The sequence below is a fragment of the Ascidiella aspersa genome, chromosome 4 (assembly GCF_963924565.1).
Source record: "Ascidiella aspersa chromosome 4, kaAscAspe10.2, whole genome shotgun sequence".
In the NCBI taxonomy this organism is placed as follows: domain Eukaryota; kingdom Metazoa; phylum Chordata; class Ascidiacea; order Phlebobranchia; family Ascidiidae; genus Ascidiella; species Ascidiella aspersa.
Window position 1 is genome coordinate 32,750,259 of NC_139450.1, and position 114,498 is coordinate 32,864,756.

A 114,498-nucleotide genomic window follows, 5' to 3' on the forward strand; every position below is an offset into this window, starting at 1 on the left:
AAATCCATGCCGGCCCTGGTCCACGCGAACCAAAAATATTTTTCGGTTCGCATAAAAAGTTTAAGAACCACTGATATAAACGGACGCATATATGTCACTGCGTTCGTAATACTTGCACTTACATTGAAAAAGCGACCAATACTATTTTTATTGAATTGGATCGGATCCAAAAGTGCTCCTTGTTGATATTTTTTCATGGCAAAATACGGAAAGACTTTTCAAGCCTATGGCTTTTACGGAGTCTGCGTGTTGAACATCGATCGAGCGTTACAACATTTAATGAGCAAACATAACGCAAAATCGGATGTAAAAAAATAAGCAGATCATCGTTTCTCATCGCAGACCTACAAAACCATCACAAGAAATACTGTTGCGACAATTCATCGCTTAAAAACATTGTTAACCCAAATTGACGATAACAATGTACCATTTTCGTTAAAATTACAGTGGTACCGAGGCCATTTTTAATTAGCCTACAAAGCTTAATTGCTAGTCGGGTCATATTTTCGGCCAATACGAAATAAGGGCAAATAGCATGTAATAATAAAAGCAAAAAAATCTTCCTCAAAGTAAATTATCTTAAGGCAAGAACGGCGCAAAACAAGACGCCATTAAAATTCGTTTAAAATTAACAATAAAATCGACAAAAAAACTTTCGCGCAAAGTCATTTGCGCCCCAATAAATATAACACACAATCGTAGAAAAAAAAAACCGTTCGGTCAAAACGGCACCGCGGCCATATATGACGTCATAAGAGTTAGCTCGACGAGTCATGGCGTGAGCTCGTTTTCAGTCGAGTCAAGTAGGCGAGAAAAATTAACGCGTATAGAAAAGTCATTGGGCACCGATTTGTGCCACAATAATTGCATTGCGAAAGCAGCGAAAACAAAAGGCACATATCGAAATCTAGCAATCACGAATTGAATCAGTGTAAGGCGGAAAAAGCAACAAAAAATCAGTAACAATGAAACTGAAAGAAATCTAAAACGTCATAGCAGAGCTACTCAACTGACTTGTGTACCCAGGTAATTGAGTATGTTGAAAATGCGTAATACAGCTCCAATTTAGTTGGATAGCAAAGGGGCAAATTTCCTACGTTATTATAAAAAGGTCTAACAAATCAAAGATAAAAGGAATCTAAAAGTTTCCGATAAAAAAATCTTACAAAATTCCAATAAAATAAATCTAACAAATTCCATTCTGACTAGCAGAACAGTAATAACTTGTGTTCCAAGTCATTGCATTAAGAATAGTTTAGAGTGGTAAACCACAGTGAAAAGACCTGAGAATATTCTTTACTTTTGCTAAAACGTGGTTGAGTAGCCTTGCATTTAAGCATCGCAGTTAGCATTGGTGTTCGAACACTTAAAACGTGGAAGTAACGAAAATCGTAAAGGGTTCGTCGAAATAAATAAAGCAAGGTTATAAAAATATTTTGAATTACCAAATTTGCCTTACGCGATTGCTGAGGACACAGTTCTCTTGAGTAGAATTAAAAAAGGTTTAAACGAAGAATCAAAAGAAAACAGCTTAATATAATATATAAAATATATGCTTTACTCCGAATAGAAGAGTGTTAGCGTATTATTTGTATGTAACTATATGGTGCCATTTAAAGGAAACTATATGCAGCACCTTAAGAAATCGTTTTTTAGTTTTCAAATATACTATATTATATCATGATCGTAATATATCATATTCCAGATTCTAACTCGAAAACCACATATCCAACTCAGCCATGCGAGGATTCAATTTAAATATGGACATTTCTTATTACGAAAAAGTAGTACAAGTGTCGTAACTAGTTATTATCTGTAATTATTAGCACAATTCAAATGGCTTGTCAAGTTTTTTTAGGAAACTGGAGAACTAATAAACTAAAAAGTACACTTCCAAAGTTCCAAATGCAACAAAGCGAATTGTTAACGTCATAACGGCTGTATGTTGTAGAGAAACTTGAATGGATTAACATTGTGCGAACAATCCAAATAAATGTTTAACTAAATTTAACTTACTAATTGAACGCTGTCACGATTTTAATAATTAAACGACATCACAATGTTGTCTACTTTACATTTCTCTACATAGTACAACAATATGACGTCAACAATAACCTTTGTTAAACTTGGAACGTTTAAATTTAAACAATGCCTACATTTCTTCTACTTACTTCTTCATATATGCACTGCTATAGCTTTAATGTTTTTAGATCTAAAAAGTGCGATTCTTTGGGCAGCGGAGGCTTGATTGTGCATTGATTTGCGAGCGCTTAATAACGGCTTGGTAATGACAAAGTTTTGCGCATTTCCGTGGGCTACTTTTTTAATGGTTATGAAAAGCAGTTGTCAGGGATTTCAAACGATGAAGCGTTGGGATATCTTTCCAGCAGAAACTTTTTGATTCCGTCGACTGCCAGCATCGCCGTGTAACTGTAGAACGGAAAGCGGTTGCAGTACAGCGAGGCAGTAAAATTCAAACACTTTCAAAAAGAAACGGTTTAGTAGAGTATTCATCCGTGGTATTTAAAACACACTGTTTTAATATTAGCTAAATTAAGGGAAGTCAGGTGTATTCATTGCGATAGGTAAACCACTTGCAATTAATGATTCGAAAAATTGTTTAAGAGCATCAATCGGCAGTTTTTTTTCTATTTTTTTTTTCTTGACCATAAAAATAAAAGATAATAAAAATATTTACGTCTTTACTTGGAATCTATTCGTTTTTTATTAAAACTTCGCAATTTAAAGGTATATTTACCAGCTTATGAAAATATGGTTCAAGATTATACAGACATATACACACACACGCAAACATATACAATATAAACGCACGCACGCACGCACGCACACACAAAACCGCATACAACCACAATATACACACGCACGCACACGCATAGACACGCACACACACACACGGCACACACACACACATACACGTATAGTATACGTACACACACTAACAATACACAAACATACAGACACACACATGCAGTGTTTTGTTTAAGGTGTTTTGGGGGACCGAAAAAGCACACGCACTCACACACGTACAATATACACGCACACAAACGCACACACACGCACGGCACACACACACACACACACACACACACACACACGTATAGTATACGTACACACACTAACAATACACAAACATACCGACACACACATGCAGTGTTTTGTTTAAGGTGTTTTGGGGGACCGAAACGGTCCCCCAAATTTCTCCAGCGGTTTCCCAAATTTTGGACTTGCAGCTTTTTGGTATTTAAATGAAACACTTGCGGTCTCTTAAAACTACTTAACGGTCACCCAAACCAAACCTTAAAAAAACCCTGCACACATGCAATACACACACACACACAAACTCACACACCCATAGTAGCACACGCACACACCACGTACAATATACACGCACACAAACACACACACACAACCTTACCTGCTACTGTAGTCGATGAGGTCGTTCAAGCAGTAGAACTTTGGAAGTTGAAAGGCGTGAAAGAACTCGTCGTTGGTTCGCCAATTGTTGGTCATCGGGTAATACCTCACATTGTTGCCGATCAGAAGATCAAGCCAAAAGCTCTAAAGTAGAAAACAACTTAATATCCTATTCCAAAACCGATATCTGATATAAAATAAAGCTACTTTATAGCAGGGCATATAAAATTAATAAAATTGGACGTTTTAAACTAATTCGCCTTGATTAGGTTACTAACTAAGAAACGTAAACTTCTCTTCCATATATCAATTTGAATATCGGACGAGTACCGATACGACCACTTAGCTATCACCGGGTTTAGGCCCCAAACCGATATTGTTGAATTTACAAAAGTTTACTTAGTAATTTATTTAAAAACGTCAAATTGCTGTATATAACATTCATGCGACTGCAAAAAAACACGTGGGCATAACAATATACATTGCGACAAACAATAAATGAATGTAATGTAGTAAAAAGCGAAAAAAACAAATGTGGTAGCATTACGATGACATGTCGAATATATATTACATTCGAACTTTATCATACTTATGTCTTGTTTCGTACCCTTACAAAACCTCAGTGACGAGGACTAAGTCGCTATACTGGGTCGCTGCGAAAAACGGTTAGGCAACATTTCTTAAAACGAAAATGAATGTAAAAGTATATAAGTTTTGCTTTGGAAAGACGAGCGACCTTGCCTAAAACTATTTTAATTCGAAGCCAGTTTCGTAGTTAATTTTGACAAACCGATTTTTTTTTACAATATAGTCGCGGTCAACAGCCATAAGACTGAAATACGAACAACATATAAACAACATTAAAAACAGGTCCGGATAAAACCAAAATAAGACCAATGCCTAATGGTCGTAATAACGTCTAAATCGGAATAAGTCATAATCCGTCAGAATAAGACAAATATCTTGCGTTTAGAATAAGAGCTAAACGGCCAGAATTGGTCCTATACAACATTTTACCTAACTCTAAACCCCATCCCTAAGTACATAATTAGTGTTGTGCAATTTGTTTTTGGTTTCTTTTGTTTAATTTTCTTCGCTTTGCTTTGCTCCAGTGCATTTCACTTCTTGTCTTATTTCGTTTCTTGCCCTTACAACTTTACGTTCATTGTAATCACTCATTGTTTCGCACTTTTGTATTGGCCCTTGGGACACTCCCTCGTTTGCAATGCAAACCGTTTTATAGCACGAGGGCAATCTTTGGAACACAATACACGGGTTTCATCAGTAATTTCAATAAAAATATCAAAGCTATAATATTCGATTAAAACGACATTTCGCAATTTACAGACGTTTCAGCAATAACTCATGCCATCATCAGTGTAAAAATCAAGTGAAGATAAAAGCGATAAAACCTAAAAAGAAAGGATAAAAAGGACAAAAATAGCAGCGAAAAAAGGCAATCTTGTTTTAGTTGTTGTGTAAGATGGTCACTAGTTTTTGACATTCTTTTCAAGTAACATAATCCGTTCATGGTGTACCTCACTTAATTTAAAAGGTAATTGGTATTTTGGTATGGTCACGATGTGAAGCTTTAGTCCCAAAATGGGCTTTGACCTACGTTAAACTTATCGGTTTACAAATGTTAGCATATTTGACACAAATCAAGGCTTTAAGGTCAAACTCAAAGAAATAGATGGCCCCTGTATCAACAACAAAATACCTTTGCGAAAACCTGCTAGTTCGCGCTAGCTGCATTGGCTCAAGAAAGAGCCACCTTGGCGTTCGCGCCACGCGGCCTTTCTTCTATAATAAAGTTTTCTAGTTTAGTTGTGTGCATACACGTGGCCAGCGACAAGCCGTTAAGCAGGAACGAACATTTGGCGTAACATAAAAACAACATCAACGTCGGAATAAAACACAGTTTGTAACAAGACCAGAATACAACTATAATCTAAATCAGGGGTTCTCAACCTTTTTATGATCGTTGCCCACTTTTGTTTTGAAAATTGTTCGTGGCTCACTTCCTAAAGTTCTGCTTAAATTGGTTACATAACTGAAATGTGTTAGAAATCAAGAATAACTTATAAAAATATCTACAAAGTAGAATTTTTATAATAACCTACACATAACGCCGTCAAAGCGAAGCTTGAGAGTCTACTGTAAAACGAACTAAAGAATTAAACAAATAAAACTAAAATTTTCACCAACTTTCCAACTTTCCAAGTGCTCTGTGGCCTACCTCAAAATGCTCTGTGGCCCACCAGTGGGCCATGGCCCACCGGTTGAGAACCCACGTTATAGTCATAATAACGTCGAAAATCGGAATAAGGCCCAAATCCGTCGAAATAAGACATACATGGTCGGCATCAGTCCTATACAACTTTTTACGTAACCCAAAACCTTACCCCTTAGTACACTAAAGGTGGGGTTTTGGGTTAGGTATTGCTTATTGTTTGGTTTGCTTAATAACAGCAAACCAAACGGTGTTCATCAAGACAACATAACAAAGGAATTTAAAATCAAGAAGTAGAACAAATAATAAACCGCCCACACTCGAAAGGTTAACATTGCGTAAAAAACTCAAACAAATCTCTATTTGTATTTGAACATGGCCTTGAAGTGGCATTTTAAACCACACAGCAGCAATATATATAATATGTGCGAAAAGGGCTCAAGCCGTAAGGGGCTAAGGACCATGACCCCACAAAACGGCAATATAGGTCTACAATGCCACCTGATTGCCACAGGGCTTTGAAGTCTTAAAAACAATACGTTTCCGACTCAGGTTGAAATAATGAACCCCTATTCAACTCTCGAGACCTGCTCCTACCCTACTGTATTTCAACCATTTACGAAACTAAAATAGGGTTAATACTTAGCAATCCACTCATAGGGTTGCCAAATTCCTCAACCAACCACAATGCATGGTTAAAAATATTCCATTATATGCTATTTTATCTGTACAATTTACAATCACCGCATTATTAGATAAAAATGTGTTACTGCGCATGCGCACGTCGTGACTCGAGTAGTTTAACTCAAGTCCCAATTCCAGTCTTACTCACTTCCCGAGTCCAACTCTACAATATACCGTTCACCAATTTACATAAAACAAGGTGGATATACAGCAATCCACTTATAGGGGTGGTATATTGGTCATTCACCCACAAACGTTGAGTGGAAAATATTCCACCTTTACAATTTACTGTTTGCGGCCTGGCTGATAAAACTTGGTACTGCGCATGCGCACGTCGTGACTCGAGTAGTTTAACTCAAGTCCCAATATCAGCCAAATAAATTGACTCCAACTTCCGACAGCCTTAGTTGGCGCAAAGAAATAATCCTGAAAACTTACCGCCTGTTCATTTGGCACTCCGTCGCCTTTCAAGAAGGAGAAGTAGGCGTTTGGAACTTGGAGGTCGTTAAAGTGACGAAATTTGTGGGATGACGTCATGTTGAAATATCTCGCCAGACGACTCTGCAGCCTCGTCATTATAGAGCTTGAAAATAAAACTATTTCGGTTCGTTGATTTGAAAGATTTACGTTAAAAAAAGAATAAATATATAAAATAAATACAAACAACTCTGTTCAAAAATTCCGAGTGAAATACAGGATTGGACATGATTTTAAAGAATATATATTTCACAACCTCCATTCATTATTATTTAAAGATTTATTCAAACGTTCACAAAAAGATACCCCATTCTGTATGTGCTATGATATTCATTCTATACGTCTAACTACAACAGCGGTTCCCAAACTGGGGTCCGCGGACCAACCGGGGTCCGTAAGGCATTTTCAAAGGGTCCGCAGCGAGGAAAATTAGTCTTTAAGCTTTTCAACATTAGGCTTTAGCGAATGTTTTTAAACATTAGTCTATGTTTTAAACGTTATCTATCATCACTATTGTCTTTAGTTATGCTTTATTATTCGATCATATAGCGTGTTTTGTGATATATCTAGTGAAAGTTGTTACATTAGAAACAATCGTAACCGCACTAGTGTACTACAAGAAACGTGGGTCAACTGACATTTAGTTTTTTATAGGGCGGCAAAATTGCAAAATAAATGGAACGGGTCCACCAGGCAAAATTTTTAGAAAAGTTTGGGAACCGCTGTACTACAATATCCAGCCATTGTATTAAGATTCATTCAAAACATTTATAACTACTTCTGTTGGAGTTTTTATGGTTATTACAATGTTATATTTATTTTTTAATTAGCAAAATTCCATTTGATTAAACGTGTAGTAATGCACCTCCTGTATGTTTTCAATTAAAAGCAGACGTCAGCAAAACTACAGTTTAGAGCACGTACCGGTTTATAAGGTGAGGAACGTGGCTAAGTAAATCGGTCACTTCCATCTGCAGTTCGTCCTTAAATACACGAGATGTGTAACGAAGAGTCTCCAGGAATATGTTATCGAGGCTACAAAACAAAAAAAGGAAGGTTTAAGTAAATATCACGCGTATTTCACAGTAAAGGGGATCTACAGTAGCATGTCATTTAATGCAAGATACACACGCATATGTGTTTAACTGTGATCCACTTAGTCCGTCTGAAGCTGCTTTTTGACCAACGATTACGGCTTTCGTATCACAGAACTTGCTTGTACTAACGGAATGTAGCAAGCATAGGCGTCAAAGTTGTTTCTCGACTTGCTCCCCTCTAAGCCTGTGTAGCTAACATATGATAAGGCTACTTTACTGTGCTTAAACAAGGAAACTATAGATGACATTAGAGACGTTTAAGAGTATTGTTTTTAGGCAATTAGGCCAGGATTTACCTTGGCGTTAAAAAGTTCAATTAGCCTCAGTATTTAACATACTTTTTTTAATAGAATATACTGCTGCTGCCAGGCATTATATTAATTATAAAGAGGGTTCTTCCGACAATTATTTATTCTGTACCGACGTTTCGATAACCTATCCAGGTAATCTTCATCAGGGCATATAAACTTGTAACCTTGCAGAGGTATATATATAGTGAAGAAAAACGACGAAAAAACAATGTGGCAAAACGAGGCGAAAAAAAAAAGAAAAAAGAAAAAGAAAACAAGGCGCGAATAACGTGAAAACGTGAAAACCGGCTGCAGCCTTCTAATGGCCGCTACTGCACAAAAAGTGATAGGAAGGTGCAACCTTTTTCTTGCTCGTTTTGCCACATTGTTTTTTCGTCGTTTTTCTTCACTGTATATATACCTCTGCAAGGTTACAAGTTTATATGCCCTGATGAAGATTACCTCGATAGGTTATCGAAACGTCGGTACAGAATAAATAATTGTCGGAAGAACCTTTTTTTAATAGGTCCGTCTTTCAGGAGAAAATCTCTGCGTTTAATTGCAAACCATGCCTGTAATTGCTATGTTATTTGCTATCGGATCGGCACCGATAGCCCTTCAGTATCGGACGAGTACCGATATTACCATTTGGTATCGGATATCGGCTCCAAACCGATATTATCGGACATAGATAATAAAAATTGCAAATTCTTAAAAATAATTCTTGATTTCCACCAATAAATAGTCAAAAAAACGTCACACTATAATAAGCAAAGGGGAGAATTTTTGATTTTTTGTTAGATTGCCATACAACTTTTGTTAGATTGCCATACATTCTAAAAATCCCAAAATGGCACACAAAAAACAACACCTGGATATACTGTAGCTGTCAGGTATTGTTTCAATTGTAAAATAGTTTCTCCAAATTTGATTAAAGTTCCAATTTTTTGACCACCTATTCGGGCAATCTTCTTTAAGGCAATATAATTGCAACTGGATAGGCGAAAAAAATAAATACCACACAAACAATAAAGTAAAAAACACAAAGAAAAACCCATAAAACAGGAATGTTTGTTGTCGGTTAGGAATTAGTTTCCAAAAACCTTAGCCCTGTTGGTTAAATTATTGCCTACATAGGAGGTTGTTTTTTTAGTTAACGATTAATACACTTTTCGATGTAATGGGTGACAGTTTAAGTTGTTGGCGTGGAGTTAAGATTTACGAGTAAAATATGAAGCTCGTATATCATCTGTACTTTTGCACAATGCACAGGCCTGGGTCATTTCTTTTAGAGGCCATGCGCAATTAAGACTTTGGCGCGCTTTATATATGTGCCATTCAAACTATAAACGCAATAGACCACATACGATCTTATCTTTGGTTAATAGTAAAATTAAAGGAAAGTTAAAATTAAAAAAAAAAGAAAAATTTATTTCAACCGCGCCGCCACTGAGGTGTAAGTCGTCTGGCAAACTCAACCTTTGTCAATTTACACAGAGGCACCTATAAAAATTCTAAGCATCGTGTTAATTTTGCTTGTTAATCCATTTCTGCTTTACACGACCTTTCATTTCTACGTGAAAAACTTTTTTAATCGGAGACATGCGTGTGAAGCATGACCGTGATTTTTTCACGTTTATTTAAGCCAATGTTCTAAAGACTTAAGTCACTGACCTGTATGACTTGACTTAAGTCACTTTTTTAATTGACTTGACTTGAGTTAAGTCTTGTTTGCAAATGACTTGGGTTGAAATGAACTGTTTTCGAATTTTTTTTTATAAAATTGGAATGTTTATCTTAGGTTTTGTACATAAAACAACTTGCTTGCTACAGGTATGTTTCGTTTTGTTTGGCTATATGTTGCACAAATAAAAATCCATACTGAAAGAAGTCATATCAAGAGTCTATAGTGGAATGGAGGCTAACAAAGAAGCATCTGGTCTGAGTTGATAAACAACAACCGCACTTACTTGGTTTCGTTTGGAAAATGGTCGACGAAATCCTTTTCCTTGATAAGACTTAGGCCTGGATATGCGAAGTAAGTCTTGTAACCCTTCTCTGGCGTGTAAAAATCATCGAAGCTAATCTGCGTGTGCGTACAAAGATCGTGATTACTGACAGCGTCTTTCTATACAACTTTAATCATAGCTTCGAATTTGTTTTTTTACAGGGGTGCTGAACATTTTAAATGTATGGCGTCACGAAATGTCCACTGAAAAGAAAAGTTTTACGTGGAGTGTTTATACGTGGAGTGTTTATATGTGGAGTGTTTATACGTGGAGTAACATACTTTGGAGCATAATGGTTGGAGGTTGTAGTAAGACGTAATAAAAATATCAAAGTCCATACAGAAGTAGGCATTTGAAAATGTTCTCAATAAATTTTTATTCATTTTCAACATCGATGTTAAAAATGCATTTACCTTTTGGTATTTAATACTTTCATTGCTTAATTAATGCGAAAAAATGCGTCTCGCATTTTAGGAAACGCCCAATAATGGTTTAACGAAATACCGGCCTTTATTATGTATTTTACAGAAAAAGATTTACAATTATTTTTGGGGGGCACAGGAACCCAAACATTTCTAGGGGTGCTCAGGGAACCATTTTCACCCAAACTTGGCGTCCATGCCTTCAAAGGTAATATACAGGTAATTTCAGTTTAAAGGTAGCCTAAAAACATCCAAAGATTTACTAGGCAACAAGCCATGTCCATCATTCGATGAACACTAATCGTTTTTACTTGATTTGCACGATACACGGGTTGTTGTTACGTAAAACGTAAAAGCAAAATTAATTCTGACTGATGAAAAGACATAAGCGCAGACCCAGGGACAAACAAATTAAATATTTCATGAATAAACAAAAAAGGAAGAACAAAAAGAAGCTGTTTTACGCAGACAAAATTAAAAACAAAAATGCTGCTTCAAAATTAAAAAAAGAAAGGTTTAAATTCGACACGTATGGATTCAAAAAGCTTTAAAAAAACGATTTAATCCCATAATTATGGAAAATTGTAATGTAGTACCAGACAATTAAAATTGTTAGATAATGTTTTTAAAGAAATGTGATCAAAGGTTAGGGATTAAAATTTGAATAGAACACACAGGAAGAAAAACAAAAAATAACACATATTTCCTTTGTTGAGTAAGCTACACAGCAGTGTTGCAATGACTTAAGTCAATGATTTGCTTTAAGGGCACTTAGGTTATAACTATGACTTGACATGTGGTTTATGAAAAATACTTGACTTGGACTTACTTGAGACTTAAGTGATTTCAAAATCACTTCTTTTCAACACTGCTGTATAGGTACAAGTGTAGCAACCCCGTTTGTATTTACATTGGAAAAAGAACCCTGAACATGTGCTGTTGTGCACCCAGTACATTTAGTGCCTGCGCCAAAGCAAACAATCATGTTTCCTGCGACGTACATATGCTTCCACTTCACTCTATTGGGATATCAGAAATTAATCACTTTCGCATTTTTGTCCCATTTGCGCTGTTTTACCTGATAAAAAAATATTTGTTTGTGGCCTTTCTTTGGTCAAAATTGACAATGAATTGATTTTTAAATAAATTTGCCTCATGTTTGAATTATATTTACTTTAAGCGAGAGTTAGAAATTCAAAATCTCGGGATATAGGTAAACTTTAAAAACAAACTGAAACGAGATGACTGAAATAGCGCTAATTTAGCCTACCAGTTGATGCCATTTAAAGAATGAAATTTTATATATTATAAATTTACTAAGAGTTATTGTTTAGAATAAATAAGCCTGAGGTTCGGATTATATTTACTTTAAGCATTCGTGAAGTTTAGAAATTCGAAATCTATGTGAAAAAAAAAATGAAAAAAAAAATCTTAAACGCGATGATTTATACCAGAGGTTTTTCAACTGTGATTTGCGACAGACCCTGGTGGGTCGTTTTAATTTTCCAAGGGCGTCGCAAATGATTACGTTTCATATATAAACTCTATTGCGGAAATAAAAAACATCCAAATACTAATATCCCCAAAACATTGATTTTGAAATCAATTTTACAAGAAACTAGTTTGATGTTTTACAACAAACAAATATAAATTTGCAAAATTTAAAATGCTGGATGCTTCGCAAGACCACTGTCTTTTTACAAAGCCTCACAAACATAAGTTGAAATACAACTGGTTGATACAAATAAATTGGAAAGGTGAAAAAATTCCAGTTGTCGAATTCTGCTTGCAGCAGGAGTTAGTACAGCTCCCGTAAATTCGTGCAGTAGGTCGTACCGCTGCTGCTAGTTAATTATTAAGGCTACCCCGGGACCGTAGAGGGGAACATTAAACACATTGGCTTAACAGGTTTGCTGGCAGGCCTGCTTTGTGTAGCCAGCATGACGTACGACATTGCTGATTAAACTCAATACAACACAAACTAAACACAGGTTTGACTTTTCGCCAGCCCGATTTGGGAAATGACTGGATTTTATATGTTGGCTTATTCTTCAACGACATGACTTAAGTGCTAATAACTGGATTTAATATGCTTGGTTATTCTTCATGACTTGATTCAAGTGTTAATAACTGGATTAGGTATATTAGGTTATTCTTTGTGGTAATTCAGGGTAACGTATTGGGTTATTTTCCATTTTAAACGACGTTTTTACATCCATTTGAGATTATAAGGGACTGGAAACAAAGATGTGTGATATTTTGAGTTAACTGTTAATAACAAAAAATAAAAAGTGTAAAAAACTTAATTTCTTTGGGTAAATACATTAAAATATTAGGGTTGTAAATACTTGACTTAAGTGCTATATAGCGCGGTTTTCAAATGACTTGACTTGACTTTATGTTTTCAGAAAAATAACTTGAATTGACTTTGGGTTAAGGCATTTAGGCAAATAACTTGAAATAATCCCTAAATGTTTTTAAAATAGCAATGACTGGGGACGTAAATATAGGATAAAATAATGCGACTATTGATGTTTTTAAACGTTATTTTTCACAGTCAAATCGTAAGTTGTCGATAAAATTAGGTAGCGTAAAACTATTAAGACCGGAGTCATAGGTAAAGCAGCTAAATCAATGTGACAACACTCGGTAGAACCTTATAGTGGAATTATACCGTTTTAAAGATGATTTTCGCCAAATTTATTGACGAAGTAAGACTATAAGCTCAGGTTAAGACAATGTTAAAATATGAGTTACTGTGTCGGTAAAGACCTGAAATTTGTAAAATATATATGTTTAAAACTTTAGAACCGTTGTAATGACCCTGTTCCATTGCACAACATTACACTTATCTCATTTAAAAGGCTACTAAATCTTAAGGAATTTCTCCACTTTAAACATAATAATCAATGGCCTATTGTTGCGTCATCTTTTTTGTGTGTATTTGAAACATTCGCAAAACGACTGACTCTAAATAAATGTTTGAACAGTCTATATCAGGCGTTCTTAAACTGGGGTTCATGGACCCCTTGGGGGTCCGTGAGCTAGTTTTAGGGGGTCCATGAAGGCCTACTTGAAATATAACTGTTTAATTAAGAAGTGATTAACTTATCAAAGAAAACAGTTTATTTAAAAATCAAACAGTTTTGTACTGAATGGATGAAGACTCCATTTCCTTTTTGGATCTAAATCAGCCGAATTATGAAGTCTATTTACATTGTGACGTCATTTTTGACTGTTTTGTCTACTGTGGTCCGTGCCAGGCAAGAAAAAAATTAGGGGTCACGGTGAAAGAAGTTTAAGAAACCCTGGTCTATATGGATTCCTAAAATATGACTGGACACACTATCCATACAAAGATTAGTCTATTTATACATATTACATCTTTTTAACTGTTAGCTAATCGCAGGGAGGTATATTATTTTCTTAAAGATATGGATTTTAGCCATAACCTATACCTAGATGCAATCAAAAAAAAAATTCCATAGTCATCTAAACACCACTTTAATTGTGTGACCGTATTAAATATAAATCGCTAGGATTGTTCAATCAAGTAATAAAATAGCGGGAAAAGAAATAAAAAAAAGATTTAAGAACAACACAGAAAACTTACTTTAAAACAATATTTGAGACAGCTAAATTTAAAAGGTTAAACCGCTCTGTTGTTTACACAATTTATACGACTTTTTCTATTTTCTTAAGGAACAAGAACTCTTCTTTTGCAACAAAGACAATTAAAACGTAACAATGGGTGAGATTTACCAGAAGCATTCCTTTGTGATTTAAATTATACAACTTCACAGTCGTCCAATGTTGTAAACAAGTCATTTTGAAAATACTGGAGTCCCAGTCAAGTTATTTGCAAAAAAACATAGATCTAAGTGATTTTGAATAAATAACCAGTTAAGTCATAGTTAGAGCAATTCAATTTCAAATCAAGCCCCTATCATAAAATATGAAATATTTAACTATTAAAATTGGCAAACTTGTCCGATTATGAGAAACTCAACTAAAAAATAACGCAAAACGCAACATATAGCAACAGCAAGCGAATTGTTTTATGTGCAAAACGTAATACATATAACCCAATTTCTTGTGAAAAATGTTTAATGAAAACACTTCATTTCAGCAAAAGTCATTTATCTGAATAATTTAAGTCAAGCCAAGTCATTTTTTTTAGTGACTTGAGTCTTTACAACACTGCAGTCTTCTAGAAGTGCTTAATTTAAGCAACAAAGACCACTAAAACGTAACAATTAGAGACCTGCTAGAACCATTATTTTGCTTACATAAATTATGCCACTTAAAGTCTTCTACAAAACCAAACTGCAGCTGAATTTTAGCAATTAAGATTATTAAACGTAATAACAGATTGTAGTTACCGGTGCTCCGAGCATTATGTCGTCGTTGAAGTAAAGAAAATCTTCGCTGAGTCCAGGTATCTTGTGAATGTGGCATTCTATTGCTGGCGAACTGAAACTCGGGAGGTGCGACTCGTAATCGAAAATGTCCTTGTGGAAAATCTGAAAAAAATATTGAGCCTTAAACGTTTGCAAAGCGAAAAATAATTTTTTGCAAAAACAAAGGCCAATAGAATTATTTCAACTTTGGTTCGCTTGCTAAAACAATCGCGATTTGAATACGCAAAAAGTTAAAAAAACGAAACAATTATTTGAGTGTATTTTTTTGGCATGGGGAAACTAAGGAGACTTTTGTTAGACTTTTTGGTAAAATGAGGAAAAAGTCTGTTTTAATCGTTTCCTTACTTCCTGGAGTATAATAAAAGCAAATCAATAAGAACTCATATATTTTTTTTAAAAATTCTCACCATTTTAACTCTCGGGTTATCCGTATTCAACCAACATGGCACCTGACCATTTGTGACGACATAAACGTTGCGAATCCAGGGGGCATTGACTTCAAGTGCCCTCATTGAGTATCTACGACAAAAAGTAAAAACTTAACCCAGAACAAAATAGTATAAGGTCAAATTCACCAAGTAAAATTACAAGTACCAAATAATATTTATTTGATTGTAAAGCCACCTATTTTTGGTTTAGGTGTTTAATTTTTGGATTTTTAGGAAAGTCATTGATTCATTGTTTTTTTCCAAATTTTGGTTGTGTTTGTGACTATATTAAATTGTGTGCTTTTATAGCTAGTTATGTCGCCCTAACATCGCTTTCGGCAAAGGTGTTAGTAAAATAATATCCTACTTAAACAATAAAAAAATATGTTTTTTAAACATTCAGAGAATACATCACAAATTTACGTCATATCTGGACATCTAAAACAAATAATCCTAAAAAGTCTAATGAATTTATCGTTTGATGTCGTGCACAAATATGCAGCTGAAATCTTAGTTTAAATTCATTCAAGTATGAGATGGCGATGGCTTGGTAAAAAAAACACTTTTTAACCGGTACGACATACCCGCGCAATTAATCTCAGACTCTTCAGCCTTATTTTGTTCGTAATCTTAAAGCGCATTTCGTAATCTTCAAATGACTGTGCTGCAATATAAGTAAAAAACATCGCAGTGTTTTAACTGAGTCACATTGGCACAGCTGACCCGACGCCCTAACTTAAGTATGTGCTTATTTAGACACGAATTTCCAGTGCTACGTTTTAAGTCTCTAACGCTTTTCAACTGTTTTACTCCAAATGCTTGCTATCAATGGAACATCATTCACTTGGCAATTTATAAAAAGAGTTAATTTATTGAACGTCGAAAAAAAATCTGGTTTTACTAAAGAGTTGGTTAAATTCGGCGAAAATCAGGTTGTCAAGTATTTAGATTGGTTCAAAGAGTTTTTTATTAAAAATGTAGTCACATGTGATGAACCAAGTAAATAATTCACAAAATTTTTGTTTAAATTTTACGCAACAAAACCGTGTTATAAATGGAATTCAAATATGAGGCAATATTATGGAATTTTTTTTTACTTTTGTATCGTTTTTATAGTATATTTAACGAGATTAAAAAATAATACGGACGCATATTTTGCCAACAGGAGCCAAACTAAACAAAATTTATACTTAACAAGTAAAAGTTACAAACCTAAAGTTAATTTGTAAAAGATGCCAAATCGAACAAATTTAAATTAGTTAAAAAAAACAAAATTTTTCAAACAAAAAACAGTATATTACAGCCTAAAAAGTCTATCTAGTTATTTTACCTCATTATCCCGTTGTCGTAATATCGTTGTTCCCTGCTGTCCACGTTTTGCACCCCACTTTTTATCAATTCCTTATTAAGCGTTTGCAAAAACTTTGGGTCGGAGCCGTTAACCTGTTGGACACAAAGGCAAGTCACTTTTAACTTGAAAATTTGACAAAGATTTCCAAATTCAAATTCATGTCGGTTTTCGAAAAATAAATATCAAATCCCATACAGAAGTAGGTAGCAATTGTGAACGTTTCGCATAAATCTTTAGATCATGGCTGGAGAATAAAGTTCGAAGCCCATTCAGAAGTACTTAGTATGTTGTCACCATTCTTATCGCCTTTTACTTGCGCCTGTGCTTTTACGTGCATTTTAATTGTTTTCATTTATACTTTGACCTGATGAAGCACGGTTGTGCGAAAGCTTGTCCAGAATCAAATACAATTTGTCTTTATACAGTGCCACCTGATTTCTCTATTTAGAATTAGGACAAATACGGCCATATACAAAGATTAGTATGTTGTGAATGTTCCAAATAAATTTTAAGACAATGGCTGGAAGTTGTAGTTAAGACGTAGTAAGAACATCCCAGTAGCCAACACAGAAGTAAGTAGTATTTTGTGAATGTTTTAAATAAATTTTAAGACAATGGCTGAAGGTTGTAGTAAGACGTAAAATGAGTATCAAATCCCATACAGAGCTATAGGCAGCATTTTATGAACGTGTTAAATAAATGTTAAGATAATTTCTTGAGGTGTATTTAAACGTAGAATGAATATCAAAGCCTATACTGAAGGTCGAAAAGTTTCACAAAAATGCTACTCGGTACAACCGACCACTTTGATTTTTAGGTCGCGTTCCCGAAAGATCTAGATAAGAACAGACCTACTTTCCATACTGGCTAGTAAGCATCGACTAAGCTACGCAGGCTTAAAAGTCAGGAAATATAAGAATATCACCTTTTGGCTGTTTGCACTTACCCAAGTATACACAACGTCGACGGCATTTTGGCTGTAGTCTACTTTACTCATTGCCCGTTTTTGTTCTACATAACGCATCATCGTAATAGATGCCTGCAAGATGAATATTGAAAATAGTTATAATGAGGTACAGTATAAAAGGATCTGTAATGTAGCCAATTGAAATTGATGTCACAGCCAAATAAATCGACTAAATCGATATATCTTAATAAAGACGTTTGATGATGATAAGTACGTTTCGAAACGTCTTTGTCAATATGATGTCGATTTACTCAATATTTTTGGCCTTTGGCAATAATTTTCAAGTTATGATGAAATATGAGAGAGTAAGCATTATTTTTCATGGTAAGAATTGCATGTTAATTGCATATTGCATGTTAAGTGTACACTAAAAGGCTTAACGTAATTGTTCTTATATAACCGCTTCAGTAAATTTGTATTAAAAATTATAAATAAAATAATATCGGTTTGGAGCCGATACCCGATGCCGAGTGTTAGATCACTACTCGTCCGATACCCGATACCAAGCGGTAGTATCGGTACTCGTCCGATATTAGGGATATATCGCTCCCAATCCGATGCCAAATTAATTTTTTAAATTTAAACAAGAAAAAAAAAAAAAACTGGGAAAAAATGTTTAAACGTTTAATTTCATCGAATTGTTTATTTAAGCATAGCAATGACGTCATTTGGTACCGCATTGGATCGCGATACTTTTTTTTCAAAAAATATCGGGAATCGGTATCGCAATAAAGTGTCAAGCATAGGTTATCCCGATTGTCGTACATCCAGTCATTTATGGTGACAATTTTTCAAAAAAAATAGCTTTAGGAACACTAAACACGGATCTATTCATTATCTTCAGTAGAAAGAGAGTGGCCCAAATAATAGATAAAAGATTCATTCTTTTATTAGCAAACCTTTCGGCAATTTCTTTTGCCATCATCAGTGCAGTCTGCCTTTGCTAATAAAACAATGAATCTTTTATCTATTATTTGGGCCACTCTCTTTCTACTGAAAATATCTTTAAATGTATAAAACTCTAGCTTAGCGGTTCCTAAACTGGGGTCCATACAACAGTTTCAGAGGGTCCGCAAGGAGAGTTAGTCTTTACTTTTTTAAACATTAGAATTAGACTATGTTTAAAACATTTTTAGTCTGTAGCTATGCTTTATTATTCGATAATATAGCGTGTTTGTCGATGTCTCTTGTGACATCATAAAGCATCTATGAGGCTGAACTACCTGCTAGCAACAAATCGTTCGTGACTGCACCAGTGTACTACAAGAAACATGGGTCAACTGACCCTTGCATTTTTATAGGGCCGCGAAATATCAAAATAATTGCAGCGGGTCCGCCAGGCTACTAGCTACGTTGGGTCGCAAAACACGTCTGAAATGCACAAATTAATTTAATATCGGAATTGCACTTAAAAATTTGCATACCACTCTAGTATTGAAAGGGTACCGATACTACCACTAGAAATCATATATCGACTGAGATCCGATACTATCGGATAGAGAGTTCCGATAATATCGAAAAACAATTTTTGAAATGTTGCAATATCAGTCATCACCTATTTTGCCTGTTAGAGCATCGTAATGCGTCATTTGACGATATATTTTGTCCAAAATATTGGGTATCGGTATCAGACATTTCTAATATCGGACATCCAGTTTTATCTTGGATACACTATGCACAGATCTGTAATGTAGCTGGATAATAAATTTCAGAGCCAAAAGGTCGAGTAGATCGACAGCATCTTGATTAAAACGTTTCGATACGAACTTGTATCATCTTCAGTTAATGTTCAGTCATTAACTGAATATTATACAAGTTCGTATCGAAACGTCTTAATCAAGATGATGTTGATCTACTCGACCTTTTTGGCTTTGCAATTCATTATCCAGCTCCAGTTTTACCTTCCAATAGAAAATCAAGGCGAAAAGAATGGCAGGTCCCACGAAAACAGAAACTTTTTTCCCCGCCAATTTCGTCATTTTGCAGTTAACTGCCAGACTGGCTGCAGGCTTGTGAGCCGACGGACGGCCTTGAAACTCCAGTCGGCGAATAAATATTCAATATTCTTTCTGTTCTGTTTGAAGTGTTGCTTTGCTTTTGTTGAAACAGCTTGAGCTCTCTAGGGTGCGAACATATAAGATCCAAGAAACGGTTTCAATTTGCAGTTAAACCTCGTCCATGACCTAACATAGAGTCACTTTCAATCGAAACACGGTTTCTGCAAAGCACGGTAAAATAAAGCTGAAGTTTTTATTGCGATAAAAAGGCCATTTTTATAGCAGTGGTTCCCAAACATGGGTACGATTCAAATCTGTCAAAAAATCTGTCGGTTTTAAATCTGTCAAATTCTTGCAAATCTATCGATGAAACTTTTTACATTCCTTCACAGACTGAACTATTGCATCAAAACGCATTTTTTAGTTTCATATAACTAAGCTGATATATTGCATCTATGGGCAGTTATGACGGTGAGTCACATCCTTCAATAAATCATGCACGAGTTTAACCATGTCAAGTTTGGTTGATAACAGAACAATATTGGAGCTGAATATTTCAGTAAATAGGTCAGTGGAGCTGTAGAATAAATCGCCATTATACCACTTAATTTTTTTTTTATAAGAATTGACTAAATCCAGTAAAAACAAAACATTTCATACTAGGTTACCACCTTCCGGTTCGCGAGGTTTTGCGTCGCTGTTAAAAAGTTTGGGAACGACTGATTTAAAAGAATCGCCTATGGTTTGTCTTTAAACAAACTAAAGCTATTGTTTTTCCAAAATTAGTTTTTAAGCTGTTTGAAAAAAATATATAGGCCTTAAGATATTGGGATAATTGCTGTCGGCTAAAGACTAACAAAAAACGTAAGTTTTAAAAAAACTAACAATAAGCGAATTTTCAGTGTAAAGACCATAATGTGATACACAATACACAATCACACTAATTTCTAAGTTACGAAGAAAGGAAGGTTCAACTCATTTTTAAGGATAGCTAGACATTGACAATAATTAATTAATTACCTAAAAAACGGCCAGTGAGCAACAGTAAGTCTGTAATTGCAGCGCTAGTACAGTGTCACAATTTATGGAATGGCACTGACAAACAGAAATTACAAATCTATGTGATTTTCAAAACGTTTTAATCGCGAACAGTTGGATTGGGCAAACGCTAGAAATAGTCAGAAACCCGTAAAAAGCCTGTTTCATTCTGTCCGTTATAAATATCAATGAACTGGCTGACTGTAGAAACTCTCTGACACAATTGAAGCGTTGTAGTGGATGTCTTTGTACATCACCTGGTCAAGCAGTAGAAATAAGACAGACATTCTCTAGGGGTTTAACTAGGGCAGCAAGGGACTGGTGTGCTGGTTATTTATTAAACAACACCCGGACTATGCTACCCAAGCCAGCAAACGACCTCTTTAGACACTGTTTTCCCAGTACGGGTATTACGAGCCGGGAAACGTTACTTCTGGGCGTGTTTTTTAGATGCCCTGTTTACTTTTCAGTTGCGCCAAATAATCGGCTTGGACAAATATTCGTGGATGATTAAACTGGTGTGCTCTGTGTGCACATAAATCAGCAAACAAAATTATTTGGTTGAAAATAAATAAAGATTTATTGGAAACGTTCATACAATGCTACCTACTTTTGTATGGGCTTTGGTATTCATTCTACGTCTAACTACAACCTCAAACCATTATCTCAATATTTATTGGAAACGTTCACAAAATGCAACCTATTTCTGTATGGGCTTTGATATTAATTCTACGTCTAACTACAACCTCCAACCATTGTGCTTCAAAGTAACGCCTGCTTCTTGTTGAACAGACGCTAGCTTACGGCGACATGAACCACGAATGGATCGGCAACGAGTGGCTTCCGAGTCTTGGCTTGGCTCAGTACAGATCCCACTTCATGGAGTGTTTGGTGGACGCTCGTATGCTGGTATTTTTTCTACGTCTAACTACAACCTCCAGCCATTAGCTTAAGATTTATTCGAATATTTTTCTTTGTACAATCATATTTTCCGAATTATTTGACCGTGTATATTTCAACCAGACTTGGACAACTAGATAATTCTAGTTTTCTAATTCATTGAATTAGAGCAAAATGCGGCTAATTCTAATTCTAATCTAATTTGTGAATTGCTTGTTTGCTCTAATTCTAGTTCAAATCTAATTCGGATTTTTACCAAAAATTCTACTTTGTCCAACGGCATTTTTAGTCTCTCAGTTAAAACACAGAATTTCAATTAAAATTTTCTGGTTAGAACGACTTGTATGTAATTTTTACAGTCTAAAAAACATAAAAAGGCATAAAAATTAGCCCACACATTTTTACCATTCGAGTTGTTATAAAAATAAATTGCGATTAAATCAAGTTGATTGTAAATAATTAAATGTGATTCTAGTTCAAATTCTAGTTGAAATTTGATTTTTTAGGAATTTGGTAATTCTAATTCTAATCTAGTTTGAGAAAACTCAAAACGGCCTAATTTTAATTCTAATCTAATTTTCAATAGCCAAAATAAATCTAGTTGTCCAAGTCTGATTTCAACAGGGAGTGGGGAGAATGACCACCGTACTCTCTAGCTTTATAAAATCGAAACTAAAATTTGCCACGGCATTTCGAAGTACATATTGCTAGCCTGCGAGATTTATTTTGCAATAAAAAAATCGGCATAACTGCGCTTTCAACGAATCCAGCTCACAGCAGCACAACATACACCCAATGAAAATATTGCAATAAAATAGCTGTGTGATACTGAATTTCAAAGACAAAAAGGTCAAGTAGATCGATCTCATCTTGATCAAGACCAGGGGTTCTTAAACTTTTTTTACCGCCGACCCCTAAATTTTTTTCTGCTTCGCGTTGGACCACGTAGGCAAAAAAAATTCTAAAATGACGTCATAAATTGACGTCACAATACAAATAGACTTTATAAATCTGTTGATTTCAATTCAAAAATGTAATTGTGAAATGGAGTCTTAATACAGCCAGTGCAAAACCGTTTTATTTTAAATTAAACTGTTTTCTTTAAAAAATAGATTACTTTTTAAATATACACTAATGTTTTAATTAGGTCTTCATTGACCCCCTAAAACTAGTTCACGGACCTCAAGGGGTTCATGGACCCCAGTTAAAGAACCCCCGATCAAGACGTATCGATACGAACTTGTATCATCTTCAGTTAATCTGAATTAAGATAATTTCAATTTACTCGACCTTGAAATGTTCGGGTTTGAAATTCATAATCAAGCTACATTACAGACCCGTCAATAAGCAACGCCAATAAGGATGGCGGACTGTATCAGCCATATAGGGGCAAAGTAAGTCGAGTTAAAATATTTAACAATTTCAACATCAAGGCAATTTCAACATCATCACATCGACAAACAAGCTTACATGTGTCGCTCCTACAATTCATTTTAACGATTTCCATCTGTATACATTTCAAAGCGACAGTGCAGTAGAATTCCAGCACATTTTCTATTTCTGCTAGCTACTTCTTTTTGGACTTTAATATTGGTCTTATGTCTAACTACAACCTCCAGCCATTATCTTAAGATTTATTTGAAACGTTAAAAATGCTACATACTTCTTATGGGCTTTGGTAATAATTCTACGTCTAACTACAACCAAATGCAACCTACTTTATATGGGACTTAACTCCACACAGCAATTGTGTAGAATGCAGGTTATATTGATTTGTTGCACTCCAATCGTACACGAAACATTGCACAAAGAAGCTTAACTATGGATCATAAACTGGAATCCAAAAGGATGCGAAATATCTCTCGGCACCCTAGAGCGTGAGAAATTGGATCTCGGTTGGTTGCCACTGCACTATGCCAAAAAAATTGCTTTTTTCACTTGCGTTGTTTACCACATTGTCAAGTTATGCCTTGCGAAAATAGTGCTATGTAGAAATCAAGTTGAGCAGATTGATTGTTTATAGCAGCGGTCGGTAAACTTTTCACCTAAGGGCCATAAAAGCGGGATACCTTTGGTTGTATTTCGATGAGAGTCATATAACATGTTTTAACATCTTGTTTATTTTGAAACAAAATGGTGATTTGAATTGGGCTGTTTGGTCTGTTCTTATTCAAAAGACAGGACATATTAAGCGGGGAAAAATGCATTGGCTAAGTTTACAAAACTCTAATTACAGAATGCCTTGATCCTAAGATGACCTTTAGAACAGGGGTTCTTAAACTTTTTTTACCGCGGATCCCTAAAAATTTTTTTTGTTTCGCATGGACCAGTGAAGGCAAGAAATTTTTAAATATGACGTCATAATACAAACAGACTTCAGAAATTTGCTGTTTCCTGTCCTAAATATGTGAAATAAAACGAAGTCTAAATATATTCAGAGCAAAAACGTTTTATTTTTAATATAGCCAACTTTTTTTGTTGAAAAATTGATTGCTTAAATATACGCTAATAGTTGAATTAGGCCTTCATGGACCCCCTTAAACTAGTCCACGAAGCCCCAAGGGACCCATGGACCCCAGTTTAAGAAACCCTGCTTTAGAACAATAAAGATTCTGTCAAACGGACCAACAGCCACCAATAGACGAATAGGATTCGCGCGAAGCGCTATAAATATGGATACTCGTCTTGTTTTAAAAAATGTAAAGCACAGTTTGGAAAGGGACTACGGCCGCGTGCAGTTTTATTCACATCAGGCTAGAACAGGGGTTCTTAAACTGGGGTCCATGAACCCTTGGGGGTACGTGAACTAGTTTTAGGGGGTTCATAAAGGCCTAATTGAAATGTTAGTGTATACAAGTAACGAATTTTTCAAAGAAAATAGTTTAACTAAAAATAAATCGTTTTACCGCTGAATGTATTTGGACTCCATTTCACTTACATATTTTTGTACCGAAATAGGCGATTTCTGAAACTTTCTTGTATTGTGACGTCAATTTATGGCGTTATCTTTAAAAATTTCACGCCCACCGTGCTCCCCGCGAAGCAAAAAATTAAATTAGGGTTCCGCGGTAAAAAAGTGTAAGAACCCCTGTGCTAGAATAATAGCTATGATTTATAAAAAAATCCTTCATTAAATAGTTCATAATATGGAGTCACCAAAAGAGACATATATGGCTGGCGAGCCATAGGTTCCCGACCGCTGGTTCATAGCATATTATTAAATTTTATCTATGACACCATGGTCATAAGACCAGGCTAAGCATCGCTCAAGGAAACCTGTGAATCTGAGGTTTAGCGGTTTGCATACTTTGTTTGTCCTGTTATGGAGATCAAGGGTGCCACGATATATAAGATCAATTGGAATACGGGGTTAACGGAAGGCTAGAATATAGCTGCGGTTATTTTGTGGCTTGCAATCAGGCGGTGTGGGCGTTCGTTCATTGTTTGTAGCATACACAGTGTTTATACATATTTTCATGGGATTTGCGAGGCCAGTCGATTTCGTTGAGCACCAACTCACATATTTTTTGCTATTTTAGCTCTGTTAAAAAGCAACCTGGATAAACAGGAAACTGTGTTGTTTGTATGGGCTTTGATAATTTCATTCTACGTCTAACTACAACCTCCAGCCATTATCTTAAGATTTATTCAAAACGTTCACAAAAGCTACCTACATCTGTATGGACGTTGATATTTTTATTAAATCATTTCATGTTGTGTCAAAAGATTCGAACACACAAAGTAAATTTGATGAACGGACTTATTTGGGACAACCTTAATCTCGTAGTTTGACAATTCTTTTAAACTTGAAGTTTGCATGCTGTTGAGTTTGTTTATAAACTTCATAAAAAAGTAACTTTGAGAATTTCAGAAACCCTTTCTCTAAAAGGCTGTTTTAAAAGTTCGTTGCACTTAACCACTTAATGCTTATTGCTAGCAGCCTATTGACCCGTGACCAAAAAAACGCAATGTTATCTCGCCCTGTCTACAATGTCTCTTCACGACTAACTCTTTCGCACTAGCTTTCGTACCTGGACCACCATGCACGAAAAGCTTAGCAATAAATGCATTAACTTAAAAAACTAAACTTGTGGATTATTATGTGACTGCATGATTACATTTTAATAAGCTTGAAATACAGAACTCTTTTTGCAAACTAATAGCCTAACAATTGCCTGTAAACAGCAGAATACTCTAGCAACGCTAGCAATTCAAGTCAGACTCTATTAAAAGATCTTAAAAGAATAATATATATATTTCGCCAGCAAAATCCATTTATTCGATTAAGATATACTGACGATGCCTTTATTAATGGTGTCTGACCTGAATTGCTAGCTTTGCTAGAGTATTCTGCTGTTACTGACCAGGAATTAAGGTCGACATTTATCTTGCAAGGGCCAAGGTGATTCCTATTATCAAACATTCAGTTCTACAGTTGGTAATAATACTTAAAGATAAACGCAGCAGACGATTAATCACTTAATCACTGATTAATCACTGCGCCAACTCAAACAAAAGCTTGAAAAGGAATGAATAGCCTCAATATTGACCAGTATAGTTGAGAAACACGATTGTTTGCACTTAACACACGTTTGGGCTCTGTGTCTGTCGGGAAGCTTTGGCAAGGTAAATTAAATTAAATTTATGAAAAAAGTGAAACCCACAATCTTTTTGAAGTCTCACAGAATACGGTTAGTTTTATACTTGACAATTACGCTGTGGAGAACCTTGTTTCATTTTCGCCTAAAGTTAACCTTGAGTAACCCCGGGGCGTACTTGATATAATGTTACTTATGCAGCTTTTTCAGAAACTGAGGCAGCTTTTTCAGGAAATAATTTTTTTTTTTTAGGAAATATATATTTTTTTCAGGAAATATAATTTTTTTTTCAGGAAATATATTTTTTTTTTCAGGAAATATATTTTTTTAGGAAATATGTTTTTTCGCTTGAGTAGTTGGGCCGCTCGCAAAATAATATTTTATTGACACCTTATGACGAGGCTTATTATCGAAGTAATAAGTCGAATGAATATGTACAAATAATTAACTTCAGTACCTATGATATTAATGTGTAAATACGATTTTATATCAGTAGAAATTTATACACAATTAATATTATTTCATTAGTAACTAAGCAAAACTGATAAACAATGATAATATTCGAATTTTAAAATTCCAGGGGGTCAAGTGAAAGTGCATTATCATTGTGACAATGGTTTGCGTTATTGTTGTAAAACCAAGGTTTTCAAGAAATCCGAATAAAGGTTTTTCCTTGCATTGCATGTTTTCTTATAATTTTGAATGTTTAGTCAAAATAAACATACTTGAGTGAACTCCCCCTAAATTAACTGGAGTTGCAAATATGTACATTGTGTCAAAAGCTGCCGCCTAGGTCATGTTTAATATAAGACCTCAAGAATCGGGAGCCTATTGTTGCGTCATAATCCAAAGACGCACATTCGCCTGACTTTGTTAATTTTTAAACTAGCAAAACTGAACAATAAGTTTTTTTCGGGGAACTACGTTCTTTGTTCAAATTATAATAGTGAATAAGGGTGTTACATCTTCGGCATCGTGTTTTTGCAAGGTTGGGTGTTTTTATCATTTATTTAGGGTGGTGAAAGTTTTATAAACCTCAAGAATTGGGAAACTATTGTTGCGTCATAATGCAAAGTCGGCTATTCGTCAGACTTTGTTATTTTTTAAACGAATTAGCACAAAGGGACAAAAGTTATTTTCGGGGAATTACGTTCTTTGTTCAAATTATAATAGTGAATAAGGGTGCTTTTTGCAATGTTGTGTGTTTTCATCGTTTATTCAGGGTGCTTTAGAGTTTTATAGTCAGAAATACGTGCTAAAATAACTGACGCCCAACCAGCGATAAAATAAGCCGAAAATATCCGAAAAAGCGTTTCGGAAAATATTTTCTGCCAAAATAACATAAAAAATCCAGATGACGTCACAAAGTTACGTCACAACGGCACGTTTAAAACTAGTAATATTAGAAAACGTGAGGGGACGGATCGATGTTGTGCACAAATACGCAACTCAAATCTTAGTATAAACACATTCAAGATGGTGGGATAGTCTGGTGAAAAAGGGACTTGACCAAGAAAAAATTGAACATTTTTTGCCAATACCAAATCTCGCAAAAAAATCCGGACCGTTTGGGATTACTTTCATGCTGCTTAAACCTAACATGTGATTATAACGCAATTATAGTTATAGGACAGCACATTATTTTTTTAATACTTGAAATATAAATATATGCTGTATATATTAATCGATCTTATTTCACCCTGGTCAATTGTGTTTAGAAATTTCTATAACCCAAGACCATGTAAAAGCTGATGTATACTTCCATGTTTTGCTTTTAATTAAACTCCAACTACTGCGAAATTACAAGTACGGTGTAGCTTAAAATACAGCTGTTTTCCGTAGCAACTAAAACTGATTCACAAAAAGCATTTTTTAAACATTGTTAAAACTGCATAAAGACTGATGAAACTATATCATCTTATCATAGTGTTGTAGTTAGCTACAGCAAAAATACAGCACCCCTGGTTAACGATGTTAATCGTCGGTATAACTATAAATCTTATTAGTTGGCTCGGAACAGTAAACTATGTAGCCTCGGTGTTTAGCGTATATACTTATGTTGTAGTTTCAGTTCGAAATATTAACGAAATAAACCGTAACCACGATAAACTTTAACAAATATTCTGCTTGTAAAATAGATTTCGTAATGCTTAATTGTTATAGTTATCCGGTATGTTGTCCAGAATATGTGATTTATGAAATCATCGTAACCCTTACAAAACAAATACAATTTATAAAGATGTTGAAAAGAAATATATACATTATACATATGTATATCATGTATATATATGTACTTCAGCATCTTCAGTATATTTAAGTTAACACGAAAACATTATAGACATTAGGAAGAATAAATAAAATATTACACTAAAATAAAAACTAGTTAGCCTGTACAAAGTACATCTCTTCTATGACGTTAAGGGCGCTTTCTACACTAACCAGTAGGTTAAAGGTAAAAAAAGACGTATTTGAACAACAATTCAAACAATAGCTTGCTTACAATGCCCTAATCTATAGCAGTTTAGGTATTCAGTCAAGCTATTGTCAAATTAGGCACAAAACAAAGAAAAAACAGGCAAAAAAAACAAAACTACAGCACACTTGTTTAGAAAAGGCGCAGTCTTACTTTCTGAGACACCATCCTTTAAGACTAGTAGGACGTCGCTATGGTTAGGTACACGATGTTTGCCAATGCACTATCTATGTTTGCCCACCGGGAATTTACAACCTTGCCGGGAAGCTACAGGAAACAGCAGTCTTGCTGCAGGCCAGGTGTTTTTTAAGTGGAATCCGCAATTTTTGGGTGTTTGGCACACAAAGGAAATGCCAAGTAACTATGGTATTCTTGTTATAAAATCTTACCATTGAATTGTTTATTTAAGTCAGTGGTCCTCAACATTCCCAACAGCGTATCGCATTTTCGCTGTCGTTGCGCAACAACAAATTTGAAAAGGAACCATTTTGCGGGGGATCCAGAATTTTTGTTTGCGAGAAAATTTTTTTTAGAATGACGCAACAAAATAACGTCATACTACAATTAACCCTAAAAACACCGGTTGTTCTCGAGCGAACACGTGCGGAAATATGTTGCTAAAACCCATTCTAATTGCGCGTAGTGCGAATAAAATGCGTTAATTTGTTTAAAATTGGCAAAACTTCGATTAAAATGACACGTGGCGCATAAGGCAGATAAACATATCCAAATATTGTTCGAAATACCGGCATTTATATTCTCATATAACAGAAATTGGACTATAGAGTTTATGAGTCACATCACGCAAGGTGCCATGGAATGCATAGCGCCTTTGCGTTCAATATATTTAAGCAAAGCGGGAGAAAAAAACAGAATTTCTATTATTAAGGCCCTGTGACGCAACAATGAGCAAAACTCCTAGCCACACCAACTTTAAAAAAAAATGAATTTACACTGTAGTGTACAGCTATCACGCGGCCCATAACTACATGATAAAACTTAAGTATTACAAAATAGCTTGCGGTCCTCTAAAGTTAGCTAAATATTAAAATAAGCGTTACGTTATGATACGTAAAATGGTGTTACGTCATAATACGTAAAATTGCCCTAAAATGCGTAAAATTGCCCCAATCGGAATCCCTTCAGCACACATCTTGGTATTTTGTCTAATTCAGTGGTTATCATGTAAGACTCCGCAGTCCTTCTGCTATCAAATTTAGAGAAAAATCTTCGTATAGTACCAAAACACACTAATAAACTGCTGACCACCAATTATATTGATAAATACTAAAACATTAAAGGCCCACATTTTGGGCGCGACCCACAGTTTGCCGAAAACTGTTGTAAATGATGCGCATAGGCAGGTTTAAACTTAAAAAAGCTTAATCAATGAAAATGTGTCCTGGGCCACAGAAAATAAGGGCATTGGCTAACTGTGGTCCACGGGCTTGGGTATGGTACCCAGTATGTTTGGTTGGTAATGCTGTGTTATGTACATTCTTAGCATTTTGAAGTCGTGATTGGAATCACAATATAACCTACAATGACATTTTTATTCTACCATTCCGCTATATAGAGAGTGCTTTTCAACCTTTTGGCACGCAAATGCAAAACCGGAAAAGTTTACCAAATGTCATCACAATAAACAATACGGTTAATAGCGCGGTCACCCGTGGAGGGTGATATTACCAACACAAGTGCCTAAAACTTATCAAACTGTAATAGAGCTGAGAATGAATATCGAAGTCTGTTTAGAAGTACGAAGCATTTTATAAAAGTTTCGAAGAAAATCTTTATCAATTTCCAACATGGTTAAAAAAGCACTTGTTCAATGTAAATAAATTCACAAAAAAGTTTACAAAATGACATTTACTTCTGTATTGGTCTTAATATTCATTGCACGTCTGCTTACAACATCCAGCCATTATCTTTAGATTTATTTATAATGAAAATATATTTATTTAAAATGCTTACAAAATGCCGCCTACTTCTGTATGGGCTTTAATACTCAGTCTACGTCTACACTACAACTTTCAGGCATTAGATGTAATTCAAAAGTGATTTTACAATAAAATTGATTAAATAAATAAATATGCTGTTGCTACCAGGCATAGTATATTTAAAATAGGTTCGTCTGGCCTATATTTCTTCTTATTTCTTTTTCTTAAATAATAACGTTGGTTGTTTAGCTTTCGCCATTTTTTTGGTGTATGTAGACAATTTCCGGGTTCACTATAACGAGCTCAACTTGATCGCAACTACCAAGAACTTTCTAGACCCACATTGTAAACAACAGCTGTTAAACTGCTGCCTATGAAGGCTAAAATGACATGCTTTGTTTTATTACGTTTACTCAAAACAATTTACCGTGTTTTAGACGTTTTTCTTGAAATTTTACTCTACCGTTTGCGCAGCTGTTGAAAATTTGACACGTTAAGTGAAATATTTGCTAAAGTGACAATATGTTCAATTCAACATTATGCAGGTATGTACACTTGTACAGTGTTTTTGAGTCTCAAAATTGAATGGCCTATCAAACAAATATAGCTTTAATATAGCTGTGGTTATTCTTTGCATACTTGGGTAAGATAGTGGCTTATTAAAATTTCTCAGTAAAAATACTGTACAGGTGTACAAATTACCACAACTTTACCTTTCAAAAATATGGTACAGCCAATTATATACTTTACCGGTTAAACTACATCACTAGCCGTATTAACACTAGCTAGGTTAATACGTTTTGCAAGCAAATAAAAGACAAAAACTACAAGTCTTAATGTTGTACTGAACTTCAACTATATATAGGCATAGCTGCTACGTAGATTCACTCAAGAAAAAAGCTAAACGTTTGCCGTAACAGTTTTTGCTGTTAATATAATTTTTATAGTCCCTTAAACCTTAATTATAATCTGTTTAAGCTTATATAAACGCTATATACAGTTCTGGTTCAATTTAGGGGTGAAATTCTTTTAAATATGACGTTTACTTCGTTATATATATAGAGCCAGGCAGAAGTGACGCAAATTAGTTTTAAGTGTGACTTAAATTCCAATTACGTGCCAGCTTACAGATAACCTGTGCTAATAGGATGGCTGACAAACCAGTAATGTAGGTAAACCTGAAGTCCTAACAAATATCGACAAATTTTTTCCAAAGATTTTAAGGCCTTTTAGCACAAAATTGGAAAACAGTCAGGCATTCCTACGACTACATACTGCATGTATTACATGGACGAACCTTATTGCTATGGCTTTTTGTATTAGAATGATCTAACGATAAAATTTTAAGCTAATGGTTCCGTATGTAAACGAACATATAAAAGCGCATCCACTGATTGTATTGTTACGTCTAAATACGTATTGTTTAGCAATAAAATAGAACAATGGGACAGTCAGCAGTCTAAAAAGTGAAAAAATGCACTATAGCGCCGTTTAACTATTAATCCACTTTTGAAGCATCAATTGACATCGAAAACTATTGGCACCTTTCAATTAATTTAGGAACACCAAAGCGCAAATAGAAGTAGGTAGCATTTTAAACGTTTCGAATATATCTTTTAATTTTCAACATGGTGAGAATAAGGCAATAATTCCATGTATATATCTAATGCAGACAGCAAAACCAATTTAGCTTGTTAAGCTACGGACTAATCAAAAGAAGTAAAACAACGTGTAACACACAATTTTCCTTTTGTGGCATTGATTTCCACGTGCAGTACTTTAGGATCTGCTAATCAAATTTCATTCCTTAAATGGCTTTACAAATTTTTAACGGCTGGAGTTTGTAGTAAGACGAAATAAAAATATCAAAGCCCATACAAAAGTAGGTTGCATTTTGAAAGTTCAAAAATACCTACTTCTGTATGGCCTTTGATATTCTTATTAGGCGTGACAAATGTTTCGCGAATTTACCTATTATACGCGCGAGACCTCAACAATGCTTGTGTCTGTGAGTAGTTATGCTTTGGTAAAAGTGTTCACCTTTACCGCATTAAAAAACGTGACGTCACAACGATTCAGCTAAACGTGACGTCATAAAGAAGTAACCTTAAGGACACTGCACAGTTGATTTTTTTGGTAAAGTTTTAGGGTGGAGAAGCTAATTTTAAAACAAAGGCGACATTACAAAAATCGAAAAAAAAACGACTTATATTGTTTAATTTTCCAATTCTTATTATTTTGATGGTACGATTAGACGTATGGCGCCTTAGGGCTGAAACAAATTTATCAAAATGTTGTGAGACATACTAGAAACTTAATCCAGATCCCTAAATTTGAGTTTTTTTGCATTTACGTAGTTAAATTATGCAAAAATACAATTTGGGGAGCAGTGGTTACGTGCCTTACCCCGGATCCGCCTCTGAAACATGTGTACGAGAAAAAGTTCACAAGTTTACCGAATAAACACTAAAATTCGCCGAGTCACTTTCGGACTCACTTAACGCAAACGAATTCCTTGAACCGTTGAAATCCCTAAAGCATAACTTGTACGACTAACAACGTTGGGTAAGTAAGAGATTGTGTTTTCGGGCCTAAAACTCATTTATACCGTGACAGAACACACAGTATTACTTCCATACACTTAAATGCATTACAACAAGCACTACCCGGGTTATTTTGACCTAATACTTATTCAAGTAGCCAAATTAAGGCTCTTTTCTCGCAATACATTTCTGAAAACGAGTTAAACGGGTATTTAGAAAGTTTGACACGTGCCCATAGTAAAACAAACCATAAGTTACTTAGTCTAAGAAGCTAAAACGAAATGGAATCACACTAGCCTGCTAATAGAAAGTTGGAATAATATATTTTATGGAGGGGAGTTATTTTAGTTTTTATAATAACACAAAAAACTATTGCTAAACATGAAAGCTAAGCTAAACTGTCTGTGAATAGCGGTCATAAGCGTAGTATAGTAAAAATATATCAAAGCCTATACAGAAGTAGGTATCATTTTGAACGTTTCGAATAACTCTTTATAGGGTTGAAAATGAATCAAAAGGTATTTGAAACGTAATGATACTTACTGAGCTTTAGTTTTACGTCTTACTACCACCTCGAACCATTATGCTTCAAAGTTTAAATATACTTTGTCAATTTTATCAAATGATATCGTACAATGTAGTTGTACGATGTACACTGAACCACAAGAGCCTGAAATTATGTCTGTCATCACCAAGCAATGTCATCTGTACTACTTTATATTGAAATATTGAAACTTATCATGTTGTTGTTAAGCTGTTCCAAGTATATGCCGAGCAAAGAACTATAACATTTAAGCTGATCTAATCTCCGGGGACTTCTAATCAAAACTGCTGTAAAGCAACACGACTCAACCAATACTAGATACACAACAAATGTGGCTAAAGTTGCGTGTTGTTGTCCTACACTTTGTTGCACTTCCTCAACTAAAGTTCCTTTTAGATACCAATTATTTGTAGCACGCAGCAGCAAGAGAAAATCTATTTTTTTACACACAGCACAGAGGAAGGCGTTTACCTTGAACTTGGAAACAAAACTCATGCAGAAGATTTTCAGGCGATGCAGTAAGCACAAGAATAATTAGATTTCGTTTTCGCACTAACATTAAAGTATTTTAGTAATATAGGACTTACGATCTTTTAAATGCCAAAAATTTAGTGTTTACCAAACTTTAATAGCGACAAAAACAATCTTCAAAGCGAAAACAACTACATATATTAAGGATTAGGAGTTGTAGCAACCGCATAGCCGATTAACAAAACTTCAATCGACTGCCAAATGCCAACTGAATCAAACATACACAAAAATGTGTAAACTCCGTTTTCATCACATGACAGCGTGATTTTTCAACTTGGCGGATCGAAGCACATAAATTGCCCCGGGGCCTGTTAAGGCTTTTCGCACGCCTCGTCATTCGATAGGCGTGTCAATCCAAAACGCGGGCTAGTGGAAGAATGTCTGACTTCATCAGATCGACAAAATGTACGTTTTCAAAACAGGGGAAATTAATTATTACAGAGTCAGCGCTGCAATAGGCACAACGCTTAGATTGCGGAAAATGCTTTGAATAAATGTTAAGTCCATGAAATGACGTAATGCTTTAAGCAGCTACTCGCAACGATATAAAAATATTTTATGTACTTTTTAAGCTTCATTTACCTGCAAGAATAAATATAATGGCGCCGGTCTAGATTCATACCACTTTTCCGTCTGGGGTTCTTGTTGCTAACATTCTTTGCGTTGGGGTGCGAGATAGCGTTTGAGTTTGGGTGGCTCAAGTATTATTATTATATTTATTCTCCAATATTTATTTCTTCCTTGCAATTTCAATTTTGACAATTAGTTTTGTTACTGTAAAAAATGTAGTACCAATATATAAATACTTGACCCACCCCAAACCAAACGCTAAGCCGTACCCTAACCTAAATTAATAGCTGCAGTAAGCATTACGTCATACGTTATTCTGCCTAACAGTTGATCAAAGTATTTTCCCTACAATGCGGTCATGCCCAAAGCGTGTCAAGTCAGCATGAGCCAACAATACTGGCATCTCTACGCAGCTTCATAATCGACTAGCTATCTCTTTAAAATGCAAATAAATTGAACAAATATACCTAACTCGACACAAATCACGTTCAACTTCACTACTAAACTGCTCAGACTGAAATTTTGGTTTTAAACAATGGCCAACTTCCAATACTATTATTACGTCGAACCATTGTTACGTTTCCAGGTTAATATACACCAAAAAATAGAGCTCTGTACTCTAGGGCTGGTATTAGCTTCAGAAACGCAAAAAAACGCATCAAACACCCGTTTCTTCTCTCTAACCTTAAGGTATACTGGAATGTAGTTTGTAAAAAATAGATTTTATCACGAATCAAAAACGTTCTGTAAAAAACCTACGAAACAAACCAGTCTCGGTTATCTGACCTGTACGTCCAATACAAAAAATATATTACAAGTATGTAATCATTTTGCGCCAAGATAAAAACGCCAAACTTTAATTTTCAAAGGGTGCGATGAGTAGGCGCACGACGTCTAAAAGCTTACTGATATTCCAGCGAAATGCGATTTTTATATTTAATTTACGTAGTTAAAAACAAGAAAAAATACAGATTAGTACCTATAGCTACCTCTTTTTTTAAACAAGTTGAAGTTGCAGTTAGTTTTCTTTTTGTTCTGATGTACTTCCAGCTTAGCATAAGCTTGAAAATGCAATGACTTCCCTTGCGGGTACAGTAAGCCGTATTACAATAATCCTACAATGTTAAAAGCAACGGTTATGTGAATTAAACAGAAAAGTACCCGGGATATTAAATGGCCGAGTAAACTTCACAGCAAGAGATTGATGCAAAATAATCGCGCCTAAATCGACTAATCGTGACCGAATGCGTTTGTTAATCGCTTCCCCTTTCATGGGAAAGAAGGCCAAACACAAGTCCCATGATCATTGGCCTACCATCGTTTGTTTACCCACATTGCCTGTTGAACTGAAACAGAGTGGTCTAACTACGGGCGAATTTTATATTTGGCCCGCGACCTTACTTTTATGAGCCACTGATGAAATCAAAAAAAGAATTTTAAATCACCCGTCCACACATTGCTGCTTTTGCTACATTTTTATTTCGCTGTTGAAGATGCCTGGAGATTTTACTTTTTGCCATTTTTAACTATGAAAACGAAAAATTTATTCATCGATTTTAAAGTACGTTTTGCATTATGGCATATAATGCATTAAGGACCTGTAACATTATCACCTTTTCTATAGTTACTCAGCCTAGCGCTGTGTGGACTTATAGACTCTTTACAAAGTACAGTTTCTGCCAAATTACCTAGTTAATGCAATTTTTCTTTACAGTTTTGCAATATGGCTGTTGTATCGTAGGTCATGCCCATTCGACTTTAGTCACAACTTGTATTTTACAGAGTCGAGTTATGCCATTGTCGGAATTTTATGAAAAATAATGATTACTTATTACATAGAACGTTGATTTTTTTCAGATATTTCAATTAAAAGCTGCTTGTCTTTAATGCGTCACGAAACTTAGAAAAAAACTCTCTTGCAATTATGGACCCATATATTTTTAGTTTCAAATCATAAACATTGTATCCGAACCAGAACTTCATAAACCGGTTTTGAAAATAAATTCAGTCGAACTGGAGCTCAACCGGAACTTTTGAATTGATGTGAACTGGAACTAAAACGGATTCCGGAAACATTTTTGAACCCGAACCTGAAAGGGAAAAGCCAAGTACTTCGACTCCCTGGTTTTTACGCCACTATAGTAAACTTATAGAAACAAGTTGAGGAAAAATATGCTTTTTTAATAATGACGTTGTTTATGGTGACTTGGTGAGTGACTGAGCGCCTCTTATGTGTACTTAAACAGACACTTGTGCAATAAAAATTAGAGCTTACCTCATATAATGCTGCGAGTGCCCGATACCAATGTTTTATCGTGAACCCGATCTTTTAAACAAAAAGTATCGTGATCCGAATTGAAAGTATCGAATTACCAAATTACGTCATTACTACTATGCCCCCCCAAAAAACACCTGTTAATCTCGAGCGAACTCGCAATTAAACAAGTGTTTATTTTATTCAAATTTGCAAAACTTTCATTTTAAATAGGTACATAAAAGATATCTGCACAATTTTCAAAACGGCATTTCTAGTCTAACAGAAGGGAATGTAAACTTTGTAGAGGACACACTGCGCTACATGTTATAGTATGCAAAGCCCATTTGGGCTGAATGTATTTCTTTCAAGCGATCAAAAACAAAAAACGAATAAAAGTAATATTTATAAATTCGTATATACAGTACGGTACACACCAAAAGTTGGCAAAAATGTAGTTTGTGAGTGCCACGGTTTTATGCCACTCTAAAACTGTTCCTGTGTGTTCACCAATTACGGTTTAAAACAGCCGTGCTGTTTATTCTCGACCCAAGATAATCAGACCGTAACGGAGCTTCAGTCAAGCACAAAGGTGTAGCCCTCTTTGAAACTTCGGGCTCTTTCTTCCTACAGCTGGAACACAATGCATTGGAATGCAATTCCGCTGAACTTCTTTGCCACGCCAAACCCTTAAACCAGGGGTTCTTAAACGTTTTTAACGCGGACCCCTAAATGACGTCATACATTTGATGACGTCATACATTTTCGCCATAAAACCAAGTCGCCAGAGAAAACCTGCTGTTTTTAGTCAAAATCTTTTTTTTTATAAATCGGGATTTTTATCTGTCTTTCATCAACCCCTTAAATCTAGTTCACTGGCCCAAAAGGGGCCCAAGGACCCCAGTTTAAGAACCCCTGCCTTAAACGGATTTAGCGTATAGAGCCGTAAACATAATTGATTAACATATCAAAACGCGATTGAAATAAATATTTTGCACAAACACGAAATTGACAAAACAGAATTACAAAAAAATTTCACTGCTAGTTTTTACTAAACGGTGTACTAATCAGCACTTTTAAAACGAAAAAGTGACTTCAGAAGGGCTAGATCACATTTGTTGTACTGCAGTGAGCGACCAAGCTAAATCAAGCAGCGACGCACTTTCAGAAAGCGAACCATAGTTTGAAAATCATTAAATTCGGAAAATCCGTAAAGTAAAACTATTCCAGCGATTTCAGATGCGCGAGGGCTGCGTGACACATTCACAGATTTGTGTAATGACGATGCCTATGTAGATATGTCTAGCTCTGTTGAGACATCTAGCGGTCGCTGTTTTTAACTATTTACTTCCTCAAGCGGATAATGAGATATCACATTGATTTTTCTTGTGGTCGCTTAAGGTCATCATAAACTCGTTCATCTATACTCCTAACCTCTAAATTAGAATTACCAGCTTTACCATATAAATTACTGATCAGGACCAAATATGAGTCTTTTAGCAATTTTATTCATTTAGTTTGCCCTCGTAAACTATACCAACTTTAACTTAGTGAATACAAATTTTTCGCGTTTTGCGCCAACTTTAATACGCTTAAAAAACAACCTAAAGGCGATTTGTACTCTATGACACCTTGTATCACGTGACTCATAAACTCGGTCCAAATTCTGTTAAATTAGACTATAAATGCCGTTTTCCAAACAATGTGCGAATCTCTTTTATATGCCAACCTTTAAATTGAAGTTTTTCACGTTTACAACATATAAACGCAAGTTTTTAGCGCTACGCGATTAGACTATATTTCAGCTGGATATTTGCTCACGACTTCTCTCGCGATTAACAGGTTTTTGAAGCATAAATGATTTATGGCGTCACGGTATGACGTAACATTGAGACGTCATTCGAAAAACGTTTAGCCCTCCCCCAAAAGTGGTTTAACGTAGTGGACCTCCGATAACTCTTGAAAAAGTATTTAAATAAAGTTTGACGACCACTTGTGTAAAGGGTGGGCTTGCATCAAACAAAAAAAAATTGTCGCAGATGCAATAAATTATGTAGAGGGATATATTTCTCAACGATGAAAACAAAGAAGCAAATCAAGCGTACAATTTTTGTAGGTACAACGTTGATTTTATTCTCACTTTCAACACGAAGTTCCAAGGGTTTTTAGTAAAAGACAAACATTGTGGACCCAGAAAATATCCACAAAAGGCAACTTTTAACTTACACTTGTAAACCACGGTTTTTAGTAACGAGCATCTTTACTTGTTGTTTTGTTTACAACTATAGTACTCCCAGGACACATTACATAAAGCAACCTAACTTAGCCAGCAATCAGACTTTTGTGAAAGAAACATTATTAAAATTCAGTCATATTCAGCCTTAAAATAAAAATAACGTGCGTGGGATGCTTCGTCTATTCAGTTGTAACTTCGACACACATTTATTATTGGGAAATAAAATTTACACTGCACATTTGTTTTTTATTAAAGTTTTTTGGATGGATAGCTGTAAGTCCTGTTGTAAACTAAAATTTAAGTGTCAGCAACTCTCTTTTATTACATTTACAGCTATATACTGTTTCAGTTTGCATGGACAACTCATTAATTTGCTAATCACATCTAAACTTTAAAAAAATTAATTGAAATAAGATCTTATATAACTTTGTTTTTTCCATCTTTAAAAAATAATTTAATTTTTGTCATGGAAAGGTTGCAAGCCATGTTTTTAATTTAGTGCTCTCGTTTTTTGGCAGAACTGAAATTGCATTTAATAATTCTGATAATGCAATAGCTAAAGTAGTAGTTGATCTCATTGGTGCATTTTATATATCAAAGAATCACAAAAGTCGCAAAATAAAAGAAAAAAAAACATAAAAACAATGTCAGATGAAGCAGCAATCCCGGAAAATGTTCCCATCGTGGAATCTGCCCCACTCCGGGAAAATCTAATTGCAACCGCGATAAAGTTTTTACAAAATCCTAAAGTTCAAGGAAGCCCACTAAATCAAAGAAAGGAATTTCTACAAAGAAAAGGTAAAAACTTGTCAACATATAATAAACTTTAAAGCAATTAGTATTACATATACATAATATAACAGGTTTTAAAATAAGCACTGAAATCAGTCAGCTAATAAGATTTGGTTGCAAGCAGTGCATTGACCATTACAAAACTAGCATTAATTTTCTTCTTCTGAGCCTGCATAGTTTAAATTGGTAGAGCAATAGTTCTGGAAAGGCTGATAATGTGAGTTGGTACTGCAGCCATGTTTTATGAAAACTCGAGTCTTTTTGGCAAATAACTTAGTTAAAATAAGTTGTTTGATTTAACAAATTAAAAAAAAATGTTTTTTATCTCAAGTTTTACATATAAAACAATTAACTTGCTTTATGTTGCATTCATTATTATTAAATTTTAGTTGACTTATTTCTCATAAACAAATATGAATATTAAATTGTGTTACCTAACATTTCTCGCTATTGCGATAAAATGATCAAAATAGTTGACATAATTGTAATTTTTAGGTTTAACTGAGGAAGAGATACAAGCAGCTGTTGATCGATCGGGAGCTACAGATGTGCTGCCATCTAGTGCCCCTGTACCCAGCGGAGCTCTACCACCAGTTCCTGGGTTACAAGTGGTTCCACAACAAGAAGGTATTGGTATAGGTCAGGGGTCAGAAAACCTTTTCCTAGTCGTGAAAAGGAGTCTCAGAAAGGTCTAGGGATATAGAAGACCATAATGAATTTTACCTGACAGTTTTGTTTTAAAGATATGTACTTTTTAAACATTTTATTGAAACAACCGTTGATCATCTGTGGGGTCATGACTTTTTGCACTTCAAAATTGGTCTGAAAACAAGAAGGCAGTAAAGTGTTTGTGCGAAGCGCTAAAAATGCACTTATAACTTCCATTGTTTAAAATTGCAAAAGATTCCCTCAAATCGTAAACATTCTAGATATATACTAGAGAGAAACAAGGTATGCACAAAGCATGGAAAATTGCTTATAGGGCCCTGTGCCCTGAAATCAACTCGCTGGCTGTACTAATGTAAAAAAATTTAATAAGAATGTTAAGTTTTTAGCACCAATTTTTGACTATTCAAAAGTTTTTTATTATTATCATGGTTCCCAAACCTTGTGTTATGAACAACTGTTGCTTAACTTTAAATTTTCTACTTTATTTTTTCAGTTTCAACTTGGGCAAAGATCCGTGATTATTCCGCGTTGGCAATTATTGTTGGCGGTATTGTATACGGCCTCTATTCACTGTTCAAGGTATAACATTTTTATATTCATGCCACATAATGCAATGTAGCAAATAACAGTGATTTTTTTCATTACTTGCAGAGGTATATAGAGCCAATCTTCATAAAAAGGCACGAAAAAATGGACAAAAAGTTGAGTCAACTTGAAGAGGGGATTGGGGACATCAACAGTGGGATGAAGAAAAATATGCAGGTACCTGTGCAGTTTGCTGGTTTTACTTTAAGCATGCTATTAACATTGCTTAATGGGCCATAGGTGAAATAGTTTTGGTAATTCTTACATTTATTTAATTGTACATACCATTGCCATACACAAGCATTAGTGTATAACTGTTTTTAGTTGCACATGCTTTCACTCAATTGTCAGTTAACAGCTACAGTTTGTAAACCCTGTGATTATCATACCTTGTAAGATTTTGGACAGAGAACCTCCAAAATAGTACAACCCACAATAAAATTGCATTGTGTATTATAATAGCACAAATTCCACGGTTGTTGGTTGTAAAATCTTTTTGATTTTATGTTTTAAGAAATGCTTTATGATTTAGGAACTTCAAACCTGTATTGGAGAACTAAGACAACAGCTGACAGAACAAACCATTAAGATGAACCAAGTATCAAATAACCTCTCAATTTATAAGGTATTTGGCAAAACTAAATGTCTAAGAACAAGAAATCTCCTCTCTGTTACAAGTAACGACCAACTGACTTTAATTATAGTAAAATTTCTTCAGACTTTCCTGTCTTAGTTAAAGTTAGTCATTCATATCTTTGAATTAAGAGAATGATGTTGCCTCTTCTTATGGTAAAATATATTTATCTTAAGAACTTTTGTTTTCCCACAAAAAGAGTATATATGTCTTTATTCTAATTAAGAGACTGATGATCCTGCTTTTGTTGCGGAATATATTTCACTTCAAAACTTATAAATGACTGACTTTATTTAACACCGAAATTCTAGTAAGTATTTATAAGGCTTTGTTATAATTTTGTACCAAAAACAGTGGCTTTACTTAAAAAAAAAATTCTACAGGTTTGTTTTTAGAAATCCTCAATAAATAATATTATGCTGCAGTGTAAAAGATTTTCAGCATTTGTAGACGAATAAATAATAAAGATATAACTGCTTTAAATAATAAAGAAATTTTGCTTTACAGGCTGAAACTTCAATGAGTGGAGTTTCAAACTCTGCCATCGGAGAACTTCAAGCTGAAATTACATCAGTTAAAGGATTACTATTAAGCACGTAAGTTAAATTACATAACATACAGCAAGCTACACTGTATGCTTTCGGTATAGCTTTCCGACGTAGAAATACAGAAATGCGACTAGCTAAGTTTTAACTCACAACTATTCAGGAAACAGTTCCCAGCGGCGCCGGTGAATCCCCCTGTGATCCCGAGCTGGCAAATGAAGAGCAGCGCGCCCCAGCCGGGTTCTGAAGTGACCCCGGACACCCCCAGTACCCCCTTATCCTCAAACGACAACGAAATCCGCAAAGAGGACGAACCGACGCAAAACGGGCTCTCGGCAAATTGCGGAAGCACTCCACAAAAGCGGATCGATTTGGAGGAAAACGGCGACTCAGTGGGGAACAATAGCGGGGACGCGACCCCAGTGCTGAACGGGCACTCCTCTGACCCCGAAAATGGGGGTTCTGTGGGGAATTCCCTCCATAGCCCCATGCTGACTAGTCCAGGGAAGTTATCGGCTGCTGCTTTGAAGTCCCCATCTTCTAATGAAGCCAATCCTCCTGTAGTTGTTGGAGGAGAATCCGAGTTGGATTGAAACTCTTTTGGTAATTTTAACTGTTTTGTATTTATATGTGAACGAAATTATGGGTAAAGTCGCGTAATTTATGGAAGTCTTTGAATCTTTAAAAGTCTATGAATTGATTTACATATTCAAAAGTCTTCGAAAAAACCCTAATTATTTGAATATTCTTTGAGTTTGTTTTACGTCCAGCTGAAGTTATGTATTTAAAAATGCAGTTAAAAAAGTATTTTGTTGACTGTTGACCATGGCATTTATACTGTTTTTTTACACTCAAAAATCGAGCAATTTAATTTTAGATCTTCAATCTTTGGATGTCCCATAATTTTTTCATAAAGTTGTGTGGCAACCATTGATTGCAAAATGTGAATACTTATTAAAGGTTAAGATCTTCTAATTGCGGATTTAAGCGTATAAACACCAGGCTGAACAATGTTGGAATCCGAATTTGGCTGAAACTTGTATTGGTAATTAAATCTTAACTTTGACACAAATTCCAATAATATTACGTTAACGTTTCGCAACGTATTACTTTAAATAACTATACTGGTGTTTATTTCAAAATCAAACGTTCTTTTAGCAGTGTTCTTACTTTGGGAACATTAAGTTAAGATTCACTAGTTTGTATTTACGCCTCACATACGCTTTAGTGGTAAATTGTTGCAGCAAAAGCCTACTGCGATTTAGCGCTTAATTGTGCCAAAGAACTAATTTTTATCCTATTCAAAAACACCCATCTGCCGTCACAAAGTTGTATATCGCTGCCTTTTAAATAATGCTCCGTAATTCTGGGAAACGTCAATCAATTTTATTTCATTCGGCAAAAATGACAGATCGGGCACTAGTTTTCTTCCTGCGTACGAATCAACAATTTTATGCAATTCTCAGCGACGTTTTTTATCGATTATTGTGCCTGTGTAAATTGCTGTCGTCTACTGTTGTTTAATTGTGTACTGTGTGGGTCAGTGTTTAATACAAATGCAGAAACACTTCAAAAATTGATATTTATTTGCTTTCTGGGTAACTTTTGGTTAATAACATTCCTGTTTCATCATTTTAAATTCTTTACGAAAATGGCCAGTGTTGTAAACAAGTCATTTCAAAAATGACTCCAGTCCAAGTCAAGTATTTTGCAAAAAATAGCTAATATAAAATAAAACAACAAATTAATAAACTCGTCCTAATATGAGCAGTAATAAAATTACTCAAATAAAAAAAACAATAAAAAGCATAGGAATCAAATCGCTTTACGTCCAAAACTTGAGATGGCTAAATAAAACAACCTAACCATACGATCAGTATTCAACAAGCAAGCAAAGTACGTAATTACTAATAACACATCAGCCGTTAATCACCACCTGATACAGTGAATATAACTGACGTTCGGTTCCATTTAGCGTGACTAATGCAATTCCCTAATGCCTTTTAAACAGAAGCTAAAATGCACAGTTAATCCTCCCTGGCTTGTTCCTAGCTTAGTTTGTTTAGCGATGCCATCCATATTCTTAAGGTCGTGAGTTCGAACCTCACCTCGGTAGTTACATTTTAGAATGCACTAACCTTGGAAAATTGTTTAACCTTTGCAGGTATATTATGGATTGACAGGTTGAGGCGTTCAGGCGTGGCTAATGTCTACCTTAGAACCAGGGCTGCGGGCTCGGGTAAGACCACGCAAAACTACCCGGGAGCCCAGCGACGGTCCCGGCATGGCCAAGGTCCTGAGTTCGAACCCCACCAAAGGCTAGTTGTTTTTCTAGCCAGGCCTTGCTTGCATCATTAATCGACAGATTCGGCGAGTCTGCGATGGCTTTCCGTGTAGGTCTACTTATTTGGCTAATCACAAGTTGCGTTTTTGCAAGGTTAACGTTTATTTTGTGTCAGTCGCGACAAATGTTTAATAATAGGCCTAGAGAGGGTAAAAAGAAACAATTGGGCCAACACACACACACACGCGCGCACGATTGGTATATTAAATAACGACAAAACTGAATTAGCAGTGAGCGACAGGAAATATAAATGACAGGAGAAGCGGTCTAGCTTAGCGGTTGCTATTGATTAATAAAAAATTGAAAATAAAACACATACATAAAACAGAGGATATCTGTATAGTCACAAACGAAATTTTGACAGATGTTTTTTTCCCTTTTTTGTTTGCTTTTTGGCTTAACTTTCAGCTTTGAACTCACAATGACAAGTTAGTAGGAATACACAAGAACTATATGGGATGCCCGATACATCTGAGTGGTAGTATCGGCACGCGTCCGATATACTTAGGGTGGTATCGGTGACGATCCAATAGCAAATTAATTTAGGTAGTTCAGCTATGGTTAGCAATCTAGTTTTTTACTTTTACAATCTAATAGTTATATAAATTAAAAAAATGCAAATTTCGAATCATGACATTTGCAATTTTTTTTTAAATATTTTATGGAATTTTGCCCTTATGAATTACGTAGTTCGTAATGGTTTAGGTGGATGAACTTTTTACTAGAAATGTCAGGAATTGGCATCGGGATAAAACACAAATTTATTATCGGACATCCCTGGATACCAAACACAAAAGCCGACTCCTGATAAGAGAAAAACACAAGTGCAAATTGCTCGACAAAATAAAGCTGGTTTCTTTCAGAACGAAGTAGATATGGCGTTACTTAGCTCAGAGTCTGGTTCACGTTTTTACAGAAAAAACAAGAATGGTGACGTAAAGTTTGCGACATCAATTGCATATCGGCGCAAAAAAATATTAAAGTGCCTTGAAAGGCAATTCCAGACAACGAAATATTGGCAATCTTTCCGTTAAAAAAAATGAAACTGAATTTTATTTTTATCTGCCCAAGAAAAAACTACACACTCAAGTGGGAAAAAAAAGCCAAAAAAATTACTCTCGGTTTAAATAAAGAAACCATCAACAAAGCAAGCTATAATTAGGCAGCTATCATTTTGAGCGTTTCAAATAAATCTTAAGGTTACATCTGGAGGTTGTAGTTAGGCGTAGAATGAGTATCAAAGCTCATACAGAAGTATAGGTGGAATTTTTGAACGTTTCGAATAAATCTTTATTCATTTACCGTGTTGACTTTAATAATATTTAATTTTCATCATTGTTGACTTTGATATTCATTCTACAACTTATAAATTGTTTTAATAACCCACCGCTTCACGTTAATGTTGCTGTTATTTGGTTTAGAACGGCCACACGGTGCGCATAAAGAAAGGCGAAGTAAAATAAGTCTGGTCAAACTAGAGCTCCGGTGGAACAAGTCATTTTGCCATGAAACATGACGATCAGGCAAGTATAATTTTTTTGAAAAAAGTTACCGGGAGTAGATGCCAAGAATGTCGAATAGTTTGCCCCCATAAACATTGAGTGACAAAACTCGATAACATTCCATTACACTTTATTATGAAAAATAGGTTTTAAACCACAAAAATAATCATTCTAAATCCAGGGTTTTGGTAAAATCTTGTTGGCTAGAGTTACCAAAGTTAAAGATTCCATGAAGAGTTTAGTTTAGACAAAGAAAAATACCTATTTTAAATAAACTATATGATTTATAAGCTAAAATTAAAACAAAAACTATAAGTAGCCTGCTCCAAAAATAAGATTTCAAGGCAAAAAATCCGGAACAACTTTAGATCCTAGGTTTTTTTAAACCAATTTTGTTTTAACAGCAGAGCACCTAAAGTAGTAAGACCAGACCGCCGACCGACCATATCTCTTCATCTCAGCAACATTTAAATAACAGCCGAGTCCCGACTATTGCATCGCACAGTCGCTTCACAAGCCGTTGGCCGCCGAATTCTCGACCAGCCCGTAAGTTTGACTGAGTTTTGAAATCACGTTTGAAGCAACATTAGCGTCGTTTTCTAAAGCTTCGTTTATCTGTAAAAACAAATGTTGATTAAACAGTTGATAAAATAATAATATTATTAGGGGGGAGGGGGGTCCATGCAGCGGGGCCTCGGCTTATGAAAGGTTGAGAGCCACTGGAGTTGGGCTTGACTTATTATTTATTACGAAATACTTGACTATGACTTTTGTTTACAACACTGGTATGCAACGGTCCAGCTAACACATTTGAAACTAAAAAACACGCTGCTGCCCTACCTTTAAAAATTTACTTGCGAACAAAATTAAAAAAAAATCAAAGACGCATCCAAATAACTTATTTAAAAGAATCGTATTTTTCTAACCGAGTCGGGCTACTGGGTAAATTACGGCGGAATACTAAATGCTGTAAATTTTTACCTCGTAGTTTGTGCATTTCAACTTTCAGTGTTAAGTTGGTACATATCCGTAGAAAACATTGTTAAAGAGTTATTTCTTTTTATCAAAAGTGTTGGCACGGTTTAGCGAACATAGTTTAGGTTTTAACTAAAGTCGATCGGTTTTGGTTCGCCGTCTACAAAAGGAAAACCTTTAAAAATAGGTCACAGGTTATAAAATCATTTTGAAGATACACTAAACAAATATAGACCCAATCCTATGAATTATAGGAAATTTGTAGGTTACTTCATGACTTCCTCTTACTTGTACAAGCCTAATTTCCTCTTTCATATTTTTTTATTACCACTTCAGGAATTTTGTTAGCACTTACCTCCTCGTAATATTTGCTGACGAATCCCCAAAGTTCCCGCAGCGCAACATTCTTGTCGAACTCACAAGCGTTGCTCTGCGAAAAAACAAGTGTCAGTCAACAATATTCGACAGCAAAACAGCTAGCTGGAATCTTTCAACAGCTATTACTTTTCACTTCTTACTAAAAACTAATGGATCCGATCCGATACTGAAGCCTTAATCAGTGTACGTACAGGAATATATTAGCAACATAATGGTATCAGAACAAGTTGTTTATTTAACTTGTGATTTGGCGTTGCAATGATATCACATTTTTATTGGTACTTTAGAATGTTTTTGTCGTGTTAAAAAAGCGAAATGTTCTCGCTTAAAACAAGATTAAAAAAACGAGGCAAAAGATTTGCTAAATTTTAGTTAAAATGTATTTCTGGCCGCAAGCTGAAATGGTTTCTTTTAAAAGCAAGACTGTAGTCTAATCTTTTTCAAATATGAATACAGAATAATGTTGTTAAAATGGAAACCACATCAGTGTAAGTTAAACATCATTACCCCCCAAAAAATAACTAACAAAATAACTAATTAACACCAACATCCAGCTAGGTTAACACTTACATCCGATAGAAACATAACCAACTTAGAAAATCGGTGCTAGAATAACTCATCCAAAACATTTATTAAAGAAATTTCAACCAAGACCTTATAATTAACTGAACATTCAGTGCAGATTTTCGAACGGTTAAATCGTTACAAACATTCTGCTAAAACCGAAATATAAAACTCTTGGCATCTTAATAACGAAAAAATTGACGACATTTTAACGGCAAACCTATCAAACATTATGCATCACGCCAGTACAATAAACATCCGAAAATCGAAAAGCTCCTTACCCTGGAGATATCAGCGATGTAAGTGTTAACGTCTTGGTCGCTGACTGGGTGTTGTTCTTTTATTGCTTTGTAATAATCCTGAACCATCTTCTTGTAAGTTGGAATCTCCTTGGCGTATATCTGCTTGTTGATTGGAGAGTCCTAAAACACAAGAAAGGATAAAAATGGTAAACCGTAAGTCGTTAACAGACTAACCTAATCAGTCGGCCAATTAAGGATAATCATGCAAGCCAGGCTAGAAAACAACTAGTCTGCAGTGAGGGTAAAATCAAAGGCCCATACGTATTGAATAAGGTGCTCTTTCTCGTTTCGATATATTGTTAAAAACATTCTGTAGAGGGTTATTTAGAGTTTTTTTTACGTTTTTAGACTGCTCTTAGAAAGTTTGTTTAAAGTTTGACACAAGTTTTTGATAAAGTGTTTTCGTAGCAGCTATTTAGTATTTACCTACATTTACAAAAGACAGACTAAGGGCATTCGAAAGGCGACACCAACTAAAAAAGGTAGTACACCACCGATATCAGCATGTTATTAATAGTTACCTTGGTTGGTTGATGTTCGTTGACTGAGCAGGCGTCTATGAAGGTTTGTGAGATGACAGCCATCGATGAAGCGATCGTATCTGGCTTCTCAATGTCAAAAGCTGCCTCTGGGTTCTTGAGAATCGTCACCCAAAAGCGGGAAAGAAAACTAAAAAAAAACACTAATGTTTAACGAACTTAAGGTAGAACAGTAAGGCTGGACGTAGTAAGAATATCAAAGCCCATACAGACGTAGGTAGCATGTTTTAAATAAATCTTAAAATAATGGCTGAAGGTTCAGAATGAATATCAACGTCCATACAGAAGTAGGTAGTGTTTTGAACGTTTAATAATATCACGAATAAAGAGAAATTCGAAACGTTCAAAATGCTGCATACTTCTGTATGGGCTTTGAAAATCTTACATCTTACTACAACCCACCGCCATTGTGCTCCAAAGATTAAGGCTGGAAATATCTTACAGAAGAAGGTAAAAGATAAATACCTTACAGGATAGTTATTGCAAAAAAAAAGCTAGAAACAGAACCATCCCCAAGAAACTAAAACAATTTAGCCCTAAATAGCGTTTACACGGAGTATAAACCATTTAAAAAAACTTGAAGGAATCGACGTTTCTACGTGTACAGAAAAAATAAATTAAATTTGCGTCATAAATTTAGCGTTTATTTATAAGTAGTACGTAATTAATAAAACAACTAAACGGACCAGCTAATATAAAACAACATAAGGCTGTGTTCAGCGTAGGATAACTTGGTTTATAAGACTACCAACAGTTGAAGCAATGATATTTACCCTACCTAGATGTTAACCAACCTGTTAGTCTTCCAAATATGAAGTATCTCTGGGTCTGTGATCCCGTTTTGTGCCGCAATTTCGTCCAAGAAGTGGAAGAAGTGTCTCACTGGGCAGGGAATCGACTCCCGGTTGAGAATCGCTTGCATCAAACCGTCCACGTAGTTTTGCAGGATTCCCTGAAAAAATAAAACAGTCAATTTTAACTTTTTTCCGCAAATAAACTGATGTTGCTTGATTATTATGAATGTCAAAATAGTCAAGTAAATCGACATGATCTTGATGAAAACGTTTCGATCGCACATGTGATTAAAATATATCCAAACCTCACTTGTAAAAGATGGAACGCATTTCGAAATGTCTTTGTCAAGATTTTTGCTTTGCAATTCATTTTCAAAGCTACATTACAGACCCTTGCATAGTGTACCCCCGAATGATCTAGCTTTGTAAATTTTGCATTAAAGTTTTCGACTTTTTTTCATCGATATGAATCGATTGAGGCAACATGTACGTCGTTTGTCTACTTTTGCTATTAAGTGCGAGCTGCATATGTGCCTATAGTTATTTGCTTCTAAAAAGTACACATGACGGTACTGTTTACACTGGTATAACATTATCTTATAGACTTAGATAAGCCAGCTAAAGCCTTATAGCGCCATTTGCAGATTATTGTGACCTAACTAGAACACTACGCCTGTTTTTCTCTTAACTTGCGCTTTTGGGCTGATCTTAAAGCTGCGATTTTCTGATGCTTAGTTAAAAGTGCTCAGCCGGGGATCGAACCCAGTCCTGAGTATTGCCGGCCTGGCAACTCACTGTTTACTGCATTTACCTTCATGTTGACGAGTCGCAGCAAGTAGAGCTCAGGGATGTGTTTGTGTCGATCTCCCTTGATCGTACTTTCACGTTTCGCTTCGGTGTCGTCCGTGTACTTAACCTGGGGTGGAAAGATTGTTAGTGTTTAGCCCACAAAAAATAAATAGGTAAGTTGGAGGCTGTGATCAATTTTTCCGTGGTTTTAATGAGTCAAAGAAAAAATATTTAATATCAGGACTTTCCAGGAAGTAAACTTTTTTCATTAAGCCTAAGTTAGTTTTAGTATTGAGTAAAAAACTTTGACATCGTCACTAGATTGTTTGTTCTAAGAAAAAAACAGCATATTAGCATTTTTATTTAGTTTTACTTAATTTAAAGTGTACGACCAGACGAGCTATGGCGTGTTTCCACAATTTTCGATCTAACGAGCAACGTAGATTCGTCTAAAATACCATGAAAAAGTTCTTAATAATAAATGTCAAGGCCGAATAAGCCGACATCATCTTGATAAAGTCGTTTCAAAATACACTTGTATAAATTAACTGACGATGTTACAAGAATCGAAACGTCTTTATCAAGTCGATCTGCTCGACCTTTTTGGCTTCGACATACATTATCACGCTTCATTACAGATCCGTAAATATTGTACCTAAATTTACAGTTCTACATTTAACAAACTAAAAAGTATCCAAGAGGGAAAACATGATTTTCTACATTTATGGCAGTTGACTGTGTGTAAAGAGATACTTACAAGATGGTACATTTTGGCAGTTCCATCTTCTGGCAACATTGGAGACATTGGGCTGGCGTCGAGGCTGGCAGTAGAAAGATCCTGTGAAAAATAAGTTTTAATATTTATACGATGTTATTCAATAAAGCACACATAAAAGGGATCAAACCAAATTTGAAATACAGATTGGAAAGCTTGAAGATATTAATATTCCCTGACTTTCCATATAAAGTTAATACTATAAAAAAATTAGCAATTAATTGGTATTTGGCTTGGTTAAACATTAATTCGGAACAATTCCTAATTTTCTTAAACGCGTCGCAAAAAAAGTTGATTAGATGTGTTGATTAATACCTGTGACCTTAAAAATTATGCCACCTTTAAATGCACTTAACAACTAATAGACTTTATTCCCTTAAATATGATAAATACACCCAAATTAGAGAGCTTCGACTTGTTCAATAATACCTGTGATCCTTGGAAGTCCTGTTGTCTTCTCAGTAGCGCAAGTGTTGCGTTGTTTCCCACTTTATAGTCGGTTATGCACATCAAGCGGCGCCACCTGGATCCTGACTCGATTGTGAAATCTTGGTTGGGAAGAACAAGATGGCCGCCGCGACCATGCCGCCATTCTGGGAAGAAAATAAAATAATCTCAATTAAAAATGAAATTTTGTTAAAATAAATCATGGCGTTGGGAAGCAATTAACAATAAAAGGTAAAAATTCAATTGAATGTGATTAAAAATCTTTAATTTAATTTCAGTAAAAACTTAAATTGGAGTAATTCTTTTCTAAAAATAAAATTTGACCTATTTTTTTAAGCAGATTTTGAGCCAAAAAAAGCACGTAAGCATCAAATCTGAAGATTAAACCTGTACCATAGATAAACTATTCTATTGATACGGGAAAATAATGTAACCGCCTTATTAAAAATACGATTGAACTGGCGTCACATTCTAGGGAAATAGAATAGAACGAAAGTTTAAAAAGATACAAGATTAAATAAAACCAACACCAAAAATACACTGCTTCGAAATTGTAAAAAGCGACTGAAACGAAATTAAGCACCACTACAGGTTAAAACATTTGGAAGCTCAGGGCCTTTTTCAATTTTAACTGCGTAAAAGTGTCAAATGTTTGCTGTTTTACCTTTTGCGTAAAACCTTTTATTACTACTTTGAACTTGTAGCTTACCGATGTCAAGTTGTTCTGGTTTTGGTCTTTTAGAGAACGGAACTCGTTTGTAGACAGCGTCCATTACTTTCTCTTTTACCTTAAAATAAAGTAAATGTTTGAAAACGACTGGGTTGGGATACATTTTGAGGCGTTATTAACTAGAATGCTATAAAGAAGATGGTGCATTGTTTCAACGTTCCACTAAAACAGAGTGATTTATTGACGTCATAAAACCGTTTCAAGCCAATTTGTTTTAAACATTCGTATTCAAAGAGTAACAAAACACGAAGGAACATAACGTTACAGAGCGTTAACTTTTTTAAGTTTAATCCAAACAATTTCATGGTGTAGAAATTATTAATTTGTTTTTAAATCTTTCAACTGTTATTTTTTTCACTGGAAAAATAGGCTATATATGAATTTATTTTTTAATTTTGGTTCGAATTCATGAAGTATTAAATAGTAACGTCATTAAATTAAGGCAGAATTGGAAGTTACCTGTGCAACTGAGTCACAAGAGAGAACTTTCACCATTACAGGTTCCTCTTCGTTTGAACTTTGGACGAACAACGTCTAAAAGTGGAAAAAATACGTTTTCCAAACCAATGGTGAAAGTAAAATATCGATATCGCTTCCTGGGGATTTGGGATGATGACGTAAGCAAAACACCCAAAACAGGTATTAAAATAGAGTATGACTGTTGGTAAAGGCAAAGTATCGCTTCCTGCTAATTATGGCAATAAGTTAAGTAAAGGACCCAAAATAGATTTTAAAATAACGTATGACTGTTGGTAAAAGCAAAGTATCACTTCCTGCTAATTATGGCGATAAGTTAAGGACCAAAAATTGATTTTTTAACTAGAAGGGTTTGGGGGGAATGTCATTGAGTATCACTTCCTTCTGATATTGGATCACAACAGTTGTGCACCAGTCGGCTTTTCATAAAGGTTTTGAAAATACACACAAATACTTTTTGTTGTAATGGAGGTAGTTTAATAATGACGGACCTAACGTATCACATCACCCGTTTCGTAGGACACCTGCTCAGGTTATGAGTGACCAGTATTATGGGCGCATTCCGTATGTACTGTTATACCGTCTTTTTGCTTTTACAAAAATCAATTCTGCTATAATTACAAAAAAATGTACACGGCAAACGACAATTATGGCTAGATCACAGTTATTTACAATGATATGTGTATTGTGTGTGTATGTTTCATTGTACAAACTTCTGTATAAAAGTTTGAGCTTTTTTATAGATACTCACAAAGTTGTTGAACTCAATATCCTCCTTGAGCAAGCGATCGTCGTTGAGTGTATACCGAGCCTTCCCTGTTATGGCGTCCAGTGGTCCTTTTGATACTTGCTGCTTGATCGCTTTCAGCAAAAGGAACAACTGGCTACCGGCGCTATCCTAAGGAATAACGGGGTTTTAATGGCAACACAGTTCAATAAGTTCCTATTTAGAACAAGAGCGGGCAATTATTTTTGATGAAGGGCCGCATGAGAAACAGAAAAGGTTTTGGCGGCTGGATAAAAATTGAAATATACATATTAAAAAGGGTGATTTATTTGTGAAGAAAGCTATAAATATCCTAGTTTTTTACAAGCTGGTTGTAGTAGGAATAATAGATAATGTTTTCAAGTGTAATTCATTCAATAAAATATTCTGAAATTAAAAAAAAAACGTAAAGCCTTATTTTAACTTAAAAGATTTTTATAAAAATAAGCCGCGGAACAGATTTAAATAAACAAAATAGCTTTTAGTCATGCAGAAACTTAAAAAACATAAACACCAAAATAATGTACTTAATTTTAACAAACCAGCAGATTAAACATTAGGTAAAAAGAGTTCATTTTGCATTACACTTACTGATAGTTTTACAAATTTATCGAATAGGTAATTTCTTAAATTTTTTTTAAACAACCCCTTAAAATCTACACAAATTTCGACAACATGATGTTAAAAGATCTGCCTTCCTCAACTCTTATTAACCAGTCGATGCTGTATCTTACCCTGATGTAGGGGTAGAGGCAAATGTACATCCAGTTACTGAGCATTCGTTCAGCTACAGAATCGCTCCTGTTGCAAAATAATGTTCATGCAAATAAAACGAAAAACGAACGAAAAACGAAACATAGGCTTACGGGTAATAAAAACATAAAACAATAAAAACAAAAAAATTAAACAAAAAATATATTTATTACTAAAAGCATTAACTTTGTAGCATAATGGCTGTAGTTTGTAGTTAGATGTAGAATGAGTATCACAGTTCGCACAGAAGTAGGTAGCATTATTTTAAGATTTCGAAAAAATAATTAATGTTTTTCAACATTATTTTTAAGATTCAGCGACTTTCTTAACCTTCAGCCATTATCTTAAGATTTTAATTTGTTAACTATAACTTAATAAAAAGCAAATGTAAACAAAATCAAAGATGAAACTTAGTTGAATTGTTTCAACAAACCTCCTCATAATAAGTTTTGGATTTCTCTGCACATTAACGCCGATAAGATCGGAAACCAACGACTTCATAATCCTGCAAATATAAAATTTGTAGGTTTACAATATGTTATTCACTTTAGAAGTACATTTAATAAAAAAAGCAAAACTACAAAGAAAGAAAGACTTCGGTAGAACTTCCACTTTCCAGCATTAAGGTTGTTTGGCCGTTTAGCCTTGCAAAAGCATATTGCTAAAAAAAACATCCCTAAAACCATTAGAAAAATAAAAAAAGCTCCAATGGATTGCTACAAAATTTGAATTATGGTTAGAAGTAGAACTTAGTAACGGCATTTGTAATCTCAGTGAAGAAGTCTTATTGTATAGGTTGCCGAAACGTTGGTTAACAATTACAATTACCAGATGAGCTGTTTTTGATTTATATTACCATGCCTGGTAGCAACAGTTCATATATTGAAGAAGTCTTTTGTTGTTGTACCGGGACACGACTTACACGTTTTAACTTTACAGCAAATTTTGGTAAAATAACAGTGAAAAAACAACTTTTAACATTTTAATTTCATGTATTTAGAAAATTTAATGTAAAGCATCAATAAACTGTCAAGTACCGACCAATATCTACTCACTCAGTGAAGTAGTCTAGCTTGTGGTGTAGCACAACTGACAGTAGTGACGCAACATTTCCCTTATCACGTGTGCTGAAGCTCTTTTGCTCCTCTAGTGTGTGGATGAGGACAGTGAGGAAGTTGTGGTTGGAGAGGAGCAAGAGGAACTGGGAAAGTCCCTGCTCAAGGTCGCTAGGAATCTCCGTGGTCGGCTGGAAGAAAAACAGGTTTTAGGAGGATAAAAGGAAAATTAGGAGAATAACAACGTAAGGGGAAAATAAATAAACAATTAAAAAAGAAAACCAGATAGCTAGGGATCTCCGTGTTAGGCTATACAAGAATGAAAAAAAAACTTTTATTAGAGCGTGTTAAAAACAACATTTTTTTAATGAAATAAAAAGAGCAATAATTTTTTAATTGATTAGAGTGAAATTTGGGGATGAAAACACGCTTTATTTGAAGAGTTTAAAAATTAAATCGTGCCAAAATATGGTAACCAACAATAAATTTTAATAGTTCCAGTGTAAGATTTACATAAATAAAGGGTAACTTTTACTTTTTTCGTCGAAATAATATTTACACCTACGATAAATACCATAAATATAAAATCAAAAATAACGATAATGCAAACTTTTCTTAAAAAAACATTTTATGGTAACCACCAACTCGTAGTTTACCAACGAAAATTATGAAAAAAACTAAAAGTTTAAAATAAACTTAAACAAATAGGTTAGTAGCCCAATTCTGCAGTAAAAATTGTGACTAAATTGCCAGAACAAATATTAAAGCTGAAACTGGAAATACAAACAAAGTATTTCGCGAATATTTTATTAAAGACATGAGAACGAATTAGGCTGTAAGAAGATCTACGCAGTTTAATTAGGAATTCCTGTGCCGTCCAAAAGGCAATATTTTAATGTCAGGCTTTCAATATCCAACAGTTATAAAAATGGCGCACATAGGGCCATATAAACCATATCGCAACTTTACAATTATTTTAACCAGAGACCAAAACCTACATCTGGTTATTTCATGCACGGATGATAGCGACCATATAAATATTATAAACCATATTACAACTTAACCATTTAATAATTTATAAGAGACCAAAACCTACATCTGGTTCTTTCATGCACGGATGGTAGCGACATCCAGGGAAGAATAGGTTGGTGATGTAAGTTCGATAATCGAGGCAAGGAATCCCGTAATCACCAACATCTGCTGTCAAGTCGGACATATCGATGCTAAGTTCGGCGAATGCTTTCCGGAAATCAGCCCGGACTGACATCTCCATGCTGGCCATCGCTTTCTGGAAGTCATTTCTATAAAAAAATATTGTTCAAATATGGTTATCTCTGTGGAGCATAATGTTTGGAGGTTGTGGTAAGACGTAGTAAGAATATTAAAGCCCATACAGAAGTAGGAAGCATTTTGAATGTTAAAAATGATTAAAGAGCAGTGTTGTAATGACTTAAGCCAATTACTTGTTTTACGAATGACTTGACTGGGACTTCAGTCGTTTCAAAATGACTTGTTTACGACACTGTTAAACAATTATTCGAAACGTTCAAAATGATACGTACTTCTGTATTTGGGTAAAGTAATGTGATACCCAGTAATTGAAATTAGGTAAATATCAGTAGTACCCAAGGTATTTTAGGTATTAATTACCGATTGGGAATCCCATTGTTACCTTATTATTTGGCATTTTATTTGATGTTTGTTTTGGATAAAAATAAAAATTTCATGAACGGTGAATCAATGTTAATTTTTAAGAGCACAATTTTTCTTTCTAATTTAGCAGAGCAAACGATTCTTTGAAAAGGAACTATTAATCACTCGAAATTCAACAGTGAAAAAATCATTCTGCTGCAGCAAAGACATGTTTTGGGGAATTTCGAATGTTTTCGCTTGACTGATAATGAAATAAAGAGGTTCTTTTCAATTCCTTTGTTTAACTAGCTAGAAGAAATGGGATACTCATTGTTAAAATTGTGGTACTACCCTTCAAAAACAGGAAGTGTGCCTTTAAAAAATTAATATAAATGCTTAGTAAGATTTATTGCAATACATTGAGGGAGAAAAATATTGGCTTTATATGTGTAACAGAAAAAGCCCAGAATTGTTCCGTTTTAGGAATTGTAAGAGATTTCTTTTTTTCATTACTGAAAGATTTAGTTTGGGTACACTATATGTACGGATCTGTAATGTAGCTTGAACATGAATTGCAAAGCCAAAAAGGTCGAGTAGATCCACATCATCTATTAATTATAAGTATTGAGTCCACACGCAATACGTAAATGTCTAGAATGTTCTAAAAGTCATATTTTTTTTTAAGAAATAAATTTGAATTCAAGAAAAACATTATTCTCTTCAAAACTTGTATCATACCATTGTAAACATTTTTCGTTTTTTTAATACTTGAAAAATCGAATTGAAATTGCAACAATTTAACCCAGATGCTGTAATTAAATTAATATTGAACATTTAAAAAAACTAACACGACAATTTACATACAACAAAAAGAAGATGAGATTAACGCTTGCTTTAAATAATTCCAACGTACTTGTTGGCCTTGTAGGACTTGCTCTTTCGATAGCAGAAGAAAATCGTGAAGCCGACGAACAACACAACGGTGACAACGACGGCTATTATGATGATACGCAGGGTGGTTTCGGGGATGGCAGTCGTCTCAAGTTGGTATTCTATCTCACCCACTTCGAAACGCAGGTTGCCGATCGTTACTTGGACGGGAAAACGGACACCTTCACCTGTAAATGTAGAAGTTGATAATTTTTTTAAAATAATTATTTTTAGTGTGTAGATTAAGAACGTTATTCTTACTCAGGAGTCACAAAAAACATTAAAAAAAAGCATGAATTGTTATTTTATTATTGATTTAACAATCAGGTGGCAGTCTTACGACTTAAGAAAAAAGTTTTTAACTTTTTTTTGCTAAACCATAGATGTACCTTTTGATGGAAGTTCGCATAATATTTTTTCTCCATCCAAAGTAGCGACGGGACATCTTTTCTTGCCAACCATCACCACCACTTCCTCCTTAGTCACAGCTCTCTCATTTAAATTGTAAGCCTGGAAAATATTAAAAAAAACAATGTTAAAAATCAAGAGTCAATTAAACACAATTTGGTTGTCAGAAAACGTTGATAATTTTTTAAACAATTATGTGGTTTGCTTGAGAATACTTTTTTAAAGAATGCTCTTTTATACAAAGAAAGATTGTTTGTGTTTTTATAAGCAAATGACACAATTTTTAACCTTTTAACAAAATCCCCCCCCCCCCTTTTTTTTTATTGGAGTTTTCCTGAATAGATTAAATTTAAACACGAAAAATCCGGCACGTTATAATTAGACAGACTTTTCCTGGGTAAGATATAACTAAAATAGATAGAGTAAACGAAAAAACTAAACGTAAAATATCAGTCTACCGTCAAATAGAGGATATTTGTTGCGCTGTACTTCTTGCTATTATCCACCATATCCACGTACGGGTTCGGAAAGTAGATGAGATCACCAAACGAAGCCAGATTTATGTCGTGGTTGTCCAGCTTCAAGTTGAGCTTAGCTGGAACTTGAACGTTTTGCGAAATGTTTGCAGAAGCGTTCATCAGTTGGTCCTTAAATACCTGTGGAAAATAAGGTTTGTAGTAAAAACATAGTGGCATGGACTGTGAGTTAAACCAATGGTTACTTAAACACCCTTGTAAGTAAACAGACGGCATAAAAAGATTCTTGCTTTAACTGTTCAAAAACATTTATAGATAACCTTTAAAAATGCAAGCCATTAGTAAGAATATTTCAGGAGTGGCAAAACCGCGGCGCGTTTTATGTGGCTCTTACGGTCAGGCTGAGTTTGAGTATTTAGGATGCCCAGTTTTTCCTAATTTAAAGATATAAAGATTTTTTACGCACACATTCATAATAAAGTGGATGGAGTTAAAATTATTGATAACTTGGACACCCCTTGTATGTGGTAATCTTAATCAGAATCAAATATTAAAAAAATATTAATGCATTAAATGAAATACATTTTAAAATTATTCCCTTTGTAACTAAACACTAAAGAAAAATTACAAATGCAAGCCATCATTTAAGATTTCTATTCACACGGCCTTGAATTTCAAAGACAGTTTATATCTCATATTAAACAATTTTATTTATTAAATCTTACCTTTGGTGTTGGGCAAATCATGTAGGTAGCATTCTTAACAATGCAAATCGAGCCGTATGTGTTTGCTGTAAATGCCGAAAGGGTTCGATCTATGTCCTTGAGAGAACGTTTGCGCAACTTGCGAACAAATTCGGCACTCTGGGATCGCTTTTGACGAGTTGGATTCAAGATTTGGTAACGACCGGTCACAGCACTTAAGGAAAAAAGGCGATGTTTAGAGACTAATAATTACATGTCAGCAAAAATCACTGCAAGTGTAATTAGATCAGTGTTGCTTACACATTTTAGTATGACCATTGACCAGTGCGTTTAGTATAAGCAAAATTAAGAAACAATAAAAACCAAAAAAAAATAAACTGCTATAAAGCGAAAAAAACGTCAAGATTAGGCAAGTATTGGTGGTTGTTAAAACATTTTGGTTGTTACTCCTTCTTTGGGGTCCTGGCTTTAAATCATGTTTTGCGAAATATTTTGAACTTAAAATCTATTCATTGTTGAATAGGAATTATAGGGATATAGGGATTATATTTTGCGTCCATTGTGCAATTACATTTAAACAAACAGAAAAAAATGCCTCGAACAACAGGTACTTTAAAATTAAACCCTTTTGAAAAACGTAAAACTACTGTTACTTTATTGATAAAGATGGTGCCCGGTAAGCAACTTCATCTCTAAATGTTAAATATTAAATATCGAAAGAATACTATTAAGATAACTTTAGTTTTATGATAATTATCATTAGATATCCTTTTATTTACAGGAATCAAGGCTCTTTTGTAGTTCCCTGGATATTTTTGTCCAACCATCCACAGTAGATTAATGCTTAAAATTTACACAGTGCAGCATTCATGTAAAGGTCTGGGTATCACCCTTGAACTGAGTGCTTTGGTTATTTGGGAAATCCCTTTCCGCTTGAAATCTCAATTGCCTCTCCAAATGTCAAACTTATTTTACCTTCAGTTTTAGAGGTTTTGACATTGTTGTAAACAAGTCATTTTAAAATGTACCAGTCAAGTCATACGTAAAATAACTTAAGTCTAAGTCAAGTCATTTGTAAAATAACTTAAGTATAAGTCAAGTTATTTGTAAAATAACTTAAGTATAAGTCAAGTTATTTGTAAAACAACTTAAGTCTAAGTCAAGTAATTTGTAAAATAACTTAAGTATAGACTTGTAACTTTAACTCAAGTAGTTTTGAAAAAGTGACTTAAGTTCAGTCATTGACTCAAGGCCTGATTTTGAAAAACGTTCGGTGAAAACAAGTGCTATTTAACATTTTGGTGAAAGCCAAGAACATATTTTACTGTGACTAAAACTGCCATAATCCAAGTTTAACCCAAATGTGATAAATTTAAAGGCAAATTAATTACTCACAACAGTGATGGGTATGCAACAGAATCCAGGTTTGTTCCAATTATTGAAATATTTCTTCCACCACCCAGAAAACTAGTCAATGTAGCAGGGGTGTATGTGTACATACTGGTAACCTACGAAACATGGAAAATAAAGTTAACTAGGTTTAAAATAAAAAAATTACAATCTTCTGTGATCAGTGCAATTGGAGAATTGACATCTAAAACATTTTAATGTTTTTAAAGGCAGAATAGACAAATATTTAAGACAAATATTGGCAAACATGAAAATGGATTATTTTAGGTTTTTTATGACTAATAGCATAAGTAAGAAATTTAAGGGATTTCCGATAGGGATCTTTCAAAAAAGTTTTTAAGATTTTAAATTTAAAACAGTAGGTTATAATTCACTACTGTTCCACATTCAAGATTCAAACATTCAGTGTAAGATATGAATTGCATGAAAAAAAAATGTCCGAACTTACCTTTGGGTTTGGTGTGTACTGGAATGAGTTGGGGAGTGACATTTTGAGGTTATCGAACTGAACGAAGACAGTTTGGTTGTACCTAGGCTCAGTAGCAGGGGAAGTAATGCATTGAAGATAGCTGTTTGTATACCTGAAAAACAAAACGTAAACAAAATAAAAAAAATTGAGATAAAAATTCAGTTTAAAACTACTATAGATTATATGCAAGACGATTTGCTAAAAGTAATGTAAAGGCATATTAATTTTCCATATTAATTTTTCGAATATTAATAAGTTTTATAGCAAATTGGCTTGCTTATAGGGTCATTCCATTGCTACTGGTACAGTGGTGGCACCCTATGTCATAGATTTTTTTTAAATTTTATTTGTAGAATCTCCGCGCAATTCTATGAAAAGTGATACCAATTTTACCAAAATCTGTCAAGTACTTTTTGAGATATCAGCGACTGAAAATAGGCCCTTTTTAGGCTTTTTTGTGATCGCTCATGCGTAAAATTTAACTGCAAATTTTGTTTGACCTATTATGAAGGTGTTTTAAGTGGTAACTTAAAAATTCCAATGCATATCAGTTCTCCGAAGTAAGCAGATTCTAAAAAGATATATGGTTGTTTGTTTTTGTATCACTACAGGCCACCAAGTGGCTAGTTTCACACATGACTATGACATAGGGTGCCACCACTGTACCAGTAGCAATGGAATGACCTTATATTAGATTTTAACAACACTAGATAAATATAAAGCAAGGTTTTAAATTGTTGTGAAGACAATAGTTATACAGACGCATATCTATAGTGGTTAAATAGTGGTTTAAGACTTAATAGATGTGGATAAACCATTTTTTCGATGATAAAAACAAGAGTTTTTTTTAGTTTAAAAAAGTTGCCTTGCTAACAAAATCATCTATTTTTAGTTTTTACAACAAGAAATAAAATAACTTACTGCATCCTTTGGCATGGGATCTGAATAGAACCCTTGCCGATTGTGACCCTGATATCGGAACCGGTGTTGAGGTTATGTCCGGTAATGTTGACCGAGGTTCCACCGGCCATCGGGCCCTGTCTGGTCACAAGACGGGACAATGTGGGATTTCTGAAAAATAATTTAATGTTTTTTTCTGTGTTCAAATACATTGATGGAAAATATTTCTTTATATTAACAAAAAAAAGCTTGTACAGATATATACACAGATGTGTATAAATGGTTCAGTAAGCCTGAATTGATGAAAGTGAAGTCCAATATTATTAAAACTATTGATATTTTTTGTTTGAGATTGTTTTAAAGGAGATTTAAAAGTTTTGTAAATAAAATTAGTAAACCATGCTGACAAACAAATTAAACCATAAAATTTGAAAAATTCCTTAAAAAGAAAGACTTGAAAAAATGAAGTGTAAACAGCTTTGTAGTATTATACTTCATAATTTGAGTTAAGAATTTAGTGATAAGTTTCTATCACACTGTATGAGTACTATTTGAACCATTTTGAAAGCCCATGGGAAAAAATGTCCACAACTTTACTGAAAGCTATGAAGCAAGTGTTTCAGAAAAGTCGTAAAGGATTTAATTTAAGCAGCTGACCCTATAGTTATATCTAGTATTAGCCCCAATATAGTTTTAATATCACTCTACAGCAGCCTATTTCCCTTGAGAGTTTTAAAAAGCAAGGTGGTAATCAGTGTTGGACACAGCTGAGTGACAGACCCATGGGAGCCATTGTCAGGTGCTTATGCACTTGTGTGCTAGCTTAAGGGTTCTTCTGTCTAAAGCTTATGGTCGGTGGTTAACAGGTGTGTCTGCCAAGTTTGGCCGAGCGGTGAATTATTCATAAACTGGGTTTTCATAAGGGACCGACAGCTGACTGCAGGATAAGGCTGATTAACTGTGCAAAGAAAATTGTCCTTATCAGTGAAACTATAGCCATGGCCAGGGTTTTTTTTAAGATTAGGGCATTTAAATACCAAAAAGTTTCAAGTCCAAAATTTGGTCCAAAATTTTGGGTTAAACTCCATTTGATGTTGATAGATACCATTTTGAACAATTGAATTAAAGCTATGGCATACATTTTTAATGAAATACTGAAGTTTAATTATTTTCTGTTTAAACGGTTTTCATTTTATTGATGTTATAATGTGGAACTGCAAATAATTTGTTAAGGTAAATGTTATAACACTGTTTATGTTTTTTATATTGCAGTTATGTAGACAGAGTAACAACCCAGCTAACTAAATTACATAGATTAACTAAAATCGTTACAACCATGCTAATTCCATAAGTCACGATCAAATTGCAACAACACCAAATTCCTTTTTGCCATACTATATAAATTAACCAAGCAGAGAAAGTATTTGGTCATTAGTAAACCTTCATTGTTTTGAATGGCAAGCCAAGTAATGAATGGACACGCTTAACCGAGCAGAAAGAATTCAAATACTAGCGATTATTAAACCATGGCATTGCTGTCATTTCAAAGCCACTAAGACATTTGCATTACAATTGTACTTCGTGTCATCTCTTAAAAAAAATTACTATCCACCAAAAATTTGGGAATTGGGAAAATAGATTGTCATTAACAAAGATATTTATTACAAGTCAAAATATGCAAGCAATTTACCAAATTGCTGGCCAATTTTTGTAACTGAACTATACAATTTTTTTGGTTTTCAATAACTAATTTTGAATACAGTAGGAAAAACGACCTAGTCTAAGGTGAAAACATTCTATTTTGCCCTTATAAATATCCTAGTCTGGATAAAGTATCAATAACTTGTATTATGTATTTTTGCAAATGAACAAAAATAAGAGTGGCATATTGAACTTAACAATGTATTAGTAGATACAGGATTTATTGATAACATTAGATTAAATTAAAACTTTGGCATAGATAGTATAATTTCACATTCTATTAAACATAATTTTATTATAGGTTTAGGCTAAAAGTTGGGCGTGGATATTCTAATTTAACATTGTATTAGTTACCACATCATTTTATAATATGTTTAAGGTAAAATAAAGTTTGGCATGTGAAATCTAATTTGACATTGCATTAGTATCCACAGAATTTACTAGAGGCTTTAGGTTAAAAGCAAGGCAACAAGCCTTCTGTTTGAAGACAATCAGACCAATTCTAAACCCATTGTTGAACCCATTGTGAGGTAAATGACCGTGACAATGTTGAAATCTGAGACACGTGCCATAGAAGCTGGTTGAGCCCTAAGCGTGTTGTAATCACAAAAGAAAACTCAAGATTGAAGTGTTTCTATTATATTTCGAGGCAAATGCTCACTGTTTTACTGATGTGCAAACATTAGGGCATTTGCAGGAAGGTCAAATTACTTCATATAGCATTGAGAAAACGGCCTTAATTGTAACATTTTGCAGACATTTACATTCTAGCAAAAAATGTGTAACTTTTTTAATACTGTTATTTGTCACGTTTAATTGACAAAAATTGGCACTTTAATTGCATACCTTTCAAAATCGCAATGTTTTTTTAAGAAAGGGGTAAAACTTGTTATAGAACTGCAAATATACAGTTGTTAGTTCATAATTACCATATCTGCAATTGATTTACGAAATAAAATACATTTCCAATTGTGGTAAATAATTAAAATAGACAAACAGACAACCCAAGCAAATGAGTATTATTTTGAACAGATTTGGCCAAAATAGCCCTTTTCACACTGTTTAATTCAACACAGCTCATGGGGCACTATTTCAGTGTCATATTTATTCAACCGGTTGGAATAAGTTGGCTGAAATCACAAGAAAGCACTGACTGTGCAATCCATCAGTATGTAATCTAAGACTAAGCAAACAACTTGAAAAGGGCACAAGACTTTTGTAGCTTGCTGCAATGTGCAAACACGAAAGAGAAACTCAAAGTTGCCTTCTTAGCCAAGAGAGAAATTATCCAAGTCTGAATGAAATATGAACCAACAGGCATTAAATTAAATGTTGGAAATATCATATTATTGGCTTGAGATCAAAGGTGTCTGGGCTTTTGATTTTGTAATGGGGTGTCAAGGGTGCTTTAAGTTGTCATTCTATTTGATACGGGTTAAGCATTTTGTGGCTAAATTGGTGGATTAAAAGTATAATGCCATTTATTTAGGTATTCAAATTTATAAAAAATAAGCTGTTTTTAGAATCATATGATCATCTTCGATAATATTTAATGCAAAAATAGCATAGTTTAATCATTTTTATCTATGTTCTGAAATGCCTATTTATAAAACAATAAGTGAAAAAATATTTATAAAAACAAATACATGTTTGGATTTGTAAATCCTAACGTCCAGCCATTAAAGGCAACATGTAACTACTTTCTTAATTTTCTTGCCAACTCACCTGTATTCAAATTCCAGCTTGGAAAATTTTGTTATGTTTCTGATTTTAACAGCAACCTTTCCAGACTTCGGTGAAATCACAGACTGAGTAGTGCATGCAACCCTGCAAGAACAATTTTGTTAAAAAATGATACACAGTACAGAAATAAAAGTATGCATTTTTTTAACTACACATTTTTTTAAATGAAATTTTCTCAAAAAATCAGCAAAATTTAGTATTATTTTAATTTTATTAACAAAAAAAGCATACAAATGTTGCAGCTAGAATCTTACTAAAACAGATATTTTAAATCTTGTAGACATTCATGCACTTTTGAAAATGGGTTTAAAAAGATGCTTATGGCTGTAATTTAAGTAGCAATAAACACAGGACAAATTGTTTTTCTTAGTTTTGCGATCCCACCCACATACACCTGAATAAAACTAAACAAAATCACAGCCAAGTGAGCCACAGAGACATTTTAAATGTTGAAAACACAAGTAATTGTTTTCAAATGGGTTAAAAGTTTGCTAATGGTTGTTATTTGAGAACTAATAAAAACAGGCAAAATTTGTTTCTCTCAGCTCTTTTTGTGATACCACCCACGTACACCTGAATAAAACTAGTCAAAAATCACAACCAAGTGAGCCACACCCTTCTAATTGTACAGGACTCACTGAAGTGAAGTCTTGTATAGGGAATACAGAATCTTGCAGGCTTGATCGGCTACGGTTACGCGCTGTATATCGCTCGCCAGTGTGCCCATGTTGATCCCAGAAATAGTCACAATGGTTCCGCCCAACAAAGGACCGTAGGCCGGAGTGAAGCCCTGAAAAGAAGCAGAAAACATGTGGTGTTTTTTGTGTTTCTGTGTTAAATTAAAACATAAGTGACAACGATCTATTATGGAGTTTGGGAAAATGCAGAAAAAATTTCGAGTTTTTCTTATATACCTTGAAGCTTTGTATGGATATACATTGTACAATATGTGCACATTGATAAATTATTATGGAGCTTATATCAAATTTATTTGTATTTAAACCACACAATCTTAATTGAGCCCCTTTATGTGCGCAATGTTACAAATTAAACCAGCACTTTTTGGTTAGTTAAAGAAAAGTAGAAAAACTCTTCGTTTTTTTTGTTTCTCTGCAAAACTAAAACCGAAGTGACATCAATTAATTTTGGAGTTTGAGAAAAATGTAAAAAAAATTTAAAGTTTGTATGGATAAAAAAGATGAGCAAAAAATATTTTATCTACAATTTAAGATTTTGCTTATAATTTGACACAAATTAGTTGGATTTTATAAATACTAAACATCATTTATGATAGAAGGTAGCAACTAAATTTTTTTATGAAAAGTATTTATATATCAAATGTATTTATGATAGGAGGTAGCAAAAATAATTTTATTATGTAGCAAAGTATCTATATAACAAATTTATTTGTATTTAAACTACAAATTCTTAATTTTAGCCTCATACGTGCTAAAAGTTACAAATCAAAGCAGAAAATTTTGGTTAGTATTGCAAAATATTGGATTTTGCAACCTATTCACTTTCACTTATTAAAAAGTTCAGGTAGAGTGACAGGCGAGCATCTTGTAATTACAAAATTACTATTCTGAGCACTCTGGCATACCAAGCATACTTGATGGAGTAGCATTGCTGCAGGCCACATATTTCAGACACCTGAAGTATTTCGGGTGTCTACAGTTTAATTGTTCGTCAATTAAATAGAAATTTAACCACAAAACACCGAGTTTTACACACGATTGCAAGTTTTAAATATTCATGATTAACTTTCAGTAATAAAAATGAAAAATGCCTACATATGCCTTCTAAAAAATTGTAAATTTTCTCTGGGTTAAAATTTGGTGCATCACAGAATAAAAATTATGTATATGTACTTTTTGTATAGTAGTTAGACTCACATTTTGACTAATTTAATTTATTTCTTTATCTAGTCTTATTCAGAATGGTGAAAATTACTGAAGTATTTTATGTTGTTGGTTAAGATATTACTAACTCTCTGTGGTAAAAGACCAATGGATTGTAGGATTGTCTCATAGTTTTATGAAATAAATGAAAATACATACGAAGACTTTAAAAAGAAAAATTATAGGTTTTCCAAAACCTAAAAAAAACCTAAAATTGAATCCTGCGAAATGTTCTAAATATTATTAAAAAAAAACAGTATAAAAGCCATGGTCAACATAAAAATAAGTGCAAAGATTTCTGGTAAAGCAAAGGCAGAAATACATTTAAATGAGTCAAATATAAACCCAAAACTTATCTTGGTTATTATCAATTGCAATGTTGAAATATTAGATCTCAATATTTCAAAATTTTCCCAAAAATTTTTTTTGTTTTTGTATGTATTATGCAAAACACTCAAATAAATATACTTTTTGTACCAAAACCCAAAATTTATCTTGGTTATGATCAATTGCAATGTTGAAATATTAGACTTCAATTTTTCCTTTTTTGTAAATAATCCAAAAATTACACATACTACGGCAATAAACCTCTATTGCACACTAAACCCAACTCACAGTGATTTGATGTTGGGGGCATTGCAGTCCTTCTGTAATCCATGTGTTGGCTGGGCAAGAATTTTGTATCGTGCATGTTTGAGTTGAACTGCACCACCCACATTTGTATCGCTGGTCGGCAGTCACGCACAACGAACAATCAGAATTATTCACTGAGCATTTGTAGAACTGAAAAATGAATTTCTAATTATTGAATTGACACACAATTTTATGAAAAATAACTTTAGCTGAAGATACATGTTTGAATCGAAATTCAAAATGTCCTTATCAAGAATATTTCAATCTACTCGGCCTTTTTGGCTTTAAAATTTATTTTTAAGCTGCATTCATTATCAAAGACTCTTCATTATCAAAAACAAATCAGCCACACCCAGTAAAATTATTATAATATAAACCGAGCTTCAGTAAGAAACTGTTTTTCAACAAAATTGAAAGAAATTGGATTTGGCAAAAAAAGTGCTTCACTGTGTTTTTTTGGTTTTATTAATAAAAGTTAACAAAACTTGCACAAAGCATAACTTGTATTAAATAATTGAGAAGAAATGTTTTATATACATAATGTTCCTTGGTGCACCCAATGTTATGGTATTGCTTGGATAATTATATAACAAGTGTGTTTGAAGCCTAAATATAAAAGCAAAACAAGATTAAATCAGCGTTTGGTAAATTGCTTGTGACACTATTATTGTTGGAATTAAGTCAGCACTAATAAGCCTTTTGCGATGTCGCAGACAGCAAGAATAACAAGACACTTTAAACAAACATCCTGAATTGAGAAATTACAACATCGACTGAACGAAACTTCATTAAATTTTAACCATTTGTTGGAACAACATTATGCACCACTGGTTCTGCATAAAATGGGGAATCGAAATATGGTGGGCCGTTATATCGGGTGTATTGAAAGGCAAACACTGATTTTTCATTCTGCAAACACACGGCTATCAATGGAAAGGAAATTTAAGTGGGTGGGGAAACGTGTTGTGTGTAAATGGAAAGAAAGTGTCTACAATGCAAAATGTCATTTTTAACAGGTATATATATAGACTGTACAAACAAAATAACATGTATTCCTGTATAAAACGATTGACAAGAAACCATTGCCAAATGTATTTTCCTAAAAGTAAGTTAGTAAATGAATAAGATATTTAATGTTAAAAACTTGTTTAAAAACACCATAAAATTGGTATTAATTTAGTAAGTATAATACAACATACATTGCGAATATTTTTTTTTTTTTAAAACATAATGTATTCAGCATTTATTTAATAAAAAATATAACAAATCATGAGTATATTTTTTTTAAATCTAATATTTTTGGCATTTGTTTAATAAAAAATGTGACATATATTAAGGATATTTTATGTTAAAAACACAGTATAATTGGCATTAATATTGAATTTAAAGATGACCAAAGCATACAAGCGTTTCATAAACTCATTTGACACCTCATGAACAACTGAGCACATCGGGTGAATTACATTCCCCATTTAGCCCCTAGCCCTCACTTCCTGTGTGTGGGTCTAGAAAGGAAACGATGTATTTACCATGAGAGGGGTCGTTTCCTGGTAATCCATCACAAAAGAAAGCTTCCATCGGATCATTATCGTGGCCTCAGCTTCAACTGTGTCCTGCGTTTCAACAATAAAGTGATTTAAGCATGTTTACAATATTAAAAAAATAGTGCAAAAGTTAAAACTTGGTGATCTGAAAGTGACACGACTCAAAACAACTATTTTTGTCCAGCTATGTTGCAAGCAAAATAACGTAAACGGTATACTTTTTTATTTTAAGTGTTTCATGACAGAAAAAATCATTGTATTGCAACAGACCATAACCCAATTAGCATGTTTAGTTAAATATTTGAAGCTGTTAAATATTTTTTGTTACCTGCGAGTAATTGTACTTGTGTGGGTTGCATGTCACCTGGTCGCCGTTTCTGTAAAAAAAGATTAATAATGCAAACTCTTTCTCACAAAAGTAAAACACATCATAACATTAGTACTATATATTTTACAAATATTAATGGAGCATAATGGATGGGGTTTGTAGTTGGACAGAGAACAAATATCAAAGCCCATGCAAATGTAGATAGCATTTTGTGAACATTTTAACTGAATCATTATTTGATTGCAAGTGGGCAACATTATTATTAAAACGTTCAAAATATGCTACCAAATTCTGTTTGGGCTATGATATTTGTTGTAGGTTTAAGAATATTATTTTTCAAGTCCATTGTTTTATTTGTATTTTTGTATAGAGTGGTTATAAGTCGTTATAAAACAACTTGAAATCTAAAGAATACAGATAAAATATTTTAAATGGCCGTTTAAGACCACATGACTTTGGATCTAAAATTTCTCACAACTTTTGTTTACCTTGTAGCTTTAACTTGAGTTGAATTGTCGTTGCCGATTGTGATATGACAAGAATAAGTCCCCTGGTCGGGAAGATTATGTCCGTACAGTGTAATAGTCCTTTCTTCATTCACAGGTATCAGTCGATCCTCTTTTTTAATTGTATCCAGAGTTGGACATTGCTAAAATAAATGATTGTTAGTTTTGTATCCAAAACTTGCTTTAAAATCAAATTGGAATCAAAAATGCTTTAAAAAGATACTGGATTAGGACTCTTTAATTAGCAATTTATACTAAATAGTGCATGTCAAAGTTAAAAATTATGCATTCCAAACGTAACAACTTACCTAAATAACTGTACTACAATAAAAACAATAAAATATGATTTCAACCCTTACAATGGTGACATAAATAGTTTACAAATAGTTTTATATTGAGGGCGATGATGTTTATTTTGAGAGAAGAGACTGCAAATTCAAATGGTGATATGCCATGTATTTCATCATTGTTTGTTTTTATATATACAAAGCACACCACCTACAATCAGGAGTAAATACTAAATGTCAAATAGCAAATGGTGAAATATTTTCCACCTACACAATGTGGGTGGATGAGTCACATGACAACCCTATAAGTGGATAGCTGTATGTACATCCATCTTATTTTAATTACATAAATGGGTGGAATACAGACTGTGTAGTCTGAGCTATACTCAAAAATCTGAGTCAAACTCAGGACTCGGTGTCAGACTCTGGTTGTTTTTACCCAAATCTAAAACCCTCCAAACATTAACTCAGTGGTTCTCAATTGGGCTGCCGCGGCACTCTAGGCCTAGGGTGCCATTTTTAATGCTCCAGGGTTTTAAATTCGTTCCGATTTTTGCTCAATTGGTAAGCTTCTTTTCACACAATTTTTTGTGTACGATGTGCCATTAATTATGTGCCATTAATTAAAAAGGTTGTATCAACCTTGTTGCACAGGTAGTATGCTGTTTCAATCTCGTTTATTGTAACGTTACAGTTAACCACTCAGCAAAAATACGAGCAAGGGTGTCGCGAACGATTTACAATTTTTGTAGGGTAATGCAAGCCAAAGAAGATTAAGAAACTGCATTAACTACTCACAGACGCTTGAGTGATGCACTGGGCTCCACAGGCCTCTTCCTCTTTTGCAAGACACTTGTGTTCTTGGATGTACCAATCGCACCCCCACTGGCTCGACAGACATCCACTGCACGGAGAGTTAAGGTTCAAGTTGATGCCGTGAGCATGGCAGTCGAAGAAAATCGCGGTCGTTGAAACAATTTTAACCTGGGTTCTTTCATACAGCAGGCTCAGTGTCACATTAACATAGTCTGCAAAACACAGGGATCTAGCTTGAAAATACACTGAGAAATAACATAATGTTTTAACATACAAGGTTAAAACATTATTGCACACATTTTTGATAAAAAACATGTAATACCCTAAGGCAGGGGTGGGCAAACTGCGGCTCTCCGGCATGTTTTTTGTGGCTCTTTCTCAGAAGTAAATTTTCAAAAAAATTGTAAAGGCTACCAAGAGTACCGTTTATAAATGTTTCATTCTTTTCCTTTTCTTAATTTAAGCCAGCATTTCGTTTATGACGTAACACTAGATATAGAGTCCGAAGAGTTAGTTAACAAAAGACTAAAAGTAATAAATATTGTGCGTGTCATTTTGCTGTTACCATTATTATTGTGTTGATTATTACCATTTTGTTATATTACAACTCTGCTATTAGTGCGTCTGGCCTTGCATTATTTACCGTTTTTGTATTGAAATAATTTTGAGGCTCTTTGGTATTGTATATTTTCTGCAAATGGCTCTTCCATTGAATACATTTGCCCACCCCTGATCTAAGGTATTGAATGCTTTCTGTTATAATAACAATTTCAGAAGTTGGACAAAGGCTTGAGTTAAATACCTTTCTTTCAACAACTCATACAGAAATGTGTAAATTGTTTAGGGTAAATACTAGAAAACAATACACTTTTTACTCTCATTAAGCTGCTGAAATTTATACTACATTCATAAAAAATGTAACTCTATTTTGAAAAACTGTAAGCAAAATGTACCGCAAAAATGTTTAAATATAACACTTTTTTATAAATTATAATTGCAAGAAAGAAATTGAATTTACCACACAGATTATTTAACCTAAACTACTTGTACCTAAGTACCAATATTTACCCAAAATCTGTAATACATAAAAACTGTTATACACAATTAGCAATAATTGTTCAACCTTAGGTACACTATGCACAGATCTGTAATGTAGCTTGATACTGAATCAAGTAGATCGACATAATTTTTAGTAATAGGAGTGACACGCCAGTTAATGTCAAAAAATAAAGCATCACTTAAAAAAGGTGGATTCACTTAAAATTACCTAAAAAAGGACGCAGACAATATCTATCCACAATGTCACTCAATAACAATTGTTTAACCTGGTATGCCAAGAAAATTCACACTACAAATAAGATTGCTTTACCTTTTTTGTGCAGGCTTGGTGGTAGTTGGTTCTGATTAGGAGCTTTGCACGTGATTTCAGTCGAACTCCCGTCCTTCTTGGTTGACACCGGACTCTCGAACTGGTCGTTAAACTTGCAAATGTATTTGTCCCCACGATCCAAAACAGGAAGCAAATAAACCTAAATTTTGAAAATAAATGTGAAATTAAAAGACAGTCTATTCAATTTTAAAATGTAATGCAAAAATCTTGCTAAAAATATGTATTTGCTAATTTAAAAGCAAAAATATATAAGTTATCAGCAGGGCGATTATTTTTTGACTCATCAAAAATAGAATATTTTTAAGTCAAAATTTGTAAAAATTTCAATTTTTAGTTCAAAATTCTGACTTTTTAAAGGTCAAAAAATATTCTCCCTTGTTATCAGGCTATTACAGGAAGCAAATAAACCGAAATATTGAAAATATTTTATCAAATCAAACCACAGCCTGATTAACCAAAGTTTTTAAAAAAGTTTGCCATAAGGAAAAATTACCATAATAAGCAACTTAATCAATTAACACGAACCTTTATAAAAAAGAACCTAAAAAAAGATATTTTTAGTATATTTAATTTTTTTTTAATTATTATCATAAAAATTTAAAACACTCACAGTGGTGGTTATGTCTCCATTTAAAGACCTTTCCCTAGGTGCAGGTTGATTGATGCTAATACATTGGGCTGCATCCGGTCCTAGCCATCTGGTTTTGTCCAAATCTGCTGTTGAACATTCTGCTTCAGTGGAACATCTGAATGTGGACAAGAAAACTGTTTTTGAGAAATTTCTGGTTGTAAAAAAATGTGTTAAACTTAATAGAAGCATTCACCCTGAGGAAAGCGATTTGAATAGGTTGGCGAAAATTACAATTACAATTACCAGAAGAGCTGTTTTTGATTATATTGAATTAACAGAAAGTGCTGTATAGAATATAAAAGTTTTAAAATAATCTTTAAATTCACTTAAATTCATGTAAAGTTTAACAAAATACTGCACTAGATTGTTAAAGTATTTACCTTCAAGACTAACACACATAAAAGTAGCATGTAAGTTTAAACAGGATGTTTTAAGAAACTGACATTAACTTAGAAAGTAAAATATACACATCAGCCTGGAGAACAATGCTTAAAAAATGATAAAAATGCAGTAAATAAGTAACAAGAAAATCATAAGGGTAATGACTACTAAATTTGGTTAGTCAAATTCGTCATAATGTAACTTATAAAATAATCGGGTTGTGTCATCCTTGCCTGCTTTCTAGAATACACCATCCACAAAACGGGTCTTTAGTTGTAATGCAGGCTTCGCAGGTTGTGAAACGCTGGCAAGCAGCTACATTTATCAGCAAGACCTGAATGGAGGATTTGTTACCAGGTGTCTTAAGAACACAAAATATACATGGTGTATGTTTCAGTTGCTTAAAATACGGGCTGTTGAACCCATTTAATTAAGTTGTATATATGAATAGGATGCAGGAGACAATGGTGCTATGACTGTTTCCCAAATCACTCTAACCTGAGCTTCCCAGGATATTTAAAATCGTATACATAAAAACATTTTCCACGGCAGTACATGAGTATACCGAAAACCATCGCAGACTAACCAATCTCTTGATCAATTATGCAAGCAAGACAGGCTCGAAAAACAACTAGCTTGCAGTGGGGTTTGACCTTACGACCTTCAGACATACCGGTACCATCGCTCTATATCAACTGAGCTATACAGGCTCAGAGAGAAGTGAGTCGAGAAATAACGATACGTAAATGCTAGCTTAGTAGAGAAAAATCATAAAAGTGGGTCTCACTAAATTTACCTGAATCACTGTCCTACTATTTTCAACAACAAACTAAATTAATTTTAAATAAAATACCTCTGATTCAGTTGTAACATAAAGTCTTGGCACATCAAGATTTGGAGTGGGATCCCACAGAAATTCGCCAATAACAGGTTTTTCGACAGGAATGTTAGCAAATTCATCGCTTGTATTAAGATTAACCTGAATTGAATGGGGAAAAAAATAACATAAAAATTAAATTTCGGAGAAAAAGCTTTTTTTGTTAGTGATTTTTATCGTTGTCATTTGCAAAAAAGTAAAAAGTAAATTTCAGTAGAAAAGCTATTTTTATGAGTAAAGTTTATTGTTTTCAAAGTAATTTAAAAAAAAAACTGTAAACAAGTATTAGAAAAAGATTCATTAGAAATTTTTTTTGTTTTTTAGTGTTTTTTGTGTGTTGGGTTGTCATTTACCAAACAAGCTCAAATAAACTAAAAAAAAAAGTAAAAAAATATTTACCTGTATTATAGTTCCACTTGTTGTGCCAATGAATGCAATTGTCGATTTGTTATTCGACCCAGTTTCGTATGTGGTAATGGTCGTAAAATTTACTCCAACTTTCTGGTAAATTGTCGTGGCCAGTGTCGGTGCCAAGCGGGTTATCTTGCCTGGCAAGTACAGTGCTCCACAAAGGATCTAATAGTAAGGGTTAAGAATACTTCAAAAGATGGGTGAATACTCTGAAAAATGGCTAAGTAATACTTCGACAAATAAGTTAAAAATGCTCCAAAAGATAGGCTAAGAATGATACTTTTTTAATCGGAAATATATTCCAAAAAAAAATTAGAAAAAAATACCTTCAAATTACTTGGAAAACACAACATGTTTAAGATCAGTAATTCAACAGTACATTAAAAATACGAGCCAATTCACTTTTATCAATATTAACAAATTACCTGCCTATAACTACTAATTAACAGAAAAAGTCTGAATTGCGTACCTGTTTTTTTGGAACTTTATAGTTAGAATAGTATTTCAGGTTTAGCTGTGGGACTATAACCACAATGTCCGTAAGATTGTCATTCTTATCCAAGCGTGGCTGTAAATGAAGCAACAAAAAATTACAACGACTTTTACTACAGAGAAGATAATAAAAAAATTAGAAACAAAAAAGTAATGCTAATAAATGTTTTTTTTACCAAAAATTAATGTTTGACTTTTAAACATAAAAAATAAAATATATCCCAAATTTACAATCGTACAGAATAAAAGTAATACTCACAGGATTAGTGTCGCAGCCATTAGCCGAATTACTTTCAATTGTAGTTGCGATTTCCATACCGTTGCTGTCATATCCTCGGTCCTTGTAACACGTCTCCATCGTGTTGTAGAACATCTGGTCCAAACGCGATTTGCGAATCGAACAAAGATTGGATCCAGCTAATTCCCGGCTATCTGCAATTCAGGAAATATTTTTGTTTAAACAAAAAACGCGTGAAAATGTTAAACTTATATAGTTTAACTCTTGTATCATTCCATAACTCGTAAATCTTTTGACTTTTACTAAAGAAAATTTGAAATGTTTGAAAAATGTTAAGGTTTGATATTATATATAAACAGTTGTTGCCAATCAAAACCAAATTCTTGTAAATATATTTGTTAATTTAATAGTTAAGGTTTTAGATCACTAAAAAAGAAACAAGGTCAATGCAATTTGTAACATTTTCAAACCATTAGTTTAAAATCTTAAAAAATACGATTAAAATATCTACATAATGCCATTTTCTTTTTTGTGGCCCACCTATGGTATATATATAACAAAACTATGTATGTCTGCTATCAAAATAAAATAAAAAAACTTAACTATTACGTAAACTAGGGATGTGCGATATCGATACTAAGTGGTAGAATTCCGATACTAGAATGGTAACAATAATTTACTTAAATGTTTTTACACTAAAGCAAATTAGGACTTACTAATCTGGAAAAAATGATGATCAATGCGATTTCATTAATTTTGCTGGTTTTCAAATAATAAATATGTGATTTGGTATAGGGTCGGATTGTGATGTTTTTTGCCCAAAATATTGGGTATTCGTAAATGTTGCATCGAACATTCCAAACTAAAACTATGCAACCCCAAGCCTAGGCTCACTTACATGTCATAAAATAAATTGTTCCATCCGAATTCACATCAGAAGTGTCGGGAACATAGTTGGCTGCTTGAAGCAAGTCGTTTTTGTTCCCGCAAACAATCGGGATTTGCATATAGGAAAAATAAACGGGATCACTTTTGCATATTCTGGCCACAACAGTTTTCGAGACCTGCAAAATCGAACTAAACTTTAACAAATAAAAGAGAAAACTTTTTTCGGTAGGTAATCTCTCTGAGGAAATATTCTTGCTTAGGATCTGTTAAAAATTAGATTAAATTTAAAATAACGATTTATGCGAAATGAAGCATTTTAAATTAATGATAGTTTTTTTAATTAATGTTAAATTTGGGAAACAATAAACAGTTTTTAAATGCATTATTATTTTATTATAGTGACTGCAAAATAATTTTGAGGCAGCACAAGTAAATTATTTAAGTACAACTCCTAATTATCTGATGTAGTTACAGAAATAAGCTATATTTTGAGAGGCGCTTGTAAAATTTAAGATGCTGTTACTATCCTTTAAAACATCTCAAAAACTACTGCTTGTATGTGATTCACAGTAGAATAGAATATCTATTAAACTTCTCTTGTCAAGCAAAATGCAAAAATTCTACAAAAACAACTTTTTAAACAGAGAAAATAACTCCAACAAACCTAACCTTATTTTGAGGGGAGAAGAAAACGAAATAAACGAATCCATTTTCATTTCCAGTTGCAAATGTGTATTTGTACTGCCGACTTAACGATTCGGTACTCGACAACATTACAGTGGATTTTTCCGAGACTGTGTCGATTGCAAGCCTAAAAAGCTTGTTCTCTTTGTTTGGGTTGTGATGCAAACTATGCGTTGCAATTGAATAATCCGGGCTAAAAGAATAATTAAAATCATGTTTCATATAGTAAATAACAACATTCCTTTATGTTATTTACTATAGTTAAATGACGCAGTTTTTAATGGTAGAATTGTTCTTTCGGCAATATTTATTAAAGTGCCAACGTTTCAATCACATATTCGGGCAATCTTCTTTCAGGGCAATATAATTGCAACTAAAGGCGAAAACATATCCATATACCAGGCAAACAATAAAACAAAAGAAAAACAACATAAAACATTGGCACCTAAATAATTTTTTTGCCGGAAGAACAATTGTACCATTAAAACAATGCTGGAGAGCAACAGCATATTCAAGGAGTTTTTATCTAACCAAAAAAATTCATAAACCAATATCTTGAAAAAAACACCCAATATCATCTCAAAAACTCTGCTACTACACTTTTTTAAATTTAAGCTAAACTTATTATTTCAAACTAAGCCCAAAGCTCAAAAATTAAAATGCTGACAAATTGACAGAACTTACGTAAGGTGGGAACTGGTGACAGTTGCAGCAGCATAAAGGACATTGTTGTTCACAGTCGGACCCTCTGTAATTATTCCAACCGTGCTGCAAGACTCCTGGTTGCAAGCTACGAAATCAGCAGCCACCAAATCAGAACTACTACTGCTGCTGTTCGATATCTCGTAATAAACTTCTGAAATGTTGGTAAGGCTCCTGGTCTTACAAGTTCCCTGAAAATCAGTTAAAACAAATGGTCTACAAACGAAAAACAACACTTTCCAACTTTTATTCATGCATGTATCACCAAAAGCATTAGCAGGTGAGTAGGAATTTTGTGCTAACGCAAACGTTTTGTTAAATTTTAAAAGCTATATTTCCTTTGCAAGTTAATAAACTTGCAATATTTTTTTTAATGATTAGGTAGATAGTTGTGACAATCCTCCAAGGTTAAGACTTTTTAATTACATAAGCTTGATTTAGATAAAATACTATACATTCCTAGCCACTAAATTAAACTTCATTAGTCATGACAAAATTCACATATGTCCATTATAGATTAAACCAGTATGGCAAAATCGTAGCGGCTTGGCAAAAATGTCGGCCGAAGAATAAGTAACTAAAAATGAAATAAATGTATACAACAGTTGCAAAAATTGCCATTTTGTTAGTTCAAAAATGCTTGTCACCAGGGGGCTGGCAGAAATCTTCCTGGATTACACAATGAATTACACAAAGATTTGTTTTGAGGCTACAACTATAGAATGTTTGAGACTATTATGTCTACAAACTTTACATGTGCAAATAATTTTGGTCAACGAACCTGGTAAACAGTTCCACAGACAATAAGCCGGTTGTTTTGTTTGTCGACCAGCAGTAACTGGTTTGTGTTGTTGGTGAGCTCCCTTTCGGAACAAGTGTCGGCGTAAGGTTTACAGTTTACATGATCCAAAACTGGGCCGGTTTTGACCGATTGAACCAGGTTCAAATTCTTGTCAAGTTGGTACAACCTTAGCAAAAAAATATTAGTTTACTTAAAACTTGGTGGTTTTATGTAACAGTGCAGGGTTGCCACACACTTTTGCAGTTTTTAAAGAAAATTTACAGCCTTTTAAAGACCTTATTAGATTGTTTGACATTTTTTTTAATAATTCGAAAACTAAAGAGTACAAATGCCATGGTCAAGACGACAAAAAATTGATAAAAAACACTGGTATTACTTAACACATAACTCAAAGCTGCACATATAATAAATAAAATCAAAGACTTGAAACATTGAGTTTTTCAAAGACTTTTAAATTAAATTAAACATTTTAAAGACTCAAAGACTTTGCGGCAACCCTGTAGTGGTCCCTGACACTTTTGGCCTTGACCAAAATAGACAAAATATGGCATTTTTTAGTTTACTGTAACATCCCAATAAATTAGGTTTAAACAGCGCACATCACAATGTAGAAAACATTTAACATTTTGAATGTTGCACACAAATTAATTATACAGAAAATATTTTTCGAAGGAGTTTACCTATAGATTATAAATTAGAATTTTTACCAGAAAAAATATAAGCCCCATTAATAGTTCTGGCGATATGTCGGAAGCTAGACAATAAACATTGAAAAAACACCATCGATTAACTTTTATGTACACTGTTGTATTTTACTAAAACCAACTTTTTTCTTAATGAAATCTCTTTGAATTTATAAAGGTTTGTAATACAAAAAATATGAAACAAATATATCGGTATTGTAACAACCTTCAATTAATTTCAACAAGGCAAAACTAAATAGAGATATGTTGGAAACAGGAAATCATTAAATCCAACAATTTCCTGTTACCCATCTAGTGTAAATGATAATTGATTAATAAAAATATAAAAATCAAGCTTAAATTATGGCAAGCGTTCTTAAACATTTTTCAATGCGACCCCCTGAACAATTTTAATGTTTTTTTTCAATTAAATTATTTTCATGGACCACGGTTTAAAAACTGCTGACTTATAGTTTAACTTAAACCAATGAAAAATAAATGAAACCCAGCACTCTACAAAAAACAAGATATCGATAACATCAGCACAACAGCACTTATTTTATCAATATATTACAACGGTTGTGTAGAACTTACCAGTTTTCTCCACCGACATAAAGTTTGTCCCCAAAAATGGCTGTTTGGTTCAAGGTAGCGCGAGATGGTGGGGTAAATCTACTTTGAACATACTGTTGTAATGTTTGTGATTGCTGGGCGCTCATACGAGCGTAACAATGGCCGCAGTAAATCGTCAGAAAAAATATTGCACTGGTGCTGATCAAACAGCTTTTATCCATGATGGAAGTTGATTTTTATCACGTCAAACAGAATAACATGATCATTACACAAGCGTTTGATTTAAAGTGCAGTAAAGCTGGAATATAAGTATACAACTAAGGTTGGAAAGTTCTGGCCTAGGGATTTAGTTTGCAGACAATACTGAGCATTTCAGGTGAAATCATCATAATTTGCATTCAGCCACGACAAATCGCTCAAAACCCATGTAGCGTTAACGGTTATTGTTATAGTAGTTTATATTCTGCCATGCAGTTTTAAAATTAACATTATTCCAGCTGCAGAAGTTCAGCAGAAATTTTATTACAGCCATGCAGTTTTGAGCTCCAAAATTGTCTCCCCTTGTGTAATGTCCAAAGCTTGCTAGTCTGGTTTTTGACAAACACTGTATATGCAACAGCATTTTTTTTGGTTTATTTTTTTCCTGCAAATTTACTAATAAAATTATATGACGCCAAACTATTAGGCAATTTCATTACAAAAAAAGAATCGATTCGTGTTACTCTAATAAAATCTATAAACAAAATACTTTTAAAAATGTTCATGAACAGAAACAAAAGACAAATGGACGAAGGCCCATAAAGCTTAGTATAGTGTAAATCTACCTTAAACTCTGTTAAACGGACACAAATTAAATAAACTGTAACCCTTTGTCGCGTTAAAAAACTATGTTCCTGGACAAATAAAAGTAACCTAATCCAAGAGCTAACGCCTAAGAAAAATAACAACAAAGTATTTGTCTTAATAATGTTCTATTTAATAATTCCAGATGTGATCTGACTCATTAGTACAAAAAGCGGCGCTGGTCTAGAATCCTACCACAACGAAACACCATTTGGGTTAGGTTGCGGGTTAGCGTTTGGGTTAAGGTGGGTCAAGTATTATTATTAAATAAAGAATATAATAATACTTGACCCACCCACACCCAAACCCGCACCATAACTCAAATTTTGTGCGTTGATTTTAGAACTGTGGTAGGATTCTAGACCAGCGCCCAAAAAGCTCAATCACGTCAAATAAATTTATGTTGTGCCCTGTTTTCTATTCTGATATACCGCCCTTCGCGTTACACAAGCGCAAACGCGCCCGTCTGAGTGGTTGTCTGCGAACTAAAACGCACAGAATGAAATTCGCGTGCCAATGCAAAAACTACTTGGCTGTGAAGCGATGAGCCTTTACTGCTACCTGGCGACATTTTGCCCAGACTGTTAAAAACACTGGAATTCGGACGCTAGGTAAAGAATGAGACCCATTGCTGATCCACATAAGGTCTTAATAATGTATTTTTTATAGATCCGTCGCTGTATTTTATTACTAACGGTAGTTTTTTAATGATTAATAAGCAAAATATTGTCGTTTGGGAGAATTCGCTTGACCCTGAATTGACAAATTCGCAGAAACGAAAAAAAGGCGGGAAGGAGTGGAGAAAAAGGCAAACTAAGAAAAGGAAAAAAGAAAAAAATGACAAGCGAAGCGTGACCAGCGCTAATTTCTGCTCGCGGTTTTAGTTCGTTACAAACCGAGCGAGGAGAAACTAATCAATCAGCGAATTGCAAAGCAGGTATGCACTTTTACGTTTTCGACTAAAATACCGTTATTTATTGTAATTTAAGAGTTTGTTTATTATTTCAGCGATAAACTACAAGCTAGAGAACAATAAATAACACAGTGGCAAATTATAAATAACGCTATATATTGCGGCCGAAGTGTTAAGTTTGTTGGCGCTCTTTCACTATTGTACGTAAAAATTAATAAAAAAAAAAATTCTTTAAATGCCGCATACCACAACGCATATTGTTTGGGTTAGGGTGCGGGTTGGCGTTTGGTTGAGGGTGGGTCAAGTTATTATTAATAATAAACATAATATTACTTGACCCACCCTCACCCAAACGCTAACCCAAACAATATGCGTTGTGGTATGCGGCATTATTTTGTTTTGTTTTTTTGCATAACTTTTCACGTACATAAGTGAAAGAGCGCCTGCAATCATAGATTAGCGGCTAACACTAATTTACGGAATGATGAATGGTCGGAACGCACACAGTATTATTATTAAATATAATAACACTTGACCCACCTTCACCCAAACGCTAAGTCCCACCCTAAACCAAACATTTTGCGTTGGTTTAATAATTGTTTTAACGTGGTAACACTTAAATTAGTGATGAGCGTTCCGACCATTCCGACCATTCATTATTCAGTAAATTAGTATTACCCTAGGTTAGCTGCGTTTCTAGCAGTATTTTTATAAATCAGATAATTTGCTTTACTCCTTCAGTTCTGATTATATATATGTAGCTTATATTCCACTAGTGACCATAAGTAGCTTAAATCACTTTTGTTTTATTTAGGACCGTAATCTTTGGTCACTGGGCAAGTTTGCCAACAGATAATGAGTTGGTAAGTTGAAATTTTTGTTTACCTTTTACCAGCTGAGTCATGTCAAATGTGAAGTAAATAAATAATCATATTATGCAGCACTGTGTTGAATAACACAGTTTGTCATTTTGCTAAACGAAACAAGCCAATTTAAATAATTTATAGCAACTTTAGTGATCCTGCCTGAATCAATAAGTGTGTAACAATTGTTACGCTGATTTTTGTTGATTTTTGACCTAATAATTGATTTTTTATTGTTTTTTATAATTATATTTAACCTAGAAAAAAAAAAAAAAATTTAATATGTCAAAAATTAAATTTATTAGTACAGTCACAGTTAGTTCAATTGATGTTTTAAAATAAATAATTTATTTTTAACCATTTGAAAACTAAATACTGGCATTATTCATGTGTACTGTTCAACACTATTTTAACAAGAAATACTGATGATTAAATTTTGCTATTACAAATAAGTATTTGCAATGTGAAAATTTTGTTGTTGGCTGTTGCAGTAATATAAAATTTGGAAAGTGTATCTTTCTACCTGACTTTCATAACTTGTGGTGGGCAAAAATTCCTGTCCAAACTTTTTCGAAAAACCTGATATATATATCAAAGATGAAATGCTGTCTTTATCGCAATATACGCTACACACAATACTATATGCTGCTACCTGCGGGGTTTGTAAATTATATACCTGGTAAAGTCAATTGTCTAAAATGCAGGAAGTGCAATTTGGCCTTTAATGAGTTAAGCATTACTAGCAGATTAAAAGATTTATTTGTTTTGTTTCTGACTTTAACAACTTTGTAGCTGTTGAACAACTTTGGTTTTTGCTATGACATTAGCATTTAAAAAGGCATATAAACAACATTTTATTTTATAGGAACCCATTTGCTCGTCAAGTGAAGAAACCTATCGTTTCAAAAGCGGAGGAACGGGCGTTTGAACGGGAATGTTCCAAGCTGCAAAAGTATGTTAAACAAAACTAGATATAGACTGATATATCAGTTTGCCTAAAATATCGGCCGATATTTGGCTTCTACCGATATATCAGTATCGGTAAATGTAGACTGATACATTTGCCTATATTTTAGTTGAAAATGTGATATAATTTTTCCTGTACAACAAACAGCTTAACCATATTTTGATATTAAAATTTTGGTTTTAACATTATGTCAAGGTAATATGCAAAATAATAGTTTTATAATTAATATAGGTATATACACTAAAATGTATTTTTTCCAATTATTTTAAGTTTTGAACATTTGCCATGTATATATATAAAAAATCGGTATCAGGTATCGGTTGACAAAATTGCAAAAAATCGGGTATCAGTATCAGTCAAAGAAGTCCTATCGGTTGATCTCTAAACAATACCTTCTATTAAATACCCAGGAAAAATTATACTGACTGTCTGGAACAAAGGCTTAGCTTAAGATTATCCTTATCAGATTTGTTGTGCAAACAAGGCAAGCTAGAAAAACAACTAGCCTGCAGTGAGGTTTGAACTCACAACCTCATCCACAGTACCATATCATTTGTTCAATAAAACATGCACACATATGTGTGTTAGCAACTAAGATCTAGCCCTTCTGAAGCTGCTTTTTGACCAACAATTACGGCTTACATATAATTAGTACACCGAAAGCCATTGCAGACTCACCGAATCTGTTGATCTATGATGTAAGAAGGGCAGGCTAGAAAAACAACTAGCCTGCAGTGAGGTTTGAACTCACGACCTCGGTCATACCGGGATTGTCGCTTTACCTACTGAGCTACACAGGCTCAGACGGGAACAAGTCGAGAAACAACCATACTCCAATGCTTGCTACATCATATTGAAGGGGATCTACAGTATCATATCATTCAATGAAAGATATAAACACATATGTGATCAACAATGAAACATGCACACATATGTGTGTTAATAACTGAGATCTAGCCCTTCTGAAGCTGGTTTTTGACCCACAATTACGGCTTACGTATAATTAGTACACCGAAAGCCATTGCAGACTCACCAAATCTGTCGATCAATAATGCAAGCAGGGCAGGCTAGAAAAACAACTAGCCGGCAGTGAGATTCGAACACACGACCTCCGGTCAAGCCGGGACCGTCGCTCTACCAACTGACCTTCTATAAGGTTACTTGTACTAACAAATTGATCAAGCATTGGCGTATGATTGTTTCTCGACTAGCTCCTCTCTGAGCCTGCATAGCTCAGTTGGTAGAGCGAGGGTCCCTGCTTGACCGGAGGTCGTGAGTTCGAACCTCACTGCAGGCTAGTTGTTTTCTAGTCTGCCCTGCTTGCATCATAGATCAACCGGTTTGGTGAGTCTGCAATGGCATTCGGTGTACTATGTGATCAACAACTGTAATCTTTAGCAAACATTGACATATTAATTTGCTGTCAGCGTACAAATTAAAAAAAATTCTTATAAACAAAGTTGTTATTTAAAACATTTTAAAGTCTTGCTATCTTAAAAGTATATCCATTAAATAATTCTAATAAACTATAATCTGTAAACATTGTATTTTAGCTTGGAGGATTGCAGCAAGAAAGTTTACAAAGACAGCAAGAAAGCTGTTCAGGCTAATGAGACCTTTGTCAAAGCTGGTATAAAGCTGCGAACTGACCTAAGGACGGCCACTACCAGTCAAGGTCAGCAACCGGCAAAGTGCTTGGAAGTTGCTCTTAAGGCCGAACAAAAACAACTTCAAAAGCGAGTAAGTAAAAAAATATTTTAAATATAAAGTTTTTATTTAAATTGGACTTGAGTTTCAAATATCCTGTAAAGCAAATTAATTGTCTTTTATTGTCACTGTTTTTTTGTACATTTAACTATTCCAGCATTAAAACAGTAAAGGTTTTCTGATTTTTTGTGGTACACTATGATGCACTTCAATTAACGGTTTAAATTTACCAAATAGTTAAAAATTTATTAAGATACAACAACGCAAATGTAGCTTTTATGTTTCTTGTTTCAATGCCACTGGAAAATATTCTAGCGATAATTTTGTAGTTCAGAATGTTGAATGCTAGGATTATTTTGTATCTAGCTTAAAACAATCTGTTTTTCTTATTTTTAGGGAGTCTTGCTGCAGAAATGTATGGTAGACTCGTCGAAAAAGTACCTCACTGTGTTTCCCTACTGCAACACGCAGATCAAAGCAAGGGACAAAACTCTACAGGAATGCAACAAGTTACAAGCAAAAGTGGAGAAGTACGAAGAACGGGAACACACAGCTTCGAACTCTATTAAAATCATACAGGTGCAGTTTTGGATTGTTTGTATTTATATGTACCATCTGTAAACTTACATTCAAATATATAGTAGGATTGTCTAGTTTTTGCTGATGCTTTTGGACACAAATTTGGCACATTGTTTGTTTTGACATTAATATATTTTTACCCCTTAATATTTCTTGATTTTTGTTTAACCCAAAGTCATTTTGGTTCAAATGAGTCTTACATGTCGATGGGGCTGGCTGAGCCTCAATCAACCTGTAATACAGTTATTTGTAGTATATTGATGAAAATGCTGTCAGATATAAAAGCAAACTGAATGTGGATTTTTAACTGCAATTTTAAACTATACAAAAAACTGTTAAATTTTTGAATTATTTACTAGAATCTTAATTAGGGCTTTATGGCCTACCTAAAATACCCCGAAGAGTTCACGGCCCCTGTTTAAGAACCCCTTCTTTACAGTTATGTTGCCCTTATGAAGAAAGTTTAGTGCCCTCTGGGCTAGACGAGATAGCATACTGTTTGCATTGTCTCATGTAATATCTGCTATGTTGATCTTCAGAAGTCTCTACCTCAGTACAATTTTATTAGCTCTAAATAAACAGAGCGCTTAAATTTTTCAAAGCTACATTTTGTAAAGTTATCTTTAAGAAAAATAAATACTCGTATAAAGTGTGGGTGAAAACAATGTCCATTTTACTGCAATGTGAAAAATTTTTGTCAAAGTATATTTTACTAATGAAACAGACTGTACATTAAATGCCAGTTCCCAGACAATTTAAATTTTCGTGATTAAGTCTTTGTTTAAAATGGCCTTGAATAAAAAAATAACTTGACACTAACCTGAAATGTTAAATGCCTTGACTATACAGCTCTTAACAGCTCCTTTGTAAAAGTTTTAAAATATACTGTTCAATATAATCCGGCATAAATATATGAGTGGATCTATAAATCTGCCTTCGTAAAAACTAATACAAACCTGTAACTTTGAGATTTGAACCGCAATATATTTTCCACAAATAAACCTTATAAAAGATCAAGTTTTAAGCCAAAAAAGACAAAATCTTACATGGCCTATGATTGATCGTGCCTTGTCTGTGGTCTTCGCCTATACACAACACTATTGTATTAAAAAGATGTTTACTGGAAAGCATATTTTTGTTGTTGTCTGCTTGAAAAATAAAACATAACTAGATGGGGTTGCAATTGATGTAAATTTTGTCATGACTAACTCTTAACCAAAATGTCTCAACAAAAATGTCTGATGAAAATTTGTTTTCATACTTTTCACTATAAAAGCTTGTATGTTCATGTCTATTAGTTTTGTAACATTCTGGTAAAATTTGATATTAACCTTCCAGGCAAACAAAGAACTTAAACCTGTGAAAGCCGAGTTTGAAAAGAAAAACGATGCTCTTATGACAGATATGCCAAAGTTTTACGACGACAGAATTCTTTGGTTTCATCCCTCGTTGGAAACCATGGTCTTATCAGAGGTGAGTTGTAGGGCACAAGTCAAAAATAAAATAGTTCTGCCCCACTGAACATTAAGGAGATGTTGTTTGTCTTGGTGTAAGGGTCTGTTAAGCTTTACTCCAACCTATGTGTGGTGTAAAAAGAGAAACTTTGAGATAGACAAATATTTTGGTAACGGTAAAGGTTGGCCGATACTTCTCACAAAAATATGATATAGTTTTTCCTAAAAAACAAACAAATTTTCTATACATTAAAGAGGTGTTGTTTGCCTTGGTGTTAGGGTATGTTCAACTTAACTTCCAACATACCTGTAACATGTGCATGGTAGAAAAAATATTTTTTAACTAGTTGTTACTGGGTATGTGGACTAGTTGTAATGAATGCCTAATAAAAAACTTTGTGTGTAATTTAAATTTTTTTTTTTTTTTTCGGAGAATAAAGTTCAACAAAAAAAATGCTTTGCTGTCTCCAGCTTGAATGTATTTAGACTTTATTTCAGTTTCATATTTATCTAACCTTTATGAGCTCTGCTTGTTTTATGATGTCATCTGAAACAATTTTATGTTGATCTTTTTTTGATGCAAACCAAAAATTCTTTTTAGGGGATCCTGTTGAAAAAGTTTAGGAATGCCTGTTTTTTAAACTGTTATTATATAATATAAAACATCCTGACATAAAGTTATATTTTGAATACAACATTTGGAAATATGCTGCTAATTTTTATCTACCCATAATACTGATTAGGATCAAATTAAACTGTGTATGTAACATTAATTTATACTTTTTTTATGTACTTTTTTACTTTTAAGTCTTGCGGTTATAAATCTAACAGCACATTTTTAATATTACTCAGCTAAGAAAACATTCATCACCATAAAACAAGCTGGAGTAACTGCACAGCGATATCACTATTCAATACAACTATTTGTATTGACATAAAAATGTATTAAAAAAATTACATATAAAACCTTTGAAACATTGAAACAGGAAAAACATATCGAATGAACTGTGAGTCTATATATATTTTTCACATTGTGTTAAATTTAGCCTAATAATTTATAGGTCCTATTTCTTTCATTACCAAAACTGAACTGTTATCACAAGATAATGTTTACTTTTACCCACTTAGCAAACTAAGCTTAATCATAGTTTGTTTACTTTGTCGCATGGTGATAGATTTTGAACATCATTTTCCTATACAAGGGTGTAACTGTTTATAAAGCTATGCTTTGAGTTTGTCAAGGATAGCCATAAAGTATATGAACCTGTGAAATCTTTGAATGTCTTTGAATTGATTTATGCATTGAAAAGTGATTAAAAAACCCTATGTTTTTCGAATAGACTTTTAATTCATTTATGTCCAGCTTAAGTTTTGTGTTTTTAAAAGTCTAGGTAAAAAGCATTAAGAAATATTTTTAAATATGTTGCCCTTGGCACTTATACTGTTTTGCTTTTGAATTATGTTAAAAAATGTCAAGCAGCCTAATGTTAGGTCTTTATAACCTACTAATTTTTCTAAAAATTCTTGAATGTACTTTTTTTATAAAATTGCGTGGCAACTCTGTTTTTTTAAACATTGTAAATAAAATAAAGTAATCCATTGATTTTTAATAACAATTTTTTTTTGTTTAAATAAACTATAAAGGCAAATTAAAATCCTGAACTAGGCCCACCATTGTACCAATGTAGTTCCTACAGAATAGTTGATTGTAGTAATGTATTCTACTTCTAGCTATTTAGTAATGGAATTTGTAATAGGTTACACATATGCCCTGCAGGTCAAACCTTTTAGAAAAGTGTACATATATAGTCCATGATTGTTTTATTATTCTAAAACAATGGGTTTAATGCATAGCTTTTAAAGTGTCCTTAGCCGGCTAAGGTATTTAGACAATCAGTAATGTAAATCTAGAATGGCGCAGTGTTGTTATCAAGTCCCAGTCAAACCATTTGACAAATTACTTTAATCGAAGTAATGCCTTAAAAAAAATAACAAATCAAATTGCAGTCCCACTCATCAGTTGCCCAAGTCAAGTCATCATTAGATCAAGCTAACTATATAAGTCCAGTCATTGACATAAAAACAAAATGTTAAACTCATTAGCAGTTCGAATATAAGCAAGAACTCTCCTAAAATAACAAAAATACAATATACAGCAAGTAATGTTTTACATACAAAAGTTGAAGTGGTAATGTGACCCTAGTATGGTTTTGTCTAAATATGAGTAATTATTTACTAATTTATGTTTTCCAAATTAAAATAGTTTGAGGTAATTTTGGTTTTTGGTTTCAAGGTTAAATTTTGTTATCGAAAATGCCTACTTTAACTTTACCACTTCCACTGGCCAGTGGCCACCTCCTATAGTGTTTAGCGAGTATGGATTCTATGATTTTGTATCTCGTCATTTCTGATAATATCGACCAAACTTAATAGCACCGATAATGACTGTTATAGGTGCTCTTTACAAAAACTAGACATACCCAGTTATTTCTTAACACTGTTTTTAATTTTTGTATCAATTTACTTTTTTTTTTCCAGTATGTTTTACATTCGGACACTGCAAAAACTTATGAAAAGTCGCTCGAAGAAATGAGCGCAAATACAATAGAAGAAAATGAAGCTGAAGTGAGGAAAATCCTAGACCAAGTCCGACAGTTGTCAATTACTATCGATGACTAGTTTTAATCTCTTATATATATAGTGAGCATAGGATTGTTTTTTACTTTGTATTTTATTCTTACACCAATGTTTTGAGAAAAACATACCACTATCCTATCTCATACCAAGTGACATCATTATTATTTTCAGGAAGCAAACCTGCTCAAATTGTAAATTGTATTTTTTAGGCTAAAATTTGCACTGGCGTTGGTAGGCCATTTTGATTTTAATGTATTTTTGTTTTCGAAATTTACCTTTCAAAGTGCAACATTACATTAATTCATAAAAAAAACATGGCTGTAAAGCAGGAATTAAATATCAGGTATCGGCTCCAATCTGATGTTTTGAACCTCCCTAATAGTGATAATGAAATCACAACTAAGATAATTTTAGGAAAGGTCACAATTTGCCTTTTTTGCCCTTACTTTTAAAATTTTGCCACTTAGGTGAAAAAAAGTGTAAACCGTTATTATTAAAATATATTAACCTTTAGTTGTTTGGTCAAAGATAAGACAATATCCATTGACCAACAGATATCTGTTCTTATTTAAGTCTCTTAATGTTGGCACTTTTTTTATGCATTTGTGGTTTAGAGGTGTTTGAACTGTGCGCAAGCCACAAAATTTTATTTCTTGAGAAGAAAAACTGTAACTTGAAATTATTGTTTTAAATAATATGCAATTTAAGCAAGTATTTTAAACTTAGCATCCGAAATTGACCAGATATAAGAAATATCCCGAAATGTGTCAGAGTTTATACAAATCTATACTTTTGTTATTACAATTTGCCCTTATTTTAAATGTTGACTTTTGACCTTTTTTCAATTTCGAATAGCTAATTTGGTAATTGTGGTATGTTGCTAGAAAACTTTAATTCTGACATATTTTTTTGCAGTACCTTGGGCAGTTCTATATTTTTTTGTGACCAATATCCTGGCTGCCCTGGTTTGACATGTTATGTGAAACCGTGTGCTCAAAAATTGTTTGCCAGTATTTGATTCTCAACTTCTACTTAATATTTGGTTGCAAAATCATCCGTTTTTTTCTTTGCAATTGCATACTAAAACACATTGTGATAGAATTTTCTTATTTTTCACCCTTTTTTGCCAGCAATTGAGAAACTGTTTTTTTTTTGTGCCTTTTCTCTTTTCTGTAAGTTTATGAGCGTTTTATGCAGTTTTATCTGCTTTTTCAATGTTTTACGTGTTTTTTGAGAAAAATTGTGGTTACCAACGCCCTTTTTTGCTGCGTTATTTTTGTTTAACCTTTGTAATAAATTACGCATACAAATTGAACAGAATTTCTAAATGTTAGCAACTTAATTTTTCTTACAACCTCTTACATTTTTTAATTGCAATTTTGGTGCTTCGAACTAAAAAAAATATATTTTTCTGCTTTTTCTTTAACGAAATTGTCTTGTACATAACAAAATTAACCGTACTTCAATCGTATTATTGTGCTTCTATGCAACCTTATAGACGTAACGTTGTGTATCGTATCACGTTTTCATATGGTAATTTTATAAATGCTATGTACACATACGACTATATTGTTTCTTTTTTATGATTGTGGTGAAACCTTATTGTTGTCATTAATAAATCAACCATAAATGAAACATTTTAATATTTAGTTAAATTGTCTCGAATCTTTAGTTTTGAATATATGAGAAAATGTTGCAACTAAAATAAATTTAAATATATAAGAAATTATCATTTCAGTCAGGTTTTGAATTGGGATTTTAATTTATCATAAACCTTAATTTGTCTAGGCATATAAAGTTTTTCTGCAGGTTAGGTGGTTAAATTAATACGTATTTAAATTAATTGTGCATAGTTTTATTTTAGCATTATTCCTATATTCTGTTTTCCACTATTTGTTAACCAATTAGCCAAATATTTAATAAATAACGCTTCGCCAACGGTTGCATTTCCGCTGAGTCACGTTTTGCGAAAGCATGACGCGCACTTGCCTCGACCAATCAGAAGAGACCACGGATCCCTGGCGTAAGAAACAAACCAGCCGAACATTTAGGGGAATCCCCTCACAGGCAAGAGCCGTAGTTCAGACATTTCAATTAAATCTGCTGTAAAGTGTCTTATTGTGGAGCGGCGTATTGCGCCCTATTTAGTTTATTTCCGTGTCATTCGGCTGTCTGTTAGTACAATGGCATAATTTAGGTTTGTTTTTAGTATTTTTTCGCGTCTATAGTACTGGAAAATAAGAACGGTAACACTTAAGTGTTTGTGAAATGTAGCGATGTAGTTAAACTTTCCACTTTTTTATTAGATGTAGAACTATTTTTCTAATAGTTTTCCAGAAATCAAAAGGGTTCCAACTTTTACTTCTTGTTAGTTATATGGTTTAGCCGCTGGTCTAGAATCCTACCAGGACAGGGTTCGAACAATTATTTAAGCAATGCACAATATTTAGGTTAGGGTGTCCGTTAACGTTTGGGTGAGGGTTGGTCAAGTATTAAATACTATTGCTTAACCCACCCAAAACCCAAACACTGACCTAAATAATGTTTGTTATGGTTGGATTCTAGACCAGCACCGTGAAATGTAGCGGTGTTGTTCCATTTTCTACTTTTTTGTTAGATGTAAAACTTGTTTATTTTTGTAATAATTTGCCAGAAACCTATAGGGTGAAAATATTTACTTCTTGTTAATTACATGGTTTTAATTAAACAGTAATACAGGTTTAGTTTTACAAAACAAAATTGTAACTTTTAAATGTATGTTAATGTTTTCTTCGTTGACTAGTACTTTATTAATATGTTTAACATAATATTATCTTTGCTTTAATAGGACAACAATTTAATCCCATACCTCTAGGGTTGTTTAATTTTGGGGTAGTGTATAAACTGGCTAATTTACCAGTTTTCTGAAGTCTGTTGTTATAACAAATTTCAAGAATATTTATATTTAACCAACCGAAAAAACAACAACATATAAACATCAAAGATGAAAGAAAAGTTAAAGAGTACTATAAAGCATGTAATTTCCCAAGTTCCCATCTTTCTTGTTTTGATGGATTTACATTTTGAAGGTAAAAATGTTGTCTTTGCCCTAATTTTGTTTTCTGGTGGATAAAAAAAAGCGAATTATTTAAATATAACCCTTAATTAGTTGAGATATAGTTACTTGCTATTTTTGTACTATTTGTGCATTTATAAGCAGCTTGTCTTATTGACCATATTGACCAACAAATTATTTTTTGTCGCCATTTATTTTAGGACGAGGCTGTTCATTTACATGGACAAAAAGTATTAAAATATCTATGAAATTAATAATGGGTGTTGCAAAGCCGAAAGAGCCAGACAAATAGTGAATAGACACTTTCCTAATCTATTTACTAGACTAACAAAGTAATTTAAATGAATTAGAATCATGGAAATAATTCCTAACTCTGATAAGTAAATTTGGTATTACCACCCCCAAACCCAAATGCTAATGGTTTTAAGAATAATTTAATAAATTTATATCTGGGGCCCTTCAGAAAACCTTTTTGTACACCGCTGGGAGTCAAACTACATTATCTTTAGAATTGTCATTTATAATTATTTGTGATGTTTCAGGCATTGAGGGTTTGGACAAAGCAGAATCGCAGAAATATCTCACACGAGGAAACCAGCTCCTTAACGCCGGACAGTTGGCTGAAGCTCTCATGCAATATCATTCTGCAGTCGGTAAGTACCCTCCACTGCATAAATTGTGGCCTATAAGATTTTCGCCAATATTTTTTACCCGAAATCCTATGCCAAAAAAGACTAGCTTTCATTGTAAAAATACTATGCCGTTGATATTTCGTGCGAAAAAAGATCACTGGCTTGATTTTAGACAAGGAGTTCACATTGAAGATATTTGACTAATAAGGACTGAAATGCTATCGGAATAGGTGGTAGAATGTTTATTTTACAGCGTTGTCCACAAGTCCCAGTCTATTCTTTTGTAAATATCTTGTTTTCTAAGTAAAGGTATAATTTTCAAAAAATAGCAAGTCAAGTCCAAAGTCTTTGCTCTATCAAATAAAATCCAAGTAACGTGATTTGTATCTTAAATAAATGTTTAAATTCCAAAGTTGATCAATGTAGTTTATGAATAACCCAATGTTTATTGGCATAAGTTCTTTATTTTGTCCATCCAACTTAAGTCAGGGCTATTTGTAAACAGTGACTGGACTCCCTTTAACACTGCCATTTTACCAATGTCCATATTTCTTTGTTTAAATAAATTGTCCGAAAAGTGGATTTTTAATTACAGATGCTGACCTCCTCAGGAATTTTTTATCATTTTACCAACTTTTAAATTTTTATTTTTTATATGCAATTTTATAATTTATTTTTTTGTTTAAACAGAGGCGAACAAGGGAAGCTACCAAGCATATTATATGAGAGCCACAGCTTACTTAGCAATGGGGAAGGCCAGGTCTGCATTACCAGATCTTAACCAGGTTAGAACAAAAATATGAAATAGAAATAAACCATTATCTCTGTTCACTGAAAATGCCGGCCAGTATTATATTCCGGCATCTATAATTTTTGGCGGATATATATTAATATCAAACTAAATAGGTTTGAAACCTTAGTTTTAACTCAAAGCGTAATTAAAACGGAACCTTGTATTGTTTAACAAATCGCTGTACAATGCTGCAGTTACTAGTTACTACTAACTCAGTTTCCTATTTGTGTTCAGAATCAAAGGTAAAATCTGTTAATATTTTCAGGTGGTTGTCCTTCAACCAACATTCGTCAAAGCAAGATTGCAACGAGGCAATCTTTTCTTAAAAATGGGAAAATTCAACGAAGCTCAAGGCGACTACGAGTTTGTGGTAGGTTTTTAGTTTATGGAAAAAAAAACACAATATTAAATCTAAAAGTGTTTATATCTTAGGCTAGGTTTTTTTTAGACTACTGTCATTGTTACCATTTGTACCATTTGAAGTTTGTTATTAGTGACACATTATTGACATTTGTTTTTAACAATAAGCTTTTCTTGTAAGGTCAGAAGTAAGGCTTAAGGTTGTTCGTGGACACCAAAGGATTGGCATTACTGCAATTGCTTCTGTAAAATATGGTTTTTTATCTTCAAAAGTTGACTATGGTCCAAAAATGATTGCTTTGCTTTTACAACACTAAACAGCTAGCCACCTATCGATTTTTACTCTTTTTAATTTATTTTTTACAGCTAGCCCATGAAGAAAATGCTGTTGCAACAGCAAAAGTCGAGGAAATACGACCTCTCCGAAGAAATGTTATTAAAGCACAAAAACTCATCGAGGAAAATGACAACCCACAAGCAATTCAACTGCTTACTGAAGTCATTGAAGTATGGCAAAAAATCGTATTATTTGGTGGATAATTTTCATGGCATAGTGTAAATAGTGTAAATGCAAAGCAATTCAATTTGCGGTTTGATGACTCATTACCAGTTTGTTGAGTTGTCAACTGGTTATTAATAGTTTCCTTTAAATTTTTATGAGTAAATACAGTCATATAGAGTTTACAGTCCTATTAAACTTTTCTAAACGTTTTAAATACTGATAAATTCCAACTTATCGTTAACTCTGTAAAAACTGTTGCTGGCAGGCATATTATCAATTAAATGGAGTGCTGTTATTTTACTTTAAAGTTAACATCTTATGCAGGCCGCATATTTATCATTAATCACCTATACAGTTTGCATATTATATATTTCTTTTAAAATGTGTGCTAGTGTTATAAGGCTAATACTGAAAAAAAAATTGTTTATGTAAATTAATACTTTAAAAACATTTCATTTCTGTAAAAAAACATATTTTGCCACAATTTTTTATTTGTAAAAATACAACCTGTTTTTTTGTGCGGCAAGTTTTGATTGTGATTAAATATTTCTTAAAATTTCAGTCATGCCCGTGGAATCCTGATTTCCGGGAAATGAGAGCAACTGCGTACGAGCGAATGGGCGACCTTCGAAGAGCCATAAGTGACCTTAAACCCACCACAATGCTCCGATTGGACAACACAAGAGCTTACCTTAAGATGAGTGTTTTGTGGTACAGCCTGGGAGAAATTGACCAGTCACTGGAGTAAGTTGTTAAATATTTAAAAAATGTAATAAGAAAGTCCAGGCCTATGCAGAAGTAGGTATCATGTTGAGCGTTTCAATGACTCTTCATCTTCAAAATGTATAAAGAGTTATATATTCGAAACATTCAAATGATGCCTACTTCTGTATGGGCTTTGATATTCTTATTATGTCTTACTACAACCTGCAACCATTGTGCTTCAAAATTTATGTGATTTATTATTTAATGCAAAAACCTATATCCAGGTGGCATTTAAGACATAAATTTAGCAGTGTTCTGCATTGTCTGGTTGCAGTCGTTTCTCTTAAAAGTTTTCCCTTGTTTTGTAAAACATTTTATTGTAATATGCCATTCATAAAAATGCACCCAACAGTGCTTTATAATTAGTGTATACATTTATTATATTCCGAGTGTTCTGTGGTACCATTCTGTTAACCCCGATGCTACTTTTTATTTTCATCTAAAATAAATATTGCATATAAAAATACGAAAATATTTTTTGCCTCTTAAGTTACAACTAAACAGCTCTTTAATCTCATTTTAAATGTTTTATTTACCCATGCCATTGCATGATATTTAAACAGTCCAAGATATACAAAAATATAAATGTGTAATGTATTTCAGTGAGATCCGTGAATGTCTTAAGCTGGATCCTGATCATAAAGAGTGCTATGCTCATTACAAGAGTGCAAAAAAGCTCTTCAAAACCATGTCGGCCGCAAAGGACTTAATGACGCAAAATGAGTAAGTTTTTACTAGTATTTTGAAATAGTTAAATTACAAGATCCTTTTTTGATTAATATATGTGATTTTTAAGTTTACATGTTTTTTGAATGTAAAAAAGTTTTTTAGTGTTAAAATGTTAAATTAATGGAATATGAACTTGTTTGCGAACCAATCTCGTTTTTCAAATAAATTTAGAATAAGTGAAGCGGTAAGATTTATCATTAGTTTACGGTCCAAAGTATATTTATATTAAACGGCTTAAAATTGGTCATTTTTAATTCTAACACATTCCTTAAAAGATTGACAGATATTTAATCCAAACCAGTGGCAGATAAACAAAAAGTTCCAATTAGCTAAAATTGTATAATTTATTATTTAACTGTTGTATTTATTGGTTTATAAAAGTACAATGCCTCACCTTCTGTCATTTTAATTTACCTATTACTTCTACAGTTGGGAGGGTGCAGTTGCAAAATACAAAAAGGCACTCAAGCAAGAGTCGAGAATAACTCCGCTGAGCGTCGAACTTAAACTGAAGATTTGCGAATGCTACGTTAAGGTATTTTTAACCCAAAAACTTATTTTTAATCCAAAACTTTTGTGCACGATCTGATCAATCTATCCTGACCTCTGTAGTGGAACGACAAGTTCTCTGATGCTCTGGATTCTTGTCTTTTGTACATTCGGTCGCTCGGCCCGAAAGATTTACGAGCAGCAGCCGGTTATGTTCTACTGTCCCATTTACACACCCAGTTAGGCAAATATAGCACAGGTATTTTTTCGCCAAAGGGACACTTTGCTCTTTGTATAGCAACCGGTTGTAGAAATGAGGGACTTTTGGGAAAATAATTTTCAAACAATGCGTTGATTGTTTGATGGGCTTTGTACTAACTAACATTTACTGTAGGTAGGTTTACAATGAAAGATCTGCACACATATTCAACTCTGATTGTTATGGACCTGTATAATAATTTATTTAAAGCCACAATATATTTATTTTACAAATGGTGACAATGTTACAGAATTTAGCTTCTCCTTAATTAAAACTAAAAACCATGTCATCTCAGTTTTCTTGAAAAAGTTCAGGAATATAAACTTTTCTGTTAGTTTGCCGTTATTCTGCTATGTGAAAACTTTTAAAATCTCATAATAAAACCATATGGAAAATTTATTTCCACCTAGGTTGTCAAAATGGTATTCATTGGCAACAGTAATCTAAGGCAGTTTTACAAACTAAAAAAGCCTTTACTGACAAACAGAAAAGAACATTTGGCTCTGGTTTACAAACCTACCAGATTTTTATACAGTAATGAAACCAGTCGTAAAAATTAAAATTGCAAACTGGAAGAATAAATCATATAATACCCATCCAAACCCAAACTCTAACCAGCAACCTAACCTAATTAATTTGCATTGAATTAATAGGTGTTTAATAGTGGTAGGATTCTAGACCAGGACCGAAGATTATTACAATAATGTATTATTTTTTTTTTTCTTGTATGAGACACCTTTAGTACCTGTTACTTTTCTTTGATATTTTTCCACTAATAACTCTGTAGCAACTAACACTTTGATGTGCAGGATAATAATCCAAAGGATGCGATTATCGCTGCTGACGAGGTGTTAGCGTTAGATCCTAGACACATTCCTGCCTTTTTGCTTCAATCAGAAGCCCATACACTTGCCGGAGATTATCAACAAGGTATATACACTTGATTTTAAATGGCTGTGTAAAAAAACTTTTATGTAGCATAAATTTAACCAGTGTTTCTCAAACTTTTTGGTGGCGATGAAAAAAACTAAAGCATAAATACAACAGCGAGGCTTTGTTTTCACCAAACTTTAATAAGCCAACAAAACATAAGAAATTAGCATTATTCAATGCGACCCATAGGTTAAAAAACATTGAATTAATATATAGCTAATGGCGGTGAAAGTTTATATTGGAGAGCAGAGTTCAGTGGTTCTCAGTATTTTTTTTCCCCTTATTTTAAAAAAAATCTTTGTATTTTGGAACCCATTTTTAAAGTTTAATTATTTCGAAACACGGTTACTACGTTTTGTATTTTAGCAGTGGAACATATTGCTACCATTGTCCAAATAAGACTGGTTAAGAAACACTGGTCTACACTGTAGAAAAAAGTGTATGTTCTAGCTGTAGTGTGGCATTAATTATAAAGAAGAATTAATTGAATCACTAATTTAGTATTACCTTCGTCTAAGTTGCAAAAAAGTTCAAGATTGTTATAGAAATTGTAGTTAATTTTATGGTGTTGAAAACAACCGTAAAAATTTTGTTTATAAATTTGATGCACCTAAATCAAATTTAAACCATTTTCTAAAGTTTTAATGTTGATGATATAATTGCTTACAATAAAATAATACGTTTTTATAGCGGTGGATGATTTACAAAAAGCTTCGCAAATTGATGAAAACTATCCCGGTTTGAATGAAAAGATTAAAAAAGCGCAAAAACTTTTGAAGCAGTCTCAAAAGAGAGATTATTACAAGATTCTTGGAGTGCCAAGGTAAAGCAAATATAACAATTTGAATCTTGCATAAATTAGAAATTAGTTTTTGAGTACCTCCCAATACAAAACTAAGCCAATTATTTTTTAAATATGAATATGAAAGCCCATGTAAAAGTAGGTAGCATTTTGAATTTTTAAACAAACCTTTATTTACTTTCAACTTGGTGAGAAGCACTAAAGAGTTTCGAAACATTCAAAATGCTCCCTACTTCTTTATGAGCTTTGACACACTATTCGTCTTAACCACACCCTCCAACCATTATGCTCCTATGGAGTATGATTTGCGTTTAAGTTTGGAGTGTGATTTGCGTTTAAGTTTGGAGTGTGATTTGCTTTTAAGTTTGGAGTGTGATTTGCTTTTAAGAAGATGTGTTGAATATGATAGGAAGTTCTATAAAGACATTTGTTAAATTGTGTTATAATTGTACTCACTACTCAGATTTAAATGATGTTTTTCGTCAAAACAGCATTCAAACATGTCTAAATAGATGTCACAGTCTTGTTTTTTTTTTTAGAAATGCGCAAAAGAAAGATATAATAAAAGCTTACCGTAAGCTAGCGAGGGAATGGCACCCTGACAACTTTCAAGACGAAACGGAGAAAAAGAATGCTGAAAAGCGATTTATTGAAATTGCTGCTGCAAAAGAAGTTTTAAGTGATCCAGGTAAGAAAAAAAGTCTAAATATTTGTAGGTAATTGCGATACATACATATATAAAATAGTTCAAAAATATGATGCTTTTATATTTTTGTGGTGATTTTAATTTTCTGAGTAACACATATGTGCTAGAATTATAAGGTTTGCGCTTCAAATTTGTACCTAGTTTGTTTGACAACGAACTATTTTACTATTTGGTATATATACGGTACCGACGTTTAAAGGCACCGTTTATAGTTTTTTTTTATAGAAAATCACATAAAAAATAAGTCACCTTTTGCATCAAGTAATGCTTAACTGGACCTTTTAATATTAATTTTGCCGTCAAAAGAATAGAGGTTGAAGTAATGATATCTAGATATAAGATTCAAAAAGTAAGAATAGGCCTGGTTAGTGGTTATCTAGCCACTTTTGATAGCAACTGAAAGTTGAAATAGTATGCAGGTTAAAGACTCTATAAACAAGTTTTATTTTTCATGCAGTCACAACTATATTTTAATCATATTTTTTTTATGTTGCATAGTTTATAAATATTTTTTCTTTCTTAAAGATGGCGTTGCACATATTCAATTTCTATATTAGTTTAATGCAATACATACAATATATTAATTTGTGATATATTTAAGGTCTACTTGTTATATTGCACCAGCCGCAAAATAGCGTAAATTTATATTTTTTTATTTGATGTTCAAACTCTAGTATTGAATGTTAGTAAAGTAGCAGATAAACCTAACATAGTACTAAAGGAGAGTAGCTATTTGGTGATGGGAAAGCTCAAACTGAAGTTTGCGCTCAAGTAAAAGACAATCACATCTAACAACTTTTGTGGTAAGACATTTTTTAGTGCTTATTGTACAAAATATACTTACCTGTGTATTTCAAAATATTTTATTTTACTTGCTGGTTGTACACAATTCATAGATGTATAAAGAATGAAAATTTAGATTTGTAACTTTGTACTGAGTTCTAAATAACTAACAAAATGAATAAGTTTGCTGACAATGTGTGAACGTTTCATGTGAATTGAACATTATAAAGATTATTTTTTTAAATATTCAAAACGAGAAGTATGAGCGTTAAAACTTGTGTACTAAAATATGTTTTAATGTAAAACGCCTAATATTGTTTTTAACATTTAAATTTTTATTTATTTCATAGTTTAAAATATTTTAATAGCAATTTAAATTTTCGCACAATCCCAAAAAGTTTTATATAGGCTTCATTGTTACGGCTACTACTTTTACTTTTTTGCTAATCAAATTTAACCACAACCGTATTTTCGTTGCAGAAAAGCTGCAAATTTACCACGATGGTTACGATCCTCTGGACAGCGACGAAGTCAGTGAGTGGGAACGTGAAAAAGTCACCGGAAACGGCGAAAACATGTTCAAATTCTTCTTCCAACAAGGTAGTGCTGGTAAAACGGTACACCAGCGTCCATTTGAAGACCTTTTTCGAACATTCCAACAACCAAACGCAAAAAAAGCGAAAGAAAACGATGAAAATGTGAAAAAGCGACAAAAAACGAGCCAAGATCGTAGGCAACAAGAGGATGGTCGTGGCCATCAGGATAATTTTGATCGCCGGCAACCTGGTTCTAGCCAGGAGGATAATCGTCGCCGACAAGAGCAAGGTCGTGGTCGTGAGGATAATTTGTACCAACGTCATCAATCTGGTTCTGGCCAGGAGGATAATCGTCGTTCAAAACAAGAGAGGAAAAATGATCCACGCTTCCAGCAACAACGTCACAAAGAACAGGATAGCTTTCGAGAAAAAGATAAAAGATCTTCTTGGAAACAAAGGAGCAATGAGGAGTTTGCATCCCAGAGGAGAACAAAGCAAGATTCTGATACTCGGAAACAAAAAAGCGATCAACGGAGAAAGAGCACGGATTCACGGAGCTCTAAATCTCGCGGAGGTTCTTTCGAACATGAAGATTACTCAAAGCCCCGTCAAGATAAATCCTGGCACGATAGAATGAGAGAACGTTCCAATCCGGACCAAGATGACAATGATGATTATCTAAGAAAAACGGAGGCCAAGAAAAGTGAAGCGAAATCTGAAAAGACCCAATTTAAACGCGGAAAAAAGAAAAAGAAGACGAAATCGACTTGGCAGGATGAACTAACTGATAAGGAGAAAAAATCTGCGAGAAAATACACGAAAGGCACCGATGGGAATTGGTATCACAAGGACAAAAACGGGCGATGGAAAATGAGCGACGGTCCTCCGCCAGATCCAAAGAAACGCTCAACGAAGCGGAAGACAAAAGCGAAGAAATCGGCAAAAGCTGAAGCGGAAGCCAACAACGAATCGCAGTTTGTCGACGAAAGTGGAAATTTCTTCGTTCGAGGCACTGACGGAAATTGGTACATGCGAGTAAAACCGACTCCGGAGGAAGAAGAAAAGCGGAAAGAAAAAGAGTTGAAAGCGAGGAAAGAGTTTCTCCGCAAACAAGAAGAGGAGTTAAAACGGAAAGCGAAAGAAGAAGAAAAAAAGAGACAAGCAGAGCGACAGCGTAGACAGGCTTCCTTGCCGAGAGGGCTCTTCCTAAACGACAAGGATCAGATCTTGGACCAGTTCGGCAACATTTACGAGCAGAAAGCGGGTGGAAAATATTCGGTTGTGTTTCTATCGCCTATGGGGGAAGCGAGACTCAAACAGCATCGGGAAGAATCAGAAGCGGCAGCTCGTGAGAAGCGCGCTCGGAAGAATCCTTCGCGACAAGTCTTCCGTGATTCGGCGGGGAATGTCTTCGTGAAAGATGCGCACGGAAACCTTATAAAAGTCCAGGATAAAAAGTCCTCTTCTGGGCAAAGACGCTTCGAAGATTCGCATCCAGATGAAAATGAGGATTACTATGAAGAGGATGATGAAAGTGATGAAGATTTTGATCACCATGGTGACCCGAGAAGGCATCATCATCAGGAACAAATGAGAAGCTTCCAGCACAAACGGACTTCCAGTTACCACCGGCAACAGAGGAGAAGTGGTCATCCTTTGCATGAAGAGCTCTAGAAGTGAAATGTTTTTTTTGCACAGTTTGTAGCACGTCTGAGATTTAAACTCTACCAACAACAATTGCGGAATCCCTGTCAACTTTGATTTTATAACTTGTGCTATCAACAACTGGCTGCTGTCTGAGAGGAATTTTAAATAATCAGCACAGTGCTCTTATACCCGTGAGTCTAAACCTTTCGGTAGTCGTAACCCCCTTTCATGGAACAAATTTGGGTATAAACAGGGTTTTCGTGCAAGCAGGCAAGGGTAGAAAAACCTGATTAGACCAACGGTTTTGGTACCTAATCAATTCGTGCATAAAACAAATGAAATTGTTTGTTCAAGAAAGTTCTACCTTCTATTTTTTCACCAGTTTAAAGATATTAAATGTGCGGCCTAATTATAAAGGCTCCGTGGTCCACCGATTAAAAAGCGTTGGTCTAGTAGAATTCTAACCTTTTATCTTCTGTACTGTAAAAGAGACCACTAGGGTTAAAAAGAACTTGCTATTTCAAAACATAGGTAGCGACAATCAGGTGTGTTCCGTTTATGAAAAGGTATTTAACCGACAACCCTGAAACCCTGAAGCATGTTGTCGGTCTGCTGTTCCAAGAACTTTTCCATTGAAGCCGTCTCTGTTAACTTTTTTGTGTATGTTTTTGTCGTTAAGCTTTGTTTTTGGTGCGTAGCTTGCGCCTTCATGCTTCAATGTTTTAGGATAGAAAGCTTATTTATGCGCAGCCAATTTTACTCTTCGTTGTGTCTTTGTATCGATGCGCCCAAAAATACAAATTTGTAAAAGTGTATTTTGCGCACAATAATAAACTTTGCGCATGCGTCTTTTATTTCGTGTTTACCGATGCTTTACACCAAAGGGTTATCATTTTTTTATCATTTTTTTTTTCATAAAGAGCTAACTGTAAATATTAAAGTTCGCAGGCCGAATGTAAAATTTTAAATTCAGCTTATGTAACTTGATCATCATTAATCGAAGGAAACATGAATAAATCGTTTAATAGTAAGCTTTATGAAATTGTCGTTTATTTGAAAATTCATCAAAGTTTAGCTTAGTTTTGCATCTGACAAACACTCCTGGTAATAACTAAAATTAAAAAAAAAAGGCTTTACACGGCTCAAACAATATATATATTTTTTATTCGACAAACCTGTAAACGACAGCTTATCTAAAAGAAAGCATCCAGCCAAAGTTTTTTTGTTAACCTTTAAGTTTTTTTAACCTCGAAGTGCCATTAAACAAAGCTAGCACTGCTCCAGAATCTTGCGATAGCGTTATACTTTAGTGATATTCCAACTCTCAGATTGAAATGCGCTGTTTTGAGTTACGTCTTACCAAACTTATGCTTTATGAAATTAAGTAGAACCTTAATTTTATTCGTTTCTCCTTTGTTTTATTAAATCCTATATAACTGTACTTTTAAGTTTATGGGTTGTTACTTTTGGGTGGCAACTAGAATATGATTGGGCAAATATTCTCGATCAATGATGCAAGAAAAAAAAACAACTAGCCTACAGAGAGGTTCGAACTCACGACCTCATATTTCTGGAGGTCGTGAGTTCGAACCTCACTGCATTCTAGTTGTTTTTCTAACCTGCCTTGCTTGTATCATTGATCGACAGATTCGGTGAGTATTTTAATCTCATTATTGCCCTTATTGTTTTGTTATTTTATACTGCGATCGTTCGACGTCATTCACCATAAAGAAAGAGACTTGTTGCCGAAACGTTGGAAAAACAATATAATTACCAGAGGAGCTGTTTTTTTATTAATATTATGCCTGGTAGCAACAGTTTACATATTATAGACTGAGTACAATGTTTTAAAAACAGGATTTCGGCGAGAAAAGTTTTGAGAAAAATCTTAGTTTTGCGGAAAATCGCTGAAAGCTGTTTTTTCAATGAATGTCTAGAATATTGTATATATTATTTGTGGGGCAGTGTTTTCAAATTTTGTGTTCCTTTGCATGTACCTAAACTTAAAAAAAAAATAAAATACAAGGAGTTCAAAATATTTTAAAATAAACATTCATATCAGATTTTGCACAAAATCGTACAAAGTTCTTTAAAGACCTACAACAAATTTTTTGATGAAAATTTCATAAAAAATCCTAACAATTTAGTCCAAAAATCTGAAACTAGTTTATTTTATTTTTACTTTTAAACATCAACGAGCCTAGAAAACTTTGAAGCAAATCATTTCTTTTCGAAAAAACGCAAAATTCCAAACTCTCAAAACAAGTTTATTTTATTTCACAGAAAATCGCAAAAAGTTTGACGCTGGGGTGGATCCTCTTGATCCGGAGCAGCAGCAGGGGGGAGGTCACCACGGATTTAACCCCTTCGGTCAGGGGGGCAGCTTCAAGTTCAACTTCGGGGGTGGGGGAGGCTTCAACGATTTCTTCCACGACGAGTTCTAAGCCTTCTCGTGCAAGGGAAATCTACCACGTAAGTTGTACGAAAATTTCAAAAATACAATCTTGGTAAAACGGCCGTTTTTGTCTAATTATTTTTTACCATTCTTATCGACTTTTTTTGACTGATTTTTTTGTCAACGTGTTTTTTTGGTCTCCGAGTAATTTTTTTTTTTTTTAGAAAATTTTTTGGCATCTTTTTCAACAAGATCAAAAATGTAGTGAAAACCTCAAGGCATCCAAACGATCCGCCTGTTACTTTAATTTTAAAATTAAGTGAAGAGCAATTTTGTTAAAGAAAAATACTATATTATATATTATACTCAATAACAATTGCGTCCCACCTTTTATAAGTGATGCTTGAATTACTTCTCAGTCACTTTAACTGAAGATGATACAAGCTCGTATCGAAACGTCTTCGATTTACTCGAAATTTTTGGCTTTGCAATTCATTATCAAGCCACATCACGGATCCGTGCATAGTCTACCCAACTATTATACTCTATATTACTATAGTACACTCTTTTTATTTGCTTTCTTCACTAAGGTTCAAATTGGACCTTCATGGACCCTCTAAAATAAGTCCACTTATCCCCAGGGGTCTGTGGACCCCAGTTTGAGAACCCCTGCTCTAAATATTTGCTTGTTTTTTCACAGAACATAACGCACTTATCAACAACGAAGATAAACGTCAAGCTCCATTCGCTTCAACCTTCTCAATTCCTACTGTTTATCCTTGCTATTGTATTAGTATTTAAAAGCTCGAATGCTTCATACCAATATTCAGATCTTGCTGTTGAAACACCACTCTTACAGAGGGCTTGTGTGTTTTGACGGTTCGTATTTACTGGGACATTTTGATGAGTGAAAATTGCAGTTAAGACTCTGTTGCGTGGCGCTACGGTTGGTAGTTGCTAAAGATGCCAAAGTTGTAGTCATTTTCTTTGGAGAAATAGCCTTACCACACTCAGTCCACTAAAAGTCAATTTTTCATCAAAATTATTTGCTTTTTAAAATACCACAAGTGTCCTTTCTTTGGGACCTGTGTTCCCAAATATTCATTGTAGCGCGTCCATTGATGGTCATGTCCTTGGCGGACACGTGTCACTTCGAAACGCAGTCTATTTAGATTTCGAGTATCGCGACGCGTATCCGTATTAGGCCGAGTCAATTCGCAATGCGTTTTGACCGTGTGTAGTCCTTTTGCCGTGGTGTCAGTTTCCATCTACGGTCGTGTCCCAAATAATCGCACTCGGGCCTCGTTTCTCAAGAATGTCCGATAATATCGGATCGGAACTCGTCCGATACTTGGGGATCGGTGACCCGCTATACTTACCACGTAGAGTATTTATTTTAATTGCAACTTTCTTAGAAAACATTACATTAGAATTAAAGACGGGCTTTCTTACGCAGAAACAAAATTTCGGTCTAATACCCCGGAATACATTGCAATTGCAGTTTGTTTTCAATTTGTTCATTTAACCGTAGTAATGACGTCATTTGGTATCAGGTCAGGTTCGTTTTACCGAAAATATCGGGTATCGGAAGAATATCCTAGTATCGGACGCGACGTTCAAATAAGGCCTACGTGTCACTAAGCTACGAGTTGTTTTTTTCTTTTTTCGATTCGTTCGTCATTTTCCTTGATTGCATTTTAGGCGAGCTTTTTTTGGTGACGTATTTCGGCGACAGAGTTGTTCTTTGTCACGCAACAAAGAGTTTCGGGCGTACTTCGATATTAATTGGGTTCTTTCGAGATTTGAGAATTATTTTCTTACTTGTACTGTTCTTGTTTTTTCGTTGAGCCACCGGCCAAAGTGGAGCGGTCGTGTCGAAACTATTTAAGCTATATTTTTTTGGTTCTAGAAAATAAAACTCAAGTACGTTGCATTGTCTCATTCTCTAACCAAGTGGCCACTAAACTTTTTGTATAAAGGGTTAAATAAATTGCCGGATGTGGCCAACGGGCCATGTTCGATGACCCCTCCCCTAACCAAGTGGTTCCCAACATTTACATTTATAAATGGATTATATTTTCATTAAGTGGTTTACTACATTGTTACTTTAAATTAGGGGTTCTTAAACTGGGGTCCATGGACCCCTTGGGGCTACGTGAACTAGTTTTAGGCGGTCCATAAAGGCCTAATTGAAATATTAGTGTATATTTAAAAAGTAATCAATTTTTTAAAGAAAACAGTTTATTTAAAAATAAAACGGTTTTGCACTGACTGTATTTGGACTCCTTTTTTAATTTCACATATTTTTGGCCAAAATCAACAGATTTATGAAGTCAATTTGTATTGTGACGTCATCTCTGAAAAACCTGCCTACCGTCCATGCAAAGCAAAAAAAATTTTAGGTGTCCACGGTGAAAAAAATTAAAAAAACCCTGCTTTAAATGGAACACCAAAATCTTCTCCGAACATGTAGAAAACTATTTTTCTAATTTATTGTACTCTAATCTCACACAAAGACATCCCTGTTAAAAACCTTGTCTTCTAGAGATATTTGTGCCGTGTTACTAATGATTTATTTTTATAACTAGGCTACTAGAGTCTAGCAAAACTTTGGGTTGAGTACGTGTTCAGTTTTTAACGGCTTGTAGTTAATTTTAGGATTTGCAAATAAAGCCATTTGAAATATCTTTCCATCGCAATTTCTGAATCAATTAAGCGCCAAAATTCGTGCCGAATCCTACTGTACATTAATTTGTTATTTGCATAATTAAGGGTTGCTTAAGTAAGTTGGATCTAGACTTGAAAGTTTTCCTAATTTTGGGTAAATTGAGGTTTACGCAATTGACAAAAAACCCTATGACATTCTAACGAAACGTTACATAATATCACATACATGTCGCGATTATAGTTTATTTTAAATTGTACAATGTAAATGAATGATGTTTTGCTCAGTCTCACAACTTATAGTTGTCATACTTGCAAACCATGTCAAATTACGTGGAATTTAAACGGAAGCTAACCGTAAATTAGTTGATACTTCGACTGTTTTAGCCTTCTGACTAATAGACCAAGTACGTCAGACAAAGGCCATTTCCTAAAGCTTACCTTGCACAAAAATGGCCACGTGTTATTTCTATAATGCGAACTAAAAGTGACCTCATTTTTCACCGACGCCGCTGAGCTATCACAAACCCACCTAAACTGTTCCGGATAGCGATTGGGAGTGAGTCATCCGCTTATAATAGAAAATGAACATCGGTGCGGTTAGTTAAGGCAAGTTGTTCATACGCAGGCTGGCATTTGATTGACGTTAGTTCAGGCTAAAGTGCAGCTGTTAAGAAGTGTTTGGAGCGAAATTGTTTTAAAGTTATAAAGCGGACAGCTTTTTTGTAAGTTTGTCTTTTTCTTTGTACGGTTAATTTGGGTTGAAGTTCTATTGCAAGTGTTCAATGAAACTATTTATACGTAGAATGCATACCAGAAGCCATACACAAGGTTTTAGCAGTTTGTGAACGTTTCGAATGACGACGTTGAAAAGAACTTAAGAATTCTTAATACGTTTTTAATTCAACCTATACATCTGTATGGGCTTTGATATGCATTGTACATCACACTATAACCTTTAGTAATTATACTCATATAAAATCTTTATAAATTAAATAAAACTGCTGACTGAAAACTTGTTTACAACGCTTTAATTAGTTAGATTTAACTTTGACAGGTAACACTGGTCTAATCCAAAACTTTTGGATGTTGTGTTTAAAAAAATTGCGAAAGTTTTATTTTTTTCGAGGCCTCACTGAACAGCAATGTACAAAGGGGGAAGCAATTCAAACAATAGTTGGTTTCGTTTACATGACGCAATAAAAATTTCACACCTTGGCAAAATTCGATCAGACTGTGTTGTGAAAGAAATAAAGCAAGCTCGAAGTGTAATTGTTATTCATTTTTGCATGAAAACAGCTAGGAAGAAAAAAATTGGTTGAGGAGAGATTAAAGTGCAACAACTTTATTCTATATCTGTTCATTAAAATGCAACAGTTGAAAGTTAGTTGACTATTAGATATGCGGTCGTGGGAGCAAAATTCCTGACAAAAAATTTCCTCTTATAAACTTTCACGCTTGGCAAATAAGCTTAGACCACCTATAATTAAAATAGGTTCCTCTGGCATATATATTTGTTTTTTTAACCAACGTTTTGGCTTAAACTTACTTACTTAGTGTGATTTTACTTTGCGTCCTGTTGGCTTTGTGTGTCAGTCCCTGACGAAGGCTTGCCGGATAGTAAGCCGAAACGTTGGTTAAAAAAAAAAATATATATATATATATATATATGCAAGAGGAACCTATTTTAATTATACTATGCCTGGTAGCAACAGCATATTTATTTAAACCACCTATACCGAAATCAGGATTCCTTAATATTATGAAAAAATGAATTTAGAAACATCTGCCTAAAATATTAAAGTCAGTTGGCGCCAAGAAATCATTTTAAATTTATTGATTGGAGTTGGTTTAAATTCCTTAAGATTTTTTTATAGCACAAGCATTTGCAACAAATAGTTTTGTTTGACTTGACTATGATTTGTTACTTGCGATCCACAAATGAACTCAATTAGAGCCAATAGGCTACACAACTGTGGTTAAACCTTTGGCGTTTGTTAGTCAATTTCGCTGTGAGCGACCTAGGATTATGTGCAGAATGCCGAAGACCATCAATAGGTTCTATATCCATACCTAAATGCCACATTATGTAACCCATCAGTCTTCAAAGCAACGAAAGCCGCACGTGCATCGCACAATACTCTTACTGGTGAATCCCGTTATAATGTGTTTTTCGTTATATACGTTGTTGTAGGCTATTGCATAGTTTAACTCGCACATAAACCGGTGTGCAGCCCAAAGTCTGTACTTATCAGTTTAATACCTGGGACTAAAAAAAAGCCTGAAGCTTCATAAGCTACACCAGCATGAGTGATTGGCATTGAAATCAGCGTTGAAACCGTAATGACTTAAAAAAGGTCGCCGACCCCGCATAGCACGAAGCATTATCTAGCATTCTAACGAGCTCAGCCGGCTGTAAAAAGGTCAGGTATGTGTGGCATACCAAGTGAACCCGTTGGTTAATTTGAGGCCTGGTTTTAGCTTGCAAACAGCTGTGTTGTGAGATCGTTGTAACTTTGGAATGGCAGAAGCGTAAACCTGACTATAAGTTTTATAATGCAGCTTAAAAACAAATCTCAAAGCCAAAAAGTTCGAGTAAATCGGCATCATCTTAATAAAGACGTTTCGATACCAACTTTTATGATCAGTTTAGTGTGCAATGACACGGTTCGTATCGAAACATTCTTTTCAAGGTGATGTCGATTTACGTTTTTGACTTGCTACATTACAGATCCGTACATAGAGTACTCAAGTTTTATAATGTTTTGTGCATATACGTACGAGATTGCAATTTGTTTTACATGGTTTAGGTTAGTGCTGAGTATAAGTTATTTGGTTTACAGTCAGACTACGCTAATAGTCAAATTGCGCTCAAAAAACTAAGTTTTCTTTTTTATAAGACGATCCTTACTTAAAACAACCTAATTCTTATATGTTATATATTGTTATGTACATTCGAATATTGTGGGGTTTGAGAAGTAAGGTCTCAGTTTAAAGGTTTTTTCAATAGTCATATTCTACACAAAACTTGTCTTTCATAAGACCATTCATGCTTAAAATAACCTTGTTTGGAGCATAATGGTTGGAGGTTGTGGTAGGACGTAGTGAGAATATTAAAGTCCATACAAAAGTAGGTAACATTTTGAACGTTTCAAATACCATACTTCGTTTGTCATTTTTTAACATCTAAACCTCATTCTTCTTTATGGAACGATTCTTGCAGACATAATGTCTCATCGTTTATTTACCAGGGCTTGGGTCGGTGTTGAGTTTTGACTTTTCACTTTGATCTTTAAATCGCCATTAAAATAACATCGGAAAAAAAATCGTCGGAATGGTTAAGTCAATATTTCCGTGAAAAGATTCTGATAAAATCCAGACTAAAACGTGACTTTAAAGGAGGTGTAATGGTCGGCCGCTTCACTAAAGTAAATAACTTATCCAACCTCACTTTCCAGGCTGAAATAACAACCAGACCCAGACAATTTCTACAAATCTTTGCCTTAAGAAATATTTCGTCTGTTACCGACTTTAGGATTGCTGTAAAAAGTAGTTTAAAGCAAAAATCTTCAATAAATGTACAAATGCGTTTTAAGCAACGGTTATATAAACGTTAATGCATGTAGCAAGTCAGGTAACAGCGAATCGTAATTAATGTGAAATAAATCAGAAATAATTAGCTAATCGGCGATAAGTGAACTTTTACGGTGTAAAAAATTGACCAAGATCGGTGGCTTCAAATCTTGGATCTTCGCAACATTGTTTTTATCCATACGCGTATTGTCAGTTACGATCCGCTACCTTAAATATGACAACTAAAAAATGTAGAATAAATCCCAATAAAACTTATACGTTGTGTCACAATTACGCAAGTTTCTTTGCAACAAAATGATTTGACCCTAGGCTGTGGTCAGTGAGATTTTATTCTGAACTGCGACATGAAAATCGTTTTATGACGGATGTTAAATATTAAAGGGCAAAACAACTTTTCGTCGTGATGTGGTATCATACTAAAATTAAAAACATTATTAAGAGGTCAGTTTTATTTTATTAAAAAAAACAATGACATAGATTTCTCTTTGAAATAGCTTACGACATGTGATTTCTGGCTAGTATTTTGTTACGTGTTATTCAGCATTTGCAATTTTATAGTCAGCAAGCATATTAGCATTTACCAGTAAAAGACAATTTGCTATGTTTTCACAAATAGTAGGTAAAAGAAGAACTTTATTAAGAATTATGATTACTAAGATTTAGGGTAAAGATAACTTAAAAAGTCAAAAATTATGCAGAAAATTGCCAAAACGGAAACTGACGGCAGCGCACCAGGCGTGAATATAACGGTTGCTTTCAAAGTTCGCCAGACGAAAAAGAGAATGCCAGGATGCCGAGGAAACGCATTGACATTCAAGCTTTCGATGAGTTCTTCGAATTCGAAACCAACAAACTGAATTACAACTTCAAAAGCGCGCTTGCAAGAAACGTGCACCGCAGCAGGGACAGTTCCAAGGGGGCATATTGCCATTAGCCCCCAACAAACTTTATTTTTTTATATTAGCATATTTCCTGGAGGTTATGTTTTAGAAACTTTGTAGCATAATTGTTTGTAAAATGTAGTAAAGCGTATCAAAGCGTTGCAGAAGTAGGCAGCATTTTGAACGTTTCGGATAAGTCTTAAGATAATGGCTGGAGGTTGTAGTTAGACGTAGTAAGAATATCAAAGCCCATACAGAAGTAGGTTGCATTTTGTGAACGTTTCGAATTTCTCTTTATTGATATACAACACTGACCATGAGGGCCTTAATATTCTTACTACATTTTAGAAACTGAAATATGTCATGTTTTAGCCCATTTTTATCAAAACGTCTTATCTGGTACGCCTCACCCTCTAAAATAAAAGTTTGGGCCGCAAAAAAAAAGTGTTTTTCGTCTTTTTAGTTTAAAACTGCGTCACGTTATAACGCAACTTTGTGACGTCATTCCTAAAATTTATTTTCATGCCCCTCCCAAACTAAAATCCTGGATGCGCCCCTGCAGTGAGGAGAAATTGTTTCCGCTAACCGGGGTCTTGCACTTGGACAAGGAATGTTTACTAGAACCGAAGTTGAACTTAAAACCCTGCCGTGCAAAAAGTTTTGTTTTAACTTGGATTAAAAAATCGTAGCCCCGTCGTTGCTTTATTGATTAACCGTTTTAAAACTCCAAATTGACAAGCAAAATTAAAATTAAAAAATTGACAAGTTGTATTAAATCAGTTTTCCGAGATTAGAAGGACTTTAAGTATAACATTTTTTCTAACTTTTTGATTTGCCTGCGTTTTGATTTTTGCATAACAAACTTAATATTATTTTATTATCACGCATAATATTTTCATTAACGAATTTAAAAAAAATAGACGACAAGACACCCAAATGTCTATTTTATAGTCCTGTAGCATTGGGATAACTTAAATGTAACTTGGTAATTTGGTAAAGGCCCGTAAAAATATAAAT

The 114,498-nt window shown here is 34.0% G+C and overlaps 5 protein-coding genes across 5 annotated transcripts; 3 read left to right on the plus strand and 2 right to left on the minus strand.

Moving 5' to 3' along the window:
• Positions 1–1,980: 1,980 nt before the first annotated feature.
• On the minus strand, positions 1,981–20,027 carry LOC146157567 (uncharacterized). The gene is made up of 10 exons (XM_083388257.1): positions 19,716–20,027; positions 17,794–17,886; positions 16,827–16,939; positions 15,476–15,587; positions 15,030–15,170; positions 10,187–10,302; positions 7,754–7,864; positions 6,791–6,935; positions 3,437–3,579; positions 1,981–2,430 (listed from the first exon to the last, which is right to left on the minus strand). The coding sequence occupies exons 1-10, from the start codon at positions 19,791–19,793 to the stop codon at positions 2,331–2,333; spliced, it is 1,152 nt and encodes a 383-aa protein (XP_083244383.1). The 5' UTR covers positions 19,794–20,027; the 3' UTR covers positions 1,981–2,330.
• A 19,866-nt stretch (positions 20,028–39,893) lies between these two features.
• LOC146157568 (peroxisomal membrane protein PEX14-like) lies at positions 39,894–44,236 on the plus strand. Its single transcript, XM_083387565.1, has 7 exons — positions 39,894–40,236; positions 40,726–40,857; positions 41,393–41,478; positions 41,551–41,661; positions 42,017–42,109; positions 42,626–42,714; positions 42,827–44,236. Exons 1-7 carry the CDS (start codon positions 40,083–40,085, stop codon positions 43,254–43,256), a joined length of 1,095 nt encoding a protein of 364 aa, XP_083243691.1. The 5' UTR covers positions 39,894–40,082; the 3' UTR covers positions 43,257–44,236.
• Positions 44,237–45,100: 864 nt separating this feature from the next.
• On the minus strand, positions 45,101–78,343 carry LOC146157569 (plexin-B2-like). The gene is made up of 38 exons (XM_083388661.1): positions 78,219–78,343; positions 77,560–77,725; positions 76,683–76,855; positions 76,401–76,499; positions 75,920–76,096; positions 75,497–75,622; positions 74,877–74,977; positions 74,242–74,377; positions 73,611–73,770; positions 72,224–72,453; positions 71,121–71,281; positions 70,633–70,681; positions 70,290–70,373; positions 68,743–68,910; positions 66,865–67,016; positions 66,209–66,310; positions 62,804–62,953; positions 61,862–61,994; positions 61,399–61,511; positions 60,025–60,217; positions 59,282–59,479; positions 58,805–58,925; positions 58,399–58,603; positions 56,950–57,154; positions 55,854–56,044; positions 55,232–55,303; positions 54,780–54,846; positions 54,031–54,177; positions 53,262–53,336; positions 52,782–52,860; positions 52,055–52,218; positions 51,608–51,688; positions 50,873–50,977; positions 50,062–50,219; positions 49,250–49,397; positions 48,708–48,848; positions 47,840–47,914; positions 45,101–47,124 (listed from the first exon to the last, which is right to left on the minus strand). The coding sequence occupies exons 1-38, from the start codon at positions 78,321–78,323 to the stop codon at positions 47,020–47,022; spliced, it is 5,115 nt and encodes a 1,704-aa protein (XP_083244787.1). The 5' UTR covers positions 78,324–78,343; the 3' UTR covers positions 45,101–47,019.
• A 4,391-nt stretch (positions 78,344–82,734) lies between these two features.
• LOC146157570 (bridging integrator 3-like) lies at positions 82,735–90,998 on the plus strand. Its single transcript, XM_083388258.1, has 7 exons — positions 82,735–82,773; positions 83,564–83,612; positions 84,478–84,564; positions 86,133–86,319; positions 86,683–86,865; positions 88,204–88,338; positions 90,858–90,998. Exons 2-7 carry the CDS (start codon positions 83,605–83,607, stop codon positions 90,996–90,998), a joined length of 741 nt encoding a protein of 246 aa, XP_083244384.1. The 5' UTR covers positions 82,735–82,773; positions 83,564–83,604.
• Positions 90,999–93,787: 2,789 nt separating this feature from the next.
• On the plus strand, positions 93,788–104,058 carry LOC146157571 (uncharacterized). Its single transcript, XM_083388259.1, has 12 exons — positions 93,788–94,024; positions 94,554–94,664; positions 95,334–95,428; positions 95,702–95,806; positions 96,163–96,303; positions 96,861–97,042; positions 97,667–97,786; positions 98,222–98,327; positions 99,350–99,470; positions 100,164–100,296; positions 100,815–100,963; positions 102,245–104,058. The coding sequence occupies exons 1-12, from the start codon at positions 93,940–93,942 to the stop codon at positions 103,972–103,974; spliced, it is 3,078 nt and encodes a 1,025-aa protein (XP_083244385.1). The 5' UTR covers positions 93,788–93,939; the 3' UTR covers positions 103,975–104,058.
• Positions 104,059–114,498: the final 10,440 nt, after the last annotated feature.

Bases quoted from the DNA above. Each gene is read 5' to 3' on its own strand.
- LOC146157567 (XM_083388257.1), bottom strand. From the start codon at position 19,793: ATGACGAAATTGGCGGGGAAAAAAGTTTCTGTTTTCGTGGGACCTGCC. The intron at 3,580-6,790 runs GTAAGTTTTCAG...TTTCTACTTTAG, and splicing joins GAGTGCCAAATGAACAGGCG to AGCTTTTGGCTTGATCTTCT. The intron at 2,431-3,436 runs GTAAGGTTGTGT...TCCGTTCTACAG, and splicing joins CTCATCGACTACAGTAGCAG to TTACACGGCGATGCTGGCAG.
- LOC146157568 (XM_083387565.1), top strand. From the start codon at position 40,083: ATGTCAGATGAAGCAGCAATCCCGGAAAATGTTCCCATCGTGGAATCT. The intron at 41,479-41,550 runs GTATAACATTTT...CATTACTTGCAG, and splicing joins GCCTCTATTCACTGTTCAAG to AGGTATATAGAGCCAATCTT. The intron at 41,662-42,016 runs GTACCTGTGCAG...TTTATGATTTAG, and splicing joins GGATGAAGAAAAATATGCAG to GAACTTCAAACCTGTATTGG.
- LOC146157569 (XM_083388661.1), bottom strand. From the start codon at position 78,323: ATGTTGTCGAGTACCGAATCGTTAAGTCGGCAGTACAAATACACATTT. The intron at 77,726-78,218 runs GTTAGGTTTGTT...TCGATTTTGCAG, and splicing joins TCTTCTCCCCTCAAAATAAG to GTCTCGAAAACTGTTGTGGC. The intron at 52,219-52,781 runs GTAAGCTACAAG...TTTTCTTCCCAG, and splicing joins ACCAGAACAACTTGACATCG to AATGGCGGCATGGTCGCGGC.
- LOC146157570 (XM_083388258.1), top strand. The intron at 84,565-86,132 runs GTATGTTAAACA...ATTGTATTTTAG, and splicing joins GAATGTTCCAAGCTGCAAAA to CTTGGAGGATTGCAGCAAGA. The intron at 86,866-88,203 runs GTGCAGTTTTGG...TTAACCTTCCAG, and splicing joins ACTCTATTAAAATCATACAG to GCAAACAAAGAACTTAAACC.
- LOC146157571 (XM_083388259.1), top strand. From the start codon at position 93,940: ATGAAAGAAAAGTTAAAGAGTACTATAAAGCATGTAATTTCCCAAGTT. The intron at 95,807-96,162 runs GTAGGTTTTTAG...TATTTTTTACAG, and splicing joins AAGGCGACTACGAGTTTGTG to CTAGCCCATGAAGAAAATGC. The intron at 99,471-100,163 runs GTATATACACTT...ACGTTTTTATAG, and splicing joins TGCCGGAGATTATCAACAAG to CGGTGGATGATTTACAAAAA.